The sequence below is a fragment of the Bubalus bubalis genome, chromosome X, assembly GCF_019923935.1.
Source record: "Bubalus bubalis isolate 160015118507 breed Murrah chromosome X, NDDB_SH_1, whole genome shotgun sequence".
NCBI lineage: Eukaryota > Metazoa > Chordata > Mammalia > Artiodactyla > Bovidae > Bubalus > Bubalus bubalis.
In genome coordinates this window covers 23,926,101-24,070,279 of record NC_059181.1, presented here as the reverse complement: position 1 = coordinate 24,070,279, position 144,179 = coordinate 23,926,101, and the positions used below count along the sequence as shown (strand labels likewise).

At 39.9% G+C, this 144,179-nt stretch overlaps 2 protein-coding genes and 1 long non-coding RNA gene across 3 annotated transcripts; 2 read left to right on the top strand and 1 right to left on the bottom strand.

Moving 5' to 3' along the window:
- Window positions 1-28,266: 28,266 nt before the first annotated feature.
- Window positions 28,267-35,445, top strand: LOC102412546 (serine/threonine-protein phosphatase 2A 65 kDa regulatory subunit A alpha isoform). Its single transcript, XM_044936790.1, has 2 exons — window positions 28,267-28,406; window positions 32,936-35,445. The coding sequence occupies exon 2, from the start codon at window positions 32,969-32,971 to the stop codon at window positions 34,736-34,738; it is 1,770 nt and encodes a 589-aa protein (XP_044792725.1). The 5' UTR covers window positions 28,267-28,406; window positions 32,936-32,968; the 3' UTR covers window positions 34,739-35,445.
- LOC123331767 lies at window positions 28,316-120,025 on the bottom strand. Its single transcript, XR_006548538.1, has 4 exons — window positions 119,830-120,025; window positions 113,111-113,203; window positions 104,991-105,225; window positions 28,316-28,487 (listed from the first exon to the last, which is right to left on the bottom strand). It is a non-coding gene; the product is annotated as an uncharacterized LOC123331767 (long non-coding RNA).
- On the top strand, window positions 36,397-68,615 carry LOC102412869 (serine/threonine-protein phosphatase 2A 65 kDa regulatory subunit A alpha isoform). Its single transcript, XM_025276389.2, has 3 exons — window positions 36,397-39,991; window positions 40,583-40,648; window positions 68,400-68,615. The coding sequence occupies exons 1-2, from the start codon at window positions 38,179-38,181 to the stop codon at window positions 40,612-40,614; spliced, it is 1,845 nt and encodes a 614-aa protein (XP_025132174.1). The 5' UTR covers window positions 36,397-38,178; the 3' UTR covers window positions 40,615-40,648; window positions 68,400-68,615.
- Window positions 120,026-144,179: the final 24,154 nt, after the last annotated feature.

Here is a 144,179-nt window from a genome sequence, read left to right as displayed (position 1 = left end):
CTAGAAGCTGTGTAATTGACAAAAAGTGTAATTGATAGGAGGCATGCACTCTTCAGCCAAAGATACACAAGTACTAAGCTTCAGGCCAGACATTTTCACTGTGCTTACCAACCCTCCTTGCAATCCACCAATATCTCACCTTTCAAAACTCATCAGCAGGAAATTTATCATTTTCTTGACACTATTAATTAAATGGATTATAGTGAGTGGATTATTTTTATAATTTTCTATCATGCTATCCACAGGACTTCTAAAACAACCATTACCATAAGGAGCACCATGTAAATATGTAAGTGGCCACCAACTTTGGAAACTTCTGTAATAATGAAGTTTTCATTGTAAATGCAGACTTTTTCTAATCAAAATTATAAATAAATCCTGCCATAGTCACCTTCAAGCCTTCCAAGCTTTACGTTTACACTGGCCCTGTTCCATCATGTCCAATTTTAGATATTAAATATTTAATACTAAGATTTCTTCTATTTTCATGAGCAGAAAATGTGTTTCCTGGGTCCTAGAACCCAAGCTATTAACCTTATTAAATAACTAAGCAATTTGTTCTCTTCAAATACTGACATAACATGAACTGACAGCTTAACCATTCCACCTTAAAGACTATCTTATTTTTTAATTTGCCTGGACTCCATGCTTTTCAGGTTTACCTCACTGAGTAGACACAAGTCAACAACTGCTGTTCAGAGCAATTGAGCATTTCTGAGTGTTTGCTGTGGAGACAGAGTGTTTACTTGGAAGTTAACCTAAAACCACATTTAGTGAATGAGAGACATCTTTTATTCAAAAACTAAACTACACTTTAAATGTCCGTAATTATCATTACACATTTTTAAAGTCTTAGGACTTTAGAAGCTGCAAGGTTGATAACTGTCACTTTATTGCCTCAGAAATAAGATATCTCAAAGCAAATAGGAAAACAACATTCAACAATCCAATCAAGACATCAAATTAATTGGGCACATCTTAAGGGTCAAGCATCCAACAAGACAACATTGATTAAACTCTCTCAGCCAAGATCAGTCGAAGAGGTGTCAGGAGAGTTACCACAAGAGAGAACAATCCAATTCTAAAATGTCAACAAACAGAATTCTGTGAGATCTGGGTTTTCACATTGCAATGGATAGATCCTGAATATACTGATTTCTATCTTACACAAGTTTGGGGGAAATCTCTGTGATTATTTTTGCCTTATATTTGGGAAAATTAATAATTACTCACTTATGTGAGTAATCAAAAAAGATGACCCACTTTGGGTTTGGTGTTGGTTAGCTTTACTGGGCCAAAGGAAGACAATCAGCAGAGTCAAGCAGCTGAATAAATATCAGGTATCATTTAAGAGACTTCAGAAAGACTACAAACATCTTATTTGCCAGCTTGCCTCATGTCTGAATTTCCATCAACATTAAATCACTTTTTTTGTCCTGTCTCCAGGTATCTCCTTAAAAATGCAAATATTCTTGGAATGGAAGGTGTACTCAGGGCTGCACTTGCCGTTTTTGAATTAGAAGGGTTCTCTGTTGGGCCAATGCTGCAGCACTGGAGCAAGGCTGTGGTTCTGGGTGCAATCTCAGCCCTCACCAGTCCCCACAGCCTGCAGCATTCATGTACAATAATACTAGATTGCTTGTGTGTATATGCTTAGTCGCTCAATCATGTCTGACTCTTCAGGACCCCATGGACTGTAGCCCACCAGGCTCCTCTTTCCATGGGGATTCTCCAGGCAAGAACACTGGAGTGGGTTGCCACGCTCTCCTCCAGGGGATCTTCCCAACCCAGGGATTGAACCCAGGTCTCCCACATTGCAGGCAGATTCTTTATCATCTGAGCCACCAGGGAAACCAAAGAATACTGGAGAGGATAGCCTATCCCTTCTCCAGGGGATCTTCCTGGCCCAGGAATCGAACCAGTGTCTCCTACATTGCAGGCAGATTCTTTACCAGCTGAGCTACCAAGGAAACCCACTAGGTTGCTTGCTGATGGTCAATAAACTGTGCTCTTATTTACTAGAGAGCTTTCACTATCACTGTTGATGCTTTTGAAATGTAATCTCCTACTTACCTTAGGCAAACATCTTGAGAGACACCAGTATGAAATTTCACCAGTATCATATTAGCAATTCTGAGAAAAGGCAGGTTTCAGGCTGAACCTGCCTGGTACCTCACGGACAATTGTTCCAATGAAACCTCTTATCCCTGACACCCTTGATGGATGCAACAAAAAGAGACCCTAATGTTATTTAGTTATTTAGTTTCACTCCTCACCATCTCCTCATCCCCAATCAACTCTTTCTCCACCTGAAAATCTTCCAAAACTTTTATTTCTGGAGCTGTGATTCGATGGTGTACTGAAGCTGGCTCCTCTGGGCCTGCTAGGCAAGTTGGGCACATCTTCTCGCAAGTTTATATATTCAGTAATGTTGGTAGCCTGAAATCAACCCAAGGCACAGTACTTATACTATAAAAATCAGCAAACAGTACAAATCACAACCTTTTAAAAATGATGAGCCAATTTTTTAAACATTTACCAGCACACCATTGCTATATTTAAGAGAAGAAACCTCACACTCTCGCAAAATTAGTTTCTTCCTTTCATTCTTATTTTTTAAATCAGCTAAAATCTGCTTCTCCGAAGATATCACCATTTATCATGAAACCCTCTCAAGTTGAAGTAGGTCATTTTACCATATTCCTGTTACAGAATTCCTCCTGTAAAATTTTATTTTCCGCTTTAAAGCATTTTATTGAAGGAATACTTTCTCTTCACACTATTATATCATCCATCTGTAATCATTTGCCTCATTGTATTAAATTTTCTAATGCATCTGCCTGCTTAATTTCCTGAAAGCTACTTGAAGACAGGAGCCATGTTATACTCATCTTTGTATATCCAGAAGATTCTTCTTGCTTCCTCAGTTCAGTCCAGTTGCTCAGTTGTGTCCAACTCTTTGCAACTCCATGGACTGCAGCACACCAGGCTTGCCTGTCCATCAACCAACTCCCGGAGATTGCTCAGACTCACGTCCATTGCATCGGTGATGCCATCCAACCATCTCATCCTCTGTCGTCCCCTTCTCCTCCTGTCTTCAAGCTTTCCCAGCATCAGGGTCTTTTCAAATGAGTCAGTTCTTCACATCAGGTGGCCAAAGTACTGGAGTTTCAGCTTCAGCATCAGTCCTTCCAATGAACACCCAGGACCGATTTCCCTTAGGATGAACTGGTTGGATCTCCTTGCAGTCCAAGGGACTCTCAAGAGTCTTCTCCAACACCACAGTTCAAAAGCATCACTTCTTCAGCACTCAGCTTTCTTTATAGTCCAACTCTCACATCCATACATGACTATTGGAAAAAACCATAGCTTTGACTAGATGGACCTTTGTCGGCAAATGTCTCTGCTTTTTAACATGCTGTCTAGGTTTTGCTGTCTTGCTTCCTATTGCTGTCTTGCTTCCTGTTGCTGTTTAAAAACCACTGCTCTGCTCATCCTCCTATAGAAACATTCCCACTTTCAAGACTGTATCCCCTGGTTCTACTTCCCTCTGCATCTCCTCCTAGTCATATGTACATCTTGTGCAGCTCCCTCATACTCAATGAGATCTTACTGCTCTCCTTTCAAAACTAAGTTTGCTCTCATGCTGACAACTTCCAACATCCTTTAGGATGTCTCATGCAACTTAGATCACAAGGATCCATAATTTTTTCAACTCCATTCTCCCTTAGATACTATCTCCTAACACCATGACCCAGACCTTCATTGCTTTGGGAAATTTTCTACTTAAAATATACTATGCGGAAGGAAGAATAATTTTCCCTCTGCCCTTCCAAGTTCTTGGCTGAGACCCCTTGGAATAAAAAACAGAGTAATAGCAGACAAACAAAAGTTTTATAACATGCATACCTCTTGTATAAATGGGAGATATCCAGAAAAATGAAATAACTCTCTGAAATGGTCCAAGCCACCACCTTAAATACCATCTCCAGCTAAAGACAAAAGGAGATGCGGGGGTTGAGGATCAGTTAGGGGAAGCCATCAGGAAAAGCACAGAATCAATATGGCTGTTATGCAGATTAAACTCATTGCTGTCTCCATTGGTAAAAGTGTCTAGAGATTTAGAGTCATCCTTCTCTCCCATCACACAGAGAGGGAATAACTTTTGAAAATGGTGATTTTCCTTATAAATGTAAATATCACTTAGAAAAGGGCAACTTCTGGTGGGTCTTCTGAGCTTTTCCTGTGTCTGCAGTTTCTTGATCATCAGCTCAAAATAGTCTACACTGAAGAGACATATTTTAGGGTAGCAAATTCTGCTCCCTTTCAATGCCAAACTCCATGTTCCCACTGAATGAAACAACCTCTTACACTTACTGTTTATTTTAGCCAGGGTACCTACAATATTTCCTTCATTCTTCCTTTTTCTCTCAGGATATCAAACTCTTTCAGTTCAACAAATTTCCCTATAAAACTTAAATTTCATGAAGAGTCATTTCAGTCACTTTCTTGCCAGCACTTCCAACTCATTTAATCTGTTATTCCTCACTGATATTGACCCTGACTTCTCGCCACCATGCATGAGTACTAGCAGCCACCTTCTCTCCTCCTATAGCTACTCTACTAAGCCTGCAGAGAGCAAGAAGAAGAACACTTTACAGATAGCTTCCATAACAGAGTCATGGTCTCCAACTGCAGGTGGCCTCCAAGTGCCTCTCAGCAATCCTTCTATAAACACCTAATCTGCTCTTGCTTCATTAAAATTTTTTATTGTGGTAAATTATACATAATATTTATCATTTCAATCACCTGTGTCTTACTTTGATTTTTACAAAAGCTCTTCTGAACATTTAGTACTCTGCTAGAAATCCCTACCCTTTCAGGGAACAAACTTCTCCCAAATCACAGCTATAAATAAGGTTCTTATGTAAGGCCACCACTAAAATGCACAGAGTCCCGAGGAAGAGTATACATGGAGGCCTTAAGGTACAGCCTATATATCCTTTTTCTCCCCTAGCTGGCTCTTGCCTATACCATGGGGAACAACAAACCTATGGACAACCCAACCAGCATGGTTATGCTCCATTTACATGCCCCAAACAGATGCCTCTTGGCCACTCCTCAGACCCAAAGGTACCAATACCAGTGTCACAGCCCTCCCTCAGGAAGACAGCCTTTGGGAATAAAACTGTGCAGACCCTGAAAGTGGGTGGAGGTATCTGAGAAGAAAATTCCAAAGTCTCAGGTACCTAGAATATGGTTGAAAATGGGAATCTCAGACTCGGGGTGAGCATATCCCATTAGCTGCATGGACTTCTCACCTCATAAAGAGGGTATGTTTGTGTGGGCTTAGTCGCTCAGTTGTGTCTGACTCTTTGTGACCCCATGGACTGTAGCCGACAAGGCTCCTCTGTCCATGGGATTCTCCAGGCAAGAATACTGGAGTGGGTTGCCATGCCCTCCTCTAGGGGATCTTCCCAACCCAGGGATTGAACCCAGGTCTCCCGCACTACAGGCAGATTCTTTACCATGTGAGACACCAGGGAAGCCCAAAGAGAGTATAGGGGAGTGGTACTTGCCACCCCAGAATGTGTCTCTTGGGCCTGAGTTTTATTTCTAGGCTGGATGTTTTTAAGAAACGAATGGCTCAGGGAGAGTTTTTACCTCCTCCCCCTTAACTGCCTGGGCTTCCCAGGTGGCACTAGTGGTAAAAGAACTTGTCTGCCAAAGCAGGAGACATAAGAGATGCCAAGGGTTCGATCCCCTGCAGGAGTCTAAAAGAATTTAGATACAGGGCCCAACCTAGGAACAATCGCCAGAAGTAACTACAAAGAGTAAGAGCTAAGTGTGGATGAAGGGGGAAACTTGGAAAGGCCTGTTTGATCAAAGTCCTCTCTGTATCCCATTGTCTCTGCATAGCATGACAAAATTTGCTTAATGACATTTGTTATTCCCATCTTGCTACAAATTGTTCTTCTCCCCTGTGAAGTCTCAAGCCCATAGCCCCCTTTCCTTCTCTCAGATGGCATATTAGCCTCAACTGCTTAATTCGTTTTTGGGTCTTGTGTTGCATATGTTTCAAATGGCGCTCATGTGTGCTCAGTCCTTCAGTTGTGTCCAACTCTTTGCAACCCTATGGACTGTAGCCTGCCCGGCTCCTCTGTCCATGGAATTTTCCAGGCAAGAATACTGGAGTGGGTATCAGATATGGGGTCCCCATATATAATGGGGCCCTTATATGTACATAATCAAATTTGCTTCTCTCATATTAATCTGTTTCATGTCAACTTAATTCTTAGATCAACCAATAAGGGTATAACCATAAAAAGACCAGAACAGGCCACTTTAAGCACAGGGCCCAAGGCAAGGTTTCTAGCTGCCTGGGTTCTCCTTATTTCTTTATACTGCACCATATATACCCTCTGCTTCAATCATACCAAAATTTTTGCTATTTCCAAATGCTTCATGGTCTTACAACTTTTGACCATTCCATTCTCCCTCTCTGTAACTTCTTTCCACATTAGGTAGTCTGTCAAGCTAACACCTCTCAGATTCAGTTTACTCATCATTTCCTTTGGGAAAACTGAGTTAGTTACACATTCCCTGTGCTCCTTAGCTCAGAATAGCATAGAAGCCTCAATTGCCCAGCTGGCCCTTGGTTCTCACGTTCTTATGGGGCTCCCAGACATATGTAATTAAACTCGTTTTTCTCCTGTTAATCTGGTGTCACTTTGATTATTAGATCAGACAAAGAACCAACAAGGGTAGAGGAAAAAAATTTACTCCTCAACATTTCCTTCACTGATTGTAACACTTTTTCTTCATTATGTAATGAACACTGGGAACATACACTCAAAGTGGTAGACAATAAACAGTGGTTGAATAATTGATCGATTATTCCTTATTTCTGATATTTCTTCAGTATTTTATATTAAAATATGACTATTCTTTCTTAACAGAGAAGGCAATGGCACCCCACTCCAGTACTCTTGCCTGGAAAATCCCATGGATGGAGGAGTCTGGTAGGCTGCAGTCCATGGGGTCACTAAGAGTTGGACACGACTGAGCGACTTCATTTTCACTTTTCACTTTCATGCATTGGAGAAGGAAATGGCAACCCACTCCAGTGTTCTTGCCTGGAGAATCCCAGGGACGCGGAGCCTGGTGGGCTGCCATCTCTGGGATTGCACAGAGTCAGACACGACTGAAGCGACTTAGCAGCAGCAGCATTCTTTCTTAAAATTTACTAAGAGATTCTTCTATTCAGTCATTTTTAAAATAAATTTCAATTACAAAACAAAGACTACATTCTTCTCTATTCAATAGGATTCCTATATCAATCAGGAAAAAAAAGTCAGATTAGAGTGCAAATTAGAATTTTGGGTCCCCTCAAATGCAGACCCTAGGACAAGGTGCAATTAGTTTAGGAAGTGGTCCCAAAAATCACTGTGAGAGAATAAAAAACAGCAGAAGGAGGAAAGATAATAAAAGGTGTGCTAATAAACAGTTTCTGCTATGGGTATCTGCACCAAGAGTGTCTGCTATATTACCTCTGTGCTCTCTCAGAGGGACACAAGAAAAGCTGTTTAGCTTTTGAGGAAAAATTAACTTAAAAAAAAAAAAGCTCAAAGATGCTCTGGTCTCATTCTTCTAACCTTCAGATTCACCTACTTCAAATTTCTGGTTCCTCTACTGCATAACCAGGTCTTTGAAGCTCTCCATGTGACTCCCTGTTTTATACAGGCACACTTCATCATTTACATCAATGAAGAAAAATTAGGCAACGAGACCTTCTAATCTGCTATGCCAAATGGAGGGTATACAGTGAAATAATATAAATTGCAGATTCTCTACTTTAAAGTTAAGTGTATGGTAAACCTTCAATATTTGTAAAAGTTAAGACCAAATGTTTAATTCTCAAATGTGTGCTTAGTCACTCAGTCATGTCCGACTCTTTGCGACCCAATGGACTGCAACAGAGGCCAGGCTCCTCTGTTCTTGAGGATTCACCAGGCAAGAATACTGGAGTGGGTTGCCATGCCCTCCTCCAAGAGATCTTCCTAATCCAGGGATCAAACCCAGGTCCCCGCATTGCAGGCAGATTCTTTACCGTCTGAGCCACCAGGGAAGCCTACAATACTGGAGTGGATAGCCTATCCCTTTTCCAGGGGATCTTCCCAACCCAGGAATCAAACCGGGGTCTCTTGCATTACAGGCAGATTCTTTACCAACTGAGCTACCAGGGAAGCCCAACTCTCAAATACTACTTTAGAACAACATTCCCCTCCCCCATAAAATATGCATGCAATTAATAGAAAACAAAATTACACTGGAAAGGAAGTACCGGCCTCACTTGCTAGATGAGTGCTCAAAACTCAATTACAGGCTGTAGCAAAATTCAAGTTTTTCAATTCCATGGACATGTGTGACGAGAGCTGAAATCTGTAAATGTTAAAATTGCTAATGCCAAGTGTCTCCGTTAACTTTTCCTGTATAACAAATCACTCCCAACTCACAAAATATAACAATAGGCATTCATTTCTTGCTCATACATCTGTGAGATCAGCTGTGAATGCTAATGATCTAGACTGAACTTGGGCTTAATTCTAAGCTGCATGTTGGGTTCAAGTCTGTTTCACATTAGTAGCATCTTCTTTGGACTGGAAGAGAGCTAGCCAGGAGCATGTATATTTCACAGCAGAGGCACAGCACAATAGGGCAAGCACAACTACACTGGTATATTTCAAGCTTTTATGCACATTACATTCACCAGCATCCCATTGGCCAAAGCAAGTCTGCATGACCAGGCCAATATCAATGGGATAGAATAGTATGCAATCTTCCCATGAAAATAGAAAGGAAAAGGATGATTGTTTGCTGAATAATAATCTAATCTACCACACAAAGTCAAGTTGGTCTCATGTTCAATTTTTCCTAGGAATAGAAACATCAAAGTAAGGCTGCTAATAATGAACCAAAATCAGATTGTATTCAACAGTTACATTTCAAGGTAGAGTTTTTCCTACTTTGGTCCATGAATATTTTGTAAACAACATTTAATGCATCTTCACATTTCTATGTTTTATAAACAGTTCAACAAATTAGACATCAAAGAATCCTAAGGGCGGAAGCTTCCTGATAAGAGGAATATCATAAAGAAATTACGGTATATTTAGAAACCAGAATGACATTTCCATCCTTTATTTGTTTACCACTTGAACTTTAGCAACTATATGGCAATGCATTAAAAGTCTCCTTAGTCATTTTCTTGGTGATTTTCCAGCCTCCTGAAAAATTATAGACCCAACAATAGTTCAAGGACTTCATAATTCACCAAAATTGTCTAAACTTCTGGAAAAGCTCATTTTTTCTGCAATGCTCAGGACTTACAGCCTATGAAGCTAAAGCTGGCCTGCTTTCAGCTTGAGGTCTTTTTCAATCTGGGGAATTTATGAATAAATCCATTTGGCTATAGAATCTGTTCATGGTAAAGAGATAAAAAGTGATCCTCATTTTTGAGATACCAACAATAACAGCAGTACTAGCAGCAACAGCTATTCCAATTACAGCTCTGATCAGTGGCCATAAAAGTACCACTTTATACAGAAGCCTCATGAAAGTACCCCAGCATGGCAGCATGATTCAAGGGGCTGTTTTTCTCCTCCTGATGTGTACTCTTACATTTGGGGGGATTTTTTATGTTTTTCTTTTCCCAGATGCTCTTTAGGTTTCTGGTCAGTGATATTTTATCATAGATAGGGGGAAAAACAATACTTAATTAGGTTTTTAAAAGGTCTGACTTTAGCTTTAACCATAGTGATTTTATCACAGCATGGGCAGAGAGAGGAGAGAAGCCAACACAAAGTAGTGAAAAGGAAGTCTCAGCAGGCAAGATGGCAAAGTTTTTCAGTGAGAAAATTAGGTTGGACAGGATACACACAAAGCACTCTCTGGCAAGCAATTGATAATGTAAAACTTGGTATTTAGAGGCTATCTTTTATTCTAAGAATGCAAGGAATTTTCCAGGCTTGGAGTAATCACTCAGAACAACATCCACATGTGTTAAGAAGCAAATACTGATGGGTCCAACTTGCAAAGGAGAAAACAAGAAGGTGGGGCTATCTGGTCACATTGAAATATTGTCAACCAGGGTCTATAAAACTAGATCGAGACATATATACAACAAGATATATGAAACTGATAAAATCAGGTGGTCCTATAATGTCAGATAATGACAAATGAAGGGGCTGAGAGCACATTAACTAGCAACGGGCTTATACCCAATGGCTATGGTTTGGACTAACAGAAAGCACACATAACACAATATTTTCCCAAGGGTGTTGGTTTGATATTTGTGGATACTAAAATCCAAGGTAAAAGACGACTTCATTTTTGGTACTATTTCTGACAGGAAACCCCCAATGCACAAACATACATGCATACACACACATACACAGAGTCACCTAAGTATATTACCTTTAGAATAAAAAAACCCTTTTTTTGGCCATGCTACACTGCTTGTGGGATTTTAGTTTTTTTGCCAGGGATTGAACCTGGGCCCCAGCAGTGAAAGCACCAAGTCCTAACCACTGGACCACCAGGAAATCCCCATAGAATAAAATATTTAAACATTCAAAATTACAAAGTCTAAAAAGAAATTAAACATCAACAAAAAATGTACATGTAAAATATATAAGCAAGGATCCTCACAAAAATAATGAAATAAACTTATTATCTACTGTAAGATATTAGCTTTAGTTATTGCAATATTTAGACTTCTTTGATAAGTTCTATGATAAATGAAAACAAACTTGATAATTGATTTAAAAACATAAAATATATCTAATAATGCTATTTCCCATTCTGGTCTTATTAGAACTTTAAATATATGTTAACAACTATGAGAGTAGAAAAATACTTTCCCCTCTACCCTTCTAGGTCTTTTGGCAGAACCCCCTCCCTGACCCAGAATAAAAGACAGATTAACAGGAGACAGTAGAGTGGATACCTCCTGTATACATGGGAGGTATCCAGGAAAATAGAATAATTCACTAAAATGGCCCAAGTAAGTAAAGTCGCTCAGTCGTGTCCAACTCTTTGCGACCCCATGGACTGTAGCTTACCAGGCTCTTCTGTTCACAGGATTTTCCAGGCAATAGTACTGGAGTGGATTGCCATTTCCTTCTCCAGGGGATCTTCCTGACCCAGGGATTGAACCCGGGTCTCCCACATTGTAGACAGACGCTTAACCATCTGAGCCACCAGGAAAGTGCTGAAATGGCCCAAGCCACCCCTTAAATGTTTCTCCCTCTCTATACCAGGAAGACAAGGATGACTCTGAAGCTCTAGAAATTTTTATCACTGGATCTGACAGTGACTTAAATCTACATAAAAACCTTATCCTAGTTTACTGTGCTTTTCTGAGTGACCTCCCATAACTGGCTCTCCTTCCCCAACCATGTTTCCTCTCAAATACCCATCTCCAGTTAGAGAGGAAACATGGTTGGGGAAGGAGAGCCAGTTATGGGAGGTCACTCAAAAAAGCACAGTAAACTAGGATAAGGTTTTTATGCAGATTTAAGTCACCGTCAGATTCAGTGACAAAAATTTCTAGAGATTCAGAATCATCCTTGTCTTCCTGGTATAGAGAGGGAGAAACTCATATAAATAGGAGATTTTCTTTGTCAGTTGCTTCGTTTGCTATTCTCTTCTCCCATTCTGAAGGCCATCTTTTCACCTTGCTTATAGTTTCCTTCGTTGTACAAAAACTTTTAAGTTTAATTAGGTCTCATTTGTTTATTTTTGCTTTTATTTCCATTACTCTGGGAGGTGGATCATAGAGGATCCTTCTGTGATTTATGTCAGGAGAGTATTTTGCCTATGTTTTCCTCTAGGAGTTTTATAGTTTCTGGTCTTATGTTTAGATCTTTAATCCATTTTGAGCTTATTTTTGTGTATGGTGTTAGAAAGTGTTCTAGTTTAAGTCTTTCACAGGTGTTTGACCAGTTTTCCCAGCACCACTTGTTAAAGAGATTGTCTTTTCTCCATTGTATATTCTTGCCTCCTTTGTCAAAGATAAGGTGTCCATAGGTGTGTGGATTTATCTCTGGGCTTTCTGTTTTGTTCCATTGATTTATATTTCTGTCTTTGTGCCAGTACCACACTGTCTTGATGATTGTAGTTTTGTAGTATAGTCTGAAGTCAGGCAGGTGGATTCCTCCAGTTCCATTCTTCTTTCTCAAGATTGCTTTGGCTATTCGAGGCTTTTTGTATTTCCATACAAATTGTGAAATTATTTGTTCTAGTTCTGTGAAAAATACTGTTGGTAGCTTGACAGGGATTGCATTAAATCTGCAAGCAGCTCATGCAGCTCAATATCAGAAAATTAAATGACCCAATCAAAAAAATAGGCCAAAGAACTAAACAGACATTTCTCCCAAGAAGACATACAGATGGTTAACAAACACACGAAAAGATGCTCAACATCACTCATTATCAGAGAAATGCAAGTCAAAACCACAATGAGGTATCATCTCATGCTGGTCAGAATGGCCATAATCACAAAGTCTACAAACAATAAATGCTGGAGAGGGTGTGGAGAAAGGGGAATCCTTTTACACTGTTGGTGGGAATGCAAACTAGTACAGCCACTATGAAGAACAGTGTCGAGATTCCTTTAAAAACTAGAAATAGAACTGCCATATGATCCAGCAATCTCACTGCTGGGCATACACACCAAGGAAACCAGAATTGAAACAGACACGTGTACCCCAATGTTCATTGCAGCACTCTTTACAATAGCTAGGACATGGAAGCAACCTAGATGTCCATCAGCAGATGAATGGATTAAGAAAGTTGTACATATACACAATGGAATATTACTCGACTATTAAAAAGAACACATTTGAATCAGTTCTAATGAGGTGGATGAAAACAGAAAACAGAGCCTATTATACAGAATGAAGTAGTCAGAAAGAATAACACCAATACAGTATATTAACGCATATATATGGAATTTAGAAAGATGGTAATGACAACCCTATACACGAGACAGCAAAAGAGACACAGATATAAAGAACAGACTTTTGAACTCTGTGAGAGAAGGCGAGGGTGGGATGAGTTGAGAGAATAGCATTGAAACACACATATTACCATATGTGAAATAGATGATCAGTTCAAGTTCAATGCATGAAACAGGGCACACAAAGCCAGTGCACTGGGACAACCCTGAGGGATGGGATGGGGAGGGAGGTGGGAGGGGGGTTCATATTGGGGGATACATGTATACCCATGGCTGATTCATGTCAATGTATGCCAAAAACCACAATATTGTAAAGTAATTAGCCTCCAATAAAAATACAATAATTAATCTAAAAAAATAGGAGATTTTCCTTGTAAATGTCTCTGACAAAAGACAACTTCTACTGGGTTTTCAGAGCTTTTTCTTATCTGCAGTTTCTTAAAAAAATTAATCAGCCTAAAACAAAGTGTCATGCCAAAGAACATACTTTAGGGTGACAAATTCTGCTCCCCTTCACATCTAAACAAGTAAATGTCCACTCATCATTCTCCTCCAAAAGCAATAAAATCTCATCTCATCATGAATCATAGTAAATATATAAACTCTTTTAGAAATAATTCCCTTGTGTCATTTAAAAGCAAATGGCTCCTTACCTTTAGAATATGCAAATTCTGCCATTCTTGCTAATTATATAGATTTGAGCAACTGATCCCACAAAAGAATGTTTTGAAGACCACTATTTCATGTATTGATTAAATTTCTTCAGAATTTTTTTAAGAGCTAAAATTATTTACAAACACTCCCCACTTATTAACATTTTGTTGTTTAATATTGAGAACTCAAAAATTATCAGATTTGTTTTTTAGGGTTAAACTGTGAAATCCCTATAACCTTTCCAACACAGTGACTTACCCTTTTGCTAGCTACAGAAAACCATGGATAAAATCAAACCTAGAGGACTTCCCTGATGGTCCAATGGATAGGAGACTGCCTGCCAATGCAGGGAACTGGGGTTCTATCTCTGGTCCGGGAAGATCCCACATGTCATGGAGCAACTAAATCTGGGCGAGCCACAACTACTGAGCCCATGTGCCACAAATAGTGAAGCCTATGCACCCTAAAGCAAGAGAAGCCACTGCAATGAGAGGCTTGCACACCACAATTGGAGAGCAGTCCCCACTTGCCACAACTGGAAAAAAGCCTGTGCAGCAATGAAGACCCAACACAGCCAAAAATGAATAAATAAATAAATAAAATTTAAAAACTCAAACGTAGGAAAACATTAGATATGCCAATAGAAATATGAAGAACCATTTTTTTTTAACTCTAGGGAAAAGGAAGGATATTGCAGCTATTGTTGGAATTTTGTAAGCTAAAACACACAGAAAGAGAATTTTGAAAAAGAACTTACAATGCTGGTGTGGTGTCCACAGAAGTAGATTAGCAAAATAAAGACAGATGGCAATGAATTAATCTAACACCCAACTCTAACACTTAACAGCTATGTTGCCATCACACACTTCTCTACTGTACTAATTCAGACTTCAACTTGACATAGATCACAAAAATATATGCATGTGTTCAACACCATCTGCTGCATAAGTACAATTAAAGGGAAAGGAGCTTGCCACCATGGGATGTCAGTAGTAATAGCTCATTCTAGGGTAACACTCTTCTAATGGGAAGAAGTAAAGAGCTTGGGTGGCCCAGTTGCTGACCCAGGTATATTTGCCAAAAGCCAACTGACATCTCTCCCAAAATATTTTCCCGAAAACAGAGTGGCACGATGCACAGACCTTCACATGAAGTAACCCTGTTGTGAACCCTGTTGTGAAAATTTTAAAAAAATTTTTCAAAATGAATTAAAAATCAGGCTGTATAAATAGACTTTTCATTTGCTTCTGTCAGTAAAGTCCTAAACTAACAAAAATGGGATGTTCAATGCACCCAGTGTGGAAAGGAGATTTTAATGTTCTGTATAGACATAGCTAAAAAGATACAGGGAAATCAAATGCCATGCTACTGTAAGGAAGCAAAATTCACCACTCTAAAATGTGCCTCTTTGACATGAAGATTAGTTCAGGCTGATTATTTTTAAGAAATAGTAGACTCAATAAAATTTTCTTGTTACCTGATCCTTAACAGCATAAAAGAATTTAGATAAAGGTCCTGTTCCTGGAATAGAGGTGTCACCAGTCAACTTTTTCACCTCTTAACCCTAGATCAAGAGGCTTGAGATCTCTCCTAGTTGGGATGTAAGGAGGGGGCCACAGGCATGTCACCAGCATCCAACCATCATGCATTTCAGGAAGGCCATCATGAGGAGAAGAAAACGAAACATTGGATCACGATGATTCAGATTTTAAATTAATGCACTGTTCTGACAGACTTCAAACTCTTAAAAGTAAAAAAAAAAAAAAAAAACTTCTTAATAATAAATCAGATACAAAGGCGACTAAGCAACCAAGAATGTAACAGAGGATATTTGATGGTATTTTGACATATTCCCCGAAACAGTACATTTTGGGTAAATTTGTAAACTAAACCAAATATATTTATAAGGAGAGGAGAGAAAATAAAAACATTTTAGAGAATAAGTTGTTTTAAAATTACACCAAGCAGGGCTTCCCTGGTGGCTCAGTGGTAAAGAATCTGCCTGCCAGTGCAGGAGACACAGGTTTGATTCCTAGTCCAGGAAGACCCCACATGCTACAGAGCAGCTAAGACCATGAGCCTGTGTGATAGAGCCTGGGAACCACAACTACTGAGCCTACGGGCCCCAACTACTGAAGCCCATGCACCTAGAGCCTGTGCTCCACAACAAAAGAAGACACTGCAATGAGAAGTCTGCACACTGCAACTAGAGAGTAGTCCCCACTCACCACGACTAGAGAAAAGCCCTCACAGCAACGAAGACTCAGCACAGCCAAATACATTTTAAAAAATCATATCAAGCAGTTTATTTCTAACATCAACCCTAAGACTTAAATATAATTAAAAATAAAACAAAAGGAAACAAAAAGCAACACAAACATAATGTGGTTTGCCCTTAGCATAGCTATGAATGTTCAAAAACCCCAAAAAGAAGAAAAACAGCCATAAATGATGATTCAAGCCTTTAATTTCCTGATAATGTAATGGAAGTTGAAGATAATTAATGCAATTAACCAACATCTAAAGAAAATAAACTTTGATAGCTGCACCTATAGTTATGCAACCCTGCTTCCCAAATGCTCCAGGACATTCCAAAATCATGAAAGGAGGAAACAGATAATGGGTTCTCACTTTTACATGGAATATATGAGATGCTGTGAGATTTAAATACAGAGTGCTTAGGAGTGTTTCAACTCTATGAGATGCTACATTCACTATAACGGTAATCCAAGTCTAGCTTCAACCAGTAACACTGAAGAAGCCAAAGTTGAACAGTTCTATGAAGACCTATAAGACCTTTTAGAACTAACGCCCAAAAAAGATGTCCTTTTCATTATAGGGGACTGGAATGCAAAAGTAGGAAGTCAAGAAACACCTGGAGTAACAGGCAAATTTGGCCTTGGAGTACAGAATGAAGCAGGGCAAAGGCTAATAGAGTTTCGCCAAGAGAACACACTGGTCATAGCAAACATCCTCTTCCAACAACACAAAAGAAGACTCTACACATGGACATCACTAGATGGTCAACACCAAAATCAGATTGATTATATTCTTTGCAGCCAAAGACGGAGAAGCTCTATACAGTCAGCAAAAACAAGACTGGGAGCTGACTGTGGTTCAGGTCATGAACTCCTTATTGCCAAATTCAGACTTAAATTGAAGAAAGGGAAAACCACTAGACCATTCAGGTATGACCTAAATCAAATCCCTTATGATTATACAGTGGAAGTGAGAAATAGATTTAAGGGACTAGATCTGATAGACAGAGTGCCTGATGAATTATGGATGGAGGTTGGTGACATTGTACAAGAGACAGGGAGCAAGACCATCCCAATGGAAAAGAAATGCAAAAAGGCAAAATGGCTGTCTGGGGAGGCCTTACAAATAGCTGTGAAAAGAAGAGAAGTGAAAAGCAAAGGAGGAAAGGAAAGATATTCCCATTTGAATGCGGAGTTCCAAAGAATAGCAAGGAGAGATAAGAAAGCCTTCCTCAGCGATCAATGCAAACAAATAGAGGAAAACAACAGAATGGGAAAGACTAGAGATCTCTTCAAGAAAATAAGAGATACCAAGGGAACATTTCATGCAAAGATGGGCTCGATAAAGGACAGAAATGGTATGGACCTAACAGAAACAGAAGATATTAAGAAGAGGTGGCAAGTATACACAGAAGAACTGTAGAAAAAAGATCTTCACGACCCAGATAATCACAATGGTGTGATCACTCATCAAGAGCCAGACATTCTGGAATGTGAAGTCAAGTGGACCTTAGGAAACATCACTGTGAACAAAGCTAGTGGAGGTGATGGAATTCCAGTTGAGCTATTTCAAATCCTAAAAGATGATGCTGTGAAAGTGATGCACTCAATATGCCAGCAAATTTGGAAAACTCAGCAGTGGCCACAGGACTGGAAAAGGTCAGTTTTCGTTCCAATCCCAGAGAAAGGCAATGGCAAAGAATGCTCAAGCTACCGCACAATTGCACTCATCTCACACGCTGGTAAAGTAATGCTCAAAATTCTCCAAGCCAAGCTTCAGCAGTATGTGAACCATTACCTTCCAGATGTTCAAGCTGGTTCTAGAAAAGGCAGAGGAACCAGAGATCAAATTGCCAACATCTGCTGGATCATTGAAAAAGCAAGAGAGTTCCAGAAAAACATCTATTTCTGCTTTATTGACTATACCAAAGCCTTTGACTGTGTGGATCATAATAAACTGTGGAAAATTCTTCAAGAGATGAAAATACCAGACCACCTGACCTGCCTCTTGAGAAACCTGTATGCAGGTCAGGAAGCAACAGTTAGAACTGGACATGGAACAACAGAATGGTTCCGAATAGGAAAAGGAGTATGTCAAGACTATATATTGTCACCCTGCTTATTTAACTTATATGCAGAGTACATCATGAGAAACTCTGGTCTGGATGAAGCACAAGCTGGAATCAAGATTGCTGGGAAAAATATCAATAACCTCAGATATGCAGATGACACCACCCTTATGGCAGAAAGTGAAGAGGAACTGAAGAGCCTCTTGATTAAAGTGAAAGAGGAGGGTGAAAACGTTAGCTTAAAGCTCAACATTCAGAAAACTAAGATCATGGCATCCGGTCCCATCACTTCATGGCAAATAGACGGGGAAACGGTGGAAACAGTGGGTGGCTTTATTTTCTTGGGCTCCAAGTCACTGCAGATGTTGATTGCAGCCAGGAAATGGTAACCCACTCCAGTATTCTTGCCTGGAGAATCCCATGGACAGAGGAGCCTGGCAGGCTACAGTCCACGGGGTCGCAAAGAGTTGGACACGACTGAGCGACTTCACTTCACTTCACTTTACTTACTCCTTGGAAGGAAAGCTATGACCAACCTAGACAGCATATTCAAAAGCAGAGACATTCATTACTTTGCCAACAAAGGTCCGTCTAGTCAAAGCTATGGTTTTTCCAATGGTCATGTATAGATGTGAGAGTTGGACTATAAAGAAAGCTGAGTGCTGAAGAATTGATGCTTTTGTACTGTGATGTTGGAGAAGACTCTTGAGAGTCCCTTGGACTGCAAGGAGAGCCAACCAGTCCATCCTAAAGGAGATCAGTCCTGGGTGTTCATTGGAAGGACTGATGTTGAAGCTGAAACTCCAATACTTTGGCCACCTGATGTGAAGAACTGACTCATTTGAAAAGACCCTGATGCTGGGAAAGATTGAGGGCAGGAGGAGAAGGGGACGCCAGAGGATGAGATTTTTGGATGGCATCACTGACTCAATGGACATGGGTTTTGGTGAACTCCAGGAGTTGGTGATGGACAGGGAGGCCTGGTGTGCTGCAGTTCATGGGGTTGCAAAGAGTCGGACACAACTGAGCGACTGAACTGTACAGTAAGGAAAACATAAAGTAAAAATAAAATATGAAAAACTTATAACTCATGGTCTTATAATTCTTTATTCTAGAATCAATTTAAAAATTTTTTCACCTGATGGATAGCATTAACTAGCTTTATAACAGATGCTCACCCAAAGAAATGCAAATCACGTTAATAAAAAACCTACTTTAGATGTTTCCTTTTCATCACATGAAGCCAGACTGAAGAGCTAAGAAGAATGTCCCATTTCTATATAATAGCCACTAATGGTAAAGTTTGCGAGTATTTGGGTAAATTTTGTTAAAAACATGGCTTGGCTTTAAGACAAGTTTAGATTCATCACCTACATGTGCAATTCACAAAGGTTATGCAAAAGACTAAAGGACAGTTGTAGTAGTTTGGGATGAGAAACTGGACAGGTAACTTATCACTCCCTCGATAAAGGAGGGGAATTAATGGTTTCCCTGGGTATCTCCATGTATACAGGAAGTATAAACTCTATTAAACTCCTGTTAATCTGTCTTTTCATCCCAGCCAAGAACACAGAAGGGTAGAGGGAAAATTAATTTTTCTCCCTGACAACAGAAACTCATAATGAAAGAAAATGTACAGTGCTATTCAAGTGCAAAATTCTTGGTCAGCTTTCCTGCTTCTTCAGCAGAGGGCACTCTGCAATGAAAAGTGGCCACCCTCCCACTATAGTACCCAAGAGTACAGTTGAATGAAGTGAAGTGAAGTGAAGTTTCCCACCTTCACAGGCCTATCAGTGTGAAGCTCCAAGGGCCGGGCTACAGTGGTCAGTGGTGGTGAATACACAGCTATTCAGGGTTTGCCTGATGCTCAGCCTCCACCCACACTGTCTTCTTGATCTGTATGTGTATGTATATGTGCAGGTATGTGTAGCAAAATGATCAATCCTAGGAAAGCTGAGAAGTTACTACAAATTGCTGAAAATATCAGTGGTCTGGCCTTCACACCCCTTACTTAAAAACTGATGGTTTCAGAGGGAAAACACCATGGAAATTCAACCTTCCTTTCTGCTCCAAGATAATGCTGAAAGTCAGATAGCCCTTCTTTCTACTTTCTCAGCACCATAATGGGATCATGGTTACCAGGTTCTAGGAGACTTAGTTGCCTAAACAGGCATCTCAGGAAGCTGGGAAAAAGAAGTGCAGCTTAGCAGCTACCAGCACAGACTGTGGAGTCTGACCTGGGTCCTGCCACTTAGCTGTGTGTGAGCTGTGTCATCTGGTACAAGTTACTCAACCGTGCAATGCCCCGGCTCTCTAGTCTGAAATCAGTACACAGGTGTGAGAAATTAAAGGAGATAATGTATGTTCAGTGTTCAGCTTGTGACATAGTAAACACTCTGCATACTTCCATTAAATCATCATTAATAAGAGTAGTTTCTCTTTGTTAATGCCATCTGCTTCTCATTATTTCATTACTCTCTAACTCTCAGAACACAGTCACTTGTTTCAATATTTTAGACTCACAAAAATCAGTTAATCAGTTATGTAAACAACTTAACAGTAAAGGCTCTAAAATAAGAATAAATGGTTCTGTCCCTACAGTCCTAATTTATTGAAATAATATTGCTAAAATATAGCAGTAAAACTTTTATAGCTTATCGTTCCATAAATTCTCCCTGCATTAGCACATATGGCATGCATACACACACACACACACACACACACACACACACACACAATATACATCTTTTCTTTAACTTTTTAAAAAAAACTTCTATCTGACCTCTTTCACGTCTTGCCATGTCCTCCTCCATGGGGTCTTCCTGACCCCAGGAATGAACCCAGGTCTCCTGCATTGCAGGCAGATTCTTTACTGACTGAGCCATACCAGGGAAGCCCCCAGTTACCTATAGTGCTATCTTATTTTTTCCAATATAGTATTCTGGGCTAGACTATGATTTAACTGGTCCCGCATTAACGAATACTCAGGTTGTTCCTGTTTGTATTATAAATAATGCTGCAAAGAACCACCTCTCACATAAATCTGTGCTTATGTATGTAAATATATCCATACAGTAAATTCCTCACAATGGCAGTGCTCAGTCAAAAATCATGTACTTTTTAAAAACGTTTTCTCTATACTGCCAAATGGGCACACAAACAGGTTATAACTCTCATACTTGTCAACCACTTAAGAGGATGACTACACATTCACTTTGCTAATATTCTTATTGAATTATTATTTGGGAAATACAAGCTATGTCTCAAATTAAAATGAACAGTTGAACAAGAGCAAGGACACTGCCTTTCCTGTCTTATCTATCCTTTTCTCCTCAACACACACAAATGACAGACTGTTTCACCCAGAGGTGCCTTTTAGAACATGTGGATTTAGTGAGTGGTAACCCACTCCAGTGTTCTTGCCTGGAGAATCCCAGGGATGGGGGAGCCTGGTGGGCTGCCGTCTATGGGGTCACACAGAGTCAGACACGACTGAAGCGACTTAGCAGCAGCAGCAGCAGCAACACTGGAGACATGAGAGAGGAGAGTGGGTTCTATGGGTCATCTAGGAAAATTCCATACTCATCACAAGCTTTCCTTCTGTTTTCTCACATTTTCCATCTATCCATGGAAGTATTATTTGCCAGCAATTTCAGAGAACTGTTGTCACAAAAGCTATGGTTTATAAATAAACCCCTTTTTAAACTCAGAGTTCTAGTGTGCATTTTTTATGTCACTGTAGCGCACTAAGTCTTCAGGTGGTGGCACCTTAGTGGCTTCAGAAGTCTTACCAAGACTAAATTACTTCCCCAAAATTTTAGATGGGGAAATTACTATCAATTAATGCAATTAAGATCAATCTGAAAGCTAGCATGGGGTAGCATTTGAATAGTTCAAACCCCAGTAATTCAGATTTGGCAAAAAGTTAAATGGAGCACCAAAAATAGGCCAGAGAACTGTCTGTGGGTCTTACAGAACATTTCAGCAATACTGGGCATAGTACAGTACTGTCCCACCAATTACACAAGGCGGCAGCTAATGGTTTAGGGAGCTGCGGTATTTGGTGACAAGTTGCAGCACTTAAAATGCCAGCTATTAATTTTGTTGTCTATTATTTATTTTAAATATTAGTCATAGAATGTCAACTGGACTTTAGGCTATTAGAAATCCCCTAGATAGTATAATTTCTGTGAAGGGAAATGTACCTATCAGTTTATCCTTTAATGACATTTGTCATTTCTGAATGATGGGAAGGGGTGAAATGTTTTGACTCTTATAAGAGCACTTATTTGTGCTCTCCCATTTTCTTCAGGTAGAAAATGCTGCAAGGCATTCTTCTTTGGGGCATTTTCATATAGAACCAATGACATTTAATACCCATTAAAACCAAGGAATGGAAGTAAACATTACTGAGCACCTGCTATGTCCCTGACACCATCCCAGGCTTTGTGTTCTAAAGGAGATCAGCCCTGAGATTTCTTTGGAAGGAATGATGCTAAAGCTGAAACTCCAGTACTTTGGCCACCTCATGCGAAGAGTTGATTCACTGGAAAAGACTCTGATGCTGGGAGGGATTGAGGGCAGGAGGAGAAGGGGACGACAGAGGATGAGATGGCTGGATGGCATCACTGACTCGATGGACGTGAGTCTGAGTGAACTCCGGGAGTTGATGATGGACAGGGAGGCCTGGCATGCTGTGATTCATGGGGTCGCAAAGAGTCGGACACGACTGAGCGACTGAACTGAACTGAATTTCATTTAACCCTTATGTATGTACTATTTTGTGTGTGTATTTTTTTACATATATGGAAGTGGACACAGAGAGCTTGAGTAACTTGCTCAGGGATTCAAAGCTTGTTATCTGCCTCCAAAGTTTATGCTCTTTCTACTGTATGGCTGCTTTGTCTGCATCTGTCAAAACTTCAAGAAAATGTTTTCAGATAAGAGCCTAAGCAAAAAAAAAAAAAAAAAAAAAAACACAAAACAAAAAAACAGCATTTTCATCCCTGGGAACTTTTAGCATTGAAATGAGCCAGCTTTTCCAATCAAGAATGAATGATAAGGAATGATGAATGCATGCCAATGTCTGACTTATAAACAGACAGAAGAACACTGTACATCATTAGTCAATTCTGGATTGCCTATACTAACAGCCGAGAGTGGACGTGTAGACAATCTGGAATAGAGAACTTTTAAAAATTATATTTGACTTCAGACTGCATTTTTGGCCTATGAATTATTAAAAATAGTAAATTATCATTGCCTTATTATTATGAGATGTTATTTCCTGGACATCAGCTTCCAAATCATAAAACACCAAAACATTAAATTTAAAGACAAAGAATTCCACAGGAAAAATCTTACGTGAAACCACAAAGCAGATAATTGAAGTTTGGACTATATGACTATATAAATTGGTAGCATATGAAAGATTTCACACCCTGGTGTGCTACATTCAGTTCTCTGACCCATGCTTCTTATGAACACAGACTCAATTTATCTTCTTCAAGCACTGGAATTACTTTATTCAAAGATAAAATAACAAATCTATATATAACTTGCATGCCTTTTTTAAGTTGCCCTATCAGGCTCTTAAACTTTTTACTTTTAAATCTGTGTATAATAGAAAAACTTCTTTAAAAAGAATTTTAAGTAGAGATACAAACTGCAGTGCCAATATGAGTACAATTAGCAATATTTTCTTCATTCTTAACTTATTCCTTTACAAATAGAAAGTGATCATTAACTCAGGTACTATTCGTGCTAAGTCGCTTTAGTCATGTCTGACTCTTCATGACCCAAGGGACCGTAGCCCACCAGGCTCCTCTGTCCACGGGATTCTCCAGGCAAGAATACTGGAATGGGTTGCCATGCCCTCCTCCAGGGGATCTTTCCAACTCAGGGATCGAACCTGGGTCTCTTATGTCTCCTGCCTTGGCTGGCAGGTTTTTTACCACTGAACCACCTGAGAAGCCCCAGGTACTATTAGTTACACAATTAAATTAAACAATAATTTCCTGTGGGCAAAGGGCTTTGAAAGAAAGAACATATTTGTTGAGTACTATGGAGAAATTAATAAACAACATGGCATCAGTCAGGCTCTCCTGTCCCACTCTCTCATGGCCTCATACCTTATGTTCTGCAAACAGTGATGTTGCTAACCTTGGTAGCACTGCGCCTGAGTGCCCACTTGGCCATGGGCCACTTTTGTATATCCTAGTATATCAGTAGTCTTTGAAGACTCGCTGCTGCTGCTGCCCAGAGAAAATAAATATGTCTGCAGTCCCCACAGCTCCTTGAGTCTTCTCCCATCTTCCCTGGCTGCACCTTATCTATCATGGGTTCAGTGAACAGTGTGAGTGGCAAGACAATTGGTGTAGCCAGGAGCATACCTAGCAGGTAGGGGAGCCTGAGGCAGGGAGGAAGCCAGTGGCCACCACAGAACATGTGGTATCTGGTGGCTGCTGTCCTCTCAGTATGGGCCCTGATGGAAGACTGGGAGGTGGTAAATGGGTCATCGGATAATATTGAAAAGATACTATAGGCACTGAGCTCTCACTTGCCAGACAAATCTGCACATACTGCTGCTAACACCGTGAGGTGGATTTTGTTGACTGCCTTGAAGGCATACATGGGGAATGCTCTCCCTGATGTTGCACAAGTGCACAGAGAGTATTATAAAGATGTTACAAGTGGTGAGCTTTCGGAAAAAAAAGTGGTGCGTGCTGCTGCTGACACCATGGGGTGAACTTTATTGACTGCCTTGAAGGAAAACATGGAGAATGCTCTCTGTGATGCTGCACCAGTGCATGAACTGCAGAGATGGGCAAAGGAACTGGAGCAACAGATGCAGATGCTAGGACAAGAGCTGCATGGCCTTGGGGACCATGGTGTCTCAGAATGCTAGGTGACTCACATAGGGTGCACCTAATCAAACACACAGCCTGATGAAATGGATCAATGCTGCCATCTGCACCATTCAGACCAACGCAGGAGAGTTCCCAAATACCATAAGTAAATGGCATACTTGTGCCGTGTTAACCCAAGTGGTGAGAGAATTGGGCATGAGACAGGCGATGTTTAACCTAAATGCCTGGAGCCCAGATGATAAGCCTTTTACCGGTGGTATGCGAGACACCATTTTAACCAGTGCTCCATCTGCCTATTTTGGATCCCTACCTGCTATACTTACACCCTATGTGGGGCACCTCATCTGGCCAGCTTGAGAAACACAAAAGGGCAGCAGCAGCAGGCTAAAGGGATTAGAACCGTGAAAGCCCCCAAGCGGGGTTGAGCTGTTAAAGGCCCCACCTGGATAACAGCAGTACAAGTGTGGGCTGATTCGCTAGCAGCAGGTCTTGACAGAAACAAAATTGATAAGCAACCTAATGCTGTACTCCTAGAGCTGTGGAAGCAATTGAGCCCGGAGCAGCAGTTTACTAAGTGTGGAAAGCGCCCACAGCATGAGGTACAGGCAGTTCAGATAGAGGACTTTATGCCAACTGGAGATGTCTCTGCTGATGCTGTTCTGTTTTGAATAGGGCTCAGGTCAAGGTACCCACCCAGAGAGCCCAAGCAGGGACTGGAGGCCCCATGTGGAACATGTAATTCACTGGTTGCTGACCAATGTACAAAGAGTAATGGCCCTCGTTGACCCTGGTGATGAATGCAGCCTGGTACATGGCAAACCAGAACAGTTTCCTGGCCGCAGTACATATATCGATGGCTACGGTGCCCAAAGCATTGAAGTAGAGGCTGTGTCTTTACCACTGGAAATTGGGCAGCTTCCTGTGCGAGTATACATTGTATATGTGTCCCCAATTCTGGAATATATTTTGGGGATAGATGTCTTGCAAGGTCTTGTGTTGCAGACCTCTGTGGAGGAATTCTGTCTCCAAGTGTGTGTTGTGAAGGCAGTCGTGAGGGGATATGCAGAGCATCCCCCACAGATGTTGCCGACACCCTGGAGGGTAGAAACTGTGAGACAATATCGTCGACCAGGTGACCACAAAGAAATAGGCACCACCATTGCTGAGCTGGTGAAAGTGGACATGTACGTCCTGTACAGAGCCCATTCAACTCCCTGTGTGGTCCATCCAGAAGCCCAGTGGCTCTTGGCAGATGACTGCAGACTACAGGGAACTGGATAAAGTGAGGCTGCCTGTGCATGCCACGGTGCCATCCATCCACGACTTGATGGACCCGTTAACTACAGTGCTGGGCACTTATCACTAAGTGGCAGACTTAGTGAATGCTTTTTCCTCCAAAGCTATAGCTGCTGAGAGTCAAGACCAGTTTGCATCCACTTGGGAAGGGTGTCAGTGGATGTTCCAAGTCCTCCCCCAAGGATATCTACATAGCCCAACAATCTGTCACGGGCTGGCTGCAGGAGATTTGGAAAAATGGAACTGCCCTGCATTGATGAAACTCTTTCATTATATTGATGATGTGCTACTAACCTCTGATTCTTTTGCAGATGTAAAACAGTGTACTGTGAAGGCTGTGTCCCATGATGTACATTGTACTGTAAAGGCTATGTACTATGATGTAGACAGTGAACTGTGAAGGCTGCACCCTCCTAATGAGGTGGCTTGGCTACACCAGCGCCTGCATCACACAGGGACAAAAACCATGTGGGCAATTGCCAAAGGGTGGGATCTTCCTATTTCTTGGAGAGAAATAGAAGATGCCTGCCATGATTGTTCCACACGTGCCTGGGAAGCTCTTCACCCCCACAGGCTGGCAGCCACTGATGGACAGGTGGTGAGGGGGAGAATTTCTTTGACTCAGTGGCAAGTGAAATTTGTAGGGCCTCTGCCACTAGCAAAGAATGCCAGCTTTGCTTTAACAGCTATAGATGTAGCGACAGGTTCGCTGTTTGCCTGGCCATGTAAGGCTGCTGACTAACGCTGTACGCTTAAGGTGCCTGACTGCCTGACAGCCATGTATGGCCATCCTCTGATTATAGCGAGTGACCAGGGTACCCATTTCACTGGAAAAGAAGTCCAGCACTGGGCACAGAGGCTGGGAATTCAATGGGTATTTCATGTCCCTTATCACCCACAGGCAGGGATCTGGTTGAGCCATATAATGGTTTGTTAAAACAAGGCTTGAAGCTGTCTATTGATTCCCCCCTTCTTGAAGGGGTAGACCCGACACATATGGGGGGTTTTACAGATTCTCAATGAAAAACCACACAGGGGTGGAATCACCCCGGTGTAGGCTCTTCTGCATTGTGCTACTGCACCAATACAACTGCAGGTGGTAACAACAGATATTCGCCTAAAACCTGGCTATGGAACCCAAGGTAATATCCTGTTGCCAGCCCCAAAAGAGACTGCACAAGGACAGATGGTGGACTGGACTTGGCCATGGAAGATAAAGACACCCCACATGTGGTGGGTAGCTTTCCTAGCCCCATGTGGGCAAGGGCTGCAACATGACTTTCAGGTTGTACCCTGGGTGACAGGCACCTGGTCCCCTCGTGTGCAGGTCACCTGGCCAGGACCACAGGGAACTGCCTCAGTGTTGAAAGGTGTATTTGTACTCTCCCTGAGGTCTATCATGAGTTCCCCTGTTATGCTCTGTGTGGAGCCACAGGATGTGAGAAATCCATGATGTGCAAAGCCTAACTGGAGACCCAGTGCAAGAATGGTGGGCAGCCTGTCCAGTACCTGGCATTGGAGTTTGCTCTGTGTTGGGTGTGTAGCCTGCACTCTAGTGGTTTGTTATTGTAGCTTTCACTGTTGTTGTGGAATATGGGTACAAGCAGCAGCGGTGTTCGCCAGAAAAAAGCCACAGAGGGCCGAGCCTATGTAAACAGTGGGACAGAAGACCCTGAGAGGTGGATTGTGGAGAAGTTAACTGACAACACGGAGTCAGTCAGGCTCTCCTGTCCCACTCTCTCACAGCCTCATACCTTACGTTCTATCAACAACGATATTGCTGACCTTGGTAGCACTGGGCCTGCGCACCCACTTGGCCATGGGCCACTTTTGTCTGTCCTAGCATATCAGTAGTCTTTGAAGACTCCCTGCAGCGGCTGCTGCTGCCCAGAGAATAAACATGACTGCAGTCCCCACAGCTCTTCAAGTCTTCTTCCATCTTCCCCGGTCACTCCTTATCTACTCTGGGTTCAGTGAACAGTGTGAGCGGCAAGACAACTACTTACCATGAACACGGGATTCCGAAAGTACTTTATATCCATGATTTTCTCCAACTCTTAAGACAATTTCTGTGAGGAGAGCATTATTATCCGCCATTGTTGAATGAGAAAGCCAAGTCCGCAAGAAGCGCCAGGTTCCAGTGATTATAACCAGCCACCTGGGTTCTATCTTCTAAACCACGCAGCTGCTGCTTCTAAACTTCAGGAATCCTGAGAAGCACCAGCTGAGAGTGACAGAGGTGAGTTTCAGCCCCTAGTTCACCACTTCATATTTGGGGGACCTTTAGGAAGATGAGTCATCTGACTCTTCATTCTCTTATCTGTAAAATGGGAAAAATAATGAATTTAAAACTTAGAGTGGAAAGAAAAAGATTTATATATATAAATATATTAAAAATATATATTGGAATCACTTTGCTGTAGCTAGGAAACTAACACATTATTGTAAACTAACTATATTTCAATGAAAAACATTTTTTTAACTTAGGGAAGATGCAAAGGTTAAATGACTGCTGGGAGGGATTGGAGGCAGGAGGAGAAGGGGACAAGAGAGGATGAGATGGCTGGATGGCATCACTGACTCGATGGACATGAGTTTGAGTGAACTCCTGGAGTTGGTGATGGACAGGGAGGCCTGGCGGTCGCAAAGAGTCAGACACGACTGAGCGACTGAACTGAACTGAACATGCTGATTGATATTATTAATTTCCAGAAATGTACAGTACAAATACAAAAATAATTTTGTAAAATGGAGCAGGGACCATCCTATGAAGGAATAAATGTAGGAATACAAGGAGTCAGTATAGTTGTGTTAATCGAGACTATAAGCCTTCCAGAAGCCAAAGCAACATACCATACCACTCTCTTTCTCCCAGAACGGATCTTACATCAGTTTCTTAGTGAAAACAGGGTTTTCAAAGTGGAGGAATTCAACTGGGGCCTTATGTAGAGGAAACTATGGCAAATAGCAGAGTCCATAAAATGAGTCACAGAAAAGCCTGAAGCAAATATCAAAGATTGTTCCTTGTAGCAATCCTAACTGAAAGATAAAGGCCCAACACAAACTGTAATTCTGAGGCAGCAGTTGAACCCAGAATTAAGCTAATGCCGCTAAGGTGTTTTGAATCTATGGGCACTGCAGTCAGTATCAATGTGCTCAGTCTTGTCTGACTCTGTGACCCCATGGACTGTAGCCAGCCAGCCTCCTCTGTCCACGGGATTTTCCAGGAACGACTACTGGAGTGGCTTGTCATTTCCTTCTCCAGGGGATCTTCCAAAAGAGAGATCAACCAGTCTCTTGCGTCTCCTGAATTTGCAGGCAGATACTTTACCACTGTGCTACCTGGGTGATTGTTGTTTTTCAGTCACTCAGTTGTGACTTTTTGCGACCCCATGGACTGCAGCACACCAGGCTTCCCTGTCCTTTACCATCTCCTGGAGTTTACTCAAACTCATGTCCATCAAGCAGGTGATGCCATCCAACCCTCTCATCCTCTGTTGTCCCCTTCTCCACTTGCCTTCAATCTGTCCCAGCATCAAGGTCTTTTCCAATGAGTTAACTCCTCAAATCAGGTGGCCACAGTATTGGAGCTTCAGCTTCAGCATCAGTCTTTCCAATGAATATTCAGGACTGATTTCCTTTAGGATTGACTGGTTTGATCTCCTTGCAGTCCAAGACACTATTAAGAGTGTTCTCCAATACCACAGCTCAAAAGCATCAATCCTTTGGCACTCAGCCTTCTTTATGGTCCAAGTCTCATACATGACTTGGAATTCATACATGACTATTGGAAAAACTATAGCTTTGACTAGATGGACCTTTGTTGGAAAAGTAATGCCTCTGCTTTTTAATATGCTGTTTAGGTTTGTCATAGCTTTTCTTCCAAGTAACAAACATCTTTTAATTTTAGGGCTGCAGTCAACATCTGCAGTAATTTTGGAACCTATGAATACAAAGTCAGTCACTGTTTCCATTGTTTCCCCATCTATTTTCCATGAAGTGATGGGACTCGATGCCATGATCTTCTTTTTTTGAATGTTGGGTTTTAAGCCAGATTTTTCACTCTCCTCTTTCGCCTTCATCAAGATGCTCTTTAATTCCTCTTTGCTTTCTGCCATAAGGATGGTGTCATCTGCATATCTGAGGTTACTGATATTTCTCCCAGCAATCTTGATTCCAGCTTGTGCTTCATCCAGCCCAGAATTTCACATGATGTACTCTGCATATAAGTTAATTAAGCAGAGTGACATATACAGCCTTGCTGTACTCCCTTCACGATTTGCAACCAGTCTGCTGTTCCATGTCCGGTTCTAACTGTTGCTTCTAGATATGCATATAGGTTTTGCAGGAGGCAGGTAAGGTAGTCTGGGATTCCCATGTCTTTAAAATTTTTCCACAGTTTGTTGTGATCCACACAGTAAAAGGATTTAGGGTATTCAATAAAACAGATGCTTTTCTGGAATTCTTTTGCTTTTCTATAATCCAACAGATATTCGAAATTTGATATCTGCTTCCTCTGCCTTTTCTAAATCCAGCTTGGACATCTGGAAGCTCTTGTTCATGTCCTGTTGAAGCCTAGATTGGAGAATTTTGAACATTATTTAGTTAGTGTGTGAAATGAGAGCAATTGTGCACCTGCTGCATTGGTAGGTGGATTCTTTGCCACTGACCACTGCTGCTGCTGCTACTAAATCACTTCAGTTGTGTCTGACTTTGTGCGACAGAGACAGCAGCCCACAAGGCTCCCCCGTCCCTGGGATTCTCTAGGCAAGAACACTGGAGTGGGTTGCCATTTCCTTCTCCAATGTATGAAAGTAAAAAGTAAAAGTGAAGTCGCTCAGTTATGTCCAACTCTTAGCGACTTCATGGACTGCAGCCCACCGGGCTCCTCCCTCCATGTGATTTTCCAGGCAAGAGTACTGGAGTGGGGTGCCATTACCTTCTCCAACCCCTAGGGAATGCCAAATCACCTCGACGGTTTGTTAAAACTCTGATTTCAGAGCTCCACCCGCAATGTTTCTGACTCAGTTGTCTCCAGTGGGGCTGTAGGATTTGCATTTTAACAAGTCCTGGGGGAGGAAGATCCCCTGGAGAAGGAAATGGCAACCCACTCCAGTATTCTTGCCTATGAAACCCCATGGACAGAGATGCCTAGCGGCCTACAGTCCATAGGGTCACAAAAGTCTGGGAAATGAATAGGTGACTAAACAACAACAAGAAGGTGGTTTGGATGTTTGCTCACGTGTGACACAAGAGTGTGTAAGACCTGAAATATCTCTGAGAAGAGGTGAGAGCATGTGTGCTTCAGTCATGTCTGACTCTGTGCGACCCTATGGACTGTAGCCCACCACTGGTAGCAGCGGTAAATTAAAATTTCAGCGCCTGTAATTCTGGCCATCTCCCAAGACAAAGAAATTGCCCTAAAGAAGAGTCTGGTTCTAAGAAATAGGGCCGCCCATTTTGCCTACTAATATGTTAGCCACAAAATACACATCTCTGAGTTTACTGGTCAAAGGAGCCTGCCAAATGCACTTATGATATTAATCACTTTCCAATTAGAATGTTTGCCAATGATAATTATTTTTTCTATTACAGTTAAAATTCAGTCTTTCCTCCCTACACCGTAAGTGTGGAGTCACTTTCTTCCAAAGACCACAGTATAGAAAGGGGTAGAAAGAGCAACTTTACAATGAGGAAACAAAAATGGCATTTTACCTCTGTGGTCTTCTTCCCAAGGATACACAACCTCAGCCTATCCCTAAGATAAACGTCAAACACATCCCAAGTAAGGGACATTCTACAAAACACCTGAATAGTATTCAAAACGGTCAAAAGTCATGAAAAACAAGAAAAGTTTGAGAACCTATCATAGTCTAGAGGAGACCTGACAACAAAATGTCATGTGATAAACCTGGGTGGTGGGATCTAGGAACAGAAAAAGGGTATCAGATAAAGAAGAGCAAACGAATCTGAATAAAGAAGGCACTTCAGTTAACACTAATATATGAATCCTGGTTCGCCCATTGTGAACAAAGTATCACACCAAGATAAGATGTTACAAAACGGAAAACTGGTGTGGAATATTTGAGAACCCTTTGTACTATCCTAATAATTTTTCTTAAATCTGAAATTCTTCTAAAATTAAAAGTTCATTTTACATTTCAGTCTTTCTTCTTGATAAGAAGCAGATATCCAGACCATTTGCACGTCAAGTTTTCTAATTAATAATGAAAATAGAATCCTCCTCTCCTTTGCATGTGTGCATTAGTCACTAAGCCCTGTCCAACTCTTTGCCACCCCATGGACTGTAGCCCGCCAAGTTCCTCTGTCCATGGGATTCCCCAGGCGAGAACCTGGAGTGGGTAGCCATTCCCTTCTCCGGGGATAATCCCAACCTAGAGATCAAACCAGGGTCTCCTGCATTGCACATGGACTCTTTACCATCAGAGGCTCCAAGGAAGCCCCGCCCCACTCCCCCCACAAGTTTCATGCGTTCCCCACCCCCAACGAACCACTGCGTGCTCCCCCCTCCTGTCCTGCACACATCGCAAACCAACCACACGCTAGTGCAAAGTTAATCTGGTCCCTTCAGCCAATGGCAAATGGGTGGTAGGTGGGACTTCATTTGTTCAAATGAAATAAAGAAACACAGGCTCAATTAGGGGTAGCATGGCCAATGACTGTGGGGTTGCCCTGGTAAAGTGGCTCAGGCATCTTCATGCCTTTCTTTACTCCTCCCATTCCACCCATTCCCTATCCCTGTTTTAGCAAAGCGCTGGCTGCAGCCTGAGAGGAACTGAGATGGCGGAGGCTGACGGCGATGACTCGCTCAACCCCATGTCCATCCTCATAGACGAGCTCCAGAATGAGGATATTCAGCTTCGCATCAACAGCATCAATAAGCTGTCCACCATTGCGTTGGCCCTTGGAGTTGAAAAGACCCGCAGTGAGCTTCTGCCCCTCATTATAGACATCCTATACGACGAGGACGAGGTCCTCTTGGCCCTAGCCCAGCAGCTGGGCACCTTCACCCCTCTGGTCGGAGGTCCCGAGTATGTTCACTACCTGCTTCCACCCCTAGAGTTGCTGGCCGTGGTGGAGGAGGCCATAGTGCGGGAGAAGGCAGTGCAGTCCCTGAGGGCCATCTCGCATGAGCACTCACCCTCCCATCTCGAGGACCACTTTGTGCCACTCGTGAAGCGGCTGGTGGGCGGCGACTTGGTCAACTCCCGCATCTCAGCCTGCAGCCTTTTCTCCGTCTGCTACCCTGGCGTGTCCATTGCCATCAAGGCAGAACTTCTACAGTGCTTCCGGGACCTGTGCTCAGATGACAACCTCTTGGTGCGGTGTGCAGCAGCCTCCAACCTGGGGGATTTTGCCAAGGTGCTTGAGATTGACGACATCAAGAGTGAGATCATCCCCATATTCTCCAACCTGGCCTCTGACGAGCAGGATTCGGTGCGGCTGCTAATGGTGGAAGTGTGCGTGAACATCGCCCAGCTCCTGCCCCAGGAGGCCCTAGAGGCCCTGGTGATGATCACTGTGTGCCACGCTGGCGAGGACACATCCTGGCGTGTCCGTTACATGGTGGCTGACAAGTTCACAGAGCTCCAGACCGCAGTGGGGCCTGAGATCACCAGGACGGGCCTGGTCCCTGCCTTCCAGAACCTGATGAAAGACTGTGAGCCTGAGGTGAGGGCCGCTGCCTCCTACAAGCTCAAAGAATTCTGTGAAAATCTCTCCGCTGACTATCAGGAGGATGTGATCCTGACTGAGATCTTGCCTACCAGCCAGGAGCTGGTCTCAGATACCAACCAGCATGTCAGGTCCACCCTGGCCTCCGTCATCCTAAGCCTCTGCCCCATCCTGGGCAAAGATAACACCATCGAGCACATCATGCCCCTCTTCCTGGCTCTGCTGACGGATGAGTGCCCGGATGTGCGGCTGAACATCATCTCCAACCTCAATTGCATGAAAGAGGTGATTGGCATCCAGGAGCTGTCCCGGTTCCTGCTCCCCACCATCATGGAGCTTGCGGAGGATGCCAAGTGGCGGGTGCGTCTGGTCATCGTTGAGTACATGCCTCTTCTGGCTGGACAGTTTGGGCTGGAGTTCTTTGATGCACAGCTCCACTCCTTGTGCATGTCCTGGCTTGTGGATCATGTCTATGCTATCCGCGAGGCGGCCACCAACAACCTGAAGATGCTGGTGGAGCAGTTTGGGAAGGAGTGGGCCCTTGCCGCTGTCATCCCAAGGGTCCTGACCCTGTCTGAGGAACCCAACTACCTGCACCGCATGACTACACTCTTCTGCATCAATGTGCTGTCTGAGGTCTGTGGGCAGGACATCACCACCAAGCACATGCTGCCTACAGTGCTGTGTATGGCTGGGGACCCCGTCGCCAATGTCCGCTTCAACGTGGCCAAGTCCCTACAGAAGATCGGGTCCATCCTGGACAACAGCACACTGCAGACTGAGGTCAAGCCCATCCTGGAGAAGCTGACCCAGGACCGGGATGTGGATGTCAAGTTCTTTGCCCAGGAGGCTCTGACTGTCCTGTCGCTCACGTGATGCTGGAAGAGGAGCCAATGCCAGCCTCTGGTATCCACTCTCCCCCTCCCTCCCCCCAAGTCCCTCCCTTGGGGAGACAGTGCCCTTGGCTGTCCCTCCCTGTGCATGTTCTGACCCCAGGCCCCTCCCCCAGCACGGTTCCTGTCCCCAGCCTGGGAATCCAACTTCTCACCGTCCACTCCCACGGGGTTGGGGGTGCCCAAGGTACGACAGGGCAGAGACCCTAGGAGGAAGAGTTGTTCATGCTGTGCTGGGGGGAGAGGCTGGCATCCCAGTTTGCAGGCTCCTGTTGATATAATGGGGAGCCCTCCCCCATCGATTTCTCCACCTCCCTTCCTTCCCCCTAAACAGTTGTTTGTGTCAGTTGTGCCATTTTTATTTTATTCCTTTTACCCCCTTTCCAGAGAAATAAAGGTCTAGAAATTTTAAAAAAATAATGAAAATAGATTCATGGGAAAATACATGTTTCCGCCAAAAAAAAAAAAAATAGATAGCTCTTTCTACAGATCACAAGGATTCTTACTGTTTTAACACCATCTAAACTTCCTAATTTGCATCATTATTGTTCTAAAAATATTATGTGAAAAGATTGTCACGTTTTCATATTTTTCTCCCTTGCTTCTCTTGAGCTGGACATGAATATTCACCTTTTTTCTCTTTGAATGAGTTATTGCCTGTTTTCCCACATCTGCTTAAGTGAATAATATTGTAAGCCTCAATTAACTGTATCTTGAATCTGCAGATTCAATTTCCTTATCTTGGATCCTTTTATTTAATGAACCTAAATAATTCTATTAAACATGAGGCATTCAGCTTCCCTCTAATTATCTGGAGAACTCTGGGAGAGAACTGGGACCAATTTGTTCCAGCTAACCTTAGACTGAGGTGGAAAGTCATCCTCCAGCTCTTTTTGATACTTTGTGGAAGCAGCTATAAAAGGGAACCAAACACCCAAGAATTTCACAAACATTTGGCAGGGTAAAATGTGAGTGGGGAATTCCATATAGTCTATTAAATAAGAATCAAAAATAGAAGCCTTTTCTGCAGTGCTTGGCTCCAAATTGATTACTTTTTTCCCCCCTGCACCACGGAGCTTGAGGGAACTTAGTTCCTGGACCAGGGATCGAACTGGCGCCCTGGGCAATGAAAGCTCAAAGTCTTATCCACTGGACTGCTGGGGAATTCCCCCAAATTAATATTTTTTTTTAAAAAAAGATCCATGTAAGAAGTGTGTTGTAAAATTATGTTACGAAGCTGATTTAAGGCAGGGAAATACCACTCTAGGTATAAATTGCAGATTTTTAGCATGGCATAACTGGTAAAAAGTAGGAAAAAAAGGACCGGCTTAGGTGGTTTAGGCCACAACAGACAGAACAAGACCCATCAAATTAAACCAGTTGCTTGCTCTTACCCACAAAAAGACATTACTAAGTAAGATTCAGAAGTTCAGGTCTTTATGGAGAGTGGCATAACTTTAGAGTTCTGGTAAGGTCTCTGAGTAGCTAAGCAAATGAGCACATTTTAAAAGTTATACTCCAGTTGGAAAGACTATCAGACTGATTTAGGAGACTTGGCTCTACCACTGGTAATGGTAGCTCAGCTGGTAAAGAATCCACCTGGAATGCAGGAGACCCCAGTTTGATTCCTGGGTCTGGAAGATTCCCCTGGAGAAGGGATAGGCTATCCACTGCAGTATTCTTGGGCTTCCCTGGTGGCTCAGATAGTAATGAATCTCCCCGAAATTTGAGAGACCTGGGATCAATCCCTGGGTTGGGAAGAACCCCTGGAGAAAGAAACGGCTACCCACTCCAGTATTCTTGCCTATGAAACCCCATGGACAGAGATGCCTAGCGGCCTACAGTCCATGGGGTCACAAAAGTCTGGGAAATGAATGGGTGACTAAACAACAACAAGAAGGTGGTTTGGATGTTTGCTCACGTGTGACACAAGAGTGTGTAAGACCTGAAATATCTCTGAGAAGAGGTGGGAGCATGTGTGCTTCAGTCATGTCTGACTCTGTGCGACCCTATGGACTGTAGCCCACCACTGGTAGCAGCGGTAAATTAAAATTTCAGCGCCTGTAATTCTGGCCATCTCCCAAGACAAAGAAATTGCCCTAAAGAAGAGTCTGGTTCTAAGAAATAGGGCCGCCCATTTTGCCTACTAATATGTTAGCCACAAAATACACATCTCTGAGTTTACTGGTCAAAGGAGCCTGCCAAATGCACTTATGATATTAATCACTTTCCAATTAGAATGTTTGCCAATGATAATTATTTTTTCTATTACAGTTAAAATTCAGTCTTTCCTCCCTACACCGTAAGTGTGGAGTCACTTTCTTCCAAAGACCACAGTATAGAAAGGGGTAGAAAGAGCAACTTTACAATGAGGAAACAAAAATGGCATTTTACCTCTGTGGTCTTCTTCCCAAGGATACACAACCTCAGCCTATCCCTAAGATAAACGTCAAACACATCCCAAGTAAGGGACATTCTACAAAACACCTGAATAGTATTCAAAACGGTCAAAAGTCATGAAAAACAAGAAAAGTTTGAGAACCTATCATAGTCTAGAGGAGACCTGACAACAAAATGTCATGTGATAAACCTGGGTGGTGGGATCTAGGAACAGAAAAAGGGTAACAGATAAAGAAGAGCAAAATCTGAATAAAGAAGGCACTTCAGTTAATACTAATATATGAATCCTGGTTCGCCCATTGTGAACAAAGTACCACACCAAGATAAGATGTTACAAAACGGAAAACTGGTGTGGAATATTTGAGAACCCTTTGTACTATCCTAATAATTTTTCTTAAATCTGAAACTCTTCTAAAATTAAAAGTTCATTTTACATTTCAGTCTTTCTTCTTGATAAGAAGCAGATATCCAGACCATTTGCACGTCAAGTTTTCTAATTAATAATGAAAATAGAATCCTCCTCTCCTTTGCGTGTGTGCATTAGTCACTAAGTCGTGTATGACTCTGCCACCGCATGGACTGTACCTGACACCCAGAGGCCAGGCTACTCTGTCCATGGAATTCTCTAGGCAAGAATACTGGAGTAAGTAGCCATTCCCTTCTCCAGGGGATGATCCCGACCTAGAGAGCAAACCACGGTCTCCTGTGAAGCAGGCGGACTCTTTACCATAGAGGCTCCAGGGAAACCCCACCCCACTCCCCCAACAACCTCTGCGCGTCCCCCACGCCCAACCCTCCGCTGCGTCCTCCCCCGTCCCATCATGCACTACTCCCAACCCCACCACAGGCTCCTGCGAAGTTAATGTGGTCCCTTCAGCCAATGGCAAATGGGTGGTAGGTGGGACTTCGTCTGATTGGACAAATGAAATGAAACGCAGGCTCAGGACAGCGTAGCATGGCCAATCACTGTGGGGGAGTCCCTATAAAAGGGCTCAGGCGGGCTGCCGTCTGAGAGGAAGAAAGATGGCGGCAGCTGACGGCGATAACTCGCTCGACCCCATGTCGATCCTCATAGACGAGCTCCAGAATGAGGACATTCAGCTTCGCATCAACAGCATCAATAAGCTGTCCACCATTGCGTTGGCCCTTGGAGTCGAAAAGACCCGCAGTGAGCTTCTGCCCCTCATTATAGACATTATGTACGACGAGGACGAGGTCCTCTTGGCCCTAGCCCAGCAGCTGGGCACCTTCACCCCTCTGGTCGGAGGTCCCGAGTATGTTCACTACCTGCTTCCACCCCTAGAGTTGCTGGCTGTGGACGAGGAGGCCATAGTGCGGGAGAAGGCAGTGCAGTCCCTGAGGGCCATCTCGCATGAGCACTCACCCTCCCATCTCGAGGACCACTTTGTGCCACTCGTGAAGCGGCTGGTGGGCGGCGACTTGGTCAACTCCCGCATCTCAGCCTGCAGCCTTTTCTCCGTCTGCTACCCTGGCGTGTCCATTGCCATCAAGGCGGAACTTCTACAGTGCTTCCGGGATCTGTGCTCAGACAACAGCCTCGTGGTGCGGTGTGCAGCAGCCTCCAACCTGGAGGATTTTGCCAAGGTGCTTGAGATTGACGACATCAAGAGTGAGATCATCCCCATATTCTCCAACCTGGCCTCTGACGAGCAGGATTCGGTGCGGCTGCTAATGGTGGAAGTGTGCGTGAACATCGCCCAGCTCCTGCCCCAGGAGGCCCTAGAGGCCCTGGTGATGATCACTGTGTGCCAGGCTGCCGAGGACACATCCTGGCACGTCCGTTACATGGTGGCCGAGAAGTTCACAGAGCTGCAGACAGCAGTGGGGCCTGAGATCACCAGGACGGGCCTGGTCCCTGCCTTCCAGAATCTGATGAAAGACTGTGAGCCTGAGGTGAGGGCCGCTGCCTCCTACAAGCTCAAAGAATTCTGTGAAAATCTCTCCGCTGACTATCAGGAGGATGTGATCCTGACCGAGATCTTGCCTGCCAGCCAGGAGCTGGTCTCAGATACCAACCAGCATGTCAGGTCCGCCCTGGCCTCTGTCATCCTAAGCCTCTGCCCCATCCTGGGCAAAGATAACACCATCGAGCACATCATGCCCCTCTTCCTGGCTCTGCTGACGGATGAGTGCCCGGATGTGCGGCTGAACATCACCTATAACCTCAATTGCATGAAAGAGGTGATTGGCATCCAGGAGCTGTCCCGGTTTCTGCTCCCCACCATCATGGAGCTTGCGGAGGATGCCAAGTGGCGGGTGCGTCTGGTCATCGTTGAGTACATGCCTCTTCTGGCTGGACAGTTTGGGCTGGAGTTCTTTGATGCACAGCTCCACTCCTTGTGCATGTCCTGGCTTGTGGATCATGTCTATGCTATCCGCGAGGCGGCCGCCAACAACCTGAAGATGCTGGTGGAGCAGTTTGGGAAGGAGTGGGCCCTTGCCGCTGTCATCCCAAGGGTCCTGACCCTGTCTGAGGAACCCAACTACCTGCACCGCATGACTACACTCTTCTGCATCAATGTGCTGTCTGAGGTCTGTGGGCAGGACATCACCACCAAGCACATGCTGCCTACAGTGCTGTGTATGGCTGGGGACCCCGTCGCCAATGTCCGCTTCAACGTGGCCAAGTCCCTACAGAAGATCGGGTCCATCCTGGACAACAGCACACTGCAGACTGAGGTCAAGCCCATCCTGGAGAAGCTGACCCAGGACCGGGATGTGGATGTCAAGTTCTTTGCCCAGGAGGCTCTGACTGTCCTGTGTCTTGGTCCTGTCTCTCGCATGATGCTGGAAGAGGAGCCAACGCCAGCCTCTGGTATTCACTCTTCCCCTCCCTCCCCACCAAGTCCCTCCCTTGGGGAGACAGTGCCCTTGGCTGTCACTCTCTGTGCATGTTCTGACCCCAGGCCCCTCCCCCAGCACGGTTCCTGTCCCCAGCCTGGGAATCCAACTTCTCACTGTCCACTCCCACGGGGTTGGGGGTGCCCAAGGTAGGACAGGGCAGAGACCCTAGGAGGAAGAGTTGTTCATGCTGTGCTGGGGGGAGAGGCTGGCATCCCAGTTTGCAGGCTCCTGTTGATATAATGGGGAGCCCTCCCCCATCGATTTCTCCACCTCCCTTCCTTCCCCCTAAACAGTTGTTTGTGTCAGTTGTGCCATTTTTATTTTATTCCTTTTACCCCCTTTCCCAGAGAAATAACGTCTATAAATTTTTAAAACATGAAATAGATTCATGGGAAAATACATGTTTCCACCAAAAACAAAAGGTAGCTCTTTCCACAAACCACAAGGATTCTTACTGTTTTAATACCTTCCAAACTTCCCAATTTGCATCATTATTGTTCTCTAAAAATATTATGTGAAAAGATTGTCACATTTCATATTTTTCTCTCTTGCTTCTCTTTAGCTGGACATGAATATTCACCTTTTTCTCTTTGAATGAGTTATTGCCTGTTTTCCCACATCTGCTTAGGTGAGTAATATTGTAAGTCTCAATTAACTGTATCTTGAATATGCAGATTTGCCAAAGTAAAATGTGAGTGGGGAATCCTATATAGTCTATTAAATAAGAATCAAAAATAGAAGCCTTTTCTGCAGTACTTGGCTCCAAATTGATTACTTAATTTTTTTTTCCCCTGCACCATGGAGCTTGAGGGAACTTAGTTCCTGGACCAGGGATCGAACTGGCGCCCTGGGCAATGAAAGCTCAAAGTCTTACCCACTGGACTGCTGGGGAATTCCCCCAAATTAATATTTTTTTTTAAAAAAAAGATCCATGTAAGAAGTGTGTTGTAAAATTATGTTACGAAGCTGATTTAAGGCAGGGAAATATCACTCTAGGTATAAATTGCAGATTTTTAGCATGGCATAACTGGTAAAAAGTAGGAAAAAAAGGACCGGCTTAGGTGGTTTAGGCCACAACAGACAGAACAAGACCCATCAAATTAAACCAGTTGCTTCCTCTTACCCACAAAAAGACATTACTAAGTAAGATTCAGAAGTTCAGGTCTTTATGGAGAGTGGCATAACTTTAGAGTTCTGGTAAGGTCTCTGAGTAGCTAAGCAAATGAGCACATTTTAAAAGTTATACTCCAGTTGGAAAGACTATCAGACTGATTTAGGAGACCTGGTTCTACCACTGGTAATGGTAGCTCAGCTGGTAAAGAATCCACCTGGAATGCAGGAGACCCCAGTTTGATTCCTGGGTCTGGAAGATTCCCCTGGAGAAGGGATAGGCTACCTACTCCAGTATTCTTGGGCTTCTCTGGTGGCTCAGATGGTAAAGAATCTGCTTGCAACGTGGGAGACTGGGTTCGATCCCTGGGTTGGGAAGTTCCCCTAGAGAAGGAAATGGCAACCCACTCCAGTTTTCTTGCCTGGAGGATCCCCATGGACAGCAGAGCTGGCGGGCCACAGTCTATGGGTTCACAAAGAGTCGGACACAGCTGAGTGACTAAGCACAGCACTTAGTTTGTTTTCTCCTTCATAAAAAAGTAATCATTATACATTTGAACAGGAGCTCATAGTTCCCAATAGACTTTTTGTATACTGTATCATTTCATCCTGACAAAAACAATACAATTTATAAGGCAGGGATTTTCTTACTTTCACAGATGAGGAAATAGAGTTTAAAGAATTTATGCTATGAGTTGGGTCACACAATGAGAAAGTGGAAAGCAGGAAGTCAGCCTCAGGTTTTCTGACTTGCATTCTCTGTTCTTCACACATCACCACAAAGCTATCTAAAGATGCCTTTTTGCTCTAAATTTCCATTACCCTTTGACTAAAATATGGCTTTGAAATTTCAATTCATAATCTCTCTCCAGCTAACTAAATATGAACGTTCCTACATCTCCACTTGCCAAAAGTCAATATGTTTTTCCATTTTAAAATGAGAAAAAAGATTGGAGATTTTTAAAAGCATAAGAATCAATCATAATTTTAGCATCTTTTATAGATTTAAAGGGCTTTGCCTGCTTTAAAAAAAAAATCAAGGCAATTCTTCAGAGGAACGTAGGGATCCTTAATAAAGCTGCAGTCTAAACATGGACCATTTTGATATTTGGCAAAACTAATACAATTATGTAAAGTTTAAAAATAAAATAAAATTTAAAAAAATAAATAAACATGGACCAATATGTTATCACAAAACAACATGAGTTATAGAGTCCATAAGCTTGTTTTGTTCCTCAGTCTAAATTGTGGTAGGTGATAAATAACACATTCCTACAAAGGTTAAAGTAATGAAGAGCAAATAAGTAGGTTTTTTTTTTTTCATAAATCATGTTTAAAAGCTACAGTAGACAATATTCCCCCACTTTTGGCATTTTAACTGTGAAATGAGAATCTAAGTGTTGAAAATTAGATTATGAGAAGTGAAAGTAAGATTTTGGTAAAATTCTGGCACTGCCACTTCTCTGTATAAGTATCAATTACACAAGTAATGATTTCAACTTATGTTGAGGGGTAATCTAAAAAAGAATTCTAAATATTACCTCAGAAATGAGAGAGGCAGACTGGTCTTTAAAATACTAGATTTATCTCTATCTCCAAGAGATATCCACACTTCTGCGCTGATCACAGCATCATTTGCAATAGTTCAGATATGGAAACAACTCAAGTGTCCATCAACACTTGATGAATGGATAATGAAAATGTGGTACATGTATGGAATATTGTTTATTCTGTAAAAAGAAGGAAATTCTGTCATTTGCAACAACACATGAAAGTGGAAGACATTATGGTTAGTGAAATAAGCCAGACAGAGAAAAATACTGCATTATCTCACTCATACATGGAATCTAAAAAGTGAACTCATAAAAGTAGAAAGTAGGATGGTGGTGGCCCGGGGCTGGTGGTGCGAAGTTTAGGAGGGAATTGGGGCTATTGGTCAAAGGGTACATATTTTCAGTTAAGCAGGATGAATATGTTCTGGAGATCTAATGTACTATATAGTGACTATAGTTTAAAATACAGTATTTCATACTTGAAATTTGCTAAGAGAATAGATCTTAAGTTTTCTTAACGAACACAAATGGTAACTATATGTATGAGTTGATGGATATGTTAATTACCTTGATGGTGGTGATCATTTCACAATGTATACATACATCAAAACATCATGTTGTAACTTTAAATATATATAATTTTTAGTTGTCAAATATGCTTCATTAAAGCTGCTGCTGCTAAGTCGCTTCAGTCGTGTCTGACTCTGTGCGACCCCATAGATGGCAACCCACCAGGCTCCCCCATCCCTGGGATTCTCCAGGCAAGAACACTGGAGTAGGTTCATTAAAGCTAGGGAAAATATTATAGTTCTCCTAAAATAGCTACAAACTTTGAAAACCAAAATTATTTCACTAGTCATACAGAACACACACACATACGTACAATTGCCTCTGTTTTCGAATCCTATTAAAAGTACAGGAGAAAGAGAACATACAAATAAATCTATATTAGTGCTAGAAAGTTGAGGAAGGTATCAGAGGACCAGAGCAGTAAGGAAAGACATAAAGCAAGTCAAACTAACAGAAAATCTAAACACTAGTAAATAAATTGTAAACTTATCAGGACAAAAGCGAGGAACATGCAAGAAAATGTGGATTTTCTCAGAAACCTGAAATAATCCCCAAACTAGACCCATGGAGGCTTGGAAAAGGAAGAGGCAGTAAGTAAACAGGTGATTAAAGGAATATAAAGGAGCTGGACTGATCCCCTAACCACAGAACCATGACTGTGGCATTTGCTACAGACTCTAAAGTATTCTCACCTGGAAAATACTATGGACAGAGGAACCTGGTGTGCTGCAGTCCAGAGGGTAGCAAGGAGTCAGACATGACTGAGTGAACACACACTAAAGAATTTAGATCAACTCTGCATATAACACTAGCCAAGTACCCTCAGAATGTCCCTTGTGGTAAGAGAAGGAGGACACTGCCATGAGTCATGTAAGGCCATTATGAGGGAACAGAAGACTCTGCATCCAAGAAACAAGCTCCCCGTACACCCTAAATGAAAGGGCATGCAGCCATATAGCCCCTGCCTCCCTCAGTGAGTGCTGATTGAGAATCCCTATCGTTAAAACATTTACCCATTGTCAAGGAAATGGAGATTCTCTCCTGGGATGCAGAAACTAAGCTTGAACTAACCAATAAGGATCAATCAAGGGCAGTTACGTATAAATATGGACGGAACACCAAGAACCCTCATACATTAGAGGAAAATCAACAAAATGAAAGAAAACTACCAAACTCAACAACCAGAAAAATTAACTTCTTGAGAAACAGTGTCAGCATAGGAAAAAGAAATGTAAGTTTTCAGTGTGATTTAAATCCATTTAGAAATAACAGGCTTCTCTAAAAAAGGAACTTCCCTGGGTGAAATCTGAAAACAGTCCTGGTACAGGGAGGGCAAGGAGAGACCAAAAACAAAAAACAAAAAACAGGCACTCCAGATTGGTAGGTGGCAGGGTTAAGCAGCAAGGGAATTACCCAGGAGGCTTGTCTGGGCACCATGAAATGACTAGATCTCCATTCCCACTCGCTGGAATCTTAACTCTATATAGAGACCTTAATAGGTTCGGTCATGTATGCGGTCCAGCCTCAACACACCTGACTCTCTCAAGGCTGTGTCCTTGAAATGGCTTGGGTGAAAAGACCAGAGGATGGAGCATATATTGAAAGGACAGAGGAGGAGCTTCAGACAGCCTGGGTCAAGCAGCAGTCATGCCCTCTCCAGGTCCGCTTCTAATAATAAGCAACCGAGACCTTGAAAATGTTAAATATTATGGCCACTTTCAAAAAGCTCAGTGGATGGGCTGAGGTCATAATAAAAAAGCAGGAAAATAAAATCAGGAGTTCTCCTGGAGTACTATGCAGAAAAATAAAGCTGAAGAGTGTGAGAAAAACTAAAACGCTTAGAAGGGTAGGTAGATTCAGTGGTTCCATTGCACTATTAACAGGGGTTCCAGAGAGGGAGAACAGAATGGAGTTGAGAGAATCATCCAAGAAATAAGGGAAATTTTTCACTGAGCTGAGGAAACATGACTCTTTAGTTGGTAAAATCCAGTAAGTGTCCTGTGGTAATGGAGGACATCAGCATAGGCAAGTACTGGTAGAACTTCTGAACTACAGTAACAGCTTTCTGAGAGGTAAACCAAGTTAGTTACCAAGAAAGGAGAATTGGACTCACATGTACTTCCTGTCCATACCAGGGGAGGCTAAAAGAAAAGGAGGGAAAAAAAAAAACGTGTCTAAGTGCTATGAATATGTTGTTCACGGAAATGTAAATTGATCCAAACTTTATATCAAGCAACTTGACAATAACTATGGAAATTAAGAAAGCACATACACTTTGACTGTGCAGCTGCATTTCTAGGAATCTACCCTACAGGTAAATTTGCCCAGGTACAAAATGATAACCGCAGATGCATACTGACTGTGCTACCTACAGTCAACCCCAACCCCCCTTGGCAGCTTGTCTCCTCCACCTAATCACCATGCCTATTTCTCTCCCTCTTTAACTCTCTCAATTTCCTCAGAGGTCCAACAGGCTGACCGTAATACTATTTCTTCCCCCTCCTAACCACCCCAGGATCTTACTTTTCTTAACAATTTTACATTTCTGTACATCTACAAGCAAGGTTTGGGCTTCCTAGGTAGCACTAGTAGTAAAGAGCCCACCTGCCAATGCAGGAGATATAAGAGATACAGGTTCGATCCCTGGGTTGGGAAGATCCCCTGGAGAAGGTAATGGCAACCACTCCAGTATTCTTGCCTGGAGAATCCCATGGACAGAGGAGCCTGGTGGGCCACAGTCCATAGGGTCACACATAGTTGGACACAACTGAAGCGAATGAGCATGCATGCACAAGCAAGGTAATGATATATATTGGGAAAGTATTTTTATGCCCAAATACTTCTCATTTCAATATAACCAGTGTATGGGGTGTGGAGAGTTTGGGGGAGAATGGATACATGCATATGTATGGCTGAGTCCCTTCGCTGTTTAACTGAAACTATCACAACATTGTTAATCAGCTATGCTACTGCTGCTGCTAAGTCGCTTCAGTCATGTACGACTCTGTGCGACCCCATAGATGGTAGCCCACCAGGCTCCCCCATCCCTGGGATTCTCCAGGCAAGAACACTGGAGTGGGTTGCCATTTCCTTCTCCAGTGCATGAAAGTGAAAAGGGAAAGTGAAGTCGCTCAGTCGTGTCTGACTCTTAGCGATCCCATGGACTGCAGCCTACCAGGCTCCTCCGTCCATGGGATTTTCCAGGCAAGAGTACCGGAGTGGGTTGCCATTGCCTTCTCTGGTTAATCAGTATACCACAATACAAATAAAAAGGTGTAAAAAAAAAATAAAAGATAATCGGTGCTATTGGAGAATGCCAAATGGGAAGATTCCAGAAGCCAAGTTTTTCTTATTTTGAAGAAGGTGTCTTTTTTTCTCTCTAAATTTCTGACTTTCTTAACTAATGTCACACATAAGATGTGTCACAGTTCTCCCTAGAAGTGTAAGATGTGTTACAATTCTCCCTAGAAGTGTAAGATATAGCTAGAAGTAGTCCATTAAAAGGGAGAAAAGAGCACAACATGAGAAAACAGACAAAGAAGAGACTTTGAAAATTAAGTCTACAAACTACAGGTTGCCTGGAAAGAGTAGGAGGGTCTCCTCTATGAGCTCAGCATGGGTCTGTTTAAAGCTAATTCAAAACCCTTCCAAATGAGCTTATTAGATTCTAATTTGGTGGCTCAGAACCTAATAAGAATTCAGATCAAACTGTTCTTCTTTCTCAAAGAGAAAGCATTGTCAAAGAGCCAAAATTGGAGTGGGTGTTGGGGGAGCTGAGTTATACAGCTTTCACATTATGATTCACCTCTCTACCAGCAAACCCTCCTCCATGTCAGTAGCATCTGTCAGACATTTTTATTCAAATTCCTTTCCACTAAGGGCAATCAGAAGCTGAAGAGATGCTCCTACAGAAGTGACCTCCACAAAAATAAAAGTCAATAATGTGGTCAGCTGACACAGAGGATGTCAGGAAGTGCAAACTGATGATGACAAAGAAAAAGGCAAAACTGTGTGAAGCAGGAAAAAAGAAAACAATCACAGGCCAGGATGAAAAATTAGGGCAATTATCTGGATAAGTCCACCTCAAAACGTGCTACCTGATGATTGACATAAATGTGTTTTCTTCTCTGGTCTCCATTTTCACAATAGATGGAACAGTGGAACTGCAATAACAGCTTTCTGTTTAAATTTAAAGGGAATATACCTTCTTTGCTCCTGCTTTACACTTTATATGTGGTGTGAAGGAATGCTTTATAAATATAATGCTAACTAACAGCTTGGCTTAGAAAATAATATTCATCTGGATTATCCAGATATCAGTTCCAGTTCTTCAGTTAGACTTCTAGAATTGGGTTAACTGGAGTGACTGATTTAGAAGCAACTTAGAGATCACTGTAAGTGAGCTAGGACCGGTACTGATTTACCATTTCATCTGAATTTCGAGTTTACACCCATACACAGGTAATCACAAGCACACAAACTCACACCCTCACTGCGGAAACACACAAACACACAGTCCCCTGTTTAACAGAACTTTGGGAAAGGTTATTCAAATTTAGCAATATTTAAAATTCTTTTCAAGATAACTACGATATTGGCAAATTATAATCCTACTTAACAAAAATGAGGAAGGAGAAGGAGACACTATTTGTTGAGCACCTAATTTGCACCATGTTTTACAGTGCAAATTACTTTCTTCATTTCATTAAATCTTTATATAACCCTTGTCAGGAAGGCATTGTGAGATGAGAATCTTGAGGAGGCTTAGAAAGGTCTAGTACACCTTGCCCAAAGTCAAACAGCTAAGAAAAGGCAGGCCCAAGAGACCAAACTAAGATTCATCTTGTTCTGAAATCAGACCCACGGACACTCCACAAATTTAGACTTTATTTACCATGAGGCTGGTACATAGGAGTGAGTCACTTAGTGAGTAAGGAAACCTACTGAGGAAGGAAACCTGACAGGGCAATCCCAGAAAGGGAGCTCTTCCTTTGTCAAATATTGTATTCTCTCTCTTCATTCTCCATAACGGGCGTATTTAGACATTTCCACCACCAAGTATAAGATCTGAGTGCAGAGAGAGACCTAAGAAAGCACCTTGACCAATGCCTCCCTGTGTCCTTCCCTACATCAGTCAGCTATTTGCTGATGCAGCTGTAACCCCAATATTTATCCCTCCATTCCCAGCTACAGGTCACAGCAGACAGAAATTCAGACCATGGCAAGGGACATGAAGTCAACAAGACATAATTAAGATGAACACCCATCAAAATAGTTCAGATCTACCATCCATGATCTGGTTTTATTTTCACTAGTGTTTTATCCAGAGAAGAAAACTAACAGTGCTCTAAGTACACCCGCAAGCTTAATTACAAACACCAAAAATAAATTTTAATCAAAATTGCAGATACATAATAAAATACTCAAAGGAAGTTTATAATGCCATTTTGCCACTATCCCTTATATGCGATAATGAAAAAAGGCAAATTTCACTTTCTCCCACTAATTTTTAAATTAACAGGTAATACCTCTGTCCTAAGTTCTGATTTCAATTCTCTGTACCTGATCCAAACATCATATTTAAACTAGAAAAGGAAACAGCCCTGCTCTAACTCTTGTGGTTGACTAACTAGCTTCACAAACAAGTGGGGAATTGTCCTTTTTGTCAAATACTGTATAAACTCTTTTAGCTATAATTCATAAAACAATGCACCAAGATTGGCATTATGGTACATTAAATGCAGACTCAGCTTCGTAGTCCTCTTTTCATTGTCAAGTGAGAAATTTTGAAGATAAATGAACCCTGGGAATTTCAAGATCTAGAATGTGATACCAGCTGGTGCAAGGAGGAAATAAATTATATCAGGCTACCTGACGTCTCCTGCTGCTGCCTGGAGCTGGGCAGTCTGCAAGGTTGTAAGAGGAAAAAAAAAGTCTGCAGTTTGTCCTTGTCTCTCTCACAGTGTAAGTGGCGGGGATAGGGGTGGAGGAATGATCTGTTTAATTCTGTTTAAAGAAAGAAAAAATATATAAGCTGAAGGATACTTTATAGCAAAGCTAATACACTGGATTTTAGAGACTGAGGTGGAATTTTGACGATTGATTCTAGCTATTATAGTTTAATAGATAGGAAGGCTGACATGCTATGATGGCTAGTTTCTAAAAACAGAGATGCATTTTTAAAACCAGACTTGTACTTTTAACCCTCTGGATCTCGGTTGACAAAAGTCACAGTTCAACAAGATGTAAAATCAGTATTTCAGAAGTTTGAATGAACTACTTACTGTTCTATGAATCATTGTAATTCATTTTACATATTTTCAGTAGTGTCTCCAAAGTTCATTTGTGTGAGAAACGTGTAATAACTACCTACTCTGTAGTGAATTCTGTGCTAAATGCTGGAGATAGTTTTAAATAAGATAAACTCTCTCCTTCAGGGGCCTTCAATTTCTATAACATAATGGTGAAAACTAAACCACAAATATCCATCTGCCCTTTTACAAAATCATCTGGTGACAACAGAAAAATATGTAATGATTATATTAGTCCCTGAACTTCAAGAATGGTGTGAGATACAGCTACTGTTTGATCAAGGATGGAAATGAGTAAGATATGTCAGGGAGAGGTTATAATTAAAAGGTGTAAAGCTGGGAATAATATGCATAATTTTCAATTTAATCATAATATGCATAATTTCAATTTATACATCACCCTTAAAGATTTGGTCCATTTTCATGCCCTCAACCATAACCTCTCTCTTGGCAACTCTGAGGTAACCTCATTCTCTGTCCTATGCTGAAAAGTTCTACTAAGATATATATTACTTTTTGTTTGTTTTAATGTATTTGTTTTAACTGGAGGATAATTACTTTACAATGTTGTGATGGTTTTTGCCATACATCAACATGAATCGGCCATGGGTATTCATGTGTCCCAACATCCTGAATCCCCCTCCCATCTCCCTCCCCACCCCACCCCTCTGGGTTGTCCCAGAGCACTGGCTTTGGGTGCCCTGCTTCACGCATCGACCTTGCACTGGTCATCTATTTTACATATGGTAATGTACATGTTTCAGTGCCCTTCTCCCAAATCATCCCACCCTCATCTTCTCCCACTGAGTCTGAAAGTCTGTTCTTTATATCTGTGTCTCCTTTGCTTTCCTGCATGTAGGATCGTCGTTACTGTCTTTCTAAATTCTATAATATATGTGTTAATATAAAGTATTTGTCATTCTCTTTCTGACTTACTTCACTCTGTATAATAGGCTCCTCATTAGAACCAATTCAAATGTGTTCCCTTTTATAGCTGAGTAATACTCCATTGTGTATATGTACCTCAACTTCCTTATCTATTCATCTGCCAGTGGACATCTAGGTTGCTTCCATGTCCTAGCTATTGTAAAGAGTAATGCAGTGAACACTGGGGTACACGTGTCTCTTTCACTTCTGATTTCCTTGGGGTATATGCCCAGCAATGGGATTGCTGGGTTGTATGGCAGTTCTATTCCCAGCTGTTTAAGGAAATCTCCACACTGTTTTCCATAGAGGCTGTACCAGTTTGCATTCCCACCAACAGTGTAAGAGGGTTCCCTTTTCTCCACACCCTCTCCAGCATTTATTGTTTGTAGACTTTGTGATGATGGCCATTCTGACCAGTGTGACGTGATACCTCACTGTACTTTTGACTTGCACTTCTCTAATAATGAGTGATGTTGAGCATCCTTTTCATGTATTTATTAGGCATCTGTATGTCTTCTTTGGAGAAATGTCTGTTTAGGTCTTTTGCCCACTTTTGTATTGGGTTGTTTGTTTTTCTGGTATTGAGTTGCATGAGGTGCTTGTATATTTTTGAGATTATAAAGTTTTTTTAAAAAATCAGCACCTCAGTGTTGGAACCAGCCTCCTCTCTTGCTTTCTCCATTTTTGTTATTAAGGCTGTTCTTAAATTCACTCAAATGCAAAAATTTGATATCATCTTTGACTCCATCTCCTTCTTGCACAATTAAATATATCACTAAGCTCTCTCAGGTGTCCTCCAAACTGCCTTAATTTTTCCTTTCCACCCCACCACTCCAGTTCAAGTACATACAACATCATAGTTACACTGTGCTAACAACATAGTTACTACCTCATAATCTCCTTCTTGGTTCCTGGGCCTTCAGTGTCACAACTCTCCAAGCAGTCTGCACACCCAATTGTCCTCAACAAATACTTGCTAAATAAATAAATGCCAAGTTAATTTCCTAAACCATCATTTCTCATCTTCTTCTCCACACCATCTTTGACAATTTACTCACTAATTTCAAACAAACAAACTGGAACTCCTTAGTCAAGCACTGAAGATCTTCTTTAAACATATGACCAAGATACTTTTCATGAATCTTCCCTCCTGACTCCTGAACATGGACTTACATCTTCAGTGAAACTCATCCCTTCACTACCCACCCCCAAATACCCATCACTTTTCAGGGTCTTCTTGAATCTTTTCCATCTTTTAAGATGCAATAATTCTCATCTGAAGTTTACTATGTAGCCCCTTTTATTGTTAGAAATCTATAATATCACCTTCTAAATTCCAGTGTAACCTACTAGGTTGAAGCATATGAAATTGTCACTTTTTAATATTTTACCCCAAAAAAATAGCAGTTTCAATATAGTAAGTGGTGTATCTTTCTGCTCCAGAGTTCCTAGGATATGCCATCCATAATGGATATTCAAATCTATTTGATCCAGTTTTCTTTTTTTTTTTTTCCCATCTTGAAATTCTTTTTTTTTTTTAATTTTATTTTTAAACTTTACATAATTGTATTAGTTTTGCCAAATATCCAAATGAATCTGCCACAGGTATACATGTGTTCCCCATCCTGAACCCTCCTCCCTCCTCCCTCCCCATTCCATCCCTCTGGGTCGTCCCAGTGCACCAGCCCCAAGCATCCAGTATCGTGCATCGAACCTGGACTGGCAACTCGTTTCATACATGATATTTTACATGTTTCAATGCCATTCTCCCAAATCTTCCCACCCTCTCCCTCTCCCACAGAGTCCATAAGACTGTTCTATACATCAGTGTCTCTTTTGCTGTCTCGTACACAAGGTTATTGCTACCATCTTTCTAAATTCCATATATATGCGTTAGTATACTGTATTGGTGTTTTTCTTTCTGGCTTACTTCACTCTGTATAATAGGCTCCAGTTTCATCCACCTCATTAGAACTGATTCAAATGTATTCTTTTTAATGGCTGAGTAATACTCCATTGTGTGTATGTACCACAGCTTTCTTATCCATTCATCTGCTGATGGACATCTAGGTTGCTTCCATGTCCTGGCTATTATAAACAGTGCTGCGATGAACATTGGGGTACACGTGTCTCTTTCCCTTCTGGTTTCCTCAGTGTGTATGCCCAGCAGTGGGATTGCTGGATCATAAGGCAGGTCTATTTCCAGTTTTTTAAGGAATCTCCACACTGTTCTCCATAGCGGCTGTACTAGTTTGCATTCCCACCAACAGTGTAAGAGGGTTCCCTTTTCTCCACACCCTCTCCAGCATTTATTACTTGTAGACTTTTGGATCGCAGCCATTCTGACTGGTGTGAAATGGTACCTCATAGTGGTTTTGATTTGCATTTCTCTGATAATGAGTGATGTTGAGCATCTTTTCATGTGTTTGTTAGCCATCTGGATGTCTTCTTTGGAGAAATGTCTATTTAGTTCTTTGGCCCATTTTTTGATTGGGTCATTTATTTTTCTGGAGCTGTAGGAGTTGCTTGTATATTCTCGAGATTAGTTGTTTGTCAGTTGCTTCATTTGCTATTATCTTCTCCCATTCTGAAGGCTGTCTTTTCACCTTGCTAATAGTTTCCTTTGATGTGCAGAAGCTTTTAAGGTTAATTAGGTCCCATTTGTTTATTTTTGCTTTTATTTCCAATATTCTGGGAGGTGGGTCATAGAGGATCCTGCTGTGATGTATGTCAGAGAGTGTTTTGCCTATGTTCTCCTCTAGGGGTTTTATAGTTTCTGGTCTTACGTTTAGATCTTTAATCCATTTTGAGTTTATTTTTGTGTATGGTGTTAGAAAGTGTTCTAGTTTAATTCTTTTACAAGTGGTTGACCAGATTTCCCAGCACCACTTGTTAAAGAGATTGTCTTTAATCCATTGTATATTCTTGCCTCCTTTGTCAAAGATAAGGTGTCCATAGGTGCGTGGATTTATCTCTGGGCTTTCTATTTTGTTCCATTGATCTATATTTCTGTCTTTGTGCCAGTACCATACTGTCTTGATAACTGTGGCTTTGTAGTAGAGCCTGAAGTCAGGTAGGTTGATTCCTCCAGTTCCATTCTTCTTTCTCAAGATCGCTTTGGCTATTCGAGGTTTTTTGTATTTCCATACAAATTGTGAAATTATTTGTTCTAGCTCTGTGAAGAATGCTGTTGGTAGCTTGATAGGGATTGCATTGAATCTATAGATTGCTTTGGGTAGTATACTCATTTTCACTATATTGATTCTGCCAATCCATGAACATGGTATATTTCTCCATCTGTTAGTGTCCTCTTTGATTTCTTTCACCAGTGTTTTATAGTTTTCTATATATAGGTCTTTAGTTTCTTTAGGTAGATATATTCCTAAGTATTTTATTCTTTCCGTTGCAATGGTGAATGGAATTGTTTCCTTAATTTCTCTTTCTGTTTTCTCATTATTAGTGTATAGGAATGCAAGGGATTTCTGTGTGTTGATTTTATATCCTGCAACTTTACTATAGTCATTGATTAGTTCTAGCAATTTTCTGGTGGAGTCTTTAGGGTTTTCTATGTAGAGGATCATGTCATCTGCAAACAGTGAGAGCTTTACTTCTTCTTTTCCAATTTGGATTCCTTTTATTTCTTTTTCTGCTCTGATTGCTGTGGCCAAAACTTCCAAAACTATGTTGAATAGTAATGGTGAAAGTGGGCACCCTTGTCTTGTTCCTGACTTTAGAGGAAATGCTTTCAATTTTTCACCATTGAGGATAATGTTTGCTGTGGGTTTGTCATATATAGCTTTTATTATGCTGAGGTATGTTCCTTCTGTTCCTGCTTTCTGGAGAGTTTTTATCATAAATGGATGTTGAATTTTGTCAAAGGCTTTCTCTGCATCTATTGAGATAATCATATGGTTTTTATTTTTCAATTTGTTAATGTGGTGTATTACATTGATTGATTTGCGGATATTGAAGAATCCTTGCATCCCTGGGATAAAGCCCACTTGGTCATGGTGTATGATCTTTTTAATGTGTTGTTGGATTCTGATTGCTAGAATTTTGTTAAGGATTTTTGCACCTATGTTCATCAGTGATATTGGCCTGTAGTTTTCTTTTTTTGTGGGATCTTTGTCAGGTTTTGGTATTAGGGTGATGGTGGCCTCATAGAATGAGTTTGGAAGTTTACCATCCTCTGCAATTTTCTGGAAGAGTTTGAGCAGGATAGGTGTTAGCTCTTCTCTAAATTTTTGGTAGAATTCAGCTGTGAAACCGTCTGGACCTGGGCTTTTGTTTGCTGGAAGATTTTTGATTACAGTTTCAATTTCCGTGCTTGTGATGGGTCTGTTAAGATTTTCTATTTCTTCCTGATCGAGTTTTGGAAAGTTGTACTTTTCTAAGAATTTGTCCATTTCTTCCACGTTGTCCATTTTATTGGCATATAATTGTTGATAGTACTCTCTTATGATCCTTTGTATTTCTGTGTTGTCTGTTGTGATCTCTCCATTTTCATTTCTAATTTTATTGATTTGATTTTTCTCCCTTTGTTTCTTGATGAGTCTGGCTAATGGTTTGTCAATTTTATTTATCCTTTCAAAAAACCAGCTTTTGGTTTTGTTGATTTTTGCTATGATCTCTTTTGTTTCTTTTGCATTTATTTCTGCTCTAAGTTTTAAGATTTCTTTCCTTCTACTAACCCTGGGGTTCTTCATTTCTTCCTTTTCTAGTTGCTTTAGGTGTAGAGTTAGGTTATTTATTTGACTTTTTTCTTGTTTCTTGAGGTGTGCCTGTATTGCTATGAACTTTCCCCTTAGGACTGCTTTTACCGTGTCCCACAGGTTTTGGGTTGTTGTGTTTTCATTTTCATTCGTTTCTATGCACATTTTGATTTCTTTTTTGATTTCTTCTGTGATTTGTTGGTTATTCAGCAGCGTGTTGTTCAGCCTCCATATGTTGGAATTTTTAATAGTTTTTCTCTTGTAATTGAGATCTAATCTTACTGCATTGTGGTCAGAAAAGATGCTTGGAATGATTTCTATTTTTTTGAATTTACCAAGGCTAGCTTTATGGCCCAGGATGTGATCTATCCTGGAGAAGGTTCCATGTGCGCTTGAGAAAAAGGTGAAATTCATTGTTTTGGGATGAAATGTCCTATAGATATCAATTAGGTCTAACTGGTCTATTGTATCGTTTAAAGTTTGTGTTTCCTTGTTAATTTTCTGTTTAGTTGATCTGTCCATAGGTGTGAGTGGGGTATTACAGTCTCCCACTATTATTGTGTTATTGTTAATTTCTCCTTTCATACTTGTTAGCATTTGTCTTACATACTGCGGTGCTCCCGTGTTGGGTGCATATATATTTATAATTGTTATATCTTCTTCTTGGATTGATCCTTTGATCATTATGTAGTGACCATCTTTGTCTCTTTTCACAGTCTTTGTTTTAAAGTCTATTTTACCTGATATGAGTATTGCTACTCCTGCTTTCTTTTGGTCCCTGTTTGCATGGAAAATCTTTTTCCAGCCCTTCACTTTCAGTCTGTATGTGTCCCCTGTTTTGAGGTGGGTCTCTTGTAGACAACATATGTAGGGGTCTTGTTTTTGTATCCATTCAGCCAGTCTTTGTCTTTTGCTTGGGGCATTCAACCCATTTACGTTTAAGGTGATTACTTGTAAGTATGATCCCGTTGCCATTTACTTTATTGTTTTGGGTTCGGATTTATACACCGTTTTTGTGTTTCCTGTCTAGAGAATATCCTTTAGTATTTGTTGGAGAGCTGGTTTGGTGGTGCAGAATTCTCTCAGCTTTTGCTTGTCTGAAAAGCTTTTGATTTCTCCTTCATACTTGAATGAGATCCTTGCTGGGTATTCTTTACCATTCTCATTTATAAGCTGGGCGAGGAAGTAGGTAGATAAGAATTTACTAGTACAAAGCTGGCAGTTTCTTTCCAGCTTGATGTTCCTTCAAGACTCATCTTCACTTTGACTCAGCAGTCACATTAGCATGTCTACACTGAAAGGATGGGAGAAGGCAATGGCACCCACTCCAGTACTCTTGCCTGGAAAATCCCATGCACAGAGGAGCCTGGTAGGCTGCAGTCCATGGGGTCGCTAGGAGTCAGACACGACTGAGTGACTTCACTTCCACTTTTCACTTTCATGCATTGGAGAAGGAAATGGCAACCCACTCCAGTGTTCTTGCCTGGAGAATCCCAGGGGCGGGCCTGGTGGGCTGCCGTTTCTGGGGTTGCACAGAGTTAGACACGACTGAAGCAACTTAGCAGCAGCAGCAGCAGCAACTGAAAAGACGATTTCCAGCTTCACTTAGGATAGCCTCGCCCGTGGAGATAGGATGCTTCCGTCATATCGCTCTGGTAAAATTAATAGGTTATGTGTTGATTTCCTATTGGCTGGCTGCTATACAATACAAACTTATTTCCCGGCTGTTCTGGAGGCTAGAAGTCCAAAAATGAGGTGTCAGCAGAGCCATGCTTTCTCTGAGACTTTGGCTAGAATTCTTTCCTGGATCTTCCTTGCTTCTGGTAGTCTCTATCAAGCCTTGGCGATCCTTGACTTGTAGAAGCAGCACTTCAGTCTCTATCTCCACTGTCACGTAGCCTCTCCACTTGTGTGTCATGTCTGTCGTCTCTTCTCTTCTTATAAGGACACCAGTCATACCAGATTAAGGACTCATCCTACTTTAGTGTGACCTCATTTTAAATAATTACATCTGCAGTGATCCAATTTCCAAATAAGATCATATTCTGAGGTGCTGGGAGTTAAGGATTCAGTGTATCTTTTTGTATATTTTGGAGGGGGAAACAGGTCAACCTATATAGGAGGTTCATTCTTCAAAGTTGTAGTTTATCTGAAATGTATACTTTTATAGGATTTACCTTTAAATAACTGAAAATTTAAAATAATATATAAATTGAAGTACACATTTAAAGTCAGCAAGCATGCTGGCGTATGCAGTAGCCTTCTGAACTATTATAAACTTATTCCAGTCCATAATCTTATACATGAATGAGTTACAATGTCCTCTTGTAACTTCCACAGTGAGGACTTCAACCCAGGCTTAAGGGGCTCCAGACTCTCATTTACTACCTGGCATGACCTTTTTTGCAACCTCTTTTCTGAATTCATGAGTTTTTACTCTCCTGTGACTGTTATTATCCATCCTCTACAAATAAATGGAGAAAAGACATCATTTTACCTTTTAACCTTCCTGTTCACTTCTGTTTCTATTTAATTCCCCTGATGTTTCCAAGCACATTCTGACTGAACTCTCCACTATCTGTCTGCATGGATCTCACTCTGCGGCCCTCTTGTCTGCTGTCTGCCTGTCATTCATCTATCCTATTCTCCTTTAGCACCTTAGCCAATGCACTAGACTGTTTCTACAATCCCTTTACACTGTATACCAAAAAGACTGTTATCCAATGGAGAGAAAACTGTTGATACTCATAAAGAGAAGACTGCTGTCACACAAACTCAACCCAGAAAATTAATGTACTGAAATAGAAACTCTACAGGCACAAATATATTAACCACAGCATTAGATATCATAATCATTTTTAGTCAATCATTTAAATAAAATTACACATAGTAGGGGAACAGATATCTGTGTGCTTATTTTAATTTTATATACATTTTAAATATATAATCATTGCAGATGTAATTAGTTAAGATGAAGTCATACTAGAGTAGGGTATGCCCTTAATCTGATAATATATTTTATATTATAACAATCCAATAGAATGTTAAATAGCTATTAAAAAATAACTATGAAGGTGTTTAACAACAGTGAACATATATATATAATATTAATAGAAATCTATCATGAAAATGTTTCTCTGATTTTAGTATAGCTATGAAAATATTTTAAGAAGAGAATAGTGATACTAATTGATTCTAGAAGTGGTAGAAAATGTTTAAATGTGTGGTGAATTTTAAAGCTAGCTAATAGAAGAGCATAAATAGCATATGCAATTATCAAACTACTAGAGATAAAAACCGAAACAAAGGAATTTCAATAAGTAAAACAAAAGGCTAAAAATTAAAAGAGAAATCATGGTTAAGAGAAAACATGAAATAAATCAGATGGCAAGAATGCATCCTACATATCCAGAATAACAGTAAACGTAAAAGTGATTAAATAACTATGTTGAAAGACAGAGTCTCAGGGGAAAAACACAAAATAAATTCTAGACAATTGTTTACAACAGACATTCTTTTTCTTATTTCACTGAAGTACCCTTGGACTGCAAGGAGATCCAACCAGTCCATCCTAAAGGAAATCAGTCCTGAATATTCATTGGAAGGACTGATGCTAAAGCTGAAATTCCAATACTTTGGCCACCTCATGTGAAGAGCTGACTCATTGGAAAAGACCCTGATGCTGGGAGGGATTGGGGGCAGGAGGAGAAGGGGATGATAGAGGATGAGATGGCTGGATGGCATCATGACTCAATGGACATTAGTTTGAGTAAACTCTGGGTTGTTGGTTGAGTTGGTGATGGACAGGGAGGCCTGGCGTGCTGCGATTCATGGGGTCGCAAAGAGTCGGACACGACTGAGTGACTGAACTGAACAGTTGATTTACAATGCGTTAATTTCTGCTGTACAGCAAAGTGACTCACTTATAAATATATTCTTTTCCATTCCAGTCTATCACAGGATATTGAAGACAGTTTCCTGTGCTATACAATAGGACCTTGTTGTTTATCCATCCTATATATAATAGTTGACATCTTCTAATTCCAAATTCCTAATCCTTCCTTCTGCCCTCCTTCTCCCCCCTTGGCAATCAAGGTCTCTTCTCTGTGAGCCTGTTTCTGTTTTATAGATATGTTCATTTGAGTCATATTTTAGATTCCACATATAAGTGATAAGTGATATCATATGTTATCTGTTTACTTCTTACTTCACTTAGGATGATACTCTCTTGTGTCTATACATGATATTGCAAATGGCATTATTTCATTCTTCTGAATGGCTGAATAGTATCCCATTTTATATGTGAACCACATCTTTATGCATTCATCTGTCAGTGGACATTTAGGTTGTTTCCATGTCTTGACTATTGTAACTAGTACCACTATGAACATAAGGGTGCATGTATCTTTTTGAATTATAGTTTTGTCTGGATACATGGATAGGAGTGGGATTGCTAGATCATATGGTAATTCTAGTTTTAGTTTTCTGAGGAACCTCCACACTGTTTTCCATAATAACTGCACTAATTTATAGTCTCACCAGTAGTGTAAGAGAGTTCTCTTTTCTCCATAATCTCTCCAACATTTATTATTTATACACTTTTTAATGATGGCCATTCTGACCAATGTGAGGTGGTACCTCATTGTAGTTTTGATTTGCATTTCTCTAATATTTAGTGATGATGAGCATCTTTTCATGTGCTTATCAGGCATTTGTATGTCTTCTCCGAGAAATGTCTATTTAGGTGTTCTGTTCATTTTTCGATGGGGTTGTTTGCTTTTTGTCATTGAGTTGTATAAGCTGTTTCTATATTTTAGAAATTAAGACCTTGTTGATTGCATCATTTGGAAATATTTTCTCCCAATCTGTAGGTTGTCTTTTCATTTTGCTTATGTTTCCTTTGCTGTGGAGAAGCTTCTAAGTTTGATTAGGTCCCATATGTTTATTTTTGCTTTTATTTTTATCGCCTTGGGAGACTGACCTAAGAAAACATTGGGAATGACAGGGAATGTTTTGTCCATGTTCTCTTCTAGGAGTTTTATGATGTCATGTCTTATGTTTAAGCCATTTTGAACTTATTTTTGTGTATGGTAAGAGGGTATGTTCTAACTTCACTGATTCACATATGGCTGTCCAACTTTCACAGCACCACTTGCTGAAGAGATTATCTCAAAAGGTATTCTTAAAATGAAAAATAATGCTTTAAAATACAAGGATGTAAAACGATATCCAGGCTAGATGAAAAGTGGAATAGATTTCAAGGTGAACATTAAAATGCACAAAAACTTTATATTCCTTTTTATATTGGCTAATGATATAATACAACATGGAGATACAATTATCACAAACTTTTTGTGCATGTAATAAAATGGCTTCAAAATATTTAAATGGTAACTACTTAAAAAATGAATAAACAATAAAAGGATAAATTTTGAGTCATGAATTTCAGTGGAACACTGTAATCACTTTTTGAAGAAGTTCAGTTTATAAATTAAGTCAGAAGAGTAAGATGACTGACAACTGAATGCCATATACTAAATATCTTGTATACTATCTTTTTAAATATCCATAAAAATATTTACAAATGACCATGTTAAGCCATATGAAAATTTTCAAAAAAAATTATAAAGAACATTTGAATCAAATTCTCTGAAAAGAGTGGAAAGAAAACAATTTTAATTATGAAAACTTTAAGAGTAGCCTTCTATGAATTCCAACAAATTTATAGATTCTTTCCAACAAAAAAAAAAGTAATTTTACTACATGCTACTTTACTAAAAGTTTAATGGAAAAAAAATCTTAAGATGCATTGAAAAACTGTATTTTAAAATCCTCTAGAAATGACTGATAATCAGAGTACTACATCTCAAAACATTGCATTAAGGGCTAAGTGATACCCAAAGAAAAATTTATTGCATTAAAAGTGTTTATTAGAAAAACATAGGCTTCCCTGTGGCTCAGTGGTAAAGAATCTGCCTGCCAACTCAGGAGACCATGAGTTCAATCCCTGATCCAGAAGGATCCTACATGTTGTGGAGTAACTAAGCCCTTGTGCTGCAGCTTTTGAGCCTGTGCTCACGAACTGCAGTTACTGAAGCCCACTCGCCCTAGAGCCCATGCTCCCCAACAAGAGAAGTCACTGCAATGAGACGCCCACACACTGCAACTAGAGAGCAGCACCCGCTTCACAACTAGAGAAAAGCCCAGGTAGCAAGGAAGACCGGACGACCCAGAGGGATGGAATGGGGAGGGAGGAGGGAGGAGGGTTCAGGATGGGGAACACATGTATACCTGTGGCGGATTCATTTGGATATTTGGCAAAACTAATACAATTATGTAAAGTTTAAAAATAAAATAAAATTTAATAAAAAAATAAAATTAAAAAAAAAGAAAAGAAAATCAAAAAGTTTCATGTAGTTGACCTGAATAACACTGCCAAACAGCTTGACCTGACTTTTATAGGACACTCCATGAAACAACAGCAGAATAAACATTTTTGTCAAATATACATGGAACATTCACCAAGATAAGCTATCTTCTAGGTTGTAAAACAAATCTTAACAAATTTAAAAAGACTGAAATAATACAAAATATATTCTCTGAAAATAATGTGCTATGCATAGTTGCTCAGTTGTGTCCGACTCTTTGCGACCCCATGGACTGTAGCCTGCCAGGCTCCTCTGGCCATGGGGATTCTCCAGGCAAGAATACTGGAGTGGATTGCCATGCCCTCCTCCAGGGGAGCTTCCTGACCCTGGGATCAAACCCAGGTATCCTGCATTGCAGGCAAATTCTTTACCATCTGAGGTACCATAGGATTAAACAATTTTATAGAAGACAGATCATACGCCTCTTATTAATTTCTAAAAAAAAAAAAAGGCAAAAACAAAATAAGCAAAACAATTAAATCCATGACAGTTATGGAATTTTTTAAATAGTTATATATTCCAGTGACACAAACAGAAGAGCAAACTGCAACACAGTTCTGGAACCTGAAAAGCAAATGAACAAGTGGTTTACCTATGTATTAGAATTGAGAAAGATGAATCCTATGCAAGCAATAGAGAACACCAAGGAATAACTTGATTTATACCACAGATCCTCCAAAATGCTTCAGAAAGTGTTGTTCCAGCTATTTCTGAAGTAGAGTGATGAAGTAGCTAAGGCAAGAAGATAAAATCAACATCTGGTGAGGGAGAAAAAAAAAAAATCTCCCTTCTCATTTCATGCTGCCAAGTAAGCTTCCTTTCCTATCCAGAAGACAAGAGTTTATTCTCTGGAGGGGAAAAAAAATACAGGTTCTGTAGACTGCAGGATACTATGCACAGTTAAGAGAAGGAAAAGCACACTAAAACTGTGGTATGTTGTGAAAGTCTGCATGCTGAATGTTGAGACTTCTTTCTTCCTCTCTTGGCTCTCAAAATTTGGCAACCAGGATTATACACCACTACCACCCCTCCGTCCCCACCCAGTAGGGAGGTAGAAGAGTATTTTTCTAGGAACTCTGACCACTAAGAAAAAATATGCTCAATAAAATGACACTGTGGAGTTTCTCTACAGAAAGGTCTAGCCAGAAGCTATACTAAACAAGTCTCAGCTATCTGCAAAGAAATACCCTGATGAGCATTTTAGTGCTCAACTGTTATGCCCTAGACATTAGAAGACCTCTAAATCTCTCTCTCTCTCTCTCTCTCTCTCTCTCTCTCACACACACACACACACACACACACATACACACACACATGGGGGTGGGGGGAAAGCAAAGCAAAATGGATAGATTATACAAGGGAAAGAAAGCTTAAAGAAAAACTATTGTTATTTTCCTCATAAGAAAATGAGATGTTGCTTCTAGGAAAGAAGAGAAGGATGCTACAGAAGAAACATTTCAAGAATTAAAAAGAGCTCTTGGAAACAAAAGTTAAATGATAGCTGAACACTTCCAAGAGGTCTAACACCCCAATAAGAGAGTTCCAGAAAGAGAGAAGACAAAATGGAGAGGAAGAAATCATTAAAACCATTATCCAAAAATACTTCCCACAACTGAAGGACCTGAGTTTCCAGATTGAAAGGATCCACCAATAGATAAAAACAGATCCTCTCCATGTCACATCATCAGGAATTTCAGAACACTGAGTAAAGAGAGGCTCCTCAAAGATTTCAGAGAGAGAGAGAAAAATAGGTTCTCATAAAATATCAGAATGACATCAGACTTCTCAGCAGCATCACTGGAAATTAGAAGACAAGGAGGCATTTTATTTTAAAATTCTGAAGAAAAAATGATCTCCAACCAACATCTGTATAGCCAGCTAATTTATTATCGTAAAGATAATTTCTAAAAAGTTACCTTCTCTGAACTCTTCTCTCTAGGTAAGTCATTAAGAGAGGTGCTCTACCATAATGAGATAGTAAACCAAAAGGACAAGAAGACATGGGATCCAGAAAACCAGGAGCCAAAGCAAGAGAGGAGAAAGGAATTCTCAGGAGGCCGGTCAAGTAAGATACTGAGATGACAATAGGAATAGCTTAGAGCCCAGCTCAGTAAGCCAAGAACTGTTCTGAAGTCTACCACAGTGATCTCTTCCAGAAGATGACAATGAATGAATACTTGACAAACATGAATATAATGAGAGGAATTTTGAGTTGATTTAGGAATAAGAATATAGAAAATGAAGCAAATATAGAAAGATAATTAACAGCTCCAAGGCAAATTAAAAAATTTTCTAGAAAGGAAAGTTAAACTGAGTAATCAACTGTGAATAACATTTCCTTGGTTCTCAACACTGGACAGACATTAGAACCATCTAAGGAGCTTTTAAAACTTCAGATACCCAAACCACATCTGGACCAATTAAATCAATAATAGGCATCAGTATTTATGTTTTAAGCTCCCCCAAGTGATTTAAATGGGCAGCCAATATGAAAACCACTGATTTTAGTCATAATAACGTAAACAAAAAATATTCATGTAAGCAAAACAACAACAAATCAGGAGCCTGGGAATATGGTTAGAAAATGGGGGGGAGGGGTGATAAAGATGAGGAGTAGGTGGACAGAAAATTAATTCTTCCTTATATACAGAGGGAAGTCAGTTGATAATGCTTGAAATTGAGACATCAAGAAGTAGCCACAAACACATATTATATAGAGATACGGAGATAATATCAAATGAATCTTCTAAAACACTTGAGAGTAAGAAATATGAGCAGGGGGACTCCATGTTTCTTATAACATGCCATATAGAACTGCTTGATTCTTTAAACTATGTGCATATGTGACTTTGACAAAAATGAAAAACAAGTTTTAAAAATAAAAGCTAAAATAATAATGTAGAAAATAACCACAAAAAGAAAAAAACAAGTCTAATTTTTTCAAAAAGCTAATTAAGTAACAAAAACATAGCTAAGAAAAAGATAACACACATACATACATACTTGGATTCCGAAATGAAAACATAACTAGAGATAGAGATAATACTACATAAAATTGTAAAAAAAAAATATGTATCACTTTGTACTTAACAAACTTGAAAGCGAGATGACCTGAATGATTTTCTAAACTATGTAAGTTAGTTACCGAAATAGGCTTGAGGTAAAAAACATCAAGACACTGATAACCATGAAAGACATTTAAAAACCTACCATGACAAAAGTTACCAGGCAGAGAAGGTTTCACAAAGGAAATATTCCTGTACTTTGTATAAACAGTTCAAGATCATAGGAAAATAAAATCTTCTCAAATTATACTGTAAGCTTAATTTAACCTCATTACTATATCAGACCATGGTGACAGTAACGTGGAAACATACATTACCATATGTAAAATATAGCCAGTGGGAATTTGCTGTTTGACTCAGGGAACTCAAACCAGGGCTCAGTAACAACCTAGAGGGGTGGGGTGGGGAGGGAGGTGAGAGGGATGTTCAAGTGAGAAGGGGTCATAGGTAATCTATGGCTGATTCATGTTGATGTTTGGTAGAAACCAACATAATTCTGTAAAGCAACTATCCTTCAATTAAAAATAAATAAAAAACATAAGACTGCTATAAATATAAGTATCAATAAAAATTCTAAGTAAATATTTGCAAATTGAGTCTGTGATTAAAATATTATCATCAAGTAATAAAAATAAAAGCAGTTTCTATCCTTTTGACCCATCAGATTAGCAGAATATTAAGCGATTTATTATAGTCAGTGTTGGCAGTGGTAGTGGTACTCTCTTGCACTACTGCTGGGAGCATAAACTTTATAGTATTATAAATGAGAAGTTGACAGTTTCAATCCAATCTAAATTTTATTAAGCAGAAGATAGATTTCACCCAACAATTCCACTTCTAAATATCTATTTTAGAAAAGAACAAATACATATAGTCAAGGATACTTACTTCAATATTATTTATAAGAATAGAAAATCAGAAACAATCTAAATGTCCATCAATAGAGGAGTGGTTAACTATCTTATGCTCCATATATATTTTGAAATACTATGTAGCAGTTTTAAAAATGAGACAGATTTCAAAGGAAAAATATGTCAAAACCATAATAAGTGAAGAAAATGTGTTGCCCCATTGGTATAGCTTAAAATTTATTTGTGTTTGTATGTGTATATATGTATATTAAATTATTAAAAGAATTAATTGGATGCATATTAAGCCTTTAAGAATGGTTAAGTGAAGTGAAAGTCACTCAGTCCTGTCCGACTCTTTGCGACCCCATGGATTATACAGTCCATGGAATTCTCCAGGCCAGAATACTGGAGTGGGTAGCCTTTCCCTTCTCCAGAGGATCTTCCCAACCCAGGGATCAAATCCAAGTCTCCCGCATTGCAGGAGGATGCTTTACCAGCTAAGCCAAGAATGATTAAGGATGACCTAATAAGGATCATGAGATGTAAGAGAAGAGTAAGTAAAGAATGACTTCCATTTTTCACTCTATATATTTCTGCGTTTGAATTCTTCCAATGAAAATACATTCATGTAACTGTGTGATTAAAATGTAAATATTGGGACTTCCATGGTAGTCCAATGGTTAGGACTCCATGCTTCCACTGCAGCGAGCACAGGTTCAATCCCTGGTTGGGAACTAGAATCCCACAGGCTATGCATGGTGTGGCCAAAAAAAAAAAATTAATAAAAATTTTTTTAAAAATATAAAGATCACACATGCATGTGGAAATATCCTGAAAAGAAAGAAAAAAAATTTTAATGTAAACAGTTGTACATATTGATTTAAGGTGGTATGATCCTGAGCATTTTAAAAAAATATTCTAAGGTTTTAACATGGAGCTGGGTTGTATGGCTGCTCCAACTCAATGAGACAGTTTAAAAATTACCAAACATGGCAAGAAGATTTTGGAAACAGAAGTCTGAAGTGACTAACAAGCTAATCTCCCATTTCAAAATGTGTCACTGTTTCACTGCTTAGAAAAAAGACAAATATGTCCTTGGAATATTTTAAATTTCAATTGAACTATTTCCTCACTCACAAATTTTGACAATCCAATGAGACATTTGCCTGATGTAAAAATGCTACTGGGTCCAAGCAAGCCTTCCAGAGTAGATAAGAGGGATTCTTTTTGTTAACCAAACAAGCAACTTACTACATGATTAAAGAGAATATGCAATTGGTCCCAAACTGTTCCCCATTTCTCCTGATAGTAAACAAATCCTGTGACATACATAGACATTTTAGAAATCAAATAACTGAGTGTGATATAAAATGTTTCACCTTTGAGGTAGCATTAAAGAGTAATCAGTTTGATAAAATCAAATCCTGACTTTACTAGCCTGAAAAATCCAACCTTCATATACTAATTTAAGTATCTAAGATATAATTTCTGTCCTGTGGTCCTAAAAATAAGTAGTTAAATATGAAACTTTTGGCATAGCTTTGTAATAGAGACTTCTCTGTTTTTATCTTGTTTGCAACTTCGTGATATTATTTCCCTTAATTTTTCTATTTCCTTTAGAGGTAGGATAATCAGGCCATCATTTACTTTAATGAAATTCAGAGAACAGAATTTCCACATAAAACACTGCCAACATACCTCTACACACTTAAGGATCCTTGTTTCTCACCAGAAATATCACATGGCTACTCCATGATAACAAATTAGACAGCAAAAGCACTTAGAGCTTTACATTAATGCTTTGCACTTTGCAGACTCCAGGGGCCCGTTTAAAGTACTGTAGGACTACTATATATAACATATGAAACAAACAAGAACCTACTATACAGCACAGGAAACTCTACTCCACACTCTGTAGTGACCAATTATGGGAAAAGAATATTAAAAATGTGAATATATGTGTATGTGTGTGTGTGTGTGTGTGTATATATATATATATATATATATAGCTGATTTACTTTGCTGCATGACAGAAAATAACCTAAGACTGTAAATCAACTATATTCCAATAAAAAATAATTTAAAAAAATAAAGTACTGTGTGAAGGTGGGGCAGAAGACAATGAGTTGTGAGGTTACTTCCCTGCAGCCCCCCTCCTTGTCACTTAAATCACTTTTCCTCGCCTTAAGGCTTATCCACTCCCATGTTCCAAGATAAATCCTGACCTTAGTCTTCAGAAATTTAAGTCTATTGCAATGACTTAGGGTCAAGTCACTCTACACCTCTGGCTTTGTTTGACAGGGTGCCTAATTATAATTGGTAGGTTTTCCACCATTTTCACAAGGTAAAGTTTCTCTCAGTATCCTTGTTCTAGCAGCTAAGTACACGACTTGTTCTCTAGTTCCAGAATCCCTGAGAATCTAGAGGCTAAACCAGACAGATCTTGGTGTGGATCTCAACTGCAGCACTTGAGAGCTCTCTTACTTTGGGCAAGTTTCTTAGTTTCTCCAAACCTCAGTTTAAAATGGCAGGATAACAATACTTAGCACACAGAAAATGTAGCACAGTGTATGTCACAAAGTAGACGCCGGATAAATGTTAATCCCCACCACACACATCTTTTCTGCTGATTTTTCTTTGATAACTGAGCAGTTTATCAGAACCTCTGGAACTGGGAATTTGTCTTGCTGCTCTTTCAAATCTATATGCCAGGCCTAGGGCTAAGCCTCTGAAATAAGTCAGCAACATCTTCTGCCTACTCAAATTTGCAACTTTGCTCAACATTGACGTCTCTGGGACCTGTGCTTCTTGAGACACATGACTGATTTTCTTTTCTCCTGATGCTCTTTCAGAATACTATGCCCCATCCTGGCTCAACAGCTCTGTACCACGGAAAGTGAGATTTGTACCCCAGTGCCTGCCCTGAACGTCGGGTAATTCAACTGAGAAGTGTCTCCAAAATCCTGCTGAGATGACTCCTGGATCTACCCATGGAATGCCTTCTGAAACTCATGTATCACAAGTGTTTCTCATTTTTCAAAGCATAAATAAAAAATAAAAAGTAGTGGGTTGACTTTGCCCCAGGTCCCTTCCCTGACTTTGAGAGAGCTATTTGGATACGATGGAATCCTACTAAATTATTGCCTGATTCCTATTATATATACCAGCATTATGCTAAAAATTCCATATTCATTATTGCAAATGCTCACAACACTGTAAGGTAGCACTGCCCCCCACCTCTTACCAGATGGAAAAATTTAAGATTAAACAATGTTCTCAAGTTGACAAACCAGCAAGGAACAGAGCTCGAAATGTAAACCCTTGTTTGTTTTACTTCAAGGTATCTATAAGAGCTCTTCAAAAATGGTAGATTCCTTTCTCACTCTATCACATTTCCCATCACTACACCATTACCTATAAATTAACAGACTACTTCAAAATGTTTTTTTTTAATGTTCAAGTTCCCAAAGTAATTTACTCCTTGATCAACAAAAACCAGCTCACGAATCTGTATACATATTCCTTTTGTTTAAATGATAGTAACAGCTAGCACTTAGCGTTTATGTTTGCCACCAGTCAATGTATGTGTATTAACTCATTTAGGCCTGTGAACTAGGTAATGTTAACATCCCTATTTTATAGTTGAAGAAAGCAAGCACAGAGAGGTTAAGTAAATGGCCCAATACCATACTGGCAGACCTGTGATGAGAATCTAGGCAGTCTGGCTGCAGAGCCCAAGCTCTTAGCACCATGTTTTACTGCCTCTCATCAATCAGAATAATTGTGTAAATTCTCCACTTAACTTTTCATATATAAATAACTTAAGGATCTAATCAGTTCCTTTGATATCTGAAGCTACCAAAACCATTTACTGAAAAACAAGGGGTAACATGTTGCTTGTGCATCATACTCTCTGATTACTCATCACACTTTAGTGTCTGGCTCTTTTTCACCTTAAAGATGGAAGACATAAAATTCTTCAAGTTACTATAGAGGTCACACTTGTCTGAAAAGGGTATATTTCAGTATAAAGTTAGAATCTTTTTCCAAGAAAATAATCTCTTCTCCCATAACAATAAATACTGTTTTACTCCATTTGGGTAACATTCTTTAGATTCTGGTAGGAATATAGTATACCAAAATCAGGGTTTATCACCTAAAGCCTGTAGTAAAGTTATTTTTAAAAATTTATATATTACATGTTCAACAATCCTATACATTATAACTTTCTGGTGAGAATAATAATAATCAATAAAGCATTTAATTTCTGAAAAATCAGGCTTGTTTTGCTTTTCTATTGAATGAGTCAGTGTCTGGCACATGTAAAGTAAAATGAAGAAAATGAGCTTATAAATCACAGTAATCTCCCAGATAATCACTACTCATTTAGTGAAGGGACAATGTGCTCACTACATGAGGCGTTCTTATAAAAGACACCAAGCTGCAATTAACGATCTATAGATCTCATTTGCTCTGAATTAGTAAGTGCTCTGATTCTAATAAATTCTCGATACCTAAGGACCTTATTCTGATTATTTTTATCTCATGTTTCTTGCCCACAGAGAAAGGAAAAGGAAAATGACTTCTTTAAATACCAGCTGAGTACATTCTTTTTCCTCTATTTCTCATATATCTAACTCAGAAATGTATTCCAACCAAAATACTGTCAGAATCCATTTAATTGTTTAAAAAGATTACAATATTATTTCTTCCAAGTCTTGTAAATAAAACATTTAGTTGCTTTGGGAATACCGTGATAATGTTCAAAATATACTTAGCTATGAAAAAAAGTGCTGGAGAAGACTCTTGAGAGTCCCTTGGACAGCAAGGAGATCAAACCAATTATAAAGGAAATCAACTCTGAATATTAATTGGAAGGACTGAGGCTGAAGCTGAAGCTCCAATACTTTGGCCACCTGATGGGAAGAGCCAACTCATTGGAAAAGACCTTGATGCTGGGAAAGATCGAAGGCAAAAGGAGAAGAGGGTGGCAGAGGATGAGATGGTTACAGTATCACCAACTCAATGGATATGAATTTGAGCAAACTCTGGGAGATCGTAAAGGACAGAGAAGCTTGGCATGCTGCAGTCCATGGGGTTGCAAACAGCTGGACATGACTTAGTGACTGAAAAACAATGGAAAAAATCCTAAAGTACCTTCTAAATTACATGGGAAAAAATTAGCTGGTTTAGCTTTATTTTAAAATATTTAAATTATGCTATAAAACATATATTCTAATATTTGAAGTTAAATGATTACCTGTATGCTAAATGTTACACATAAACCAGAATTTGATTCCCCAAAAGATACCATTGCCTGGGTGGAACATATAATACTAATAGCTTCATCATTGCTTTTCTTATAACAAAAGAAATATAATTTCACATTCCTGGAAGGCATTCAGTTCAGTTCAGTTCAGTCGGTCAGTAGTGTCCGACTCTCTGCGACCCCATGAATCGCAGCACGCCAGGCCTCCCTGTCCATCACCAACTCCCAGAGTTCACCCAGACTCACGTCCATCGAGTCAAGGCATTAAGGGTTAATAAATGCAAAGAGGAAAAATCACCAAAGACTCAGTCAGGTTTGAGATACAGAAGAATGAATCTAAAACAAATTTCAGAATCCAAACACTCATTAAGTGAAATCCGAAGAAATTCTAACCCACTGTTAATAGGTTTTGTTTCAGTCAAGGGCCCAGAGATGAGGCATTCAGATTAGAACAATGCAAATCAAGTTTAACAGGTAAATTTAAAAAAAAAAGACTTTAATGTTTATAAAGATTGGGCAAGATGGAGTTACCATCCCGAGAGTATCCCTCCTTATCTTAAGCAAGGCTGAGAGAATCTTATGGCTGAACCAAGGCATAGGTCACTTAGTCATATAAAGTGTTAAAGGGAGTGTCTTTGAGCAAAGAACAAAACAAGGACATTCTAGGAGCAAATGGACTCATCTCAAGTAAGCCGGCAGAGCAGAGGTGTCACTTTGAGAGGTGCCCCAGAGACTCAGCTCTTGAGGAAGTCTCTAGGTATGTAGATGACGCTAATCTGTGCTCAGTAATGAGGGCTTCTAATCTACCAGGTTCCAGCACACCACTGTGGACTCTGGGGAAAGAGAAATCAGAACACAAGAAGGTAACTCGGTTGCAGTCTGGTAATTGTCTATCGAATCCAAGAAGAGAGAAGGGCCGCAATCAGATATCTGAGCTGTGCTAAAGGGCAGAAATCCCATTCATGCCACATCAAGAAAACAGATGAGAAGATCAGACCTCAAATGTCAGGAAGGCTGGTATGGAAAAATCCTTTCTCCAGGACCTGTGACATTCAGAATTCTTTGTAGAATTCTGAAGGCAGTGGATCACTGATGGCACTTCTGTTACCATAACCTCCCAGTTGCATTAGAAATCTGAGGGGAGGAGCCAAGATGGCGGAGGAGTAAGACAGGGAGAACACTTTCTCCCCCACAAATTCATCAAAAGAGCATTTAAACGTCAAGTAAATTCCACAAAACAACTTCTGAATGCCGGCAGAGGACATCAGGCACCCAGAAAAGCAACCCAACTCTTCGAAAGGAGGTAGGAAAAAATATAAAAGACAAAAAAAGAGACAAAAGAGGGAGGGACGGAGTTCCGTCCTGGGAAGGGAGTCTTAAAAAGAGAGAAGTTTCCAAACACCAGGAAGCCTTCTCACTGCTGAACCTGTGCCGAGCTTTGGAAGCACAGAGGGCAACATAAAAGGGAGAAAAAAAAATAAATAAACAATTAAAAATCGCAGATTGTGAGCCCTATGGTAACTCCCCCAGAGGAGAAGCAGCGCAGACGCCTGCACACGGCATTAGCAAGCGGGGGCTGGGCAGGGAAGTGCGGCGCGGGCTGTGTCCCTTAGAGTAAGAATCGGCCCGAATGTCCTGAGCGCTATCTGAGTGAAATAATTAGGGCTAGCAAACCAGACTGTGGGATATCTACCACGCGAAAAGCCAGCCCTAACCTAAGACACCGCCAGGCCCGCGCACAGAACAAAGGACTGAATAGAGATAGCCGGTTGCAGACCTTCCCCCTCCGGTGACAGGCAGCCAGAGCCGGAAGGGGGCAATCGCAGCCCCAGAGAGACACTATCTATAAAACTGTAAGCAGGCTTCTTTGCTAACTAAAACTTCTTGGGGGTCTGGACGGTCAACATCTGCCTGAGAAGGTGCGCCGGTTTTACACTCAGATAACCAAGTGGCGGGGAGGCGATAAGTCGCAGCATTGGCGCCCGCCAAACACATCACCTGAGCTGCTCGGACCTGGGAAGAGCACAAAACGCAGGCCCAACTGAGTCTGCGCCTCTGAGGACTACCCGAGTGCCTGAACCTGAGCGGCTTGGACCTGGGAGCTCAGCCCAGGGCCGGCCTCTGATTGTTCCCGGCGGAACAACCTAGAGCCCGAGCAGTGTGGGCAGGGAGGCTACACGCGCCGTGAGTGGGGGCAGACCCAGTGTGGCTGAGGCACTGCGAGCGCACACCAGTGTTATCTGTTTGCAGCATCCCTCCCTCCCTCCCCACAGTGCGGCTGAACAAGTGAGCCTAAATAAAATAAAAAAAATAGTGTCCTCCACCGTCCCCTTTGTGTCAGGGCGGGAACCAGACACTGAAGAGACCAGCAAACAGAAGAAGCTATAACAGAGGGAAACGCCTTGGAAGCTACAGGCCATAGATTAAAGCCCTGTGGTTACTACTGACTACATAGGAAGGGGCCTATAGATCTTGAGAAATATAAGTCAGACCAAGGAACTAGCCAAAAATGAACTGAACCCACAATACTCACAACAAAACCAGAGAAAGACCTAGATATATTTTACTATTTTTACGATCAATCTTTCTTTCTTTTTTTTTTTTAATTTTTTTTAAAAAAAATTTTAAGTCCTCTATTGTCTAATTTTCACTTTTATAACTATTACTTTGCAAAAAAAAAAAAAAGACCCTATTTTTTTTCTCTTCTTCAGCAAACTTCATATATATATTTTATAATTTTTTGACCGTGTTTTGTTTTGTTTTGTTTTCTTTTCTTTTCTTTTTCTTCTTTTCTTTAACATTGTATTTTTGAAATTCCAAACTCTACTCTAGATTTTTAATTTTAGCCTTTTGGTATATGTTATCAATTTTGTACCTATAGTTTTTTTCATAATTTCTGTGATTTTTTTTTCCCTCTGTTTCTTTCTCTTCTTCTTTTGTATAACATCGTATATCTGCAATTCCAAACTCTACTCAAGATTTTTAATTTATGCTTTTTGGTATTTGATATCAATTTTGTACCTGTATTTTCTTTATAATTTTTGCAACTTTGTTTTTGTTGGTTTGTTTGTTTTCTCTCTTTATTTTTTTCTTCTTTTTTTTAACATTGTATTTTTGAAATTCCAAACTCTACTCTAGATTTTTAACTTTTGCTTTTTGGTATTAGTTATCAATTTTGTACCTGTAGTTTCTTTATAATTTTCGTGACCTTGTTTGTTTTTCTTTGTTCGTTTTTTCTCTCTTTCTTTTCCTTCTTCTTTTCTTTAACATTGTATTTTTGAAATTCCAAACTCTACTCTAGATTTTTAATTTTAGCCTTTTGGTATATGTTATCAATTTTGTACATATAGTTTTTTTTATAATTTCTGTGACTTTTTTTTTCTTTTTTTTCCCTCTGTTTATTTCTCTTCTTCTTTTATATAACATCGTATATCTACAATTCCAAACTCTACTCAAGATTTTTAATTTATGCTTTTTGGTATTTGATATCAATTTTGTACCTGTATTTTCTTTATAATTTTTGCGACATTGTTTTTGTTGGTTTGTTTGTTTTCTCTCTTTATTTTTCTTCTTCTTCTTTTTTTTTTTTAACATTGTATTTTCGAAATTCCAAACTCTACTCTAGATTTTTAATTTTTGCTTTTTGGTATTAGTTATCAATTTTGTACCTGTAGTTTCTTTATAATTTTCGCAACCTTGTTTGTTTTTCTTTGTTTGTTTTTTCTCTCTTTCTTTTCCTTCTTCTTTTCATTAACATCGCATTTTTGAAATTCCAAACTCTACTCTAGATTTTTAATTTTGCTTTTATGTATTTGTTACCAATTTTGTACCTTTAAGAACCCAATCTTCAGGACCCATTTTTCACTAGGGAACGAGATTACTGGCTTGACTGCTCTCTCTCCCTTTGGACTCTCCGTTTTCTCCACCAGGTCGCCTGTATCTCCTCCCTAACCCCTCTCTACTCTACCCAACTCTGTGAATTTCTGTGTGTTCCAGACGGTGGAGAACACTTAGGGAACTGATTACTGGCTGGATCTGTCTCCCTCCTTTTCATTTCCCCCTTTTATCCTTCTGGCCACCTCTGTCTCCTGCCTCCTTCTTCTCTTCTCTGTATAACTCCGTGAACATCTCTGAGCGGTCCAGTTGTGGAGTGCACATAAGGAAGTGACTACTGGCTAGCCCACTCTCTCCACTATTGATTCCACCTCATCTCATTTGGGTCACCTCTAACTCCCTCCTCCCACTTCTCTTCTCCATGTAACGCTGTGAACCTCTCTGAGTGACCCTCACAGTAGAGAAACTTTTCATCTTTAACGTAGATGTTTTATCAATGGTGCTGTATAGAAGGAGAAGTTTTGAAACTACTGTAAAAATAAGACCGATAACTGGAAGTAGGAGGCTTAAGTCCAAACCCTGACTCCAGGGAACTTCTGACTCCAAGGAACATTAATTGACAGGAGCTCATCAAATGCCTCCATACCAACACTGAAACCAAGCACCACACAAGGGCCAGCAAGTTCCAGGGCAAGATATACCAAGCAAATTCTCCAGCAACAAAGGAACACAGCCCTGAGCTTCAAGATACAGGCTGCCCAAAGTCACCCCAAAACCATAGACATCTCACAACTCATTACTGGACATTTCATTACACTCCAGAGAGAAGAAATACACCTCCATCCACCAGAACATCGACACAAGCTTCCCTAATCAGGAAACCTTGACAAGCCACCTGTACAAACCCACACACAGTGAGGAAACGCCACAATAAAGAGAACTCCACAAACTGCCAGAATACAGAAAGGACACCCCAAACTCAGCAATTTAAACAAGATGAAGAGACAGAGGAATAGCCAGCAGATAAAGGAACAGGATAAATGCCCACCAAACCAAACAAAAGAGGAAGAGATAGGGAATCTACCTGATAAAGAATTCCAAATAATGATAGTGAAATTGATCCAAAATCTTGAAATTAAAATGGAATCACAGATAAATAGCCTGGAGGCAAGGATTGAGAAGATGCAAGAAAGGTTTAACAAGGACTTAGAAGAAATAAAAAAGAGTCACTATATAATGAATAATGCAATAAGTGAAATTAAAAACACTCTGGAGGCAACAAATAGTAGAATAACAGAGGCAGAAGACAGGATTAGTGAATTAGAAGATAGAATGGTAGAAATAAATGAATCAGAGAGGATAAAAGAAAAATGAATTAAAAGAAATGAGGACAATCTCAGAGACCTCCAGGACAATATTAAACGCTACAACATTCGAATCATAGGGGTCCCAGAAGAAGAAGACAAAAAGAAAGACCATGAGAAAATACTTGAGGAGATAATAGTTGAAAACTTCCCTAAAATGGGGAAGGAAATAATCACCCAAGTCCAAGAAACCCAGAGAGTCCCAAACAGGATAAACCCAAGGTGAAACACCCCAAGACACATAGTAATCAAATTAACAAAGATCAAACACAAAGAACAAATATTAAAAGCAGCAAGGGAAAAACAACAAATAACACACAAGGGAATACCCATAAGGATAACAGCTGATCTTTCAATAGAAACTCTTCAAGCCAGGAGGGAATGGCAAGACATACTTAAAATGATGAAAGAAAATAACCTACAGCCCAGATTATTGTACCCAGCAAGGCTCTCATTCAAGTATGAAGGGGAAATCAAAAGCTTTTCAGACAAGCAAAAGCTGAGAGAATTCTGCACCACCAAACCAGCTCTCCAACAAATACTAAAGGATATTCTCTAGACAGGAAACACAAAAACGGTGTATAAATCCGAACCCAAAACAATAAAGTAAATGGCAACGGGATCATACTTACAAGTAATCACCTTAAACGTAAATGGGTTGAATGCCCCAAGCAAAAGACAAAGACTGGCTGAATGGATACAAAAACAAGACCCCTACATATGTTGTCTACAAGAGACCCACCTCAAAACAGGGGACACATACAGACTGAAAGTGAAGGGCTGGAAAAAGATTTTCCATGCAAACAGGGACCAAAAGAAAGCAGGAGTAGCAATACTCATATCAGGTAAAATAGACTTTAAAACAAAGACTGTGAAAAGAGACAAAGATGGTCACTACATAATGATCAAAGGATCAATCCAAGAAGAAGATATAACAATTATAAATATATATGCACCCAACACGGGAGCACCGCAGTATGTAAGACAAATGCTAACAAGTATGAAAGGAGAAATTAACAATAACACAATAATAGTGGGAGACTGTAATACCCCACTCACACCTATGGACAGATCAACTAAACAGAAAATTAACAAGGAAACACAAACTTTAAACGATACAATAGACCAGTTAGACCTAATTGATATCTATAGGACATTTCATCCCAAAACAATGAATTTCACCTTTTTCTCAAGCGCACATGGAACCTTCTCCAGGATAGATCACATCCTGGGCCATAAAGCTAGCCTTGGTAAATTCAAAAAAATAGAAATCATTCCAAGCATCTTTTCTGACCACAATGCAGTAAGATTAGATCTCAATTACAAGAGAAAAACTATTAAAAATTCCAACATATGGAGGCTGAACAACACGCTGCTGAATAACCAACAAATCACAGAAGAAATCAAAAAAGAAATCAAAATGTGCATAGAAACGAATGAAAATGAAAACACAACAACCCAAAACCTGTGGGACACGGTAAAAGCAGTCCTAAGGGGAAAGTTCATAGCAATACAGGCACACCTCAAGAAACAAGAAAAAAGTCAAATAAATAACCTAACTCTACACCTAAAGCAACTAGAAAAGGAAGAAATGAAGAACCCCAGGGTTAGTAGAAGGAAAGAAATCTTAAAACTTAGAGCAGAAATAAATGCAAAAGAAACAAAAGAGATCATAGCAAAAATCAACAAAACCAAAAGCTGGTTTTTTGAAAGGATAAATAAAATTGACAAACCATTAGCCAGACTCATCAAGAAACAAAGGGAGAAAAATCAAATCAATAAAATTAGAAATGAAAATGGAGAGATCACAACAGACAACACAGAAATACAAAGGATCATAAGAGAGTACTATCAACAATTATATGCCAATAAAATGGACAACGTGGAAGAAATGGACAAATTCTTAGAAAAGTACAACTTTCCAAAACTCGATCAGGAAGAAATAGAAAATCTTAACAGACCCATCACAAGCACGGAAATTGAAACTGTAATCAAAAATCTTCCAGCAAACAAAAGCCCAGGTCCAGACGGTTTCACAGCTGAATTCTACCAAAAATTCAGAGAAGAGCTAACACCTATCCTGCTCAAACTCTTCCAGAAAATTGCAGAGGATGGTAAACTTCCAAACTCATTCTATGAGGCCACCATCACCCTAATACCAAAACCTGACAAAGATCCCACAAAAAAAGAAAACTACAGGCCAATATCACTGATGAACATAGGTGCAAAAATCCTTAACAAAATTCTAGCAATCAGAATCCAACAACACATTAAAAAGATCATACACCATGACCAAGTGGGCTTTATCCCAGGGATGCAAGGATTCTTCAATATCCGCAAATCAATCAATGTAATACACCACATTAACAAATTGAAAAATAAAAACCATATGATTATCTCAATAGATGCAGAGAAAGCCTTTGACAAAATTCAACATCCATTTATGATAAAAACTCTCCAGAAAGCAGGAACAGAAGGAACATACCTCAGCATAATAAAAGCTATATATGACAAACCCACAGCAAACATTATCCTCAATGGTGAAAAATTGAAAGCATTTCCTCTAAAGTCAGGAACAAGACAAGGGTGCCCACTTTCACCATTACTATTCAACATAGTTTTGGAAGTTTTGGCCACAGCAATCAGAGCAGAAAAAGAAATAAAAGGAATCCAAATTGGAAAAGAAGAAGTAAAGCTCTCACTGTTTGCAGATGACATGATCCTCTACATAGAAAACCCTAAAGACTCCACCAGAAAATTACTAGAACTAATCAATGACTATAGTAAAGTTGCAGGATATAAAATCAACACACAGAAATCCCTTGCATTCCTATACACTAATAATGAGAAAACAGAAAGAGAAATTAAGGAAACAATTCCATTCACCATTGCAACGGAAAGAATAAAATACTTAGGAATATATCTACCTAAAGAAACTAAAGACCTATATATAGAAAACTATAAAACACTGGTGAAAGAAATCAAAGAGGACACTAACAGATGGAGAAATATACCATGTTCATGGATTGGCAGAATCAATATAGTGAAAATGAGTATACTACCCAAAGCAATCTATAGATTCAATGCAATCCCTATCAAGCTACCAACAGCATTCTTCACAGAGCTAGAACAAATAATTTCACAATTTGTATGGAAATACAAAAAACCTCGAATAGCCAAAGCGATCTTGAGAAAGAAGAATGGAACTGGAGGAATCAACCTACCTGACTTCAGGCTCTACTACAAAGCCACAGTTATCAAGACAGTATGGTACTGGCACAAAGACAGAAATATAGATCAATGGAACAAAATAGAAAGCCCAGAGATAAATCCACGCACCTATGGACACCTTATCTTTGACAAAGGAGGCAAGAATATACAATGGATTAAAGACAATCTCTTTAACAAGTGGTGCTGGGAAATCTGGTCAACCACTTGTAAAAGAATTAAACTAGAACACTTTCTAACACCATACACAAAAATAAACTCAAAATGGATTAAAGATCTAAACGTAAGACCAGAAACTATAAAACCCCTAGAGGAGAACATAGGCAAAACACTCTCTGACATACATCACAGCAGGATCCTCTATGACCCACCTCCCAGAATATTGGAAATAAAAGCAAAAATAAACAAATGGGACCTAATTAACCTTAAAAGCTTCTGCACATCAAAGGAAACTATTAGCAAGGTGAAAAGACAGCCTTCAGAATGGGAGAAGATAATAGCAAATGAAGCAACTGACAAACAACTAATCTCGAGAATATACAAGCAACTCCTACAGCTCCAGAAAAATAAATGACCCAATCAAAAAATGGGCCAAAGAACTAATAGACATTTCTCCAAAGAAGACATCCAGATGGCTAACAAACACATGAAAAGATGCTCAACATCACTCATTATCAGAGAAATGCAAATCAAAACCACTATGAGGTACCATTTCACACCAGTCAGAATGGCTGCGATCCAAAAGTCTACAAGTAATAAATGCTGGAGAGGGTGTGGAGAAAAGGGAACCCTCTTACACTGTTGGTGGGAATGCAAACTAGTACAGCCGCTATGGAGAACAGTGTGGAGATTCCTTAAAAAACTGGAAATAGACCTGCCTTATGATCCAGCAATCCCACTGCTGGGCATACACACTGAGGAAACCAGAATGGAAAGAGACACGTGTACCCCAATGTTCATCGCAGCACTGTTTATAATAGCCAGGACATGGAAGCAACCTAGATGTCCATCAGCAGATGAATGGATAAGAAAGCTGTGGTACATATACACAATGGAGTATTACTCAGCCATTAAAAAGAATACATTTGAATCAGTTCTAATGAGGTGGATGAAACTGGAGCCTATTATACAGAGTGAAGTAAGCCAGAAAGAAAAACACCAATACAGTATACTAACGCATATATATGGAATTTAGAAAGATGGTAGCAATAACCTTGTGTACGAGACAGCAAAAGAGACACTGATGTATAGAACAGTCTTATGGACTCTGTGGGAGAGGGAGAGGGTGGGAAGATTTGGGAGAATGGCATTGAAACATGTAAAATATCATGTATGAAACGAGTTGCCAGTCCAGGTTCGATGCACGATACTGGATGCTTGGGGCTGGTGCACTGGGACGACCCAGAGGGATGGAATGGGGAGGGAGGAGGGAGGAGGGTTCAGGATGGGGAACACATGTATACCTGTGGCGGATTCATTTGGATATTTGGCAAAACTAATACAATTATGTAAAGTTTAAAAATAAAATAAAATTAAAAAATAAAAATAAAAAAAAATGCATCTGCCAAGCAAATCAAAAGAATGTATTTTTCTATGATTTTGGTGAGACGTGAACTCACATTACAGTAAAAGTAATTAAAGCTTTCTGGCTATTTCAATCTCAAACAAGGAAAGAGGTATTTCTTCCCTGCCTTCTCAAGCAAAACAGTAGTGATAACTGTTTAGTCTTCATGATGAGATGTCGTCATACTGAATACCAACTTGGGTGAGAAGCTATAAAACACAAGGCAGTTTTCTCTTTGGGGATCTCTCTTCTCCATCTAACATGAAAAATAAATGGCCACCTCTTGCTGCTGCTGTTTTTTCCTGTCTCTATCATCCTTCCACTCACCTTCCAATTTAGACTTTTCATTTGCTGTCTTCAGAGAAAGACACATAAAGAAACCTGTTAAGAATTATATATTTAAAATACATTATCTGAATGTCATACATTACATGTTTATGGCACTTTTTTGCATCTGTTTTCATTGTTTCCTCATTTAAGGATTTTAACATTTCTCACCATCAGCACCATGCTCTATAAAGATTTTGATGTAACATACAAGAATCCATACAGCAAAGTAAGACAAGAAATAAAATTGAGAAAGAAACACAGTAATGAGATCAGGTAAAATATAAATTATAATTGATATATAAATTCCAGGGAGCAATTCAGGATGCATATCAGCCACCCATGGGAAACTTCACTATAGTGTAGAGAACAGAGAAGGCAATTTGTACTTGAACTCACTGGAGGCTAAAGAAAAAGAGGAATCTGGTCTTTTACCTGATTTATAATGCCCAGAATATTTACCTATTGCCCTCTAATTTGGGGTCACTGAGAACACCAGAAATCTGACCTCTGTTCTATGTTCGAATAGGTTATCTGAGCTGAAAAGGACTGAAGATCATCTAACCCAAAGAGTACTAGAGGGAGGGATCAAGTGAGTTTACAGTCTGACAAAGAATAGAAGAGCCATCTGTAGAACCCTGACAGCTGGAGTTCAGTGCATTTTTCAATCAGCAACTTTGCCACCTCTCTCTATTGTAGAGCAGGATACCAAGAATCTAAGAATCTTCTGTTTGGGCCTCTTTAAATTTAAACAGGGCTTCCCTGGTAGCTCAGATGGTAAAGCATCTGCCTGCAATGCAGGAGACCTGGGTTCAATCCCTGGGTTGGGAAGATCCCCTGGAGGATAGGGGATTGCCCTAGGTTCATACTTACAATTAAGAGAAAGTGTAAAGTGAGGAGGTGAGCATCATATGTATATTTACTACAGCCTTCTTAGAATCAAAAGGGAGACAAAAGAGTTCCCACGTCAGGTAAATACAAACTATTTTCATATACCAGTTCCTACTCTATTTAGTAGTGCATCTATCTCTCTCCAGCTTCTCCAATGAATTCATTTTTCTTGTTAGAAGGAATTATCAGAGATTGGTGAGACAAAAATTCCTAGAACACACATGGAGCTAGGAATCACTAGTATTTTCAACAACCAAAGTAAACAGAGTTCAGAGAATAAAAGGATCACTCAGTAGTGAAATCAGAAGGACTATTTCTTAAAAGTCAGACTAAATCAGCATCTTTTGTTGCTTTTTTGTATTTTTTAATTTATTCTTTAATTGAAGGGTAATTGCTTTACAGAACTTTGTTGTTTTCTGTCAAACATCAACATGAATCAGCCATAGGTATCACTAAACCGTGTCTGACTCTTTGCAACCCCATAGACTGTAGCCCACTAGGCTCCTCTGTCCATGGGATTTCTCAGGCAAGAATACTGGAGTGGGTTGCCATTTCCTCCTCCTGGGGAATCTTCCTGACCCAGGGATTAAACCCGCATCTCCAGCTTGGCAGGTGGATTATTTACCACTGACCTACCAGAGAATCCCAATTGGCATCTATATCTGCCTTTTTAAAAGTTTAAAAACAAGCTCTGGAATGGTAAAACTGATCCACAAGCGAGCTAACTGTGGAACAAAGCCCGACACTATCTAAAGGAATACAACTAACCCCAACATTTAGTGTAAACTTCACACAGTCCAGCAGCCAATAAAAAAACTACTAGACCTATGAAGAAGCAGGAACACTTGACATATAACCATGAAAAATATCAGTTGATATATAGAGATCACCAAAGAGGAAGGAATTAACAATTATATTAAAATCACAATGGAAAATATAATTGAGATGTTCTAATTTTCTAATAAAAACATGAACATAATGAGGAGAGGACAGAAAATATAAAGTCAAATGAAAGTTTTGGGAATGAACAACATAATATGTGAAATTCACTGAACACAGCAGATTGGATACTACAGAAAAAAATATGAAACTTAAAGACATTAGCAATATAAACTAACCAAACTGAAGCACAAGCAGAAAAAAATCTGGAAAAAAATGAATAGAAACTCAACAACCTATGGAACAATATTAAGTGGTCTAATGTACTTATTGGAGTCACAGAAAGAGAACAAACAGAAGGAAGAACAGAAAACTTATTTGAAAAAATAATGGTTGAAAAATTTCCAAATTACATAAACTATAAGCCCCCAGAACCAAGAGTATCAATGAATCCCAAGAAGAATAAACAAAAAGAAAACCAGAGAGAGGCATATCATAATCAAATTGTTTAAAAGAGAAAATATTAAATGCAGCCTGAGGAAGGTGGAGAAAAGGTGCTTTATGTACAGAGGAACAAGACTAAGAATCATTGCAGAGTTCTTGTTAGAAACCATTAATGCCTAAAGACAATGAAATGACATCTTTAAACCAGTCAAAGAAAATGTCAACTTAAGAATTGTAATCCCAGTGAAAATATCTTTCAAAAATGAAAATGAAGGAAACTTCTTGTTTCAGCTCCAATATGTAAAGAACGTCGAAGATGTCACACCTGTCCTTACAACAAAAATACACTGAACAAACTGAAAAATCAAGATTTTCCTTGGAGCCATCAGAGAATTGAGGTCACAGGGCAAACATCACCTTGAAATCTGGAGAGACAGATGCATCCAGAGAGGCATAGCCAAGATTCCCTGACCTGGAGCAGAAGCTGTGGGAGCATAAGCTACTAGGAACCCTGAATGGGAGGGCTGACCAGTTGCTGGAGACTGAGAATGCACGAGTGTGAGAGTAAGAAATTTCTGAGGGTCACTTCTTGGGGGCCCCCACCTTCTCACAGGCTTTACCTCCAGGAAACTGACCAGGTTCTCACAGTGAAGATCTAAAAGCACTCATGACTCTGGCAAGGGAAAGGGAAGAGTAATCACTAAGAAACATGCCTTCTCCATGATGAAGGTCCGCTATCCAGAGGAAAAGACTTTTCCAGAGCTTTATTACAACTGGAGGAAGGGAATTTCTCCCACTCCAGCCACTTATCTAGCATTCCTATCTCACTGAAGACAGAATTTTTTACAGGAGCTATACCTCTTGGATTAAGAATCTGCCTGCCAGGCAGGGGACATGGGTTTGATCCCTGGTCCAGGAAGATCTCACGTGCTGTGGAGCACCTAAGCCCATGCACCACAACTACTGAGCCTGTGTTTTAGAGCCCAGGAGCCGCAACTACTGAGCCCATATGCTGAAACTACTGAAGCCTGCTCATAGAGGATGCTCCACAACAAGAGAAGCCAGCACAATGAGAAGCCCACACAGCACAACGAAGAGTAGCCCCTGCTCGCCACAACTGGAGAAAGCCCACACACAGCAACGAAGACCCAGTGCAGCCATCAATAAATAAATACATAATTAAAAAAAAAAAAGCTGTACCACTGGATAGATAAATGTGGAATACCTATGCAGAGGAATACTACTCAGCAATAAAAAGGAATAAATTACTGACAAATGCAACAACAAAACAGATAAATCTTAAAAACTTTATGCTGTGCAAAAGAATCTCAATACAAAAGAGTATATACTGTATAATTTCATTTATCTGAAATTCATTTGTTTTAAAAGGCAAATCTAACTTATAGTGATAGAAAGCAGATTAAGTGGTTGTTTCTGGGCACAGATAGATACAAAATTGACTAGGAAAAGCTCAAGAAAACATTCTTGAGTTATGGCAACGTTCTAAATCTCTTGTAGTGATGGATACATGGGTGTATATATTTGTCAAAACTCATCAAAAATGAACACTTAAAATAAGTGTATTTGGGTGCCAAATCTTTTTTTAAAACTTTGAAATTTTTCTAGTCTACATGGTAAGCATATTTCATCTTGCTCCTTCTTGAGCAGAACTAAGAATGTCCCCTTCACCAATACTCACCAGACTGATCCCCAGACTTGAAACCAGCAACTCTATCGTCCCATATTCTTCTCTTCTGAAGAGAAAAACAATAGGAATTACACTAATCTTTTGTCATCCCTTGCATTTACTGGCCCTTAAATTATTTTTTTATTTACCACCATAAATTAATATTTATTGAAGATTCATAGAATGCTTTCCAACTCCTCTTTTTCTCATGTCACATACTTAGTACTACCATAATGTTATTTTAAATAAGTTAATAAATTAGTTAAATGAAGAAATTATTATAATTCCTTTATTTTTAAAAACTGATCTTTAATCACATATAAAAAAGGAAGCTGAGACACTGTTCTTTGTCATATCTTAAAAATGTATTGCTTTACCTCCAAGTTCAACCTCACAGTCCTTGTGAAATAACCTGGCCCTCATCTTCCAAACCTCTACCACAGAAACTTGCTTAATAATACCTTCTTTTCTGTTTCTAATTAAAAAGAAAACAAACCCTTGCTCATAAAGCCCTCTTCTTCCCCTATGAAATCCAAAACTCTTTCCTAATGTATTCCCTGATGAATTAGGACAGTGACACAAAATGTTCCTTAGCTAAAGAAGCAATTTTCTCCAGTTGTCACTACATTTATCACTGTTCTCTTTTGTTCACTGACTAGTGGTGTAGATGAATACATGTCATATTGGGGTCCGGGAGCATCTGATGCTTTTCTACTACTCAGTTTGCACATGTTACTTCTTAATGAAGATGGTGATAAACAAAATCAACATAGTCATCCTACATCCTAAATGTAGCCACATGCTACGTTCTCTTGAGTCAATCTTGGTTTACCATTAGCTAAATAGAGATATTAATTTATAAATGCTGATAATCAGCCTTACTACAGAACTGTGTGCAGTATCTCTACAGAACACAATATACATCTAGAGCCTAAGAAAAGAAATTAAAGTAACCATTTATTCAGTCTGCCAAGGGACTATGGAACCTTATAATTATCTGGCTTTAGATAGAAGAGATAGATTGCAATTGGATACACATGAGGGCACAGGTTTATGCCTCAGATGACAGACGGCAGAGAAAAAGCTCAAGAGTGCAAGCTTTCTACCAGACCTTTTTAATTTATTTTCCCCAAACGCATCAAATTTTAATGCTGCCTCTCTGACCCAGTATGTTAGCTTTTTTATGAACTTATGATTAACTAGTTCCAAAGTAGCAGGAGCTAAATTTTCTTCCATTTAAAACTAAATTTTACTCATAGAAGTTATAACCCCTAAATACTGGGTGAAAGAGACCAAATGAGGAATGAAAGTATTTTAAAAAGACAAATGAGAACAGAAAATTTAGTCTTGCACTATGATTACCAGAGCATCTAGAATTCTATAAGCCAAATCTAGTCAGGTCCAACCCTGGGCAATTCAACCTAAAGACCAGGGTTCAAGAATTAGCCATATCAGCTACAGCCCAGCAGCTTGGTCCCCCAAATGAAGATGATCTCTTTCAGACCATACAGTAATTCATAGCCTTGGATGGAATGGAAACAGTGTTTATAACATGGATATCCCTTTTATTCAAAGACTGTAAGATGTAACACTGTATTTAGGTGCCTAAATTATGTGGGCAGGATCTGGACTTCCAAATATATGGCCAGGATGTGAGCTTGGTTTGGGGCTGTCCCAGAATGAAAAACAGGGCAAGGTTAAGTTTTCAAACATATGGCAGAGACCTCTGGTCAGGTAGCTTCAGTCACTGTGAACACTCTTCCTACTCATAATGCATGCTCTGACTACTGAGAGAAGAATTTGGAAAAAAAGATTTGCTAAAGCTGATGACTATATACTGATTTAAAAACTTCCCCTATGAATATTGGTTAAGGAGCAACTCAAAGGATGCAATATGACACTGGTAAAAGAGAACAAAAGCCCCAGAAAAATTCACCCTCCTCCCAATTTTTATTGATACCTTTGAAGTACATTTTGTAGTAATAAATTTGTTTAAACCAAGCTCAGTCCACTCACTCTCATCAATACCATTACAACTCATATCTCAACACTTTACCTTAAAAAAAAAAGTCCTTGCACAAGTTAGTAAAAGTTTTAGATTATTTAAGTTCTTTCTCAATAATGGAATAACTTCACAATAAATCTAAAGCAGGAACTCTGTGCTTCTTGAATGTCTAACAAACTTTGGTTTTTCTCTTGTAAAACTTTAGCTCATTTTCTCGCATGCTCTACAGGGGAGCTAGGCATGCTGAATGCTCCACAAAAGTAGATTATCCTATATTCTTTTACATGATACCATTTGCTATCATCTCTATCTTCTTAGAATTTAAGCACTTGTCCTCAGTACTGATTAATCTAGACCTTTATCATTTTCAGATAAATTAATGTGTGTGTGTGTATATATATATGAGTATATATGCTGGTGAGTTTCTGGAGGGACAGGGAAAGACCTTGGATATACATCTTTGCAGCTCTCTCTGCACCTAAAAGAGCACTAAAGAGTGTTAAATTAATTGGTAGTTCTCTCCCACATAAGCCTGGAATTTGGCAATAGTGACAGAAGGGTCATACTCAAATCCCAGATATGGCAAGTCAAGATCCAAGAAATGAAGTGTAATTCCATCAACAATTACAGAGCACTTACTATTTATCAGGCAGAAGGACACAAAGATAAGAAAAACATGGCTTCTGTCCTCAAGGATCTCACCATTTAAAAGAAAGAGTAGGGGGTAAGCAATTAGATACCATAAGGTAGTGTTATAAAGACAATGCTATGGAGCTGGCATCATTATCAGCACCATCATCATCATCATCACCACCATTTATTGAGTACTTACTATGTACCAGGCTCTATTCTAAGAACTTCAAAAGTGTAACTTTAAATCACATGCCCATAACAGCTCTACGAGGTAGGTTAATCCAGGGAAAGATCAAGCCATGTGCTGGAGGTCACACAGCTGATAAGTGGCAAAGATGGCTTCGGACCACAGCAGTTTGACTCCAGGAGTACAAACTCATAACCGCTAGGTAATAACATCTCTCATAACTTCCAGGAGAGTACCATAAAGTCTGTTACTGGACTAGTATGTAATGTCACATGGAAGGATTTTCAGGGAAGATGATACTTATTCTAGTTAATCTAGGAACAAAATCTGAGTTGACTTTGTGGTCATCTTTTTAAATTCAAGCAAATTTAATTATTTTTTTATTTTGGAACTTTTTAGATAATAAAGAGAGTTCTCATATCCCTCACCCACTTTGTTGTTGTTGTTGTTGTTTTTAGTCACTAAGTCGTGTCTGACTCCTTGCGACCCCATGGACTATAGCCCACCAGGCTCCTCCATCCATGGGATTTTCCAGGCAAGAATCCTGGAGTGGGGTACCATTTCCTACTTCAGGGGATCGTCCAGATCCAGGGCTTGAACCTGCGTCTCCTGCATTAGTAGGTGGATTCTTTACCACTAAGCCACCAGGGAAACCCATAGGGAAAGAACTGGATTAAAAATCTGGACTTCTCAAACTTGTGACCAAACTTGCATGAGTCTACATGAAATCAGGTATAAAGTAGTACTGATAATTTACCTTTGTCTCAGAGTTATTACTGTAATCAAATACTATGCTTCATAATTCACATATCTTGAGATGAAAGTTACAGGCCTTATTCCCATAAAACTTATTATATATCTATTCCTTATATTATATATACCTAATATTTCATCCATTATTAGGATGAAATCTGAATCTCCAATAAGAGTCCCTGCCCTAAACCAGCGGTCCGTAAGTGTTAAGTATGATCATACTAGAGGCGACACCATTTCACAGAACTAATTTTCCAGGGAAACAAAGCAAAATAGGGATAAATCCAAAATATGAGAAGCCTATTTCATCTCACTGAAGGCCTGACACTAGAAAGAACCACAGAAAGATGTGAGTCCATCAGGGGTTAACTTCACATATTCACCTAGCTCATCTGATGCCTGATTTGCAAGCCCATGTCAAGGCACAGGCACTTGGGTGGAACTGGGCAAGTAGGGAGCATATCATAGACTTAAAGACCCCAGCTTTCTTGACTTCAGCATTTGAGGAAGTATAGTTGATGCTGAGGCAACCACTGTAGCATGATTTAAGCCCACCTTATTTATAGAAAAAGATCTGTAGGCAGAAATTAGTTTCTGAAAGATAAAGATACTTATTTTAATTTTTTACTTAGATGACTATAGTGTTTAATAAAACTGTTCTTTTTCAAAGTATTTAAAACAAATTAATGCTTATAATTCTTCAGGCTCTGCCCACAGATGACATGCATATTAAGACTTTATCTGCTAAAGCGAATGAGTAAATTGCATTTAAATACCAACATTATAGGTCTGTTTGTTCTAAAATCTTCCTCCCAAAGATTCCTCCACCCTCTCGCCTCCCTCTTCCAAGCCCAGAAGGTCACTCATTCTTACTGTAGTGCAGAATCATACTTTTGCTTTAGATATTACTGTTAGTCATTGCATTAGTCATTTTCAACTTCCTTGAAGCAATACTGAAACCTTCTTTGCCAACTCCATTACCTGTTATGACTAGAGCTGAAATCATCCTTCTCCACTCTCCACTGCCAAACTCTCAGCCCAATGACTTCAAGGATGTGTGTGTGTGAATGGGGCATGCACAGAGGAAAGAAAATAGCAGATAGAAACAAGTCACACAGTATATTATAGCATCTCTGCTGAGCATAATCCCTCATCAGGAAGAAATTTTCTTTCCTCTGCACAGTTTTCTCAGTGGTTAAGCCACTTTTTTGCAAAATTAGATCAGAGTTACCAAAACACACACACACACACACACACACACACACACACACACATACACAAGAGGTTCATAGACCAGCAAGGGATAGGTATTGTGGCCCATAGTAGCCTTTTTTTTTTTTTTAAGAAGAAGAAAAAACTCATCTCTGTACCTCTCCTTCCTATGACCCCAGAGCAATATGATTGTTTCAGAGGATATAATTTTACATTTCAGTATCTTCCCAACACATGATGGAAAAAACTGCAAAACTGGAGCCTGAAACCAGAAAGCCATGCAGAGCTGTGTGTGTGTTTTGGAGGGAAGGGGGAGCAATGAACAGAAAGGAAGCAGAAACCCATTGTGCTATTCTGGTCTGCAGCCAAACCACCCTGCTTACTCCTGCTTCTGGTGCCTCAGGGAGTTTGTTTTTCAAGCTTTTTATGGCAAAAAAGAAAAATGTATTGGGAAATGGGAAAAAAAAATATTGTCTTCAAAGTGATATTATTTAGTCCTATCCCTGTAATCTATGACATAAAAGATGAAGGCATGCAATTGACTTTTTCAGAAAAATCTTACATGAACGAGATTTTTGTATGTAATTGCTATATCCTCTAAAGATCAAACAACCTCAATTCTTTGATGTTAAAATCTGGAGTTAGTGTTTAATTTTTTCCCCAAGAATCAAGTAGGGGTTTCTTGTCCCCACTTGGCACATTTGGAAGTAAAATAAATGACCATTTCTGCAGGCATCTCAGGAATAAGTGTTTTGGCGTCACATGCTTCATTAGCCCCTGACAGGACAGTGGAGTGCTGGGGTGGAACGCAGAGGATAGCAGTGACCAGATGCATTAGAAAAGGTCATGTCTCAATCTGCTGACTCCCGGAAAGCTGGGGAGCTTCTTTCTAAGAAACTCCTCAGTCTTAGAAAGCTGAAAGCTTTAAGAAAGTCAGCTTGCCCTTCTGTATGTCAGACTATTTTCTTTTCATGGAGAAGTGAATGAAAAAACGTCAGAGCTTAGCCATTAATGCTCTTCAAGTAACTGTTATCAGTTACTAACATATTCTAACATAATAAAATTTTAAAAACATAATAAAATTTTAAAGTTAATCATTTGACTTGGTTGTGGTCTTTCCAATGGTGGTCTCTTTTGAAAGATGAAAGACTGATTAGGTAGATAGATTTTTAAACCTATATAACAGATGATTCATAGTATTATATGTAATAAATGCATGTAATATACAAACATCTATATCTAACATAATATATAACATTCATATATACATATATTATTAATTTCAAGCATCTAGCAAGAATTTGACCTCTGGTTTTCTCAAACTTAATGAAAATGAAGATTATTTATAGTGAGAACAAATATATATATTGTTAGGAACCCAGTTTATATTCCTGTGATCATGGTATTATATTAGGAATAAGGAATGGCACCTTTAGGTTTAAATAAATAAAAACAGGATAAGAATAAATGATCCTTACTGACACAAAAAAGGAAATTCATTGGTTTATTGTTAAACAACTTTTTGTTAGTCTAGCAGATGCTCCATTTCTAAGTGGGTTGATCCCTTCCAAAGCCAAATAACACTTTTATATTTTATCAATAAGGATGCTGGATGTCAAAGCTCCCAGTACCCAGTACATCCTTTTAACTTTTTGCGCTAAAATACTCATGAGTATATCAAGTCCAATTAGACAAATAATTATATATGGTGCTTCAAGCAGTTTTAATTCATGACAATACTTTCAGGAATGTGGAAAATTATCAAACCTCAAGGCACTGACAGAGAATGAGTCATTAACTTTTCACTAAAAAAAATTCATCCATTTACCATTTATTATACACCTAAGACATGCCAGACATAGTGACAGGTGAAAAACGTCAGCACTAGGTCTAAACTCGGTCCCTGTATGTTTTGCTTGAACATAATTATTTCTTATGGGTTCAGCTGAGGACTTGAACCTCTGTAAACTCAGGAAAAGTACAAAGTCTCTACTGCTTTTCATTACTTATATCAATAAAATTACTTCATATCATTACTTATATTAATAAAATTTCATAACCATAAATGTTAATTTGTATTTATGAAGAATGGTTAAAATACTGGAATCCCCTTAAATCTACAACCTTCCTTTCTTTTAATAATTCAAGAGGGTGAATCTTCATCAGCATCTCTGCCTTTGTTTTTCTCAAATTGTTGTTGTTGTTCAGTTGCTAAGTCATGTCCCACTTTTTGCGATCCTATGGACTGTAGCCCACCAGGCTCCTCAGTCTATGGGATTTCTAGGCAAGAATACTGGAGTGGGTTGCCATTTCTTCTCCAGGGGATCTTCCCAACCCAGGGATCAAACCCACGTCTTCTACATCTCCTAAATTGGCAGGCTGATTTTTTTTTTTACCACTGAGCCACCTAAGAAGCCATATAGCTGTGGTATTTTTGCTTAACTCCTCCTCTCTTTTAATCCATTAAAGTTACCAGGAGCTTGGCTATTCACCTTGTGAAATTTTACATTACTGGAGGTAGATACAAATCCAGCAACCACAGAAACCCCAGCTTTCAATCCCAGAACCGAGGAGACAACAGCAGTAGAGGTAAGAATAAGGGAATTTTCTATCTTATTTCTCTAGCCAAGTTCAGAAAGTGCGATCAGATTGCCTACTTTCCAGAAATGAGAGCCAAGGGAGCCAGCCAACTTCTTCAAAGGTACTTTAAAAGGAGCATTTGTTCAGTCTCTGCCTCCTCTCAGAAGTATCTTAAAGCCAAAGAAGGAGCCATAAGAAAATATAAAAACTTAAGTTCACCTGTTCTGGCAGAAGACTCCATTACGAATGGCTGCATTTTTACTCTTAAGCATCTATCTCAAATAATAGATCTGAAAAATCTAAACTCTTTAACAGTCTCTAAAAAGTCACAAAGAACTGCTGAAACAGTGGCATTTTACTATAAATTATTTTCTACTATTCAGTTTAGCATCTTCTTAGAGATACAAGAATTTTAGCCACCAGTCTCAGTGTCAGATTCACTCATATTAACAGCAGTTAATTCTGGATTTTTGCTTGATATGTTATTAAGAATTTGTTTCTATCAATTCTTTTTTTCCCAATTCATTTTTTTACATTTTTGTCACACTTCTCACATTTACTCCTATTATGTCTTCCCTCCAATAATTACTATATAAGCAAGATACACATATATGTATATGTGTGTGTGTGTGTGTATATATGTGTGTGTAATAACTTGGCTGTTCAAAATACAGAAAGACTAGATTTTGGCTTGGATAAAGCGTTCTCTGTAGAGAAGTTTGAGTTATGGCTTGGAAGTTTGTTCTCAAATAAAATATAGGTTTGATCTCCAGATTGAACTGATAATAAAATAAATGAACATGAGATAAATAGGTTACTGGTATCCTCAGATACTTTGGTTTACTCACGTGATGAAGACCTCACAAGTCATAAAGGCATAAGTGTGCACAACAACATTTCAGTTTGGCAAATTCCACTCTCCATTTTTTGGGTGGGGTGGGGATCAGCACTAAACCTTTTTGACATGCCTGAAGAGAAGGATTGAAGTTGAGTTCATTATCTCTTTAGTGCAGAAGTCTGGGAAATGAAGCGCCTAGACCAGGGAGACTCAATCCAGCTAGCATTCCTTTTTGTTTTTCAAGCTGCCCTGACAATAATGTGGCAGGGTGAAAAGATCACGAACACTTTATACACATTGTGCTAATTACTGCAAGTACTTAAAGTTGTAATTAGCTTATTATACTGCAGAGATCCTAACATGGCATGTCTTTCAAAAGAATTTCTCTCCAGATCATTAGTGGGAAAGCTAACAACATCTGCTTCAAATAAAATCAACCAATTAGCACAGGCAACTCCACATAGTTTGCAATCAGAGAATTATATTGTGCCAAGTGCTAATTTCAATGTGAATGCTATCTCCTTCTCATATCCCACGCTTTTCTGCCAGCACAGCTGGTGTTTAACACCACTGACTTCAGCGAAGTCTCCCAAAACTTATGTTAATTTGAAATAACCTAATCAGAAGTGTGCAATACAGACTGAGGTTGATCTCAGCTTAATTAAAACTGACCTTGTCATTTCACTGCCTGTAAAACACCATTATCTCACCATTTATCATTCAACTACCACAAATATTCCATTTATGCGGAAAGCCAGAAAGATGAATTCCAAACCACTAGAGCTGTTTTCAGAAGTACTGTTAGTGCTGGAGTTTAATGCAAGGAGAGGTCTGCCTGTAAGTACCGGGCAACAATAAAGGTAATTCAGAAGACTCAAAATAACTTGTCAGCCCTACCCATGAAGGCTCCTTCTGCCCACTTCCGTTGGCTCGAATGGCACATTCACTCCAGAGACTGACAGGCATTAGCAGATGTGAAGGCTTTCATTTTAAAATTAATATCTCACCCAGTACCTTTCAGCATGCTGAATCGTTCAGTCAATAAGCATGACATGGCAGGTGTGATGTGTACAAGGCACTAAATTCTTCTGCCAAAGGTACTAGAAAACATCTGCTCACATGCGTGTGTGTGCATGTCAATGGATGAACCGCTGAGAAAATGATTGCAAGTGGAATATGTAATATGCTTGTATTCACCAAGATAAAATTAAAAACAAAGATCATATTTTTATGTGGTATACCTGTCATCAAATACACTGTGTTTAACCTGCCTTAAGTCTAGAAGCCTGTGCTTTTATACGGACATGGTCGACTGTCTATCAAATTAAGTAGCCACCATTCTGGTTTTCTGCACATTAACATGGTTTAAAACATATCTCCAGGTTCTCCTTCTAGGCATGCTTTATTTTCATACTATCTTAGTCCTTAAAGTATTCAAGCTTGGTACTAACACTGAAAAGCTTACCTCTGAAATAATTCCAAAGACTGACACCAGGAAGAGTTTTTCTTTGTCCACAGACCACATGCTTAGCCATAACTCAACACATTTGCTGATGCTTTTATTCCAGCCAAGCAAGCCACTGCCTTGCGCTTGTTCTACCCACCCAGCCAAACCCAGTCTGATCACCAGAGCCCATGATGACTTCACCCCGTAACACTTATTTGCTAAGCCAACCCTTCTGATCAGATACTGGCTATCTTGATTATTTAATGTTTTATTCCAGCCAAGTTATAGAGGGATAGTCTCATTTCATTTGTAAGAAGACCCTCTGGTCTTGTGGAACAGGGGACATGGTATCAAAATATTTGCATTCTTGGGCTTCCCTGGCAGTGGTAAAGAATCCACCTGCCAATGCAGGAGACACAGGTTTGATCCCCAGTCCAGAAAGATCCTACATACCATGGAGCAACTAAGCCTGTGTGCCAGAACGACTGAGCCTGTGTACCCTTGAACTCATGCTCTGCAACAAGAGAAGCCACCACAATGAGAAGCCTGTACTCCACAACAGAAGGGTAGCCCCTGCTCAGCACAACTAGAGAAAAGCCTGCCCTGCAACAAAGACCCAGTGTAGCCATAAATAAATAAATACAATTTTTAAAAAATTTGAATTCATAACTTGGCTCTGTTAACTCTATGACATTGGACAAGTGCAACCTTGGGCAATACACCAAATTGTCCAAGGCCTAGTATAAATTATTTTACAAAGTTAATTTTAAGGGTTAAAAGAGATATTATAGTAGATGTGACTGAGTCTAAGAGTCCAACAGATGTCTACTGAGGGAGGTTTAAGGGAGGTAACCAAACATTTGGTGAAATATTGGCTGGAAAAATGTTATGGCCAGCAGGAAAGAAATTTACAAATGAGGAAATAGGAACTGCTGTGTTATAATATTCATATGACTAACGTATGTGCAAACCAGACAGGTTATTTATATTCAAGCCACTGTTTTTAAAAGTAAGACAAATTATATTCTGTCACAAGACAACAAACAAAATCCATTTTGATTTGATTTTGAGTGGAGGTGTCTCACTCTCTGAACTCAGGAGGTTAGGGCCCTGTGAGGAGATGTAGGTATAACTGGCAGACATGAACACGTTGCTGCTAAGTGCTACCTTGCCTGATGGAGGATGAAGAGCTTCTGATTCTTTCCCAAGAAAAGCTGAAATAACTTAGGCCATGAAAATTGTTTAGACAGTGTTGTACCACTCACATGGCCTCTCTTATGATCTTATAATTTGATGGTGAGATACTTCAATTCCAGATTTATGACTCTTACATGATTTCAGTCACTCATTTATCAAAAATTTACTCTTTCTTACCTATATGATCTTGGGCCAATTACTTCACTTCTTAAAGTTTCAGTCTTTTCCTCTGTAAAATGGTAATACAAGTATCTGCCATTTTGGTTGGAGAGTATATCATATGAAGATAGCTCATGCCAAATATTTAGTGCTTTGCCTGGCACTTAGTAAGTTGTTGTTTAGTCACTAAGTCATGTCTGACTCTCTGTGACCCTATGGCCTGTAGCCCGCCAGGCTCCTCTGTCCATAGAATTCTCCAGGCAAGAATACTGGAGTGGGTTGCCATTTCCTTCTCTGGGGGATCTTCCCAACCCAGGGATCAAATCTGCATATCCTGCATCTCCTGCTTTGGCAGGTGGATTCTTCACCACTGAGCCACCTGGGAAGCCCACTTGGTAAGTACCCTGTAACTAATAGCTGGGCTTCCCTGGTGGCTCAGAGAGTAAAGAATCCACTTGATAATCTTATCTACTTCTATCCCTGCTACTACAGAAAGGAGTAATTTGTACTTCCTAGGATTCTCTTGAACACTGCTGCTTTTCAGATACCTGATGTCACCTTCCCTTATAGGTCCTACTCCCAGGCTAAATTCTTCACCCTCTCTTTGGTTTCACAGACAAAGGTGACAAAGGTCACTATTTGTATTGTACCATTTAGTAGAGTGTACAGGAAAAATCTGTTTTGGTCATCATTTTCTTGGCAAATTTTTTAGCTCCTCAAGTATAGGAATTTTTAACTTATTAATATTTTGGCCCTAGTGTTGATCAAGTTCTGCATGTAGGAGGAATCCAAGAAGTATTTGATTAAGCAAATGAATGAATAAATATACTGACATGGTATATAAAGGCATAAACATTAGAAGCATTATTCTGAAATACCATAGTCCTCTGAAGTTTTAGAATACCAACTTCAGAAATCTGTGAACTTTAAATATAACATAAAGTGTTGGTTTCAAAATTTAGACATTGGGAATTCACTGGTGATCCAGTGCTTAGGACTCTGGGCTTTCACTGCCATAGGCCTGGTTTCAATCCCTAGACTCAGAACTAAGATCCTGCAAGGGCACAGAGCAGCATAACAAACACAAACAACAACGACAAAACTTCAGACATTTCTGGAGCTTATTCCTCTGTTATCATGGTTTCGTTAGTGTCCTTTGCGGACCAAATGAATTCAGTCAGAAGGATCTTATTCAAGTTTTCCACATTTATTACCACCAGGGAAATTAAATAAGGGACTTTGTAACTTGAGAACTTTTTTTCCCAAAGGCCCAGGTTTGATGAGAGTACCTTCTGTAGGGCAGGACAGCAGGTGGACAAAATGGAGAGAGAATATGTAGACAGGATAGTTTCTTTTCTGTTTTCACTGACAGTCCTGGATTATTTTCACTATTACTACTACTATTATATAGGTTACTTGGGAAATCCATATGAAACAGATTCCAAATAAGAAATTAATTTACAGTTAAGCCCTTAGACATGGTAGAAAGCTTTCCAATGAAAATCTTCATCATTTCTCAGAGAACCATTCAGAGAGAAGTACGCCTGCACTCAGAATTAAAGAACCAAAAACAAAACAAAACCAAAACTGTATCCACAGATGCACCATTTATCCAAAATAGATATAAACTAAAATAACTTAAGAGTTAAAACATTTTAATTGGTGTTGATGTGACCCTGAGGTCATTGAATCAACAGAGAACTATGTTCTGTATGTTAGGACTAAAACTGTTTTATTATCTCATAATTTTAGCATTGTTAAAATGTGCGTGACTTAACCATATGTTGAGCATTCTGGCTTTCCCAGGATTATCTCAATTTCATATTTTCTGTTGTATAAATAAACATGTATTTGTCAGACTGTATATATTCCAATTTGGGGTGTAAAAATTCTGGTCTCCATATTTAACTGTAAATTCTCAGTTCATTGGAATGTGTATGGAACCAGAAACTCCAGTCTAGATCACTGGGCTTGTGTTTATGAATGGAAGTATCCAATTGATGCTTCAAAAGAAGTATTGCTCAATCATCTCTGTGTTACTTCACACAGGGACTTATCAAACAAAGAGAGAAAATTCCTAAGAGTGAATGTGGGCCAAATTTGCTTCAGCACAAATTGATAATCCTAGAAATCTCCTCATTGCCCTTTTCTTTATTAGCTCTTTATCCCTTCTTCTTTGACTGCATGGTAAACCTTCTTATTGCCCATGTATAATAACTTCCATTCCTAAAAGCCCAGACAATGGATGATGTTTACTTGCTGTTTGCAAACAACAGAATCCACAGCATTGCCAGCAGATGCCCTTGATTCACTTTCAATGAGGAAGGGAATTATAGCAAATCAGAATGCATTGTGTCCAGCTGAGATGGATGCTGACGGAACAGATTCCAGGCAAAATTTCAAAGCACGAAAGTGTATCTTCTGGGCCTTTCCTATAGGGCACCCCTCTGAGGCCGACCATTTCCACTGTCCTTCTTTTCAAGATATGTCCACTTCCTGACTTTAAAAACCACCTTTTGTTTTCTCAAGACTTGCTAGTTCATCTGATAAAATGAATTGAGACTGATAGCTAATGTCATACTTCCCAGATAATCTTGAATTTGAGTAGGGAACGTCTAGAGGTTCAATATCTTAACCAAAAGCAATGGATTGTGAAAACAAAAAATTCCTTGTACCAAGTTACATTAGCGAAGAACTACTTATCAAGAATTGGAAAAAGTCTGAGCTTTTACCCTAGTGGCAAGCTGACAAGTTACTCTGCCACAGTTTCTTGGGTGCTGGCAGAGGACAAGAGATTCCTGGACCAGAGACAAAGGACTTTATTACAGCACAGCCAGCAGCATGAATATCATGCTCGTGTCAATTCTTCTAAGTGTCCCATTGGGTGATACAGAGGAGATCCAGTGGATGTTCTCCTGCAGTGGGTGTGAGTCACAGTTGATGAGCCTCAAACTTAGGGAACCTGATTCTTTTATAATGGGGAGTCAGCATGTCTACCCTTTGCCTCATTAGGAGAAACTTTTTTTTAATCATACTAGACAGTGTAAATCTACCTTCTTCTGAAGAGTGTTGTGAGCTCTATCCTCCAAGACTATTTGCCATACAAACATCCTAGGAAAAAGAGTCCAGAACAAAGGCCAGTTACTGTCTCTGCTCACAAGCTATGCAAAAATAAGACATCCTTGGAAAATTGTCTCTCAACACCTATTCAGAAAGATTGTCACCAGCTATCCCAAATGATATCTTGTATACTGCTGGTTCTCACCTGGAAATAAACATGTATCTTCCTGGGCTTTACCCCAGAGATGCTGATTCGGTAGGGGTGGGGTGCAACAAAATGCATTTCTAACAGATCCCAAGTGAAACTGATGCTGGTGGTTCCTGGACCACCCTTTCTGCACTAGTGTAGATGACAACTTACTTCACAGGTGTGTAAAAGCAATTGAAATTAGAATCAGAGGAAAAGGTGGTAACAAAACCCACAATCGGAAAGGAGGGGAGATGGTCTACTGTCACTCAGGGGGAACAGTATTAGAATTTGGATATCAGGACTAGGTACATAGCAGTGACTTTGTACCTTTGACTTTCAGCTTGGAGGTAACAAAGTCATTTTGTTTTCCTAGGCTCAGGACCCAGAACTGGGAGGTATGATCCTACATGAGCCCTATCTGAAAGGCGAAGTTCATGCTAAACAAAATGCCTTTGTTCTCATTTGTTTCCTTCTTCTACTGAACTTCATTTTACCTTGTACTTGAGTAAGTTTCCTGAGTAGGTGATGTTGCATTTTTCCTCTCCCAAAACATTTATTTATTGATATGGTATAGTCAAGACATGCATGTTAATATTCACATTTGTCACAGACTATACAATAAATGGGCTTCCCTGGTAGCTCAGATGGTAAAGAATCTGCCTGCAATGTACAATAAATACAATAAAAATTTTTTTACTTGAAAAAAATTTCTGTTTATGCTATTCTGATAAAATAGGCCAAATTATAGCTTTATTTTTATAAACAGAGTTTTCATTAACCTCAGAGACAGTTGCAACATTTGATTCTCTAGAGATACCAATAAGTATCTTGTTATTTATTAGATTTTTAATATGACATGGTGTATGTGTAGTATATATTTAAGTCTCTCTGAGATCAAGATTAAACTTGCCAATTAAAAACATAAATGTAGAGCCTGCGATTGGAGGAAAAATCATCCTTTTTCAGTCTTTATCCTCTTCAACTCCTCTACTTTATTGATGTTATTTATGCTCTCTTTGAGGCTTCCTACTCAGTTTCCATGACATCAAATTTTGTAGGTGTTGGAGGGATAATGATTTCATCATTTTAATAAAATTTATCCATGTTTATTACTTTTAAAAAGCAACACAGAAACATATCAGAAAGCAAAGAATTAACCCAAATCAAACAGAAATAAACAGTGTTAATATTTGGTGAGCAATACACATTTCTCTCTATGCCTGTAGAAACAGGATAAAGAAACGGATAGGTATATGCATAGCTGAGAGAAAGAAAGAGAGGTGGGGAAACATAAACAGGGAAATAGAATGATAAAGACCACCTCATAAAATGGGATAATATTTTAAATGTTGTTTTGAATCAGATGTATTAAAATTTATATGCATTTAAAAGAAAAGAAACTGAAGGAATTTCCAGTTTAAGCTGGTAGAATGAACACATGAGCTTACCTCTAATACATCTTGAAACCTCATTGAAATGAGAGCAAATGGATAAAGGAGAAAAAAATATACATATATGACAAATAAAGAGAATGGGGAAAGAACGACAGTGCACGGTTTTGGAGAGGGGAAGCCAATAGATGAGCAGAAACCAATACCGGCCAGTGAGAAACACTGAAATATCACAGGACCTGCAGGTGCCTCAGTAGTAACATGAAAGGTGACAGGGAAGGCAAGGCATAAACACTGCCTGAAAGTCTACTTAAGAAATAGTTAAAAACTGGAACCCTCATCCGCTGTAAATGTAAAATAGTACAGATACTTTGCAAAGCAATCTGACAGTTCCTCCAATGACTAAACACAGAGTTATCACAGGACCCAGCAATTCCACTCCCAAGACAGACAAAAACACATCCACACAAAAACTTGTACAGGAACGTTGATAGCAGCATCATGCCTAACAGCCCCCATCGTGGAAGCAACCCAAATGTCCATCAACTGCTGAATGAGAAAACAAGATGTGCTCTATCCATACAGTGGAATGTTATTTGGTCATAAAAGGGAGTGAAGTTCCGACACATGGAGCTACAACATGGATGAACCTTGACAACATCCCAAGTGAATGATACCAGTCTCAAAAAGATCATATACTGTATGATTTCAGTTATGCGAAATGTCTAGAATAGGCAAACCCATAGAGGCAGAAAATGGATTAGTGGTTACCTAGGGCTGGAGTCTGAGTGAACTCCGGGAGTTGGTGATGGACAGGGAGGCCTGGCGTGCTGCGATTCATGGGGTCGCAAAGAGTCGGACACAACTGAGTGACTGAAATGAACTGAACTGAACTGAGGGCTGGAAGGGTGAGGGAGAATGGGGAATGACTGCTAAGGGGTACAGGATTTTATTTTCTAAAACTGTTCTAAAATGCACAGTGGCAATGGCTGTACAACTCTGTGAATTCAGTAAAAACCCTGAATTTAATACTTTTAAGTGGGCTAGTTGAATCTCAAGAAAACCATGTTTTAAAAACAAGTAGTCAGTTACACTCCCAGACGCCCTCCCCAACCTCAGTACAGTCAAGGCGCTGGTCCTCCCCTATTTCATCCAAAGATCAGAGACCTGTTCTCTGGCAAGGGTAAACCTGAAGCCCTCTGAACTGAGTGACAGCAGGCCAATTGAGTGACAACAGACGACTTCAACTTCATGGGCTGAATGCTGAAATTCTCAGCCTTTCCCCCTCAGAAACCAACGTGCTCATGGTTCTAGCAAGAAAGAGAAAACCCAAAATTTGAATTTTGCACGTAGGGAGACAAAAAGTAGAGAAGGAAAATCTAGTAAGGAATTCTACATAATAATGATGTGCCATCTAGCATGTGGTCTCCCACTTAGTGCTCAATAAATATTTTGTGAATTAATAAATAAATCAATAAATGACTAGAGCTGCTGGAGAAGCAACAAGCCATGCACCGCTGAGAAGTGATGTGCTGGCATACTAAATCTTTTCTGGAAAGCAGTTTGGCGATATGTCTCAGGAATGCCCAAAAAAGTTTCCCCCGTAATTATATTTTTAGTAATTTATCCTTGACAAATCCTCTCAGAAATGGAAGCAAATGTGTATATGCAAAGATCTTCAGCACAGTGTCATTCCATAACCATAAATTTGGGGAAATCTAAATATTCAATAACAGGAATATTATTAAATATATTCAATGTATCTATATATTAAATAAATTCATTGAAATGATTTTGAAGGCCATTTTGCCATTTCATAATAATATGGAAATGTTACCAATGATTGGTGAAAACATTAGGCCACAAACGCTGGGACACAAAAACATCACCAGCTTTGAAATTAACTCTTGTTTAAACCTAACCTTCTCAGCCCCAATCCAGATGCCACACTGTTTTTGCATCTCTCTCTAGCTCTCTGCCTGCTCTAATCATGCATGATCTCTCTGTCCATCTTCTTCTGGATTCCACTGGTAATTTGTCTGGCCTTTCTTATTCCACTTAATGAGTATTAGTCTTATCCCTTCTCTTCTTTTTAAGCTTCTGGAAGGCAAGAATTGCATCTTCTGGAAGGCAAGAACTGCATCTTTAGTATCTAGTAAAATGCTTTGCACACAAGTAGTACATCTGTCATTTTTCATCAATTCAATAGACAACTATTATATGTCTAGTGAGTATCTAGAACTACAAAGGAGAAGTTAAAAAAGCATAGACGCAGAATCAAGAAATCTGGGTATGGAATTAGGCTGTGTATTACTTTGGACACACTGGTCAGGCCTCAGTTTCCCCAGAGTGAAATAAGAATGCCTTAAGTCGGTATTCCCAACAAATCTTAAGATGAGGACTCATGTGCCAGCGATTTATGAAGTGCTCCCAGGAAAGATGGTAGGGGCAAAAGAGAAGGGGGGAAAAATAGACAAGGGTGTGACTTCAGGTGAAGTCAGCCTAAGTCTGAGCAGGGGAGCTCTGAATCACACAAATAAAGCCTCAACACGGTCCCTACTTGAGTCAAGGGGGTGGACTTTCATAGTCACACCTGTCAGGCACTGGCCAAGGTTCCTCAACGCAGGGCCAGGGCCAGCAGTAGGTGTGGTAATGCTCAACTCCAGGCACTTCCAGCTCTGTGTCTGGACAACGTGTCTCCAGCAGCCCAAAGCTATGCCCTAAATCACAGAAAGCCTTTGGAAACAAAAGAAGGCAGAAGTTGTGGGAGGGGTGACACATGGGTGGAGGTCAGTGGCCACTATAGAGGGTAGTGGACTAGGTGACCCCTAAATTGGTTTTCTGAATCAAATTTCAACAATAGTCTAATATATTTACTACAGAAGACACAATCCTTAAATCTATTTGGGGATACAAAATGAATATATATTAAATCACTGAATGTGAAGTCAATGTACATGCAAACATAAACACCACTAAGAAAAAAGGAAAATGCAGAGCTTAATTTGAAAGATATAAAGGAGGTAAGTCTGTGAGTTAGCCATGAAGGAAATGCCCTGAACAACAAAATGTTTCCTTGGAATCCAACTTTCTGTCTCCTCTCTTCATATTCTTTCCAAATCTAGGCTCTCAAATCCTCTGCCTTCTACCCCTTATGCCATTATTTCCTCATCTATTCCCTCCACAAACACAGACATTTATCCCTGTGTGTTTTCTATTTAGTTCTTCTAGCCTAAAATTTTCATCTTTTTCTCCAATTTATCTAAATCACAGTTCCACAACAAAACTTCCACAAATACTTCAGCGACTCTCCAGTTCATAAACTGCCTCCAACACCCACCAAATGATTAGAAACAATATGACAGTGTATAATTAATGTCTAAGTCCTCTGGTACTAAATCTGGCAGCTACAGGCATCTATTCTTTCTCCTTAACTAGACTGTAATCCTCCTAGGACAATGTTTTATATCCCTTCCCACTACTTGACACAGTTCTAGACAAACCAAAGACTAACATATGTGAGAGATGACATCTCTCCCTGATAAAAATAATAACTACCAAATCTAATCACATAAGATAAACTTCACTTCATAAAGTAATACATGAAGACAATGCTGAATCATTGTCCTCATCAGTAAACTGCATCACCAGTTTACTGATGCATTCTCACATGTGACTTCAGGATAATAAAGGAGAAAATGAAAGAAAAAAAAAAGAAACTCAAAAACATTTTACGAAATACATATGTTTAAATACATCCTCAGGCTGATTCATTTAGGTGTTTTTTTGTCTGAGGATCATGATTCATTATTGTGATAAGTAGGATTCTATGTAGAGACTTACAGCTCTTAAGAAAAATAGCAAACAAGGCAGCCTTGGGAAGTAAGAATAAGAGCACAGCAATGTCAAGTTTTTCTGATACATGAGATGTCTGGTTTTAACGTAATGACTATGTTCTATGATCTGGATATCAATATTCAATTTTTTCATATGCTATCTAGAGTCAGTCTTAGGAGAGATTTAAATTTCCACTTCATAGAATACTGCCCCAAATGAGAAAAATATCCATGCTTCCTAGGATTGTGGCTTTGACTCTTACTTATTTCATGGAAATATGTCCATTAGGCTGGTCAAAAGTTTCCTGTGGGTATTTCCGTAAGGTATTATGGATGAATAAACCTTTTAGCCAACCCAATACAAACAGAAAGAGAACATTTGAGGAAGAAGACAAAAATGAGTTAAGCAGGATACACAGACTGGATCATCTGTGGTTCACTTCTGCTGTGTCAGAGACACTCACCCACCTTCCTCCATGATTCCAACGTCTGCTTCACAATCCTCCCACTTCGGAGTTGATTAGGTCACCAGGGGAGAGCCCTCAGGATGGGAATTGGCGCCCTTATGAAACAGGCTTCATTGAGTTAGCTTGGCCCTTCTGCCATGTGAGGTCACAGTAAGAAGACAGTCATCAAGGAGGAAGCTGGCTCTCATCAGACATCAGATCTGCCAGCATGATCTTGGACTTCCCAGCCTCCAGAACTGTAAGAAACAAATGTTTGTGGTTTCTATCAGTCAGCCACTTTATGGTCTTTTTGAGGCAGCAGCTCAAAATGACTAAGACACCTCCTATCAATGCTATAAATGCTAATCCCTCCAGCAAATTTCTTTCTTCTTATGAGGGCCTAACTTGGTTTACGTCTCTTACAATCAAGAACCCTGAAAGGCTCAAAGCCCAATCCAAATTTAGCATCTGCCTTCAACACATGTAGACCCATCACCTTCCAAATCATTCACACTCAAACCCAGCATCACTTTAACAACTTCATCTGCCTCATCACCTTGTCATTTCTACTGCTTTAACATGTCACATGACTGTCTGAAATAAATGCATACCTCTGTGAAATCACAACAGATGAACCTGTTTAAATCCTACTCATCCTTCAAGAACTATTTCCAAGTCAGCTCTTGTCTTATCCCTGGCTCCTATGCCTACCCAAGTATAACCACTCTTCCCTCTCAACTGTTATTGCATAATTGACCTATTTTCCTGCCCATATGAGTACATTCAACTAATATTTATTGTGAACCTACTCCATGTCAGATATTGTTATAAGGTCTAGAAATACACCCATAAACCATACAGATATTAATCTTTGCTAGTAGGGAAACAGAATATAAACAAAATAATAAGAAAAATGTAGAGTAGGTTAAAGAGAGGTGTTGGGGAGAAACAGTAAACAGAGAAGGGGTTAGTCAATGTCATGGCATATGCTACTTAGAGAAGATGGGCACACAAGGCTCACAGAAAAGGTGACATCTGAGGAAAGACCAGAAGCAGGTGAAGGAGTGGACCAAGACGGTATCTTAGCATCACTCAAGACAGAGAGCAGAAAGCACAAAGTCCCCAAGTTTGAAGCAGGTGACAATCTTTGTGGAAAACATAGAAAGACAGGGCAAGGGGAGAGCAGAAGCAAGAAAGGCTGAGAGTGTGATGAGGGCCTGGATGCTGGTGGCCTTGTCAATCCCAGTAGGACCTGGGCTTTTCTCTGAATGAGACAGGAAGCCACTGAGGAGATTTAAGCAAACATGGTCTAACTTCCTTTTAGCAGACACGTTCCAGGTGGAGTATGCACCTTAGGGGTGAGGCTGAGCAGAAACTGTGAGACAAATTAAGAGGTTGTCCTGTGGCAAGATGCTGGTGGAGACAGTATAGACTTCTCAGCTCCTTACACTCCTCTTGAGAATACAAAAATCAAGTAGAATAACACAAGAAAAAATAATTCAAATGAATCTCCACAAATCCAGAATACAGGGTGGATGCAAGAGGAATGTGGGGGCAGCAGCTCTCTGTACTACAGGAGGGAAGACAGAGGGGATTCTGGTCATCCTGAGAGCCAGGGAATTCAGAAACTACAGGCACAGCATCACCGTGCAGAGAACGCGTCCGTTCTGGGACTGGAAGGCTCAGCAGGCTCATCTGAGAAAAATGATGATGACAGGAAGAGGCTTCTCAGACGTCCATCTGAGGCGCATGCGGGAGCACTGCAGGGAGACTGACCACAGGCTCAGAGAAAGGAGAGTCCCACAGTGAGGACTTACCTCAAGGCAAGGACTTCAAGGGGGATGGGAGCTAAAAGAGGCCCTTCTCAGAATTAACTGGAGAGATGGCTACCACGAGAGACCATGAATGCGAATATTTCAAAGGAACACCAGAGAAGGAGCCCAGAGCTCTGCAGCATAGAGAACTGTTCTGGTCTACCGTGCAGGAACTTATCTCACTTCAACGTGAGTAGCAGAAAAGGAGGTCATTCAATTATATAGGCAAGACTCTGCTTTTTAAAAAATTTTGTTCTTTTCATGAGAATAAGGGTGATGTAAATGTTCTATGCTCTGGCGATGGAGCTATTAATATAACACAGCTATCAAAAGTGGAGGAAGAAGGGGAGACTGTGAGAACAGCAGAGCAAGCTTGCTGATTGCCTTATAAGGGTCAAAGGAGATTATTCTATAACAGACATTCATGGACAGAGTGAGGGGCAAGAAGAGGTCACTAGCTAACTCACTATCGCTAGTGGTAGAGAACCCATAGACAGTAGTCAAGAGGCTCTGTCCCTCCAGCATATGGAGGCTGGAAACTATTTGCATTAGGACCCTAGAGCCTCTGAAGAATGACAAGAACGACCATGGAAGAGTGAGTGGCACTTCCAGACAAGGAGCCACGTTCCCAAACACTTGAACAACTTGGGTCAATTCCTTACTTTCTCTGAGCTTCAGTTTCCTCATCTCCACAATGCCCCTAATAATAAGTATTTTATAAGATCACTGTAAGGACTGGCATGCTAAGTCATCCCTGACCCGCACAAGAAGTCTTGGTTCCCCCTTCTCTCACTCTTCCATCCCTGACCCACACCATTCTTTAAAGACATCAAGATAAATCCTTTAACCCCCTCTGGAGATCAAATATAATAAGATCGTTATACACTGTTAGGCTACTTCTTGGTCTGTCCTTGGAACTTAAAACAGCTAGCACTCACTCCCTACAAACTTACTTTTAAGAAAATTTAACTTTATATTTTCAATAAGACTTTCTATTTAGAATATACATTAATGATGTTTTCAATAGCTTTTTACAGTTCCTGCTCTCCTGTTTTGTCACAGACCATTAAGCAGTTGTTACATTCCATTTGTGGCTGGAGTTGTCTTTACTTTGCTTTTACTATGCCATATTGGTGTATAAACCATGTGGGAAAACTCCCGGATGAAAGGCCCTTCATCAATGCAAGACATTAGTATTCTATCTTTTGAGAAGAAGAGTTTACTCTCTAGGCATATGGAATTGAATCTAATTAAGGGCATTTGCATCATTTAGTTCTAGCAAAAGTGAGACTGTCATTCTGTCATATTAATTTTATCTCTGGCACCTTAGTATTTAACAACTACGTCTAACAAGCTGGGATGCTTGGCCATGAAGGAGAACAGCAAGGCAGGAGTTGTGAACAGTATCCTCATTCAATTCATACTTGTTGGCAGTCTTAGGGGGTCCCTGAATAGAGCTCTGGTGTTCATAGAGCCACAGGGGCCCCAAATCCCTATTTTCCACAATGGGGTGTGGCCCCAAGAGACAAGAAAAACACACTCAGTAGAGAAATATACAAAACAGGCTGGTTAAGTGCAGTTAGACAGAGTGACTCCTCTCTGGCCAAAAAGTGAAAGGGGAGAATTACAAACCTGCCAGTCAGCAAATACGTATTACCTATGGCTTGAAAAAAAAGTAAATTGTGTGAACAGATACTTATCCTTACAGGAGCTGAAAATAAGCCAGTCAAATTTCCATGACGCCACACCATGTTACCCCACCCTTACTTAAAACCTTACCAGTTGACCTAAAGGTTAAAATCAAAATCCTCAGTAGGACTGAGATCAAGGATTTCAAACTCAGGCCCTGTATTAGAAGAAATGACGACTAGCAGGACACAAGGCCCATACTGCAAGGATTCCATAGGCTCAGTTCTACTTGATTTATTGTTGTTAGGACGATAGTATTGTCAGGACTTCTGACTGGTCAAGAGAAGCCAGAAAGCTGGATTTTAAAATCTGATTTTTAAGTAATTCAAACTTAAAATACTATGTAAACCAACATTCTACAGAACAAACAAAGCAAATCTGGACTAAAGACCAGCATTTTGTAACTTCTTCACAGGCCCAGAACTAGAGAGAAATAAGGAGAGATAATACATTACATATACTTATATGTTTGTTATCATAGCGCTGTGTGCTCAGTTGTGGCTTTGCACCCCGTGAACTATAGCCTACCACGCTTCCCTGTCCATGGAATTTTCCAGGCAAGAATACTGGAGTGGGTTTCCATTTCCTACTCCAAGGGATTGTCCTGACCCAGGGATTGACCCCAGGTTTCTTGCATCTCCTGCACTGGAAGGTGGATTCTTTATCACTTCAACCACACGGGAAGCCCCATATTACATATAACCATCTATAACTATATACAACTATAACTATACAGTTATGTATGATTATATGATTTTATTATAGGTTACACAACTATTTATAGATATATAGATATACAGTGACACACAGAAGAATATAAATAATGGGAGAATCTTCAAACTAAGAGAAGATTTAACCAGAAAAGTCTGCATCATATAGCTACATTCTATATTTTTAATCATTTGGGCAGGAACTGAGCTGAAGTATCACTTGGTACTGATTATAAAAAGAACACCTTACTAAGCAAATTTACAATATCAACAAGACTATAAATTAAATCTTAACTTCTTCAGATTAATTGATTCCAGAAACTTATGAGTATACACTAACACAAGGCAATTATGTATGAGCCAAGATAAAAACTGATTCTTCATTAAATTAAAACATAGAATACTGGTTTTGTCCTATGTACAGAATATATCAATATTCTCAATTATCATGATTTTGAAAATAGCAACAATTCAAACATTTCATTAATTTACACAGACACTTCTAGAAATCAGTTAAAAATAGAGGCTTCTAGCTAACATGATTTTCCTACTTTCAACTTACACTTATTATGCTTAAAATACAAAATTGTTTTGAGTGACTTTGTTTTTGCTTCTAAAGATTGGAAAACTGTGCTTCAGTCTGATATATCAGTATATCATTTCACTAGTTTCTTGCATGACACATAAACTAGCTTCAAGGAAATTCTGGAAAATAACATTCAAAAATGTTTGAGCAATGGTAACATTCATGTAATAATTACCTTCTCCCAGGGTAAAACTTTTGAACAATAAAGTTATTTGGATATCTAAAATATAGAATATTTTTAAACATCTTCAGTTCAGTTCAGTCACTCAGTTGTGTCCAACTTTGAGACCCCATGGACTGAAGCATGCCAGGCCTCCCTGTGCATCACCAACTCCTGGAGTTTACCCAAACTCATGTCCATTGAGTTGGTGATGCCATCCAACCATCTTATCCTCTGTCATCCCCTTCTCCTCCTGCCTTCAATCTTTCCCAGCATCAGGGTCTTTACCAATGAATCGGCTCTTCATATCAGGCAGCCAAAGTACTGGAGCTTCAGCGTTAGCATCAGTCCTTCCAATGAATATTCAGGACTGACTTCCTTTAGAATTAACTGGTTTGATCTCCTTACAGTCCAAGAGACTCTCAAGAGTCTTCTCCAACACCATAGTTCAAAAGCATCAATTCTTCAGTGCTCAGCTTTCTTTATAGTCCAACCTTCACATCCATACATGACTACTAGAAAAACTGTAGCCTTGACTAGACAGATCTTGTTGGCAAATAATGTCTCTGCTTTTTAATATGCGATCATGGTTGGTCGTAATTTTTCTCCCAAGGAGTAAGCATCTTTTAATTTCATGGTTGCAGTCACCATCTGCAGTGATTCTGGAGCCCCCCCCCAAAATAAAGTCTGTCACTGTTTCCCTATCTATTTGCCATGAGGTGATGGGACCAGATGCCATGATCTTAGTTTTCTGAATGTACTCTGCATATAAGTTAAATAAGCAGGGTGACAATATACAGCCTTGACGCACTCCTTTTCCTATTTGGAACAAGTCTGTTGTTCCATGTCCAGTTCTAACTGTTGCTTCCTGACCTGCATATAGGTTTCTCAAGAGGAAGGTCAGGTGGTCTGGTATACCCATCTCTTTCAGAATTTTCCACAGTTTATTGTGATCCACACAGTCAAAGGCTTTGGCATAGTCAATAAAGCAGAAATAGATGTTTTTCTGGAACTCTCTTGCTTTTTCGATGATCCAGCAGATGTTGGCAATTTGGTCTCTGGTTCCTCCGGCTTTTCTAAAACCAGCTTGAACATCTGGAAGTTCACAGTTCACGTATTGCTGAAGCCTGGCTTGGAGAATTTTGAGCATTACTTTACTAGCATGTGAGATGAGTGCAATTGTGCGGTAGTTTGAGCATTCTTTGGCATTGCCTTTCTTTGGGATTGGAATGAAAACTGACTTTTTCCAGTCCTGTGGCCACTGATGAGTTTTCCAAATTTGCTGGCATATTGAGTGCAGCACTTTCACAGCATCATCTTTCAGGATTTGAAATAGCTCAACTGGAATTCCATCACCTCCACTAGCTTTGTTCGCAATGATGCTTTCTGAGGCCCACTTGACTTCACATTCCAGGATGTCTGGCTCTAGGTGAGTGATCACACCATCGTGATTATCTGGGTCGTGAAGATCTTTTTTGTACAGTTCTTCTGTGTATTCTTGCCACCTCTTCTTAATATCTTCTGCTTCTGTTAGGTCCATACCATTTCTGTCCTTTATCGAGCCCATCTTTGCATGAAATGTTTCCTTGGTATCTCTAATTTTCTTGAAGATATCTCTAGTCTTTCCCATTCTGTTGTTTTCCTCTATTTCTTTGCATTGATCACTGAGGAAGGCTTTCTTATCTCTCCTTGCTAGTCTTTGGAACTCTGCATTCAGATGCTTGTATCTTTCCTTTTCTCCTTTGCTTTTCACTTCTCTTCTTTTCACAGCTATTTGTAAGGCCTCTCCAGACAGCCATTTTGCTTTTTTGCATTTCTTTCCATGGGAATGGTCTTGATCCCTGTCTCCTGTACAATATCACGAACCTCCATCAATAGTTCATCAGGCACTCTATCTATCAGATCTAGTCCCTTATATCTATTTCTCACTTCCACTGTATAATCATTAGGGATTTGATTTAGGTCATACCTGAATGGTCTAGTGTTTTTCCCTACTTTATTCAATTTCTGTCTGAATTTAGCAATAAGGAGTTCGTGATCTGAGCCACAGTCAGCTCCCAGTCTTGTTTTTGCTGACTGTATAGAGCTTTTCCATCTTTGGCTGCAAAGAATATAATCAATCTGATTTCAGTGTTGACCATCTGGTGATGTCCATGTATAGAGTCTTCTCTTGTGTTGTTGGAAGAGGGTGTTTGCTATGACCAGTGCGTTCTCTTGGCAAAACTCTATTAGCCTTTGCCCTGATTCATTCCGTATTCCAAGGCCAAATTTGCCTGTTACTCCAGGTGTTTCTTGACTTCCTACTTTTGCATTCCAGTCCCCTATAATGAAAAGGACATCTTTTTTGGGTGTTAGTTCTAAAAGGTCTTGTAGGTCTTCACAGAACCATTCAACTTCAGCTTCTTCAGCATTACTGGTTGGGGCATAGACTTGGATTACTGTGATATTGAATGGTTTGCCTTGGAAATGAACAGAGATCATTCTGTCATTTTTGAGATTGCATCCAAGTACTGCATTTCAGACTCTTTTGTTGACCATGATGGCTACTCCATTTCTTCTAAGGGATTCCTGCCCACAGTAGTCGATATAATGGTCATCTGAGTTAAATTCACCCATTCCAGTCCATTTTAGTTCACTGATTCCTAGAATGTCGACGTTCACTCTTGCCATCTCCTGTTCGACCACTTCCAATTTGCCTTGATTCATGGACCTAACATTGCAATATTGCTCTTTACAGCATCAGTCCTTGTTTCTATCACCAGTCACATCCACAACTGGGTATTGTTTTTGCTTTGGCTCCATCCCTTCATTCTTTCTGGAGTTATTTCTCCACTGATCTCCAGTAGCATATTGGGCACCTACCAACCTGGGGAGTTCCTCTTTCAGTATCCTATCATTTTGCCTTTTCATACTGTTCATGTGATTCTCAAGGCAAGAATACAGATGTGGTTTGCCATTCCTTTCTCCAGTGGACCACATTCTGTCAGACCTCTCCACCATGAGCTGTCTGTCTTGGGTGGCCCCACATGGCATGGCTTAGTTTCATTAAGTTTCATTCATTCATTTATACAAGGCTGTGGTCCATGTGATTAGACTGACTAGTTTTCTTTGATTATGGTTTCAGTCTGTCTGCCCTCTGATGCCCTCTCGCAACACTTACCATCTTACTTTGGTTTCTCTTACCTTGGACGTGGGGTATCTCTTCACAGCTGCTCCAGCAAAGCACAGCCACTGTTCCTTATCTTGGATGAGAGGTATCTCCAAGGTCTAAATTTACTAATAGAAAACCAAAAACAAAAAAAAATCACTCTCAGAATGACAAAGTGAACACTAAATGCAAAAAAAAAAAAAGTGAAAGAGGCTCCATGTGGATTAGTATAGACAGTAATACTAGATGAAAGTGAAGTATAAGTTTCTTATAGAGTTTAAGTCTGAATGACTGGAAATACACTGTTCGTTGACACAAATAGATAATTAACATGGAGAATCAGCATTGTGCTTTTTGATCATTTCTCCAAATTGGTCTTTCTGCTTCCTTTGAGATTCTCATTTCTGAAACCCACATTCCTACTTTCTCCAGAATAATCTTCCAAAAAGGACTTTGAACTTTTCGTATTCCTCAAAAAAATTATTAAATGGCTGCTTGAGGACAGGTTTTAGTCAAATCCACTTAAGTTAGCACTCCAGGACTTTAGTAATTTGGTATAAAAATCCTTTCTCCCTCTCCTCTTGTAATATTTCAGACCTTCTGTTCAGTCACATGAGATCACTCAGCTGGGTTTCTGCAGTGCAGTCTCCTAAGCCTAGAAGAGCCTTCCTCTTTTTTAAAAAAATCATTGCGTCTAACACAACACTGTAAATCAACTATACTCCAATCATTTTTTAAATAAATTTAAAAATGGCTATTATGGACCACCAGGGAAGTCCCCACTTCAGAGTATACATCCTAAGGAAATTAAATCAGTATCTTGGAGAGATAGCTGTACTCTTTTTAAATCAGTATCTTGGAGAGATAGCTGTACTCTTTTGTTCAGTGCAGCCAAGTCACAGTGGCCAAGACATGGAAACAACTTCAGTGTCTGTCAATAGATGAATGGCTAAAACAAATGTGATATATATATATATATATATATATATATATATATGGATGGAATATTGTTCAACTTTTAAAAAGATGGAATGCCTACCATTTACAGCAACACAGGTGATCCTGGAAGACCTCATGATAAGAGAAATAAGCCAGACACAGAAAGAAACATACAATATGATTTCATTTATATGTGAAATCTAAAAAAGTCAAATTTTAAAACAGAAAGCAAAATGGTGGTTGCCAGGGACTGTGGAGAGGGAGAAATGGAGAGCTTTATTCAATGGGTGTAACATTTTAGTTATATAAAATGAATAGGTTCTAGAGATCTGCTATATGACATCATGCCCACAGTTCACAATATCATATTGTAAGTTAAGGACAATGTGGAGGAAAACTCCAACCCTTGACAGACAAACAGTATGAATGAGAAATAAGCCTTTGCTATATAAAGTTTTGCAAAAATTGAGAGATAAAGAGACCAAAAACTTGATGGGAAGAAAATAAGCAAAAGATTATACTAAAAGGGCCCTTAAATACATGACAAGATGTTTAACTCCACTCAAACCAAAAGAAAAGTAAAATAAATCTACACTATCTCTCACCTAGCAAACTAACCAAATCAAACTAAACCAAAACTTCTCTGTAACACATTCTGTACAGGTTGTGGGGAAACACAACCCACACTCTCTCATTTCCCCAAGGTTGGGATCCTTTTAACCTTTTAGGTATCAACTCTGATATGATCTTTTGAGAGTAACTTTCCTTAATCACCCAATCCAAAAAAACTTTACTTGTTTATTTCACTTATTCATTATTTCTTTCCCTTAACCCAGAAAATTAGCTCATTGGAGGAATGGACCTTATCAGTCTTTAACTGCTGCAACTGCATAATAAATATTCAACAGTGATACAATGTATGAATGAATGAATGATAGATATGTAAAGGTAAAAAAAACTCTTTACAGAATAAAAAACATATCTAAGGTATGACAACTTTAGAATACAACATATTTATAAATTCTAAAAATATGGATTCTCTTAGAATTTTAACTGTGGTTTGATTTATCAGCTTTCCAAAGATATTAAAATGTAGCAGAAGTGAAATTCTACTCTCTGTACGTTACCTTTAACATTCCTGTTTTAACTTACAATTACTTTTTCTCACCAAGTGGTCATGATGTATTGTAATTATAAGCCTCAAGAAGCACATATCACTACGTCTCTAGAAAACATGTAGCAAGGTTATCTCTGGGTGGTGAAATTATAGATTTTTGTTTTCTGTTTTGTTTGGGATTTTTGGCATTGAGCATGAATTATTTTCTGTAATTAGAAAAAGGCAATAAATGTTATGTTTTAAAGGGGAAAAAAGAAGTATAGATCAGGAAGGAGCAAGAAGAATGATTTTTTTTATGTGAATACATTTCATCGTCAACAGTCTACCAGCCCAAGCAGCATAATTGGGAAGAAAAGACCAGGTGTTTGCCTTTCAGCTGCTCAATTCAATACAGGGAGTTGGTTTTTGTTGTTGTTTTTCATGTTTTCTCCCAAATGCTGAGCCCAGTGTTCCCAAACCTTAAAAAATATATTTATGCAGGTGAATCATGCCAACCTAAATCTGGCTGGACAAGGGCATCAAATTGCATTTAAAAATAAACTTCACTTTTGAATATATACATGGGAAAATGATGTTTTCCAAACTGGCAGAATCAAATTTGCAATTTAAGTAACTATTAAAACAGATTCCTGGGTCCCCTCACAGAATTCCAGTCAAAATCTCCAAGATCAGTCTCATTTGAAAAACCCAAAGCTAGAACTTGGGTTAAGCTTATTCCTAGTCCCCTGTCACCTCAGAAACCCTGGGAGGATTAATTTTTTCAAAAGTCTTTCTCTCTCTCTCCAAATGGAGTGTTCTGTCATCATGCCAGAGCTCCACACTTACTGTCAAATGGCATTAGCTCAGCCAATGCCAAAATGAAAACAGACATGAAATAAAGACTCTCAACTCATCTCCCTAGATACCTCATCACAGAAGTCATGAAAGTCATTTTCATGCATCTTATTTTCTCTGAATTCTTTAAAATAGTTACTTGAGTATTTGGTTACATTTCCTGTGAGCATTTGGAGCACTTTGGATTCTGTAACAAATCAATATTATTTTCTCAATAGCTCTGAGAGATTGTAAAAAATTGTGATTGGTATCCACAGAGCATTTTGCCTCAGGGTGACCATCCTCTCAAACATCTACTGACAAAGACTATGCATCCAAAGGCTTATCATTTCATCTGTCGCCAGAGCTGCTCAGGAGGAAAAAACGTTGAGCTTTGCCCATTTCTTCTTGCTACCATGATATATTCTTTCAAATCCATGTGTTTGCATGTGCCCTGAAAGAAAACTAATGAATTCTATTTTCTCCACTGACGGCAATTCGAGCTGAGCACAGACGGCAGTGATGCAATTGGTGCTTGATTCATCATGCCCACAGTTCTGCACCTGTGTCACTGCCAGCAGGAGCAAGGCAGTGTAACAAAACACTTTGCTCATCCACATCCCCAGAGATGAGTGAATGTACACACCAAGGAAAACAAACCCATAATACAAATTATTTATATTAACGATCAGTATGTACAATTTATACAAACCATTTCCTAAAATGCTGTATTTTACAATGTTTAAAGAGTATCACATAAATATCTATAGCTTGTCTGCTCATTAGAAAGAATCCATCAGGGCTGTGGAATAGCTCTTTTTGTGATCATCAACAAGGTAAGTAGTTGCTTATGGGTAGCAGCAGATGGAATATCATAGCTGCCCTGGGTGCTTCTCAGGATTTAACCAGTGACCCTGACCCCATCTGGACTTGCTAATATGGTTCATCTTCTTTTTGACAGTAATTGAGAAGGTTTTCCTCTCTGCTATTTCAAGCCCACCACATCTCAGATAGTGCAACCATGCACCTCTTCCAGCCACATCTCCAGAACAGAATCATGAGGAAGGAGTCCTCAAAAATGCTAGGTACCATTTGCTCCATATACCAGTTAGTACTGCTCACATCTCACACACCTAGTCAGCCAAGACACCCGAGTCACTCACAGAACTACTGTGCCTGCTGCATGGCCAGGTGCCCTTTCCTATACTCTATGGCCCTTCCCCTCAAGTCCAATCACAGAATTTCAGTTGGGAGATTACTTGAGAGTTCAAGTTAACCAAAAATGTATAAGAATCTGTCATTCTAGTCAGGAAACAGAAACAAAGTCTGTCTTGAAAAGGGGAAAATTCAATATAAAGAATTGTTAACTAGTAAAAGTTGGTTAACTACTAATGGGGTAAACGGAACTCAAGAATAAAGGACTAGTAAACAGAGGGAACGGGAGAAGACAATGGCACCCCACTCCAGTACTCTTGCCTGGAAAACCCATGGATGGAGGAGCCTGGTAGGCTGCAGTCCATGGGGTCCCTAAGAGTCGGATACGACTGACCGACTTCACTTTCACTTTTCCCTTTCATGCACTGGAGAAGGAAATGGCAACCCACTCCAGTGTTCTTGCCTGGAGAATCCCAGGGACGGGGGAGCCTGGTGGGCTGCTGTCTATGGGGTCACACAGAGTTGGACACGACTGAAGTGACTTAGCAGAAACAGAGGGAACAGCTAATTCCCCCAGCTAAGACTGAGGGAGATTATCCAAGGAAAGAACAGACTTGGAAGAACCCCCATTCCCAACCAAGACTGAGATTTTTATCCCACTGGAGAGGGTTTGACTATGGCCCACTCTATGGCAAAGGAGATCACTGAAATGCCACAGGCAGAGCTGGTTCACAGCCAGTAGTCCACTATGATGAGTAAGAAGCCATTCACCTTAGTGTTGGAAAAAGAACAAAGCTGGAAGATGGACTCCACCCAATTTTAAGACTTATTATAATGCTATAGTAGCTATAATGGTCATCTGAGTTAAATTCACATATTCCAGTCCATTTTAGCTCACTGATTCCTAGAATGTTGACGTTCACTCTTGCCATCTCCTGTTTGACCACTTCCAATTTGCCTTGATTCATGAACCTAACATTCCAGGTTCCTATGCAATATTGCTCTTTACAGCATCAGACCTTGCTTCTATCACCAGTCACATCCACAACTGGGTATTGTTTTTGCTTTGGCTCCATCCCTTCATTCTTTCTGGAGTTATTTCTCCACTGATCTCCAGTAACATATTCGGCACCTACTGACCTGGGGAGTTCCTCTTTCAGTATCCTATCATTTTGCCTTTTCATACTGTTCATGTGATTCTCAAGGCAAGAATACTGAAGTGGTTTGCCATTCCCTTCTCCAGTGGACCACATTCTGTCAGACCTCTCCACTATGACCCGCCCATCTTGGGTGGCCCCACACAGCATGGCTTAGTTTCTTTGAGTTAGACAAGGCTGTGGTCCATGTGATTAGACTGACTAGTTTTCTGTGATTGTGGTTTCAGTCTGTCTGCCCTCTGATGCCCTCTCGCAACACCTAGCGTCTTACTTGGGTTTCTGCTGGGAGCCAGCACGGGAGTCCCCACCCGTGACAAGGTCATGTGGGAGAGTTCTGGTGGGCAAGGCGAGCCAGAACTTGAGGGGTGCCCCTCTGGGCCTGCCTGAGCATCTACCCCAAAACCAGAGTCTGCCTGTTTTACTGCTTCATGACTTTCACCAACTCCTCTGACAGTCACGGGGGGCTATCCCTGACCACCTTTCTCTGAAGGAAATCAACTTAGAGCTCTAGCTAATTAGCCTCTTGGGCATAATAGGAGTGTTTCGATCCAAACCCCTCAGATGGCTCTCTAACTTGACTGACAGGTTTCCCCAGACTCCTACAGCTACACATACGATTGTTTACAGTCTCCAAACCACTAGAGGCACAGGAAGCTTAACATATTCAAATAGTATAGAGCCTCTTGGAGAGTTAGAAATTGTTAGAACTAGTAGAAGATTTCATTGTTGAGCCAATGCTTGCTGCCAAGTTTCCACATCCCCTGTATTGTATCCTTGGAAGTGTATTAATTAATATAGTTGGTACATAGAAAACATAAGTAGTGGCCTTGGTGCTAACAACTTTAGACCCTTAAGGTAATAAATTCTTCGCTTGTTGTAAACCCACTGCACCTCTGCCCTATAGGAATGCAACTTTATCTAACACCTTCGGAGGATGGCGCCAAACTTTAAAATAATTACTCTTAGAGAAAATAAGTCTTATGGTTGACAAACCTTTATCAGAGTCATAAAATGTTAACAGGCCTTCTGGCCAGAAGATGATGTAAATCACCTAAACCATTTGTATACAATAAGTTTGCAGAAAAGAAAGCCTGGTCTTGATAAGGATCAAAGACTGCTGACTTTGCATGATTTCACACCCCTATTATCCTCTATGCACAACTTAAGGTATATAAGCTCCCTTTAAAAATAAAGCTATGGGCCTTGCTCAACATGCTTGGTCTCCCTGTGTCGTTCTTTCTTGCTTCCTTTTCTCTCCTTTTCTTCTCTATCTTTTCAGGCCAAAATAATTGGAGCGTGGAGGTCCTCTGGGACCACTTACTTGCCTGGGCTTCTAAGACCCACTCGAGAAGGTGCCTAAGCTGGGGCACCTTCAGCGATTCGAGAGGGTGCCTGCAGCCTCCGTGGTCAGAGCTAACCTGATGTCACAGGTTATATTGATTTTCCACATAAACCAGTTATAAAGAGCCTCTAAAATCTCTCAGACTTTGCTATTCTTTTCACCAACACTGTCCTCCTGAGGGAATCAATCCCTGGATCCAACCAGGGCTGGACCCCGGTAGGTTTCTCTTACCTTGGATGTGGGGTATCTCTTCACAGCTGCTCCAGCAAAGTGCAACCGCTGCTCCCTACTTTGGACGAGGGTTATCTCCTCACCGCTGCCCCTCCTGACCTTGAAAGCGGAGTAGCTCCTCTCGGCCTTCCTGCACCCGCATAGCCACCACTCCTTGGACCTGGGGTTGCTCCTCTCGGCCAGCACCCCTGGCCTCGGGCGTGAGGGTAGCTCCTCCCAGCTGCCACGCCTGGCCTCGGGCGTGTGGTAGCTCCTCCCAGCTGCCACGCCTGGCCTCGGGCGTGTGGTAGCTCCTCCCAGCTGCCACGCCTGGCCTCGGGCGTGTGGTAGCTCCTCCCGACGACTGCCCCTGACCTCGGGGTTGCAGTAGCTGCTCCCGGCCGCAGCCCCTGACCTCGGGCATGGGTAGCTCCTCCTGGCCGCTGCCCCTGGCCTCGGGGTTGCAGGAGCTCCTCCTGGCTGCTGCCCCTGGCCTCAGGCGTGGGGTAGATCCTCCCAGCCGCGGCCCATGGCCTCGGGCGTGGAGTAGCTCGTCCAGGGCGCTGCCCCTGGCCTCAGGGTTGCAGTAGCTCTTTCTGGCCACCACCCTGGCCTCGGGTGTGGGGTAGCTCCTCCTGGCCACCGCCCCTGGCCTTGGGGTTGCAGTAGCTCTTTCCGGTCACCACCCCTGGCCTCGGAGTTAAGGTAGCTCCTCCAGGCCCCCACCCCTGGCCTCAGGGGTGTGGTAGCTCCTCCCGGCCGCCGCCCCTGACCTCGGGCTTGTGGTAACTCCTCCAGGCTGCTGCCCCTGGCCTCGGGCGTGGGGTAGCTCCTCCCGGCCGCTGCCCCTGGCCTCAGGTGTGAGGTAGCTCCTCCCAGCCACTGCCCCGGCCTCAGGTGTGAGGCAGCTCCTCCCAGCCGCTGCCCCTGGCCTCAGGTGTGAGGCAGCTCCTCCCAGCCACTGCCCCTGGCCTCAGGCGTGGGGTAGCTCCTCCCAACCGCCACCCCTGACCTCAAAGACGCTTACTCCTTGGAAGGAAAGTTATGACCAACCTAGATAGCATATTCAAAAGCAGAGACATTACTTTGCCAACAAAGTTCCGTCTAGTCAAGGCTATGGTTTTTACAGTAGCCATGTATGGATGTGAGAGTTGGACTGTGAAGAAGGCTGAGCGCCAAAGAATTGATGCTTTTGAACTGTGGTGTTGGAGAAGACTCTTGAGAGTCCCTTGGACTGCAAGGAGATCCAACCAGTCCACCCTAAAGGAGATCAGCCCTGGGATTTCTTTGGAAGGAATGATGCTAAAGCTGAAACTCCAGTACTTTGGCCACCTCATGCGAAGAGTTGACTCATTGGAAAAGACTCTGATGCTGGGAGGGATTGGGTGCAGGAGGAGAAGGGGACAACAGAGGGTGAGATGGCTGGATGGCATCACTGACTCAACTGACGTGAATTTGAGTGAACTCCGGGAGTTTGTGATGGACAGGGAGGCCTGGTGTGCTGCAATTCATGGGGTCACAAAGAGTCGGACATGACTGAGTGACTGAACTGAACTGAACTGATAATGTTATAGTAAACAAGATAATGTGGTATTGGCAAAGAATAGATAAACAGACTTAATGGGTCAGAATAGGGAGCACAGGAATAGACCTCACAAGTACAGTCAACCAATCTTTAACAAAGGAGCAAACACAATTCAATAGAAAATGGAGAAAGATGAGTCCAACAAATGGTGCTGGATCAACCGGGCATCTACATGCAGAAAAGAAAAAGTATCTAGGCACAAACCTTACATCTTTCACAAAAATTAACTCAAAATATATCATATACCTATGGGTAAAATGCAAAACTATAAAACTTTTATAAGATAATGTAGGATAAAATCCAAGTGATCTTGGGTTTGGCAATGAGTTGTTAGATACAACATCAAAAGCACAATCCATGAAAGAAAAAACTGGTAAGTTGAACTTTATTAAAATTCAAAATTTCTGCTCTGCAAAAGACACTGTTAACAGAACAAAAAGACAAGCTACAGACCAGGAGATTATTTTTGTAAAACATATATCTGATAAGGACATATATCTATAACAACATATCTAAAGTACTCTTAAAACTCAACAGTAAGAAAAACAACCCAACGTGAGCAAAATATCTAAATAAAAACCTCACCAAAGAAGATATGTAAATGGCAACTAAGCACAGGAAAGAAGGCTTGATATCATGTGTCAATAGGGAACTGAAAATTAAAACAACAATGAGGTACCACCACACCCTTATTCAGTTCAGTTCAGTTCAGTTCAGTTCAGTTGCTCAGTTGTGTCTGACTCTTCGTGACCCATGAATCGCAGCACGCCAGGCCTCCCTGTCCATAACCAACTCCCGGAGTTCACTCAGACTCACGTCCATCGAGTCAGTGATGACATCCAGCCATCTCATCCTCTGTCATCCCCTTCTCCTCCTGCCCCCAATCCCTCCCAGCATCAGTCTTTTCCAATGAGTCAACGCTTCACTTGAGGTGGCCAAAGTACTGGAGTTTCAGCTTTAGCATCATTCCTTCCAAAGAAATCCCAGGGCTGATCTCCTTCAGAATGGACTGGTTGGATCTCCTTGCAGTCCAAGGGACTCTCAAGACTCTTCTCCAACACCACAGGTCAAAAGCATCAATTCTTTGGCACTCAGCCTTCTTCACAGTCCAACTTTCACATCCATACATGACCACAGGAAAAACCATAGCCTTGACTAGACAGACCTTTGTTGGCAAAGTAATGTCTCTGCTTTTGCATAAGCTTTCTAGGTTGGTCATAACTTTCCTTCCAAGGAGTAAGCGTCTTTTAATTTCATGGCTGCAGTCACCATCTGCAGTGATTTTGGAGCCCAGAAAAATAAAGTCTGTCACTGTTTCCACTGTTTCCCCATCTATTTCCCATGAAGTGATGGGACCAGATGCCATGATCTTCATTTTCTGAATGTTGAGCTTTAAGCCAACTTTTTCACTCTCCACTTTCACTTTCATCAAGAGGCTTTTTAGTTCCTCTTCACTTTCTGCCATAAGAGTGGTGTCATCTGCATATCTGAGGTTATTGATATTTTTCCCGGCAATCTTGATTCCAGCTTGTGCTTCTTCCAGTCCAGCGTTTCTCATGATGTACTCTGCATATAAGTTAAATAAGCAGGGTAACAATATACAGCCTTGACGTACTCCTTTTCCTATCTGGAACCAGTCTGTTGTTCCATGTCCAGTTCTAACTGTTGCTTCCTGACCTGCATACAGGTTTCTCAAGAGGCAGGTCAGGTGGTCTGGGATTCCCATCTCTTTCAGAATTTTCCACAGTTTGTTGTGATCCACACAGTCAAAGGCTTTGGCACACCCTTATTAGAATGCCTAAAATCAAAAACAGTGATAACATCAAACACTGATGAACATGTAGAGCAACAGGAATTCTCATTCACTGCTGGTGGGCATGCAAAATGGTTGTTGTTTAGTCATTCAGTCGTGTCCAACTCTTTGCGACTCCATGGACTGTAGCACACAAGGCTTCCCTGTCCCCCACCGTCTCCCAGCATTTGCTCAAACTCATATCCCTTTGGAAGGCAGCTTAGCCCCACTTCCCTGGTGGCTCAGACAGTAAAGAATCTGCCTATAATGCAGAAGACCTGGGTTCAATCCTTGGGTTGGGAAGATCCCCTGGAGAAAAGCATGGTAACCCACTCTAGTATTCTTGCCTGGAGAATTCCATGGCCAGAGGAGCCTGGCAGGCTACAGCCTATGTGATTAGAAAGAGTCAGACATGATTGAGTGACTTTCACTTTGGCAGTTTCTTAAAAAGGTAAACGTTATCTTATCATACAATCTGGCAAATACACTCACTGATATTTGCCCAAGAGTTGAAAAGTTATGCCTACACAGAAAGCTGCACACAGATATTTCTAGCAACTTTACTCATCAGTCAGTTCAGTCGCTCAGTTATGTCCAACTCTGCAACTCCATGGACTGCAGCATGCCAGGCCTCCCTGTCCATCACCAACTCCCAGTGTTTACTCAAACTCATGCCCATTGAATCAGTGATGCCATCCAACCATCTCATCCTCTGTCATGCCCCTCTCTTCCCACCTTCAATCTTTCCCAGCATCAGGGTCTTTTCCAGTGAGTCAGTTCTTCACATCAGGTGGCCAAAGTATCAGAGTTTCAGCTTTAGCATCAGCCCTTCCAATGAATATTCAGGACTGATTTCCTTTAGGATGGACTGGTTGGGTCTCCTTGCAGTCCAAGGGACTCTCAAGAGTCTTCTCCAATACCACAGTTCAAAAGCATCAATTCTTCGTCACTTAGCTTTCTGTATAGTCCAACTCTCACATCCATACATGACTACTGGAAAAACCATAGCCTTGACTAGACAGATCTTTGTTGGAAAATTAATATCTCTGCCTTTTAATATGCTGTCTAGGTTTGTCATAGCTTTTCTTCCAAGGAGCAAGCATCTTTCAATTTCATGGCTGCAGTCACCATCTGCAGTGATTTTGGAGCCCAGAAAAATGAAGTCTGCCACTGTTTCCACTGTTTCTCCATCTACTTGCCGTGAAGTGATGGGACCAGATGCCATGATCTTTATTTTCTGAATGCTGAGTATTAAGCAAGCTTTTTCACTCTTCTCTTTCACTTTCATCAAGAGGCTCTTTAGTTCTTCTTCACTTTCTGCCATAAGGGTGGTGTCATCTGCATATCTGAGGTTATTGATAATTCTCCCAGCAATCTTGATTCCAGCTTGTGCTTTACCCAGCCCAGCATTTCTCATGATGTACTCTGCATATAAGTTAAATAAGCAAGGTGACAATACATAGCCTTGACAGACTCCTTTTCCTGTTTGGAACCAGTCTGTTGTTCCATGTCCAGTTCTAACTGTTGCTTCCTGACCTGCATATAGGTTTCTCAAGAGGCAGGTCAGGTGGTCTGGTATTCCCATCTCTTTCAGAATTTTCCACAGTTGGTTGTGGTCCACACAGTCAAAGGCTTTGGCAGAGTCAATAAAGCAGAAATAGATGTTTTTCTGGAACTCTCTTGCTTTTTCAATGATCCAATAGACATTGGCAATTTGATCTCTGATTCCTCTGCCTTTTTTCTACCCAGCATGAACATCTAGAAGGTCACAGTTTCCATACTGTTGAAGCATGGCTTTGAAAATTTTGAGCATTACTCTACTAGCCTGTGAGATGAGTGCAATTGTGTGGTAGTTTGAGCATTCTTTGGCATTGCCTTTCTTTGGGATTGGAATGAAAACTGACATTTTCCAGTCCTGTGGCCACTGCCAAGTTTTCCAAATTTGCTGGCATATTGAGAGCAGCACGTTCATAGCATCATCTTCCAGGATTTGAAATAGCTCAACTGGAATTCCATCACCTCCACTAGCTTTGTTTGTGTGATGCTTCCTAAGGCTCACTAGACTTCACATTCCAGGATGTCTGGCTCTAGGTGAGTGATCACATCATTATGATTATCTAGGTCATGAAGATCTTTTTTGTACAGTTCTGTGTATTCTTGCCACCTCTTAGTAATATCTTCTGCTTCTGTTAGGTCCATACCATTTCTGTCCTTTATTCATAACTACCAATGTTTGGAAGCAACCAAGATGTCCTTCAATAGGTAAATGGGTAAAGCATCTGCCCACAGTGCAGGAGACCTGGGTTCGATCCCTGGGTTGGGAAGATCCCCTGGAGAAGGAAATGGCAACCCACTCCAGTACTCTTGCCTGGAGAATCCCATGGACAGAGGAGCCTGGTGGGCTACAGTCCACGGGGTTGCAGAGTTGGACACAACTGAGCGACTTCACTCACTGACTCACTCACACCAATGGACAGATCATCAAAACAGAAAATTAATAAGGAAACACAAGTTTTAAATGATACATTAGATGAGATGGATCTCATTGATATCTTCAGGGCATTCCATCCAAATGCAGAAGAATACACCTTCTTCTCAAGTGCACATGGAACATTCTCCTGGATAGACCACATCCTGGGCCACAAATCAAACCTCAGTAAATTTAAGAAAACTGAAATCATATCAAGCAACTTCTCCTAACACAACGTTATGAGACTAGATATCAATTACAAGAAAAAAATTGTAAGAAACACAAACACATGGAAATTAAACAACGCATTTCTAAATAAGCAACAGGTTACTGAAGAAATCAAAAGGGAAATCAAAAATTTCTAGAAACTAATGACAATGAAACATGACAACTCAAAACCTATGGAATGCAACAATAGCAGTTCTAAGAGGGAAGTTTATAGCAATACAATCTTACTTCAAGAAACAAGAAAAAGAGCTAATAGACAATCTAACTTTACACCTAAAACAACCAGAAAAAGAAGAACAACAAAAAAAAATTAGTAGAAGGAAACAAATCATAAAGATCTGAGCAGAAATAAATGAAAAAGAAATGAAAGAAACAATAGTAAAGATTAATAAAGCTAAAAGCTGGTTCTTTAAGAAGATAAACAAAATTTACAAACCTTTAGCCAGACTCATCAAGAAAAAAAGAGAGAAGAATCAAATCAACAAAATTAGAAATGAAAAAGGAGAGGTTACAACAGACAATGCAGACATATAAAGGATTATAAGAGACTATTATGAACAACTATATGGCAATAAAATGGATAACGTGGAAGAAATGGACAGATTCTTAGAAAAGTTCAATCTTCCAAGACTGAACCAGGAAGAAATAGAAATTATGAACAACCCAATTACAAGCACTGAAATTGAAGCTCTGATAAAAAAAATCTCCCAAAAAAAAAAAAAAAAAGCCCAGAACCACATAGCTTCACAGGAGAATTCTATCAAACATTTAGAGAAGAGCTAATGCCTATCCTTCTAAAACTCTTTCAAAAAATTGCAGAGGAAGGAACACTTCCAAACTCATTCTATGAGGCCACCATCACCCTGATACCAAAACCAGACAAAGACAACACAACAAAGAAAACTACAGGCCAATATCACTGATGAACATAGATGCAAAAATCCTCAACAAAACTTTAGCAAACAGAATTCAGCAACACATCAAAAACTCATACACCATGATCAAGGTGGGTTTATTCCAAGGATGCAAGGATTCTTCAATATATGCAAATCAATCAATGTGATACACCATATTAAGAAATTGTAAGATAAAAACCATATGATAATCTCAATAGATGCAGAAAAGCCTTTGATAAAATTCAGCACCCATTTATGATTAAAACTCTTCAAAAAATGGGCATGGAATGAACCTACCTCAACATAGTAAAGGCCATATATGATAAGCCTACAGCAAACATTATTCTCAATGGTGAGAAACTGAAAGCATCCTCCCTAAGATGAGGAACAAGACAAGGGTGTCCACTTTCCCCACTATTATGCAACATAGTTCTGGAAGTCCTAGCTTCAGCAATCAGAGAAGAAAAAGAAAAAAAAGGAATCCAGATCAGAAAAGAAATAAAGCTCTCACTGTTTGCAGATGACATGATACTGTACATAGAAAACCCTAAAGATAGTATCAGAAAATTACTAGAGCCAATCAGTGAATTTAGAAAAGTTGCAGGATACAAAATCAATACACAGAAATCACTTGCATTTCTATATACTAACAATGAAAAATCAGAAAGAGAAATTAAGGAATCAATCCCATTCACCATTTCAACAAAAAGAATTAAATATCTAGAATAAACTTACCTAAGGAGACAAAATAACTGTACACAGAAAATTTTAAGACACTAATGAAAGAAATAAAACCAACATAAACAGATGGAGAGATATTCTATGTTCCTGGGCAGAAAGAATCAATATTGTGAAAATGACTATACTACCTAGTGCAATCTACAGATTCAATATGATCCCTATCAAATTACCAAGACATTTTTCACAGAACTAGAACAAAATTTTCACAATTCATATGGAAACACAAAAGACTCCAAATAGCCAAAAGCAGTCTTGAGAAAGAAGAATGGAGTGGGAGAAATCAACCTTCCAGACTTCAGGCTATACTACAAAGCTAGAGTCATCAAGACAGTATGGTACTGGCACAAAAACAGAAATATAGACCAATGGAACAAGATAGAAAGTGCAGAAATAAACCCATGCACCTACGGGTACCTTATTTTTGACAAAGGAGGCAAGAATATACAATGGGGCTAAGACAGCCTCTTCAATAAATGGTGCTGGTAAAACTGGACACCTATATGTAAAAGAATGAAATTAGAACACTTCCTAACACCATACACAAAGATAAACTCAAAATGGATTAAAGACCTAAATGTAAGACCAGAAACTATAAAACTCTTTGAGAAAAACATAGGCAGAACACTCGATGACACAAATCAAAGCAAGATCCTCTATGACCTACCTCCTAGAGTAATGGAAATAAAAACAAAAGTAAACAAGTGGGACCTGATTAAACTTAAAAGCTTTTGCACAGCAAGGGAAACTATAAGCAAGGTGAAAAGACAACCCTCAGAATGGGAGAAAATAATAGCAAATGAAACAACTGACAAAGGATTAATTTCCAAAATATACAAGCAGCTCATACAATTCAATACGAGAAAAACAAATAACCCAATCAAAAAGTGGGAAAAAGACCTAAACAGGCATTTCTCCAAAGAAGACACACGCATGGCTAACAAACACATGAAAAGATGCTCAACATCACTCATTATTAGAGAAATGCTTATCAAAACTACAATGAGATATCACTTCACACCAGTCAGAATGGCCATCATCAAAAAGTCTACAAACAATAAATGCTGGAGAGAGTGTGGAGAAAAGGGAACACTTTTGCACTGTTGGTGGGAATGTAAATTGATACAACCACTATGGAAGATGGTATGGAGATTCCTTAAAAAAGTAGGAATAAAACCACCATATGACCCAGCAATCCCACTCCTAGGCATATACCCTGAGGAAATGAAAATTGAAAAAGACACATGTATCCCATTGTTCATTGCAGCACTATTTACAATAGCTAGAACATGGAAGCAATCTAGATGTCCATCGATAGATGAATGGATAAACAAGCTGTGGTACATATACACAATGGAATGTTACTCAGCCATAAAAATGAATGCATCTGAGTCAGTTCTAATGAAGTGGATGAATCTAGAACCTATTATATGGAGTGAAGTAAGTCAGAAAGAGAAAGATAAATATTTTATTCTAACACATATATACGGAATCTAGAAAAATGGTACTGAAGAATTTATTCACAGGGCAGCAATGGAGAAACAGACATAGAGAATAGACTTATGGACACACGGAGAGGGGAGCAGAGGATGAGATGTATGGAAAGAGTAACATGGAAACTTACATTACCAAATGTCAAGTAGATAGCCAATGGGAATTTGCTGTATGGCTCAGGAAACTCAAACAGGGGTCTGTATCAACCTAGAGGGGTGGGATGCAGAGGGAGATGGGAAGGAGGTTCAAAAGGGAGGGGATATATGTATACCTATGGCTGATTCATGTTGAGGTTTGACAGAAAACAACAAAAGTCTGTAAAGCAATTATCCTTCAATTTAAAAAAATTAATTAAAAAACCAATTTGCATTCCTAACAAGTTCCCAGGTGATGCTGCAGCCACACTGAGAGAACCACTATTAATCTGTAGCAGCAACACTGATGAACACTGTATTTTTAAAATCCCAATTTCCAAGTGACAGTCTGGGCCAATCAAAGCCACATTACTGGGGGTGGGACCCAAGCATGAGTGTTTGTAAATCTCCCCAAGTGGTGCCAATTCCAACACACAGACAAAACTGTGGACTATAGCCCACCAGGCTCCTCTGTCCATGGGATTTCCCAGGCAAGAATATTGGAGTCAGTAGCCATTTCCTTCCCCAGGGGATCTTCCCGACCCAAGGATCAAACCTGTGTGTCCTGCATTGGCAGGTGGATTCTTTACCACTGAGCCACCTGGGAAGCCCCACCATCACCCTTATTCCTTCCCTTTTCCAAAGGATGCAGGTCTTTCCACCCATATGCAATCCTCTCAGCCTTCAATGCCCTTTCACCTCTTATAGCATGTTTAGTTTATATCCACCCACAATAAACATAATGAATAAAGCAGGACACTAAAAGTAGTAAAGATTTTTAGTGTTAGATTTACACTTGATCTTAGCCAAAAGTCAAGAAGCAACTGTTAGATTTTAAAACTTCTATATATTAAAGCTTTTTTAAAAAATGTAGTATTAGGCAAAGAATAAGCAGCTTACATGTCAGGAAAATTATTACTATTCTTAATTTTAAAATAAAAAGTTATCTTCAATTATCCTTAATTTTAAAAGAAAAAAATTCTTACAAGGCAACAAGAAAATAATAGAAGCCAAAATAGAGAATGGGCAAAAGAAAAGAAGAGGTGATTCACAAAATAAACACAAATGACCAATGAGCACATAGAAAAAAAAATGTTCGGCTTCATTAGTAAACAAAAGGAGGCAAGTCGTCCGGTTGGCAGAGACAAAAATGCAAAGCATCCACAGATAGCAAGGAGGTAAGCAAACAGATATTCAAATATATTTCTGATTTGAAGAGGAAATTGGTATTAACTTTTAGGATAGGAATTTGGCTACACCTTTACCAAGTTATTTCCTCTAGGAAATTTTCTGACAGAAATAATCATATACTTATGCATGGCTTAGTCAAATAGGATACTTCTCAAAGAATCATTTATAATAACCAAAAATCAAAAACAGTTTATCAACAAGAGGGGATAGAATGCTGTCAGTCCAGGAAAGAACAATGGAAGCAGCTAATGGCATAGGACAGAGGTCCATAAACTTTCCATACAATTCTCAAGTACATATTTCAGGGTTTGTTTGGGCCCTAAGGTCTTGATCACAACTACTTAACTCTGCCATGTGAAAGCAACCACAGACATTACATAGACCAAAGGACATGGCTGTATTCTGAGAAAAGTTTAGGCAAGACACTGTAATTTGACTTTCACATAATTTTCAAGTGTCATAAAATAATCTTCTTCTCTTGATTTTTTCCAACCAACCATTTAAAAATTTTAAATCCATTCTTACCTGGAAGGCTGTACAGAAACAGGTGGCAGGCTGGATTTGGCCTGCAGCTATGGTTTGTCAACCTCTGGCAGAGAAAAATACTCAGAAAATAGTGGTGAGGGATGAGTAGATTACATAAAAGAATATAAACACAGAGAAAAGACTGGAATCTGAATATCTGAGATTGGAGCCCCAAGTTTTTTCAATGCTCCACAGACACAGCCAGATTTGAGAGTCACTGCAATAAAATGTTTAACAGTGCTAATTTCTGAAAGATGACATTATGGCTAATTTATTTCTTTTCTGTGTTTTCTTGGATTTTCCAGATTTTACACAATAAATAAGTATTAATAATCAGGAAGATGTTAAAATAACTAAGAAAAATTTCTTGCTTAGCATTTTTCAGCCTCGATCCTCATGACATTTTGAGCCAGATAAGCCTTTGCTGTGGGGCTGTCCTATGCACCGCAGCAGGTTAAGCAGCATCCTTAGCCTCTACCCACTAGAAACAAGTAGCATGTCCCCAGGTGTTAAAACCAACAACCAAAAATATCTCTAGATATTGCCCAGTGTCACCTGGGGAACAAAATCATCCCCAGTCGAGAACCACTGGCTAAGAAAAAAAGATCTGGTCTTGAGCAGAAAAGTATAACCTCCTCCTATTTTTGTGAGAGGAGAAAAGATGGAGTGTTGTACTCATCTTTCTAATCTTTAGGCCTCTATGAAAGGCTCTGTTTGTCCCAACCATACAGTAATAAAAAGATACTGTTTATGAAAATAAACATTGTAACTGTGAGTGCAGGGGAGTTGGAACATAATTTCTCATCTTCACTTTTTCACAACCCTCTGATTCATCAATGTTCTGGACCTAAAACCCTTCAGAAAGGTGAATTTGTTGACTTACTGAGATATTGAGTCACATGAGTTTTGTACCCATGAAGAGGTTACTTAGGCTCCTATAGTTGACAGTGTGAAGGGGAGTCTTATAAGCTGATTTTTATACAACATGAGGAAAAGTTTTGCACTTGACCCTTTTCATTATGAAATGTTTCTTGCTCGGTCATATCTGACTTTTTGTGGCCCCATGGACTGTAGCCCGCCAGGCTCCTCTGTCCACGGGATTCTCCAGTTAAGAATACTGGAGCGGGTAGCCAGCCATACCCATCTCCAGAGGATCTTTCTGACCCTGGGATCGAAGCCGGGTCTCCTGTATTGCAGGCAGACTCTACCTGCCTACCAATGCAGGCAGCCACCAGAAAAGCCCCTTAACTCCAGACATACAACACAGAACTGAGAATTATGTAATAACCAGGTACTAGCCACCAGAAAAGTGGAATAAAATCTTATAATACTATTGCTGTGCTGCTCATCTAAAACATTCCCAAACCCCCCAAAGTCAAACTTTCCCAAATTATCGTCCGCATACATTTCTTTATAATTTTTATTAATCAGCCTTGCCAAATGACCAGCAAAGTAGGAAAGACTCTTGAGTAAATTGATGCTTCAGCTCCCCTGAGGCCAAGGTACTGCACACATACCTTAGTGGTTTATAATCAAAAGATAAAGCGCCTCCTGTGCAACTGAGAAAGGGCCCTTGGGAGCCACATCTGAAAGGCTCAGTCCTCTCTCTGATTGTCCACACCTTCTTTCTCCTGCTGCATCCTTTACATTTCTTAAAGCCATAGATGAGTAGAGTCTTGCGAGTCCTTTCAATTATCCAACCTTTATATCTTCACCGATATTTGATCTATGTTCAGAGAACAGGATTACATTTATTCCTGATAGAAAAAGATGTACTGTTTTCACACACCTTTTAGAAAGAGGCTTTCAAGTTTTTTCTCATCTCATACTCAAAACAGATTAAAAATGTATACAGCTGCTAGAAAACAACAGCAGATAGCACGGGTGATAGTGACAGATTTGCCTCTTCACTAATTTATAGCATTTTTTCATTTTTGAAAACCTAAATGAAGGTGCTTTCCCCTAATAAGTTGTTTCTATAAGAAATCCTGCTTTTAATAGCTCCAGATATAAAAATTGGGGGGTTTGTATAATTCTTCTAATGTACATAATTTACATTCATGACTAATCCATTATTTTGTAAGATGAAAATCAGGAAAAAATCATTTTAACAATGTTCAGTGATACTCCCGGGCCATGCCTTGATCTCCCAACCTGTGTTTGGCTCATGTCATGTTCCTCCTGTGCCTTCTGCTCCTGTTGAAATAGCTTCCTCCGTATCTCTGCTGATATAAATTCTACTTTTCCTTCAAGAGCTAGCTTAAATCTGGCCTGCTCCATTAAAGTCTGCCTAGCCTGCTTCAAAGCCTTCCTATAAATCCATTCCCACAGGACACTCTGCCAGTGTTACTCAGTGTGGATAGCACTATTATTCCATTAGATGGGACTGTAGTTCTTCCAGAAAAATTTTAAGTTCCATAACAATAGAAATCTTGTTCAAGAGCTCTTGCTTTATATATTTTTATTCTGAATGCCTAAAAACAATGCCTAAAAAATTACTTTGCACATATTGGGAACTGGATGAGTATTTGTAGATCAGTTTGATAATGAGAACACAGAAAAGACCATCATGTTAAAGAGTTTGGGTTCTAGATCACATACTGGCTGTCCACCTTACTGTGGACAATTTACTTAACCTCTGTGACTCCATTTTCTCATTCACACAATAAGGATAATTATAGAATCTATCTTGTTGCACTGTTATAAAGATTTGTAAAGATTAAATGAGAGAATGCAAGGCAGCTACAGGAAAAACTTCCTGTGTTTCTCCTTTACTCTCACATTCACAATATTTCTGACACCAGGCAGGTAGGCTTTCCACAAACACCAAGCAATCCGGCAACACCAGCTGGGTGCCCTACTGTTCAGTTCAGTTCTTATGCCATCTACCTGTAGTCAGCATCAGATCAACAGGTTAAGGGCTCAGTCTCATAAGACTGCCCCCACTTTGGATGTCAATCATCACTCCCAGGCTGTTACCTATACCTTCGACTGATCTGCTATAAATTGGGGTTCCCCAAAATTTGCTACAAGAGCTCATGGAAATCAAGGAAATACTCACTTATACTTGCTGGTTAGCTATGTAATAAAGGATATGATAAATGCTATAGATGAACCTGTTCATCTAGAAAGGGTAGGATCTGAAATGGCGCTGAGCTCAGGAGCTTCTGTCCTCATGGAGTCGGGATGCACCACCCTCCCAGCACTTGTGTGTTCACCAACCCACCAGGCCCCATCCTAAAGCTACTTAAGAGTCCACCAAGAATCATCTCATTACAATAAAACACACTGCAATCACCTGAGAAATTTCAAAAGATTTAGGAGCTCTGTGGCAGGCACCGGGGTCAGAGAACAAGCATTAGAACAAAATATCTTCCTCATGCTCTTACCACTTAGGAAATACAAGGAACTTGGGATCTCTGTGCCAAGAACTGGGGTCAGAGACCAATATATGTCTATTTTCTGTTATTTCACAGTGGCATAGCACACAGCAAACTTCAAAAATGACAGATATTTTAAAAATTATCATCAGTAGGATCAAGAAGAATATTTCTTCTTGCCTCACAATTGTACTGGGGCTTCCCAGGTGGTGCTAGTGGTAAAGAACTTGTCTCCCAATGCAGGAGACATAAGAGACACAAGTTTGACCTCTGGGTTGGAGAGATCCCCTGGAGGAGGGCAAGGCAACTCATTCCAGTATTCTTGCCTGGAGAGTCCCATGGACAGAGAAGCCAGGTGGGCTGCAGTCCATGGGGTCACAAAGAGTCGGACATGACTGAGTGACTGAGTATACACATGTGCACAACAGTTGTACTAACTTTTGCAAGATAAGAAGCTGTTAACATAAAATAAGAGCAACTCTCACCAGAGTGCTGTCTCATTCCACATACACAAATGGGTTTGCAAAATCCAACTTTTAAACTCACTATTATAATGTGCAAATAGGCATCAGCAAATCTGAAATAGCTGCATTCCGTGTACATTATACTGGATAATGCTGGTAATATATTCTTCCTGGGCAATGCTGCTTTTCTTCCATCATAAAGAAAGTTGTTGTTGTTGTTCAGTCGCCAAGTCATGTCTGACTCTTTGTGACCCCATGGACTACAGCATGCAAGGCTTCCCTGTCCCTCACCATCTCCCAGAGTTTGCCCAAGTCTACGTCCACTGAATCAGTGATTTCATCCAACAATCTCATCCTCTGTAGCCCTCTTCTCCTCCTGCCTTCAAACTTCCCAGCATCAGGTTCTTCTCCAGTGAGTCAGATCTTCACATCAGGTGGCCAAAGTACTAGAGCTTCAGCTTCAGCATCTGTCCTTCCAAAGGGTATTCAGGATTGATTTCCTTTAAGATTGACTGGTTTGATCTCCTTGCAGTCCAAGAGACTCCCAAGAGTCTTCTCCAGCACCACAGTTCGAAAGCATCAATTCTTGCTGCTCTGTCTTCTTTATTGTCCAGCTCTCACATCTGTACATGACTACTGGAAAGACCATGGCCTTGACTATATGGACTTTTGTCGGCAACGTGATATCTTTGCTTTTTAACACACCGTCTAGGTTTGTCATAGCTTTCCTGCCAAGGAGCAATCATATTCTAATTTCATGGCTGCAGTCACCGTCTGCAGTGATTTTAGAGCCCAAGAAGAGGAAATCTATCACTGCTCCCACCTTTTCCCCTTCTATGTGGCATGAAGTGATGGGCCTGGATGCCATGATCTTAATTTTTAAATATTGAGTGTGAAGCATACATTACGTCTAATACATAACAATCCCATCAAATCAATCCATATCAGAAAATCATAATTATTTAACTCACTAATTGAGTGTTTTTGCACTTTATTACCAAATATGTTATTTTCTGTTTTATATTTTTTACTTCTAATTAAATCCACTACTGGCCAGAAATACATTAAATTTATGTTTATTTTCTTGCATTTATACATTCATTCAATGACTACTGAGAGCAAATTAGGCTCAAGACACTGGATTGGCTGTCTGAGGCATTCAAAGATAAATAAAATATATTTGATTCTCTTAAAATCTGTATTCTCTTACAGGAGATTAAACACATACACAAATATCCATAACATAATGGAGAGTGGGATATGTGCCAAGGAAGAACTGCTGCTGCTGCAGCTGCTGCTAAGTCGCTTCAGTCATGTCCGACTCTGTGTGATCCCAGAGACGGCAGCCCACCAGGCTTCCCCATCCCTGGGATTCTCCAGGCAAGAACACTGGAGTGGGTTGCCATTTCCTTCTCCAATGCATGAAAGGGAAAAGTGAAAGTGAAGTCGCTCAGTTGTGTCCGACTCCTAGCGACCCCATGGACTGCAGCCTACCAGGCTTCTCTGCCCATGGGATTTTCCAGGCAGGAGTACTGGAGTGGGGTGCCATTGCCTTCTCTGTGGAAGAACTAAGAGAATTCAAATAAAGAAGAAATCATTTCCAGGTGAAAGGGCAGGGAAAAGCAGCAGCGGCATTTGAAGTGGCCTTAAATACTCAGAGAGGTATGCAAAGATAGAGGGCATTTCACAACCAGGACAACATTTCAGATAATATATCCAACTGTTTAAATTTGAATATATTCAATTATTAATACCTGTTGCCAATATATAGGTGCTAAGTGAAACTAACAAATTTTTTCAATAGAAAGTAAACAGAACAATAATAATGAATTCTATCATCCCCTATTATGGATCTGATATTTCAAAGCTTTTAGCAGTAATTAGTAAATACTCAGATTGCAAAGATGAATAACATGTTCCTGCTAATAGCAGTTTTGGGATCTGAGTGTACACCCACACACAAAACTTCAATTCTTTGCACATAACATCTAAATGCTGAGAGGAAATTCCCCAAGAGGGAATAAGAGGCAATAGTCTTATTCCCCAATCTTCTAGTGCTTCAGAACATACTATCCCCACCAGGCAATGAGCCATGTATTATACAGATCATATTTGGAATATCATGACTAATTCTGGACATGCTGCAATTCAAGAAAAACAATGACAAGCATCTGTCCAAGGAGGAGAGACCAGGACAGTGAGGGTCTAGAAATCACAGGTTATAAGAAATGGATGGGATAAAAGGGCAAGGATGGTCCACAGCAAGAAGACTAAGGATGGATATTAGAACGATGTGATGGACTCTACTGTTTTAGAGATGGGTGGCATATGGATCTATTATTTATAATGGTTAAAGTGCAGATTTTGCAAATGATTTATTTTTATATAAACTAGAAAGGGATCAATAATATCAAGATACTCACTCTCCCTCATTTACATTTCAGTGTTTTCTGAAATGGTCCATAAGTGTAGTTATATGTACATCCAGTTACCTATATTATCTATGTTCCCACACCTCAAAAGTCTCCGATAAGTCAGACAGTAACTTCCCTAAGGCTCAAATACCATGATACAAAAGAGTTGACATCTGCTACTCTAGAGCTAATGAGAAGAATTAGAAGCAAGAAGGCAGATTTGAGCTCAATCAAAAAAAAAAAAAATCGTAAGGTTGTTCCATCAAGGAAACAACCTTCTTAGAAAAGTATTGATCTATCTGATAGTAAAAGTACCCAAGGAGAACCTACAGGATTTTTTGAATCATTATAGGAGAGGCCACCACAATGAGGAGGGGCATAATCTCTAAAACCACTATTAATACTGAAAATCCAAGCAACAGAATAGGTCTGAAAATATCTGGAAACAGACCACAGTTGTGTAATTCCAAAACAAATATTTTCCAAAGCCCAGAAACGAAATTGCAACAATCTTTCCTTTTTCTGAAGGAGTTTTCTATCCCTTCAATAAGGGGCACAGCAGAGAAAACTTGAAGGACAGGGAAGCCTGGTGTGCTGCCATCCATGGGGTCACAAAGAGTCAGACACGACTGAGCGACTGAACTAAACTGAGAGATAACTTGGACAATTGTGCGCCCCAACCCCAACATGTAAAATTCTTCAACTCAATTACAATTCTAGGAGCATAGGAATTACTATCACTCACAACTGATGAGAAGAATGAGAACATAGTTTCTCTCAGAAAAAGTCATACACAACTACATAAATAAGCATTTGAATAAGGGGCAACCCATAGATAATTTGTTTAAAATCTTAATTGTTCTGTCAAGCATGGAGAGCTGAATTAAAGACAGGCAATCAAAGGCAGTGATTACAAAGCACTTATCCAGTTGGAGTCATGCTAACAATGGGATCCCCCAGCCATCATGCTAGCACAGATATTATTTTGACATTTTTATAAACAATCTGTTAGACGGAGACATCTCCAGATTCAAAGAATAAATGTAGCTTCCTCAAGTACTAAGCTGTCAAACTGGTTAGGGATAAACTGCCTTAAAATGTTACATGACTGAAGGAGTGGGCAGCAGAGAAGAGGCAGATGGACTTCAAGGTGAGTGCCAAGTATTGCTTTTAAGCAGAAATTACCCCCAAAATTAGACACTTAATAATGGGATGACTCTCCAATTGAATATCTCTAAACCTGATGTCCCTTAATGAAAACCAAGCTTGTACAACCATCTTCCAAGTACATATTCCCACCTGAATGTCCCACGAGCACATCAAACTGAAGATATTCCAATGTGAACTTTTCATCTCCCTTTCCTCCCCACTTCAAATCCTCCTCTTGTAGTCTCCTATACATTTGCTAATCCCATCCATCATCAATTGCTCAAGCCAGAAACATAGAAGTCACCATATTTCACCTGTAGCAGAGACAGCCTGCTGATCACCAAAATCTCTGTTCTCCTACACCACATATGCCATGCACTTTACAAGTGGTCTTATGGCAACTTTCTCTCCTATGAAATGAGAACAAAGGTGATGGAGGCCTTTTTTGGGTCTGGCCCATAAAACTCCTGTGTTCATACCTTCATGCATTTTCTCCCTTCCTAAGGATTAGGAGGACAGCAATAATCAAAGCAACCTTGGAAGATATATATTGAAGATGGTCCAGGTATGATGAACTGAGATCCCTGAGGGATGAAGCAGATTCCTCTATCACCAATATCAGCAACCTAGAAAACTCTAAATGTGAAAAAGAAACTTGGTTCAAGCTATTACATCTTGGGGTCTCTTTAGTTCACATGCCACAATGAAGATTTCATATGCCACAACTGAAAGACTCCACATGATGCACAAAAGACCTGGCACAGTCAAACTAAAAACAAGTCAGCACAGCTGATAAAAGTTCATAACAAATAAATTCCCTTGTTACATAATTCAATTTGAGTGTGACTTTCTATTACTTACAATGCAAAGGGTACTAATTGATACACTCTTCATTCCAAACCTAGTTCATCCCCCATATAACTCAATAGAACAATATCTTTAAAGTGAAAACCTGATCAAATAATTTCCCACTCAAGATCACTGAAAGATTCCCTAAGGCTTTAGCCCAACATAGTGGGTCCTTTAGCCCATCTAGGTCTCCAAATTCATTTCATGGTCTTCAAATCTGCAAAATTCGCATACAGAAATAACAAGGACTCTTGTTTCAGAAACACTGAACTTTTCCCTTACACCAAACTTTTCCCTTACACCACACTTCCTTCCCAGAACTACTTTCCTTATGATGCAGCAAGTTCCCCCTCCTGGACAGATGTAGTGGCTTTTGGAACCACATATATCCCGATCCATGATCCATGTTGAAAGACAGGCAAACACATATTATTATGAGACATCTGTCACAGAATTGAGTATAGTAAGAGAAAGCTGGCAACAACTCGAAAGTCCATCCACAGGAGAATGAATAAATGAATTATGACTGTTTAGATAAAACTATGAGGCAATTCTTAAAGAGATGGGAATACCAGACTATCTTACTTGCCTCCTGAGAAACCCAAATGCAGGTCAAGAAGCAACAGTTAGAACCGGACATGGAACTACAGAGTGGTTCAAAATTGGGAAAGGAGTAGATCAAGGCTGTATATTGTCACCCTGCTTATTTAACTTCTTTGCAGAGTACATCATGAGAAATGCCGGGCCGGATGAAGTACAAGGTGGAATCAAGATTGCCGGGAGAAATATCAATAACTTCAGATGTGCAGATGACACCACCCTTACAGCAGAAGGCAAAGAGGAACTAAAGAGCCTCTTGTTGAAGGTGAAAGAAGAGAGTGAAAAGAGCTGGTTTAAGCTCAACATTCAAAAAATTAAGATCATGGAATTTGGTCTCATCACTTCATGCCAAATAGATGGGGAAAAAGTGGAAACAGTGACAGATTTTATATTATTGGGCTCCAAAATCACTGTGGGCAGTAACCGCAGCCATCAAATGAAAAGATACTTGTTCCTTGGAAGAAAAGCTATGACAAACATATTAAAGCTAGACAACATATTAAAAAGCAGAGACATCACTTTGCCAACAAAGGTCCATATAGTCAAAGCCATGGTTTTTCTAGTAGTCATGTAGGGATGTGAGAGTTAGACCATAAAGAAGGCTTAGTGCCGAAGAACTGATGCTTTTGAGCTGTGGTGTTGGAGAGGACTCTTTAGAGTCCCTTGGACTGCAAGGAGATCAAACCAGTCAATCTTAAAGGAAATCAGTCCTGAATATTCATTGGAAGGGCTGATGCTGAAGCTGAAACTCTGATACTTTGGCCACCTGATGTGAAGAGCTGACTCACTGGAAAAGACCCTGATGCTGGGAAAGATTGAAGGTGGGAGGAGAAGGGGTCAGCAGAGGATGAGATGGTTGGATGGCTTTACTTACTCAATGGACATGAGTTTGAGCAAATTCTTGGAGATAGTGAAGGACAGGGAAGCCAGGCATGTTACAGTCCAAGGGGTCACAAAGAGTCAGACATGACATAGCAACTGAATAACAACAACAATATGAGGCAATTAAATAAGTGAGATATATATGAATAAATCCAAAGCATATGATGTTGATGAAACAATGGGTCACAGAAGAACTCACTTAGCATGAAAAAGCTGAACTGAACTGAAACATGAAAAACAAAAGATTTACTGTAGAAGTAAAAATACACTTGAGAATGGTATTTCTGGGGAAAGAGGGAGGTAAATTATATCAGGGAAGTAACTACAGGAAGATTCAAATCTGCATACAATGTTTCACTTCTAAAAGAGGATTTAAAGCAAATATTGCAAAAAGAATAAAGCATGGTACAGTGAGGTAGTGTTGTACAAGAATGTTCATTCTAATATTCTTTATACTATTTTGTACACTTGAAATATTTTATATATTATGTAAAATATCATGTTTAGAAACCTTTCTTATCTTCCTTCTCTAACTTCATTAACTTCATTAAAGCTGATTCCACAGTGCATGGTCTACAACCAGAATAATGATAAAGATCTAGTCACCTTACTTTAGGAAGAAAAGTTATGACCAACCTAGATAGCATATTGAAAAGCAGAGACATTACTTTGCCAACAACAAAGGTCCATCTAGTCAAGGCTATGGTTTTTCCAGTGGTCATGTATGGATGTGAGAGTTGAACTGTGAAGAAAGCTGAGCACTGACGGATTGATGCTTTTGAACTGTGGTGTTGGAGAAGACTCTTGAGAGTCCCTTGGACTGCAAGGAGATCCAACCAGTCCATTCTGAAGGAGATCAGCCCTGGGATTTCTTTGGAAGGAATGATGCTAAAGCTGAAACTCCAGTACTTTGGCCACCTCATGCGAAGAGTTGACTCATTGGAAAAGACTCTGATGCTGGGAGGGATTGGGGGCAGGAGGAGAAGGGGACGACAGAGGATGAGATGGCTGGATGGCATCACTGACTCAATGGACGTGAGTCTGAGTGAACTCTGGGAGTTGGTGATGGACAGGGAGGCCTGGCGTGATGCGATTCATGGGGTCGCAAAGAGTTGGACACAACTGAGCGACTGAACTGAACTGAACTTTAGGAAAGATATAATCAAGCTAAGGAAGGTTCAAAAAAGCAACTGAAATAGTACACTGTATTGGTGCAACTGTGGAAATACAGTGTCTCATACACTGCTGGTAGAACTATGAATTAGCATAACTTAAACACGAAAACAATCTGACAATGTCTATTAAAGGAAAGATGCCAGGAAAGGAAGACAGGGAAGAAGAAGGGAAAGAGCCCAAGTCAGTTTACTAGGGTTTCTGGTAATGCCTCCTGAGGAGCTGTTTGAGCTATTAATAAAGATTCTGGCCACACCAAATGTTTAAGTTGCTAACCAATATGGCAAGAGATAAGAAAATTCTATTTCATTACTGATTCTCTTTTCAAGCTTTACTTTAGTTTTCTTGTAACAATAAATGTCCTTAACCATAAGGTTTGCCGATAAAAGCTCTCATTCTTGTATTTCTACTTACACAGCAGCCAAAGATTCGCTAGGCTGCTGGAGGACAATTTTTCCTAAGATTGAATCTGGCCCACCACACTTATATCAAAGAATCTCAAAAGACCTACATGAAGTTAATAAAAATCACACAAGTAGAAATTTTACACTTTGTTGCTAAAAGCAGACAGATGACAGAATGAATAAATAAGTGTGTGTGTGTGCATACAGAGAGAAAAAGAGAAATTGATTTGGGCATACAGAGGCAAGAAATTTACAATAACAACTAATCAGGCTTGTTTCTGAAAGTAAAGAATCACATGCCAACATGAAATAAGGCTCTCAACAATTTTTAAGTTGGCAGTTGAAAATTTTCCTAAACACAAATGTCATAGTTACTATGGTAATGTGACTATATCAATCACTAATGTTGAGAAATCACATCATAGATTAGGATTATATTATGGAGTCAAAAACTAGGTGAATTATAACCTTACTGAGCCTTTAAATCATTAGGGAGGAAAGGAGATTTTAAAGGAATTCAGAGAAGAAACAAATTTAAGTTTCTAAAGGGAGACAAGATACAGAATTCCTTTGTATGAGGAGATGGAGAAAGCAGCAAATCTATTTCTGAACACTGATTAGAAGCACTACTTACTACAAACTTCAATTTTCTTAAATATCATTAACCTTGGTATTAACTGGAAGCCTAAATATTATGTTTGTTTTGACTCATAAAACATTCACTTCTCTTAAAAACACTGGCATGCCACAATCAGATTTGCAATTACTTATTAACCACCGCACTACCCACAATTTACAATATTAAAAAAAAAAAAAAAAAAAAAACCTGACATTCACAGAACATGTTTTTTTTTTAAAAAAAGTTGTTGACTGGTTGTCAGTAAACTGTCAAACTGAAGCTGTCCAGGAAAGCAGAAGGGGTGAGGTCATGAAAAATCAAAACATGTGTGGGTGTGAGAATGGTTTGTTTACTAGAACCCATAATTTATACTAGACAGTTTTAAGCTATTCTTGTGACTGCATTAAGAAAATATTTGCTAAGCACCTGCCCTCTGCTAGAGATTGGAAGGACACAGCAATACAAAGTTTCTCTCCCTCACCTATCGCAGGCCATCAGTCACAACATTTCACAACTCAGCCTCCTTGCAAGCTTGCTCTCTCTCACACTCATCTCCCTCTAGGTTGCTACTGACTGATTGACTTAGTTTAAGACTTTATGACATGTTCATATCTGGGCAATACATATGTTATATTTTTATATTTTTATTTATATATAACATATATGTATATATACACACATATATAATTCACTATAGCATTATGTATAGAAGCAAAAAACTGAAAAAGCCTAAATATCTGTGAATAGGGAACTGGTTAGATAATTTGTGGTCCAACAATCAAATTCTATGAAGCTGTTAAAAAGAATGAGATAACATTCTATGAAGTGATATAAAATTATCTCTGCTGCTGCTAAGTCACTTCAGTCGTGTCCGACTCTGTGTGACCCCATAGACGGCAGCCCACCCGGCTCTGCCGTCCCTGGGATTCTCCAGGCAAGAACACTGGAGTGGGTTGCCATTTCCTTCTCCATTGCATGAAAGTGAAAAGTGAAAGTGAAGTCGCTCAGTCACATCCAACTCGTAGCGACCCCATGGACTGCAGCCTACCGGGCTCCTGCATCCATGGGATCTTCCAGGCAAGAGTACTGGAGTGGCTTGCCATTGCCTTCTCCGAAAATTATCTCTAAAATATATTAAATGAGATTGAGATGAAAAACTAGTTTATAGTATGCTACAATTTAATTTTAAAGTGATATTGTTAAAATAAAATGTAGACCAGCATTGAAAATCCCCCAAGCAGACAAAACCATTTATGCCACATAAGTAAAACTAAATCTAACTTATTTCATAAACACAAGCAAAACTTAACTTAGGTTACTCCTTATAAATGTCTCTAACAATCATAAAAGAAACTTAAGTCATCTTCCTAAAATGGTATAAGAT

What these genes read in the sequence shown, in the direction of transcription:
- LOC102412546 (XM_044936790.1), top strand. Translation starts at nt 32,969, where the DNA reads ATGGCGGAGGCTGACGGCGATGACTCGCTCAACCCCATGTCCATCCTC.
- LOC102412869 (XM_025276389.2), top strand. Translation starts at nt 38,179, where the DNA reads ATGGCGGCAGCTGACGGCGATAACTCGCTCGACCCCATGTCGATCCTC. An exon ending in GGAGCCAACGCCAGCCTCTG is followed by an intron (nt 39,992 to 40,582) that starts GTATTCACTCTT and finishes GCTTCTCTTTAG; the next exon opens with CTGGACATGAATATTCACCT.